The 121,896-nt window shown below is 45.7% G+C and overlaps 2 protein-coding genes and 1 non-coding gene across 14 annotated transcripts in view; 1 reads left to right on the forward strand and 2 right to left on the reverse strand.

Annotated features, from left to right (window-relative positions):
* The window catches only part of CBLL1 (Cbl proto-oncogene like 1), an 18,748-nt gene extending 2,579 nt beyond the window's left edge, over positions 1 to 16,169 (reverse strand). Inside the window, exons 1-5 of one of the 11 annotated variants that reach the window (XM_070071147.1) lie at positions 15,672 to 16,169; positions 11,697 to 11,855; positions 7,660 to 7,757; positions 7,147 to 7,230; positions 5,482 to 5,555 (exon numbers count right to left, since the gene is read on the reverse strand). In XM_070071147.1, the coding sequence (XP_069927248.1) occupies positions 5,482 to 5,555; positions 7,147 to 7,230; positions 7,660 to 7,757; positions 11,697 to 11,855; positions 15,672 to 15,684 (428 nt within the window). In that variant the 5' untranslated portion in view covers positions 15,685 to 16,169. Of the gene's footprint in view, positions 1 to 5,481; positions 5,556 to 7,146; positions 7,231 to 7,659; positions 7,761 to 11,687; positions 11,856 to 14,445; positions 14,986 to 15,018; positions 15,160 to 15,671 lie in introns of those variants that run through there. The other 10 variants (XM_051848818.2, XM_051848817.2, XM_017342758.3 and 7 more) reach the window with 10 other exon arrangements.
* Positions 16,170 to 51,484: 35,315 nt separating this feature from the next.
* Positions 51,485 to 111,444, reverse strand: SLC26A4 (solute carrier family 26 member 4). 2 transcript variants are annotated; one of them, XM_002712039.5, is made up of 21 exons: positions 111,290 to 111,444; positions 110,408 to 110,577; positions 107,901 to 108,040; positions 97,316 to 97,426; positions 95,000 to 95,181; positions 93,474 to 93,638; positions 83,512 to 83,664; positions 83,314 to 83,396; positions 78,498 to 78,645; positions 77,171 to 77,284; positions 72,410 to 72,487; positions 72,170 to 72,265; positions 69,276 to 69,382; positions 66,309 to 66,378; positions 64,885 to 64,977; positions 63,969 to 64,064; positions 62,793 to 63,023; positions 59,831 to 59,885; positions 58,398 to 58,543; positions 55,573 to 55,656; positions 51,485 to 53,001 (listed from the first exon to the last, which is right to left on the reverse strand). In XM_002712039.5, exons 2-21 carry the CDS (start codon positions 110,572 to 110,574, stop codon positions 52,978 to 52,980), a joined length of 2,343 nt encoding a protein of 780 aa, XP_002712085.1. In that variant the 5' UTR covers positions 110,575 to 110,577; positions 111,290 to 111,444; the 3' UTR covers positions 51,485 to 52,977. The 2 variants fall into 2 exon arrangements, with proteins under 2 accessions (XP_002712085.1, XP_051704781.1); XM_051848821.2 differs by lacking the exon at positions 111,290 to 111,444 and adding an exon at positions 110,791 to 111,115.
* LOC127491914 (small nucleolar RNA SNORA2/SNORA34 family) lies at positions 84,502 to 84,637 on the forward strand. The gene has a single exon (XR_007920841.2). It is a non-coding gene; the product is annotated as a small nucleolar RNA SNORA2/SNORA34 family (small nucleolar RNA).
* Positions 111,445 to 121,896: the final 10,452 nt, after the last annotated feature.

Genomic DNA, 121,896 nt, shown 5'->3' on the forward strand with positions numbered 1-121,896 from the left:
CAAGGTTCATAAACAAATCTTGACTACCAAGAATCTTTTCAGTTTTTCTGCACTGTCCAACAAATTTACTACTAAAAATTAGTAGTTTCCTGCCATTGTAGATTGGGAGCACTAAATTCAACTTAACATTTTCTTAAGACTCATGGTCAGGGCCAGTGCTGTGGCAGAGTATGTTAGGCCTCCGCCTGCGATGCCAGCATCCCATAGTGGTGCTGGTTTAAGTCCCAGCTGCTCCACTTCCAATCCAGCTCTCTGCTGTGGCCTGGGAAAGCGGTGGAAGATGGCCCAAGTGCTTGGACCCCTGGAAGAAAACTGGAAGAAGCTCCTGATTGACCCAACTCTGGCCACTGCAGCCATTTTGGGAATGAACTAGCAGATGGAAGACTCTATCTCTCCCTCTGTCTGTACCTCTGCCTCTCAAATCAATAAATCTTTTTTTTTTATAAGATTTTTTTAAAGTTACACAGAGAAAGGGAGAGACAGAGAGATCTTCCATCCTTTGGTTCACTCACTTAATCAACCCCAAAGGCAGGAGCTGGGCTGGTTCTGAAGCCAGGAGCTTCTTCCAGATCTCCCACATTGGTTAAGGGGCCTAAGCACTTGGGCCACTCTCTGCAGCTTTTCCCAGGCACACTAGCAGGGAGCTGGATCAGAAGTGGAGCAGCCAAAGAATCACATTGGCACCTGAATGGGATGCTGGCGCTGCAGGTAGTAGCTTTACCTGCTACCACAGCACTGGCCCCCATTTATTTTATTTTTGCCTTTCAAGTTTTCTTGACATAGTGGAAAGAGGACTCAACTAGAAATTCGAAGATCTGGGATGTAGAATGGGTTCTATAACTTATCTACTCTAGGTAACTCACAAGGTTTTTGTATGATTTCACCTTAAAAAGTAGTCTTAAGATCAAATTAAACAGCGAAAGTTTTTAATCAAATTAAGCACTATGTATGTATAGATAAAAGTTTTTATCATGAAATATGTTGTCATTTGATACCACATTAAATAGATCTGTACTCTTGATTTTGAGTTATATCTATGAATCTGACATGCCTTCTGACTAGTATGCTTCCCTTTGGTGTCCATTTGACATGCCTTTTTCTGTTTGTTTTTGATTCACTGTACATACCTAAGTATCTACACATGAACAGGATGAGAGGTACATTCTTTTTGGGTGCTGCTTAACAGAAGTAGTGGTACTGGCATCGTGGCATAGTGTGTATAGCGTCATCTGGGACACTGGCATCCCATATGGGTGCCAGCTTGTGTCCCAGCTGCTCCACTTTAGATTCAGCTCCCTATGAATGGCCTGGGAAAAGCAGCAGAAGATGGCCCAAGTGTTTGGGCCCTTGCACCCACATAGGAAACCCAGATGAAGCTCCTGGCTTCAGCCTGGCCCAGCCCTGTCCATTGCAGCTATCTGGGGAATCAATCAGTGGATGGAAGATCTCACTGTCTCTTCCTCTCTCTTTTGTAACTCTTGCAACTAAACATATAAATATTTAAATAAGTAAATGCAGTAGGATGTAATATTCACGTTAATTCTGGTTGCCATTTCATTTGCCGATCTAAATCTGTTTATCCAAAAAAGCATCTGTCCTAAAATGGCTAAGAATCACACAAAGCAAGGTGCTTCCTGGAATGACATTTAGTACCCTGAAAACTAAATTTCCTTTTAAACATTAACACATTTATATCATGGTCTTCAAAAAAGTCCATAGAAAACAAATATTATGAAAAAGCTATACGTGGATTTCAAATATTTTTTGCACCAAAATAAATTTATCTTTTAATACCATTTTCCATGAAGTTTTTCAGTTACTCTCATATAAAAAGAAGACATTTTAATGTCTACTACACAGTGTTTAATTCTGATATCTTTTAACCCAATGAAGCAATCACTACTAGATTTTTTTAAATATATTTAGCTGAAAGGCAGAGAAATAGAAAAACAGGAAAAACACCTACCAACTGGTTCCCTCACTAAATATCTGCAAACACCGGAGTTGAAACTGAGAGCCAAGAACTCACCAGGTCTCCCAAACGGATGGCAGGAACCCAATTACCTGGGTCATCACCATTGCCATCATGGTCTACATTAGAAGGAAGCTGGAATCAGAAGCACAGCTGGGAATGAAACCCAGGAGCTCAAATATGAGATGTGGACATCTTACAGCCTAGCCAAACCTGCCCCTACAATGTAACTTAAAGTGAATGTACACTATGTTGGAAAATTAGCCTTCTGAGAAAATACCCAAAACCAAGTAGTAAATACTTTTTCTGAGTTACAATTCTACAGAATATTCTTTGAATCTCACATTACAGATTTTATAATCAGTTACTTTAAAAAGCTGGGAAAAGGGGTCAACATGCAACGCAGTGGGTTAAAGCCCAGGCCTGAAGCCCCGGCCTCCTATGTGGGTGCCGGTTCGAGTTCCAACTGCTTCTCTTCTGATCCAGCTCTCTGCTATGGCCTGGGAAAGCAGTAGAAGACGGCTCAAGTCCTTAGGGCCCTGCACCCACCAAGGGAAACCTGGAAGAAGCTCCTGGCTCCTAGCTTTGGATTGGCCCAGCTCTGGCAGTAGCGGCCATCTGGAGTGAGCCAGCAGATGAAAGACCTCTCTCTTTCTCTCTCTGTCTCTTTGTAACTTTGCCTTTCAAATAAATAAATAAATATTAAAAAAAAAAAAAAAAAAAAAAAAAAGCTGGGAAGAATAAGCCAAAGAGAATTAGTTGTCACTGAGTGGGTCAATGATTCATCCCTTTCTCTCCTAATGATGCTAATTTCCTACACACAAAAGGGAATCATCTGGAGCCAGCTCCATGGAGTAGCAAGTAAAGCCACAGCCTGCGGGGCCAGCATCCCATATGGGCACCATTTCAAGTCCCAGCTGGTCCATTTCAAATCCAGCTCTCTGCTATGGCCTGGGAAAGCAGTAGAAGATGGCCCAAGTGCTTGGGCCTAAGTCTTTGGGCCCCTGCACCCACGTGGGGGACCCAGAAAAAGCTCCTGGCTCTTGGCTTTGGATCAGCCCAGCTCTGACTGATACGGCCATCTGGGGAATGAAACAGCAACGGAAGATCTCTCTCTCTCTCTTTGCCTCTGCCTCTGTGTAACTTTATTTTTCAAATAAATCAATAAATCTCTCTCACACATACACATACACACAAAAGGAATCATCCCTCACAACTATTCATAGCTTTGTTATCAACCAAGACTACAAATCTTGGGGTAACTTTAAGCACAGGTTATAAGGAATCTAAGAGGACTATGGCTATTCCAAGCAAGCTTCATTGTATTTCTGAAGTCATTAACAGGGAGCTCTAAATTGAAATAAAAACTCCTACTTTATTTTGGTTCCTTCAAGACATCCCCAGATAGCTATAACTCATTACTTTCTTGAGTCTATGTCATGAGGGTATTGTAACATATACTCAAGACAGAATCAGATTTGAATATACTAAGAGCTTATACTTAAATTTGCTTACTACATGCCTAGATAGATACTCCTAAAAATACACCAGAGGGGTAGATACTATTATCAGCCCTATTTTACAAAGAAGAAACAGCCTATGTCATATAGCTAATAGACAGCAGAAGACAGATTATAAAACCAAGCGTATTTGTTATAAATCAATACCATACTATCTCTAATGTCCCATCAAAAAAATTTAGAATAACAGCATGTGATTTATAATACTACTTGTAATTCTACAATGGCAAGTAGGCTTCATCATTTTAACCAATATGAATTGACAACAGTTACACCCAGGTCTATCTTAAGGAGGCTAATAACAACTCTGGGCTCATAGAGGAAGATTGGCCATGACTACACATTTGATTGCCTGCCTGTTTTAAAACATACTCTGATTTTCGACCCAGCTCATAATGATTATATTACAAACTAAACTGTTTTTAAAAAGATGGGGGCAGCCACTAAGTTGGCAGGTACTAATGCCATCTTACATATTAAAATGATATTCTGTAACTAATCATATAGATAGGATTGTCAAAGGGGTCACATAAATAAGACCAAATGTCTGCTAATAATAATAGATAGAATTAAAAAGAAGAGAATGATCCAATATTGGAATCAGGTCACACAGTGGACTCATAGAATGACAAATGCCCTAAATAACTCTCTCCTCAGAATCAGCCCTTAAGGCATTCAGATCTGGCTGAAAAGCTCCATGAGAACATTTCAGGCATAGAAAGCCAAGACACCGTGGCAAAAAATGATCTACACGAAGGATCTCTGTGAGATCCCAGTGGAAAGAAGGGGCCATCAAAGAAGGAGTACTTTTCTCTGAAAGGAGGAGAGAACTTCCATTTTGCTTATGGCCCTGTCTAAATACTGACAGAGTTTGTGGACTCAAAAGGCTTCCATAGCCTTGGCAGTTCATGACAAGAGCCTCAGGTGATTGCTGACATCATAAATAAGAGTGTCAATTGTTAAATCAACAACAGGAGTCACTGTGCACTTGCTCCCCATGTAGGAACTCTGTCCTTAATGAGCTGTACTATGAGAATGAATGGTAAAACTTGTCTTCAAACAGTACTTTATACTTTTGTGTGTCTGTGTGGGTGCAAACTGTTGAAATTTTTACTTAGAGTTGGTCTTCTGGATATAAAGATAATTAAAAATAAATCTTAATGGGGGCCAGCATTGTGGCACAGTACGTTAGTCCTCCACCTGCGGCGCCAGCATCCCTTATGGGCACCAGTTCTAGTCCTGGCTGCTCCTCTTCCAATCGAGCTCTCTGCTATAGCCTGGGAAAGCAGTGGAAGATGACCCAAATGCTTGGGACCCTGCACCCGCGTAGGAGACCCGAAAGAAGCTCCTGGCTTCGGATCGGCACAGCTCCGGCCGTTGTGGCCATTTGGGGAGTGAACCAACGGAAGGAAGACCTTTCTCTGTCTCTCCCTCTCACTGTCTGTAACTCTACCTCTCAAATGAATAAATAAAATCTTTAAAGTAAATAAATAAATCTTAATGAAGAATGGGATGGGAGAGGGAGTAGGAGGTGGAACGGTTTAGGGGTGGGAAGGCAGCTACAGGGGGAGGAACCACTATATTCCAAAATCTATACCTATTTAATTTATATTTATTAAATAAAAGCTCTCTTTAAAAAAAAAAAAAAAAAAAGATGGGAGTAGGTGTTTGGTCTAGCAAGTAAGATGCCAGTTAAGACAACTGCTTGCAATGCCTACATTCTGTACTGGAGTGCCTGGGTTTGAGTCCTGACTCTGCCCCCAGATACAGCTTCCTGCTAGTGTACACCCTGGAAGGCAGCAGGTGAAGTAGCTGCCCCTGTCATCTACACAGGAGACCTGGACTGAATTCCAAGCTATCAGCTTTGGCCTCAGCCTCAGTCACTGGAGGCATTCTGAAAGGGAACTAGTAGATGGGAGCTCTGTCTCAGAAAGACAGAAAGGAGAAAGAAACGTTTTTATAAAGAAATAATAAAAATTATCTTCTTACCCTGGACACATCTTATCTCCCTTTTTTTCATGTAAAATAGCACAGTCATAACAAAAAACATGCTTGCATGGAATCTGCAAACAAAGACATTATAATTAAGCATACTAGAACAACTTAGATTTTATTTCCACACAAAAGATCAATAAGCATAATCACCTACAGCTAGAAGGCACTGAGCTTTTAAAAAGAACATTTATTAAGTGCTACTTATTCAAAAGTAAAAATTAATCTTTGGCCTCCTTCCTAATAAATGAATACAATGTACACTTGTCTTTGGGAGCAACTTACCCTGTAAGTTTCACCATTGATCCCTATCCTATACGTTAAAAGCTCCTGACAACAACATTATAATCATGTTTAACCTTACCCTATTTCTCCTGAAACTATTCTAAAGAGGTAAAAATAACTAGTATCTCCTATATTTAACTAGCATTTCTTCCTGGCTTAGATTAGTGAACTCAAAAAAATCTAACAATCAGATCACAGTAAAATGATGCAAGAACCACACTGTAAAGCCAACAGCCCATTATTGTTACTTTGCTATGATACAGAGCAAAGCAATAGTGCATAATCCGTGCCCTCTATCATCACAGATATGAGTACAACAGAATCCAATCTTTTTTTCAAACACAAATGCAAAGCTATCTTTTTAGAGCGAGGACATGATAAAGTTACTATAAAATTACAGTTAGGGGTGTAAAAATATTTTTTAATAATCAGAATTCAATTTTTAGAAATTAAAAATATTATTTATGTATTTTATATAAAAAATAGTGAACTTCAGAAATGAATAACTAATGTTATTCTAGTCTGTTAAAAAAAATCAGAGGCCAGGGGCCAGTGCCGTAGCACGGTAGGTTAATCCTCCACGTGCAGCGCCAACATCCCACACGGGCGCCAGTTGGAGTTCTGGCTGCTCCTCTTCCAGTCCAGCTCTCTGCTGTGGCCTGGAAAGGCAGTGGAGGATGGCCCAAGTGCTTGGACCCCTGCACCCGCATGGGGAACCCAGAAGAAGCACCTGGCTCCTGGCTTCAGATTGGCACAGCTCCAGCCATTGCGGGAACCAACGGAAGGAAGACCTTTCTGTCTCCCTCTCACTGTCTGTAACCCTACCTCTCAAATAAATAAATAAAATTAAAAAAAAAAAATTGGAGGCCAGAGCTGTGACACAACAGGCTAAGCCTCCACCTGCAGTGCCAGCATCCCATACGGGCACCAGTTTGTGTCCTGGCTGCTCCTCTTCCAATCCAGCTCTCTGCTATGGCCTGGGAAAGCAGCAGCAGAAGGCCGAAGTGCTTGGGCCCCTGCACCCACGTGGGAGAACCAGAAGATGCTCCTGGCTCCTGGCTTCAGATTGTTCCAGCTCCAGCTGTTTTGGTCACTGGGGGAGTGAACCAGCAGATGAGGATTTTTCTGTCTCTCCCTCTCTTTCAAATTAATAAATAAAATCTTAAAAAAAATCTTTCCTTAAAAAAGTATAATAAATATAAACTGGTGTCACGCATACCAAGTACTTCTCTTAGCTAGTTCATATTTATTTAAATTAAAATGTCACAAACTCAGTCATTAGATAATGATTAACTGTATCTACTTAATACATTTCAGAATTCTACCTGGACACAAATGCACGCATTTACAAACAGTATTTAATTTAATTATGCTTACCATTCGTCCATAGATTTTAATAGGTAATCCACACTTGTCACAGAAGTGAACTGGTGTATCATCCTTTTCACCTAAGATGTTTATCTGTTGAAATGACATAATTAAATTCCCTTAATCCTAAAAACTGCATCTATAACACAATGCTAAACACTCTATCAATAGTAAATGGTTGGTACTTTATAAAAGTTGTTAAAAACAACTAGAAATAAAGGTTTCTTGGTATAATCCCCACATATTCACCAGCATTAGCTGTGCCACCGTTAGTTTACATTTTTAAATAGTTAAGAGTTATCAATCACATTTGACCTCACTGAAAATGATTTCAAATTATTTTTGGGAATAGTCAAAGTAGGGCACTCATTATAAACAAATGATGTTTGTGTTAAAAGTCATAACATTAACAAAAGCTTGTAAAAGATACCCCTTATATATTCTACACTGTTCTAATACCACATTTTAAGTACTTAATACCAATTTTATTGGTCTAATGAAAGTTTTCGTTTTTAATCGTACCTGAAAGTCCCAAAAAAGGTGTCCAGGAAACCTTCGCTGATTTCCAAACAGTTCACCCCCTTTACAGTCATACCGTTCCTCTTCATTATAATCAAATCCTTCTGAGAAAACAAAATGTTACTCATTAACTTCAAACCTCAAATTTCATTTGAGAAGTATACACACAGGACAAAGTAGGCCTATTCACTGGAAAGCCCACCTGATGACTTTCAAAGCTCCTCTAAGAACAAAATAATGAAGACTAGTTTAAAATATCAACTAGAAGTAAAACTGGTGATTACCTGACCAACTCTAATACTTCATAATTGAGACTATTACAGTATGGAGATCCACAATAATGTAACATATTAAGGTCAGCAGCAGGACCAGGAACAGATCTCAGATCTCTTGACACCTATTCAAGTGCTTCTATCAATTCAACAGACTATCTTTAGTCTAAAACCTCAAGATTACCATTATCATCATTTGTTGCACAAAATTTTAATGACATTGACCATCACTTATTCTAATCTATCTACAAATATGGTATGCTGCAAGAGACTGATTTTATTGTAAAAATAATGAAAACAAAGAATTCTGCGGATTTTCTTATTACTTAGTAAATTATACTTTCCCTTCACCTCTAATCTGAGCATGATTTTGGAACATCAACAAATTCATTCTTCACCCTTTCATTTTAAAACTTCTTCCTGGTTAATCCCCAATCAGCAGGAGCCATATGATATTTACAAGTATCCTGTCCTACACTGCATATATCAACATTAATAAACTTAAGACCAGTTGAAGATCAAGTTGGCTCAATTTCTCTGGTCTCATTAAAAAGTTGGTGGCAATTTTCTCATTTTACACAAAAGAACAGAAAACCGGTGAACAGTCTGATGAGAATTCTAGGTAGAATCCAATTACCTAAAGTAAAGCTGAGAAGACAAATATATCTCTCCAAGGTGCCAGGCTTGTCACGACTCTTTTGGCCCTAGAACTGGTAAACAGAGTAGCCAAAGCACACAGCTTCAACTTTACCCACATGGCTAACTTACAGTACCTGTGCAGGTAGATAGACACACACACACAGACAATAGTGATGCAAGAATTTTTTGAAGTTGATAAGAGATATTCCAATATACTGCTATTTAACTACTTCCAATATAGATGTACAGTTCAAAGTAAAGTTGATCTTATAAATTACACCTGAGTGTACCTACAGTCTTATATGGCCCATTCCTTATCAAAGGTGGTGTCATCCACAATTCAAAGTAAGAAAAATTGTCAATTCTTCAAATGCAGAAAATTATGGAGATCAACAGCCAAATAAATGAAGAGCACATTATAATTTTTCAGAGTAGTTCAACCTGTATTCTTCTCATTAAACTAAATATCCATAGAGATGTACTAACACCCAAAACTCCATATTTTGATCAATCCCTAGGGAAAAAAATAATTTTCTTTTACTCCAAACAGGTTAAGTCTAAAGTATTCAATGATTGTCTTCAGCCTCAAGTTGCTCTATTAAGAGAGAAAGGAGTAAGAGTAGTTCCCTCTAAAAAAAAGCCATGACCCTGAGAAGAGGAGGAAAACAACTTAGAGAAAAGAGGTAGCAGGGAGAATTTTTAGCTTTTCCTGCATTACAAGAATGTACTTGTACATCACTATAAGTTCATGAAAATACTTTGAAAGACCAGAAAACAGACTTTAATACTTTTAGAACTTTAATATACAATAATGGTGGGTTTTCTATGCAGCAAGGAAAAGATTATTCAATGATTGGGACAATGACAAGCTGTTTTGGAGGAAAAAACAGAAAGCCAGATCCCACTTTTGGCTTTTTTAAATAACCACATACGTATTCTTAAAAGATCCAAAGCAGAGGTCAGCAAATTCTTCTGTAAAAAGCCAGGCAATAAATCCTCTCAGCTCTGTGAGCCACATGGTCCATAACCACAAACACTCAGCTCTACCACTACTGTATGAGAGCAGCCACAGACAATACTGAAATGAATGGGCATGGCTGTTTTGCAATAAAACTTTATAAAAACAGGACCAGATTTGCCCCACAGGTCATAGTTTGTACTGACAGATGAGAGGAAAACCAGTTTATATGCACAGAATAGGGGAAGGCCTTTCTAAAACTGTCATAAATCCAGGAAGTCATAACAACAAACACTGGATATCTGACTGCATAGAATGTTTAACCTCTCTACAATAAAAAATTTATAGACAAAATTCAAAAGGCAAATGGGGAATATACACAATATATTAAAAAGGGTCAATTTCATTAATTTAAAAAGAACTCAAAAATCAAGAGAAACAGCCAAACAGAAAAATGGGGAAAGGATATGAACAGAAAGATCCTAAGCAAAAGACCAATATTATGAAAAGATACTCAACCTCAACCATGATTAGAGAATTGTAAATCAAAATCAAAATGTTTAAAGGTTAATAGTACCCAAAACTGGTGTGGAGAAGTATAAACAAATATACCTTTTTTGAAGAATAATTACAAAGTTTTTAAAAGTCTATGGTGTGGCCACTGTGATGCAGGAGGGGGTTAAACTGCTGCTTGTGTCACCCACACAGGTTTGTGTCTCTGGCTCCTCTGCTTCTGATATATCTTCCTGTTAATGCATCTGGGAAAATGGCAGATGATGCCCCAAGTACTTGGGTCTCTGCTACCACTTGGGAGACCCCAGATGGAGGTCCCAGCTTCTGGCCTGACCCAGCCCTAGCTACTGCACACTTCTGGGGAGTGAATAAGCAGATAGAATACATTTACCTCTCACTCCCACACTCTGCCTTTCAAATAAATAAATAAATGTCCAAATTTGTACAAAGTGCAAATTCTACACAAAGATATTTGCTCCAACGTTCTTAGAACTCCAGAAAAATTTTTAAATAAATTGTAGTTTAGCCATAATGAAGTACCTAAACCTATTCCTGCAAATGAAGTTATCTCTGTATATGCTAACACAAAATCTCAAATGCATACGGTTTTAAGAAGCAGTTATATACAAAACATTTTAAAGACAGTTATACAAAATAAATGTTTTTTTTAAAAAGGCATTTTTACACAAAAATTAATATTTCTGTATAAATAGTCTTTTTTAAATTATTTATCTATTTGAAAGGCAAAGTTATAGAGATTCCACCCATTGATTCACTTCCCAAATGGCCACATTAGGGAGCCTAGAACTCCACCCTGGTCTCCCACATGGGTACCAGGAGCCCAAGTACCTGGGCCATCTTCCGCTGTTTTCTCAGATGCCTCATCAGGGAGATGGATTGGAAGTGGAGCAGTGGGGACTTGCAATGCTAGAAGCTAAAAAAGTCTTAATAGGGATTATCTTTGAAGAAATGGATTGTGAGAAGAGAAAGACATTTACTTTTAGTGTCATGTTTTCTGCAATACTGTTTAGATTGGGGGGGGGGGGGACAATGTTACTGCCAACAACAAAAGAAAACAAATCAAAAGTATTTATACAGGGAGAAAAAAGCAAAACATGCCAAAACAGAAGTCAACAAAAAGGCTGAAGAAAGAGTACAGAAGGTAAAGTTTAAAAAAAGAAGTGGCGGCCGGCGCTGCGGCTCACTAGGCTAATCCTCCGCCTTGCGGCGCCGGCACACCGGGTTCTAGTCCCGGTAGGGGCGCCGGATTCTGTCCCGGTCGCCCCTCTTCCAGGCCAGCCCTCTGCTGTGGCCAGGGAGTGCAGTGGAGGATGGCCCAGGTGCTTGGGCCCTGCACCCCATGGGAGACCAGGAAAAGCACCTGGCTCCTGGCTCCTGCCATTGGATCAGCACGGTGCGCCGGCCGCCGGCCGCGGCGGCCATTGGAGGGTGAACCAACGGCAAAGGAAGACCTTTCTCTCTGTCTCTCTCTCTCTCACTGTCCATTCTGCCTGTCAAAAAAATTAAAAAAAAAATTAAAAAAAAAAAAAAAGAAGTGGCTATACTAAGTCAACAAAATCACAGGGACTCCTTTAGTGCAATCAGATAAACCAGAAGGGCTGTTAGACCTAGCAGTTTAAACAAATTACCTTCCTCACCAGGTGCAGCCTTTGCAGGCATCCTGTTTATAGTCCTTTGAGTTCGAGGTGCAGGTTTAGCTTTGTTGGCTTGTTTGGAAATGAGCTTTATAGGAATTCGTCTTCGAACATCAAGACCACCCAGCGATCCAGAACTATTAGTGCCTTGTAACTCATTGTCTGTTAAGGGAAAAAAAAGTCATAATTTCCTTTAGCTTTTTAGACTCTTCTGCCACAATACAACGTACCAAACACTATCAAGGCTTAGAGACCTGGGTTCTGATTTTACACATTGTATTAACCACTAATTTTCTCTATTTTGGATAAAGCTATGCTTTTTTTTTAACCCTTTTTGATATAGGGAGCCCCTGAAAATAAAAGTTACATAACCTGAACAATAAAATTTTCATTCTAGAGGAGTTCACAGAAACACAAACCCTCCATAAACCCAAGGAAAGAACCTCTGTCTTGAAGTAAAAAGATTTGAGAGGAGAAAAGTATCAAAACCACCTTGCTTCTCTGACTGATCTCAAGCATGCAAAGCAAGCACTCAAGAACTTTAGAAAACTAAAAGGGAAACACAAAACTAACAGCGACAAAAGCAAAAGTAAGTAATGAATCTAAAAATGGAAGCTAGTTTCAAGGAAGGTGATTATTTCCTGAAGTGTAGAAAGCATTCAAGAACACAGCAAAAATTCTTATAGCACTGAGTAACACAAACATGTTAAAATGTATTTGTGCTGTAACATTTCTAGGGATATATATGGGACTGAGTTACTCTTAGTATTGAATGGGAAATTATAATTTTAGGAGGGAGCAAGCTTTCTGGACTTCAACTAGGTCTAAACAAGTGACAGTTTTTTATTAAATGACTTGTCACTTCCTGAAGTCTCTGCTTGCGTTTTACCCATGAAATAAATTCCCATGTTCCTTGACCAATAGGAGCATCAGTCACGGAACCAACTCCATGGTAAGCATTAAGTGTTGCCTTTTTTCAGGTACATAAAAAGATACAATACAGGAAAGAAAAAAAAAAGTTGCTGTAGACAGATAACAGTTTAACACTGCCCATCAGATACTAAAAAGTTTCTTAATGGTTTTGCCTTTGTGAGTGATGAAAATACCAACACCTATTACTTTTACTTTTTCCCACCACCCTGAACACCAACGTTGCCTCCCACTTTCAAAAGCCTGCTGTCGCTTTTAACACTTTGCTGTTTGCCTCACACAGTACACGTTCATAAAGCATTTTGTAGTGAACAACAACACTCTTGGTTTAAGAATCAGAACATTCACACAACTTCCCTTTTGGAATACAGTAACAGAATATAGGAAGCCCATGACAACAGAAAGTCTGGGTAGTTCTCAGAAAGTGAAAACTAAGGATAATCGACCATTCAAGGTGAATCCATCTTAAACAGGAACACTACTTTTACATCATAAAAAGATTTAGGACTTTATCTTGAAGGAGCCATGAATATTTCAGAGTTTGTTACTTTTACAAAGTGCTAATTCAAGGAATGTAGTTCAAGGAATGAATCAATTGTTAACTAGGAATCTCTGGGAGTAATTTTTCCTGAAAAATTCCATTAGAACACTTTAACTTGACATTTGAGCTTTTCAGCATGATCATTAAATGGGCCATTTTCGTATAATATTCAAGGTGACATCTATTGTCCAGTGGACTTCTTAATCCTTTGATATTAAAACAATCCTTTTGAGATGCCTATGTCTTCAATTAACTGGCACTTCTTTTGCCAATAGCTTTCTTTTCTGATTCAAACGGTGATCAAATTCTTGTTTAGGGGCTTTATGAAGTTTCATCTTTTGCAAGGCTGGTAATTTTGTCTCAATCAACTTGATACTATCTTCTGACATGAAACATCAATGACATTTATTCATGAAGAAATATAAATAGTGTTAAGTAGAAGAGAGATCTGAATAGGAATTACTTTTTTAGTGGTCAGCTCTTCAGCTATTATTTTAAAATGACTACTTCTTCAGGCAGCTCAAACACTAGAACAAATACCCTCTTATTTAATACACCCACCCATACTACAATTTCCTAAAGTAATACACTGCACCGTGGCAGGGACTTGACTCTCAGATGAGAAATACTTTACAAAATTTCCATGCTGGATACTCAACTATCAAAATCTTTTTTGAGTTTCAACTCTACAAAACTTCCAGGCACTGGAGTTCCTGAGAGCCTGCTTCTAGGCTGGTCTTCTGTATAGTCACTCTCAAGGGACTTCACCCATCCATCCACCTCAGGAGTTAAAGGTACTAATCCTCAAATAGCTGTTTTCGGTGGAAATCTTCCCTCTGACCTACTGACATTCCTCTTCCTGTGTCTCATACACATCTCATACTTAGCAAACCAAAATCAAACTTTTGTTCGCAAATTCCCGTGTCCCTCCTTTTAAAAAAACAAAGTTGTTTTCCCCAACTCTGTTAACAGGCACTACCAAGCGACTCAGCCAGAAGCTGAGGCACTTCTCCTTTCTCTCAGATACCTCCAAAATCAATCCACCCGTTCAAGTTCAAGTTCCACCACAAAAATGTCCATTCCATCTGCCTGTTCCTCTTAGTTTCGCTAACCCAATCCTGCAGGCGTGCTGCAGTCCCCTTCTAACCGTGCTATCTTCTATTATTCTCCCTCCTTCTCTCACACTACTCTATATCTATCCGCTTACACGAAAAATCAGATCTTTCCCACGGATTTCAAAGTCCGGAACAACGCAGCCTCTGCCTTCCCTTCCAATCTCACCTCGGGGGCTCTTTTTCCCCTCTTGTTAACCAGGCAACCCCGGAGGCCCTTCCGCTTTTCCTCCCGCTGGAAATGCTCTCCTTCCTCCACGGCTGGATCCTTCTCACACACCAGATCCCAGCGTAAACGCTCCCTCGCCAGAGAGACCCTCTCCGGGCTCCACGGCACCCGCTTATTTACTTCCAAAGCACTCAAGAGGGTGTAAATATTGTTTAAAACAACAACTATTTTGTCTACCTTCCCCACTAGGATAGATCTTCATGAGAAGAGGGTCTCCGTCTCCAGACCAGCAGGTGTCTCTAAGCATCTGACAATACATAAACAACCGCGCGCGCGCACACAGAGACACAATTATACACTTAAGTAGACGGCTGATGACTGCGGGCATCCAATCGGTGCGTTAAGGCAAGAAAATGCCTTTTCCCCGCTACTTGTGATCACGTCGGTATCCGCAACGGAGCACTTACTAACGCCAAGTGCACTCATTCAACATCCCAAACCCAAGAGAAAGCCAAAGGCAAAAAAAAAAAAAAAAAAAAAAAAAACTTAAACAAAGGGTGGAGCCACTCTTACTTGGAGAAAGGGATGAGAACGCCTTGGCTTTAAGAGCTCCTTTGCAAATGCCCCTAAATGATGCTGAGCAAGGGCCACAGCCCAGGCGCGGGCCATGTTACGGGCTCCGACTGTGATCCCGAAAACTACATCCGACTCCCTTCGGTAACGCCTAGTCCACGAAGGAGCAGAGCGACAATACCGGCAGGAGGTGGCCGCGGCAGCACCCGCCCAAAGCTGCCAGAGACAGCAGGAAGTCTCCAAGCCACCCTCGCCCATCCAGTCCCAACGTAATGAGGCGAATCCAACTCCGGGACTGGCGCTAGCCGCCCGAGCCCCATAACGCAGGGCCGAGCAGCAAGCCTGAGAAAGAAGGGGGAAAAAGCCAGCACGCTTCCCTCCCCACCAAGCCGGAGCCGCCCGCAGTGCCGACGCGGAGCTCAGCAGAACAAGAGGCTGCTGCCGGTACCGAGGATGTAGGTACCACACGGGAAGGGTAGGCCGGGGAGCAGCAGGGCCCCGCCGGGCCCGGGAAGGGGTCTGTGGGGTTTGTTTCCCACCGCCACCCTCCACTGCTAGGGGGCGAGAGGAATCCCTTTCGCCCGCCGGACGACCAGTCCCAGGCCGGCCAAGGGGGCATGAAACAGGGACCCCCACTGCCTCCGCCTCCTTACCAGTGTGATCCATGATTCGGCTCGCGGGGCACAGTGGGAGCGGAAGTCGGCCGCGCCGGAGTCGCAGCGAGCGCGTGCGCGCTGCCTTCCGGGCCCGCGGGGCGGAAGTGCGAGCAGGTAGCCCAGGCTCTGGCCTGCAGGGACTTCCTTCTCTCGCCTCCCTCTACCGCGCTCCGGTGAGGAGGCCGGGCATAGTACGGGGAGAGCTCCGCTGCCGAGGGTGCCAAGGCTTCCCCTCGCGTGTGCCTCTACAGGAAGTGGCCTTTAAGTGTGGAAACAGGACAGCGACGGGGCCGAGGCTCGGGGGCGGGGAGTGGGAACGGTAATAGGTGAAGGCGGAAGCTCGCGGCAGGTGAGGCGGCGGCCCGCCCCCCCGTGCAGCGAGGCCTTCTGGGGCTTGTAGTGCGCGGGGGACGTGGAGTCGGCCGGGCCCACCGCGCAGTCTCGGCCGTTGGGCCGGCCCCACCCCGGCGGGCGGAGTAACGGTTTGGAATCCCCCACCCCACCCCTCCCACTCCATGCCCCGGTTCCGCAGCGGCGGTCGGTGTCCCGCACCGGGTGTGGACCCAGTGTAAACAGTGGCGCTCCGCTGGGAGGTGTTCCTGGGCTTGGCTGAGCCGCGTGAAGCTCCCAGCCGGAGAGAAAGGCCGTGCTGATTGTCTGCACTGTGTGCTTCGTCGTGCGGAGCTACCCGAGAACCTATGCCGCACGCCCTGGGTATACTGCCCGCCCCGTCCCCGCCTCTTTAAGTTTGAAGCACACTCGGGATGCTGGACTACGGCTCGTTTTCCGGGGCAAACGCTTGTGGCACTAGGGAGCCCTGGAGCAGCTCCCCCGAGGGCCGGACGAAGGCGCCACCGCCTGGGCTAGGGACACCGGCCGCGCCGGGCACAGTGGCGCTCCAGGGGAGAGACAAACGCAGGGAGATGCAGAGCGCGCCAGGGCCTGGCCGGCAGGGAGAGATCAAAAGAGGAAAGGCTTCCAACGAGGAAGGGAGAGTTACCCCAACAGGCGGTACCTAGTTCCAGTTCCCGGTCCCAGGGGTTTGGGCTTGCTGCCTTCATCTTCCTCAGCCACAACCAGGCAGTGGCAAGGGGGCGATTCGCGGACCAGGCTCACCGGTGGCCGCCCCTGTCTCCAGCCCTTTGCTCTTGATGCACTCGGATGAGTAGAAAGGAGCACAATTAGTGGAAAACAGCAGCTTGGGAGTCGAGGGATTTGGGTTCTATTCTTGTGGTCCCCTGGTGACGACATCTTCACCTCGGGGTTGTTCACACTTTCCGTGCCAGCGTTAGGGGATCAATGAGCGTTAGGGGATCAATGGGCGACAATGGTGCTGACCGTCTGCAGAAGTGTTTACACGCTGTGCTGGCGCGAAAGCGGGTAGCAATAGGTTGCAGCTGCGTGGTTGTACAGTTACATCTGCTAGCAGCACAGCGTGGTGTTTGGTGACTGGGACCTCTTGAAAAAGCCTTTCTGTCATCTGCAGCTTCGTAAGCAAATGTTCAGGTGTATCCACAAGTAAGGACGTTGAGGAATCAAGGGGTCCCTGCTTTTGTTAAAATGTCCTCTATTTCTGAGTTTTAAACATGCTTTCTCAGTCGCTGGGATTATTGGTTTGGAGATTGGGGAGGACCCAAGTCTTGCACCCACCTGTGCGTGCTGCTATAGGTGAGCATTTTTCACCAGAGAGGTGCTTTTATTTTTATTATTATTATTATTTTATCCCAATTCACCCAGCAATTAAAAGTCAGACTGACGCAAGAGCTGTGTAAATAATGAAGGGTCCCTGCCTCCAGACTGGCACTTAGAGAAATCCTTTAAAAGGCCCATATAATTATGGCGAGAGTGTGCAGGGGGAATGCAGTGCTGCGTACCGTCAGACAGTAATGAGCAGTGGGACTGAGAGGAGCCAGGTAGGCTTTATGGAGGGATTTAAGCTGAGCCTTGATAAACAGGAAATTTAGGCAAGAGGCGAGCAATGACAGGCATAGCAGAGGGAAGATGTGAGCATTGAGGCTTACATGAAGGGCAGTGATCAGCTTGTCTTGTACTGTCCACGCGTGTCTGGAAGGGCTAGAAAATGTGATTGCAGAGAATCTGTAAAGATTTCAGAGTAACAGTGAAGAAGTAGAATATTTAACAAAACCTGGCCTAGGATGTTCGTATAGACAACATACTCCAGTGAGATTTGTTCAGAAGAGCAAATCTTAAATTTGGAAGGGAAAAAGTAGTAAGTCCTGTTACACCTAAAAGCAGAAGCCAGGATAAGGAGCAAGAAGCCAGAGATATCCATCATGGCCAGAAGGCCAGCAAGTATGAAGGAACTGTTAATAATAATAAAAAAAAAAATGATAGTGTCCACTACGTTAACTCAGTTTGTTGAGCAGAAATAGATGGGAATGGCAGTGCAGTGTATTGGTTAGGTATATGTCTTAGCATATGTCGTGGCAGCCAGCTTTGGAAACGCCATCAAAACCTGATTAAGAGATTCTGGGAATAAGAAGAAAGTCAGAGTTACATTTTGTTTTTCTTTTTTTTTTGTTCTTTTGCATTCATTTCTTTTAGATTGTATCCTTTGGGGCCTGGCACTATACGTACCCGTTCAGAAACGAGTCTTTGATCTAGAGATCCTGCACCTTCGCAGATTTTTTTATTTTTTTTTTATTTATTTATTTTTTTTTGCAGTGAGTATCATTTGAACCAGATAGGCCTGCTCCTCCCTACAGCTTTTTCTGCAGAGGAGAAAGCCACTTGTCTCCATCGTTTCTTCAGCTCACTCTTGCAAGAACACTTAGGGTATTGCCGTGGTTTGGATGTGGTTTGTCCCCCCTGGTTCCTGTGCTGGAGGCTTAGCAGCCATGTGCCGAGCTGGGAGGTGGTGTCTTTCAGAGGTGATTGGGATGCTGAGAGAGAAAGGCTTTTCTTGTGGGAATGTTTCTCGCTCTCCTAGGACTGAGTGGGGAACTGTGAGAGTAGGTTGTTGTCAAGTGCATTCAGCTTCTCTTGCTCACTCTCTCGCTGCTCCTCTTGCCCTTTGACACCTCTCTTATGTGCTCCCCACCCTGTGGTGCTGTCCACCCTGGGGCTCTCAGCCAGAAGCCAGGGTCAGTGCTATGCACTTGGACCTCCATGACTATGAGCTAAATAAACCTCTTTTCTTCATAAAGTACCTAGTGTTGGGTATTTTTTTAAGATCTATTTATTTAAGGGGTTGGCGCTGTGGCACAGCAGATAAAGCCACCACCTGCACTGCCAGCATCCCATAAAGGCACCAGTTAGAGATCTAGCTGCTCCTTTTCCAATTCAGCTCTCTGCTATGGCCTAGGAAAGCAGTAGAAGATAGCCCAAGTACTTGGGCCCCTACACCCACATGGGATACCTGGAAGAAACTCCTGGATCCTGGCTTCAGACCGGCCCAGCTCCAGCCATTGCAACCATTTGGGGGGTGACCCAGCAGATGGAGGATCTCTCTCTCTGCCCCTGCATCTGCCTCTCTGTAACTGCCTTCCAAATAAATAAATCTTTTTTGTTTATTTATTTGAAAGGCAGAGTTACAAAGAGAGGGAGATAGAGATCTTCCATCTGCTGGTTCACTCCCCAAATGGCCACAATAGCTGGGGCTGGGCCAGGTCAAAGTGAGAAGCCATGGGCTTCTTCCAGATCTCCCAGGTAGGTACAGGGGCCTAAGCACTTAGACTATCTTCCACTCCTTTCCCAAGCACATTAGCAGGGAGCTGGATTGGAAGTGCTGCAGCTGGAACTCGAACCAGTGCCCGTGTGGGATGCCGGCATTGCAGCTTAACCCACTGATCCTCAGTGCCAGCCCCACTGGATAGGTTTTAATGGCAGTACCAGGTGGACTAAGAGAGGTGTTAAACTGCCCTGTAGCTATACCGCTACACTATAAGCAAGTGGTCTGTGATACTGTAACGAGCAGTCGGTGATACTGTTTCCTAGAGCTGAGAGACCTTTTCTTCGAGAGCTCCCTGGCGGTAACCTCAGCTGCTGTCCTGTTCCAGTTGGAAGAGGCTCTCGGGCTTCCCTGGTGCCATGGTTTGACTGTGTGTATCCTCCAAATCTCACATGTAGTATCTATAGTAACCCCTGGGTAGTGATACTGCAGCAGTTGCTCATCCCTTCTGCCCTGTGGGGATGCAGCAAGAGGGTGCTATGATGCCTTGATCTTGGATTTCTCAAGCTCCAAAACTGTTAGAAATAAATTTGTGCTGTTTATAAATTACCCAGTCTTAGCTATCTTCTTATGGCAGCACAAACAGACTCAAATACTTGGTATAACTGGTTTGTGAAAAGATGCTGTTACTGTTTAAATATATATTTCTCACTATCAGAAGTAGTCCAGTACATAAGCAGAAATTCATCCACCAAAACATACATGTGTCTTGAAACTATAATTACCCATACTATGTACAGTGCTCTCTGTTATAACTATTCGACCCTTAAAAAAAAAAAAAAAACAAAAAACAAAAAAACACTGTTGGTTGGGGCTGGCACTGTGCCATGGTGACTTAAGCCGTCCCTTGCAATGCTGGCAGACCATTATCAGCACCAGTTCAAGTCCCAGCTGCTCCATTTTGGATTCCGCTCCCTGCAGAAAAGCAGCAAAAGATGGCCTTTTGCTTGGGCCCATAACACCCATGTGGAGTTTCTGGCTCCTGTCTTTGGCCTGGCCTGGGAAATGAACCAGCTTATGAAAGATCTCTCTTTTTGTCTTTCTATCACTGCCTTTCAAATAGTCAATTTTTAAAAGATTTATTTATTTTAAAGACAGAGAGGTAGAGACAGAGAGAAAGGTCTTCCATCCTCTGGTTTACTCCCCAGATGGCCACAACAGCTGGAGGATCCGAAGCCAGGAGCCAGGAGCTTCTTCCAGGTCTCCCATGTGGGCACAGGGTCCCAAGGACTTGGGCCATCTTACACTGCTTTCCCAGGCCATAGCAGAGAGCTGGATTGGAAGAGGAGCATCCGAGACTAGAACCAGTGCCCATATGGGACGCTGGTGCTTCAGGCCAGGGCATTAACCCTGCACCACAGCACTGGCCCCATAAAGTCTATTTTTAAAAGACTAATGGTTATTACACATTAAGCTGATGTCAAAATGCACTAATACCGGCCGGCGCCGCGGCTCACTAGGCTAATCCTCCGCCTAGCGGCGCCGGCACACCGGGTTCTAGTCCCGAATGGGGCGCCGGATTCTGTCCCGGTTGCCCCTCTTCCAGGCCAGCTCTCTGCTGTGGCCAGGGAGTGCAGTGGAGGATGGCCCAGGTGCTTGGGCCCTGCACCCCATGGGAGACCAGAAGAAGCACCTGGCTCCTGGCTCCTGCCATCGGATCAGCGCGGTGCACCAGCCGCAGCGCACCAGCCGCGGCGGCCATTGGAGGGTGAACCAACGGCAAAGGAAGACCTTTCTCTCTGTCTCTCTCTCTCACTGTCCACTCTGCCTGTCAAAAAAAAAAAAAATGCACTAATACCTCTGATGCAGTTTTGAAGAGCTTATTACTATAATAGAAATATCTGAGAGGAAGGATATACCTTAGCACTGGGAAGGACTTATTCCTTGCACATCTGTGCCATTGGATGATGAGGAAAAAGGTAAGATATCCAAGGCCAAAGAATACCAGAAAACTCAAGGACAAGACTGCCTGGAATTTCTTTCCTGTAGTTGATAATAGTTACCTCCAGAACTGAGTTGAGTCTCCAAATTAGAAAAAAAAAAGAAAAAAGCGATTCCTTGATGGTAGATTAAAGATACACCTATCCCTCCAGTGAGGTTTGCGATTGTTGCTGTCACCTCATAACCACCTGCTCCATCAAGCTTTCTCATGCTCACTTTTGCAAAAGATAATTAAATGTAGTAGAGAGGGGCTGGCGCTGTGGCACAGTAGGTTAATCCTCCACCTGCGGCACTGGCATCCCATATGGGCACCAGTTCTAGCCCCAGCTGCTCCTCTTCCAATCCAGCTCCCTGCTATGGCCTGGGAAAGCTGCAGAAGATGGCCCAAGTGCTTGGGACCCTGCACCCACGTGGGAGGCCTGGAAGAAGCTCCTGGTTCCTGGCTTCGATTGGCTCAGCTCCGGCCATTGCAACCATATGGGGAGTGAACCAGTGGATGGAAGATCTTTCTCTATGTCTCTCCCTCTCACTGTAACTACCTCTCAAGTAAGTAAATAAAAAATGTAGAGAAAGAGCATGAGCTTTGGAATCAGGAAGAATGGGATTCAAATGTCAATTACCCCTGTGTGGTAACAACAATTAAGTTCAATTTTTGTGTCAGTGAAGCGGGGACAATGAGTAGCTGTCTTCAGAGTTGTCCTAAAGATGAGGGGAGGTGATGTCTGTAAGGGCTCTGCATTGCTTGCCAGCTAGCAGTCTTCCAATGACTGTTCCTTTCCTCTACTCCTTTTGGTAATTATACCCCTGCATAGCATCCAAGCACTGTACTTGGGAAAAAAAAAAAGATTTTTATTAATTGAGAGAGTTACAGACAGTGAGAGGTAGGAGACAGAAAGGTCTTCCATCTGCTGGTTCACTCCCCAAATGGCCACAATGGCCGGAGCTGAGCTGATCCAAAACCTGGAGCCAGGAGCATCTTCCAGGTCTCCCGTGTGGGTACAGGGGCCCAAGGACTTGGGCCATCTTCCACTGCTTTTGCAGGCCACAGCAGAGAGCTGGATCAGAAGAGGAGCAGCCAGGACTTGAATTGGTGCCCATATGGGATGCCGGGACCACAGGCAGAGGCTTAACCTACTGCGCCACAGCACTGACCCTGTACTTCTAAGACATTCTGCTTTGAAGACTTTCTACTTTGTATTGTAGCAACACTTGGACTGTGTTCACAGGCCTGGCTTTGGTCTTACCCAGCCCCAGCTGTTCATAGGCATTTGGGACTGAATCACTGACTGGGGGAGCTCTCTCAAATTTTTAAAAATTTTAAAAATATTATGACCAATGAAGATGTGGTTCAAGCGTACACACAAAAGGCAGTCAATTTCAAACTTGAAGGAACTCAAGCAACGGCAGAACATTCCTGAACATTTCTTGTGGGAAGAGGAAAAACAACTGTATACGTATGTTTCTTTACATATGTGCAACCATACAATCCAATCAGGAGAGAACATTTAAAACCAAAGAACTGAAAACCCAGGAAAATAATTTCTTCCACAGACGTGCTGTTTAGTACCTAATCTGTGCCACACGCTGCTCTAGGCACTTTGGATACACCTGTGAACAAAGTAAACAAGCCATTCTGCCTGCTTGGACCTTACCTTGTAGGGGAGCATGCTGGTGTTAACTATGTAACTTTCCCAACATAAAGCAACTCTGGAAATTACAGTGATAGAACTGAAGGTGAAGGTTACAAATCTGGACAAAAAATGAGTGTAATGTAACTGAAAAATTGCAGAGAGAAGGGATAGAGATTATGTTAAGTACTCATTTTCACAATGTATCTACCTTTACTATTTAAAATTGAAAGTAGGGGCTGGCATTCTGGCACATCGGATTAAGCTGTCAGCATTCCTTGTAAGCACGGGTGAGTCCCAGCTGCTCTCTTTCCAACCCAACTCCCTGGTAATACACCAGGGAAAGCAGCAGAGATACTTGGACCCCTGCCACCCATGTAGGAGACCCGGATGGAGTTCCTGGCTTCTGGCTTCAGCCTGGCCCCATCCTGGCCATTGTAACTGGGGAATAAGATCTATTTTACTGTATCTCCCTGTCACTCTGCCTTTCAAACAAAATCTTTTTAAAACAAAATTGAATAGTTGTTTAAAATGTTAAGAATAATGAATCCAACTTATCAGAGGTTTTCATTGTTTCTTTTCTTATCCTGAAAAGAGCTGTTTGCAAAGAATGCTTCTCACATGAAAAAGGTTCTCTACTTCATACCCTTTTGTTGTATCAATTGAAGTAGAATTAGAATTTGCACACTTTAATTAAAGAGCATCTATTATAGAGCAGTCAGAGTTGAACTAGAAACTGTTTTGAGGATTTTAGTGAGGGAGTTTAATAGAGGGAATTAGCTGCACTGGCAGTGGAAGAGCTAGACGTTAAACACGATAGTGAGATAACCCAGTGACTAGTAAGAGCTGGAAGCCTCCAACAGCCCTTAGGTTGAAGGAACAAAGGGAGAAAGCAGTGTGGCCAGAACCACAGGAAGCCGAAAGGGAGCAGAGTTTCCAGTGAAGGATATAGGCCTGGCTTCTCTCCCCCTTACAGACTCCAGAATCCCAATGAGCCCCCATGAACTGACCCCAGTCAGAGGTCAGCTGCCCTCGGACCCAGAAGAAGTCAGCGTGCGAGGATCACATCTCTTGCAGGTACTGATAGAAGAGAGGCAGGGCAAGGAATGCGCACGTGTGGAGTAGCATCCTCCTGGGGAAGTTCTGCTACCTTCTCTTCCCCACGGAGGTGTGTGGGCAGAGGGCTGCGCATCCTCTTCGTGTGATGTCATCAGACTTAGGCCATTTGAGCTGCTCTAATAAAATACCGCAGTCTGGGTGGCTTGTACATAGCACATTTACTTCTCAGAATTCTGAGCACTGGGAAGTCCAAACTCAAGGCAGCAGCAGAGTGTGGCCTGTTTCGTGGTTTATAGATGGGACCTTCTGGTTGTATTCTTACATGCTGGGGCTGGGGAGAGCTTTCTGAGGCCTCTTTGGAGGGCCTCTCCCAACAGCCCTACCTCCTGATACCACACAGTGGGGATTAGATCGCAACAAAGGAGTTTGGAGGGGACCCAACCAGACCACAGTAAAAGTTATTTTCTGGGTAGAATGACTTGAGGTGGCTCTTTTTTTTCCCCCTTAAGGTGAATTTATTTACTTATTTTAAAGGCAAAGTGATAGAGAAGGGGAGAGACCATAGATCTTCCATCTGCTGGGTCACTTCCCCAAATGGTTGCAACAGCCACGGCTGGGCCAGGCTAAAACCAGGAACCTGGACCTCCATCCAGATCTCCCATGTGGGTGGCAGGGGCCCAAGCACTTGGGCCATCATCTGCTGCCCTCACAGGAGCACTGGCATGGATCTGAATAGGAGGCAGAGCATCTGGGACCAAACAGTTGTTCCAACATGGGATGCCAGTGTCACAAGCAGCTGCCCAGCTCACTGTGTCATAGCGTCAGCCCCTGATGGGGAGGAGAGAGTGGTTTTACAGTTTTGTTATCATTTTGCTCTGCATTATTGAGGTTTTTCTTAGATTTTTAGAAATTTTTACCCATCTATCTTAATGAGCTAAACCTTAAGTTTAAGGTGGTACAAAATGTAGGGAGAGTTCTAGGATTATGAACAAAGACTCTTTCAGTTACCATCATGTAAGTTAAGCCCAATATATTAACTTGTAGGACTGGTAAGCTTTCTAATTCCACTCAAGTTAAAAATGCAAGTTTTGGGGGGGCCACCGCCTGCAGTGCCGGTATCCCATATGGGCGCTGGTTCAAGTCCGGGCTGCTCCACTTCCCATCCAGCTCTCTGCTGTGGCCTGGGAAAGCAGTGAAGGATGGCCCAAGGCCTTGGGTCCCTGCATCTGCACGGGAGACCCAGAAGAAGCTCCTGGCTTCAGATAGGCAGCGCAGCTCCGGCGGTTGTGGCCAATTGGGGGGTGAACCAGTGGATGGAAGATCTCTCTCTCTCGCTCGCTCTCTCTCTCTCTCTACCTCTCCTTCTCTCTCTTGTAACTCTGCCTTTCAAGTAAATAAATAAATCTTTAAAAAATGCAAGTTAGATTTGAGGTCAAGTAATTATTCACTATACTTTTATAATAGCTTCCCTCCCCATTTCAATGTAAACCTCCTAAGAAAGAATATAGTAGTAATGTCATTATTACAGTTTAATGTTCAACAATTCAATGTTGTGGGGAGAAGAGGCTAGGCAAAATTTGAGATTAATATGACTGAAGAGATTTGAAAAGTAAATGCAATTTGAGCCAGTTAAGCCACCACCCGCAGCACCAGCATCTGATACAGCTGCTCCACTTGCAATCCAGCTCCCTGCTAATGGCCTGGGAAAGCAGTAGAAGATGGCCCAAGTTCTTTGACCCCTGCACACGCGTGGGAGACCTGGAAGAAGCTCCTGGCTCCTAGCTTCAGCCTGGCCCAGCCCTTGCTGTTTTGACCATTTGGGGAGTGAACCAGCAGATGGAAGATCTCTGTCTTCCCTTCTGTCTGTCTGTCTGTCTCCGTAATTCCACCTTTCAAATAAATAAAGTACATTTTTTAAAACTTTCACTAGATTTGTAATAAAAATAAATGCAAACAAAACAAAGAATATCTGGTATTATAGATTGGATGCTTTTGTTCCCCAAAAACTCATGTTGAACCCCTAACCTCCAATGTTTGTGGTGTCTGGCGATGGGGCATTTGAGAGGTAATTAGGATTAGATGAGGGCATGAGGGTACAGTTAGTGCTTTATTTTTTTTCTAAAAAAAAAAAAAACAAAAACAGAGCACACTCTGGAGTGCTCTTTCTCTCACTCCTTCCCCTCCTCCCCTCCTCCCCTTCTCACCCTCCCACCCCCAAACACACACACACACACACACACACGCAGAGGAAAGCCACGTGAGCTGACAACCAGAGAGCACCCATCGCAAGCTGAGAAGGGAAGCCTCGCCAGAATCCAGCTGAGCTGGTCCAGGTGTCCAGGCTTCAGGACTGCGAGAGAAGGGATTGCCATTGCTCCCAGCACCCGGGCTGCAGCGTTTTGTTGCGGTAGCCCGAACTCAGTAACGCAGACGCTGGACCTGAGAACTGAGGCACCCGTTGGAATAAACACCTAACTGTGTGGAAGCAGCTGTGTGAGTGGGTGAGGAGGAGAAGCGGGGAGAGTTTCGAAGTGCACGATGGGAGTAGGAAGGTGACGGGGAATTCTAGCGAGGCCTCACAGGGAGGTGAGGCACACATTCACAGAGGGATGGCAGCCCTTGCGACGCCGTGGCAAAGAGCCTGAGTGCAGAATTTCCCCGTGTTTGTAGGAGGTAGAACTCTCGAAGCTGAGAGGGACCGTCAGCTGAGATTTCAAAGCAAAAATATTGAAGGGGTGGCTTGGTTCTTCCTGACTGCTCAGAGTAAGATACGGACCCGGAGGGAGTCATGGGAAACAGAATTGTTCAACAACAACAGCAATCACCACCTGGAACTTGAAGGTGTGGAAAGTTCTCAGCCTATCAGTGTTGCACAAAATGACAAAGCTTGTCCTGAAGAGTATAGCAAGGGCGTGGCTGAACAGCCACTTATACAAAGGTCATGAGTGAGATTCATGGACTTGAACATTTCAACAGCAATCAGGAATGGCGATGGGATTAGACCATCAGAGACACTGCCAGTCTGAGCTAAAGGGAAGAAAGGTGGGGATCCAGGAGCCAGCGCTGTGGTGCAGTGTGTTAAGCCTCCGCCTGCAGTGCCAGCATCCCAGATGGGTGCTAGTTTCAGGTCCCGGCTGATCCACTTCCGATCCCGCTCCCTGCTAATGTGCCTGGGAAAGCAGCAGAAGATGGCCCAAATCACCCACAGGGGAGACCAGGATAGAGTTTCAGCCATCTGGCTTTGTGGCCATTTGGGGACTGAACCAGTAGATGGAAGATTCCTCTCTCTCTAACATTGCCTCCCCCCCCCCCTTTAAAAAATGTTTATTTTCATCTCCTTGAAAGGCACAGTGATAGAGAAATATTTTTAAAGACTTATTTATTAATTTTCGAAGGCAGAGTTACAGAGAGAGACAAACCTTCTGTCCACTGGTTCACTCCCCACTCAGAATTTCAATTCAGTACATCTTTCAATAAAAAGAAAGAAAGGTGGGGCAGAGTGAAAGAACAGTCAACCTCCTCGTGTTTTATAGGACAGACCCATAGGGCTGTTCGGCTGTGGAATTTGCTCTGTCCTTTGAGAGAAGGGAAGAAGGACCCCAGAGGCAGCTCAGAGACCAGCAGGCCTGCCACTCCCACCACAGGCCCAGGGTCTGAGAGCAGGACCTCCTGAGAGCCAAATGGCCCAGGCCACACCAGCAGCAGTGGGAATGACAGTGCCACCTCAGTGAGTTTGGGGGACAGAGTAACCAGCCAGAGAGGATGATTCTCGAGCCGGAAGATCAAATGGAGGCTTCACCTTTTCGCCCCTTCCTACTTCGCTCTTTCTCCCTTTTGGAACGGGAATGTCTGTTGTCTCACTGCTTCCCCCCCTTGATTTGGGAAGCACATCTCAGGCCCACAACTGTTGAGAGGACTGTTGCCTCTGGATAAATCATTCACTTTGTCCCATCCATAATGAATAGTTTGGATTTTGGAACTCAGAGTTGAAAATAGAATAGGTTTTATGACCTTTTGAGATTGTTGGGATGTAATGCATGTATTTTGCCTGTAATAGGGACATGAATTGGGAGTGTGGGGGCCAGAGGAAGAATATTCTGGACTTGAAAGTTTGGGTCCTTTACCCCCAAAACTCATGTGAGGAGCCCTAATCCCCACTGTTTATGCTGTTTGGAAGAGTCTTGGGGAAGTAATGAAGGTCAGATGAGGTCAAGAGGGTGGGAACAGGGCCAGTGCTGTGGCATAGTGGGTTAAGCTACCACCTGCAGTGCCGGCATCCCAGATCACAGCTCTCTGCTGTGGCCTGGGAAAGCAGTAGAAGATGGCCCAAGTCCTTGGACCCCACCCACGTGGGAGACCTGGAAGAAGCTCCTGGATCCTGGCTTTGGATCAGTGCAGCTCTGGCTGTTACAACCATTTGGGGAGTGAAACAGCGGATAGAAGACCTCTCTCTCTCTCTGCCTCTGCCTCTGCCTCTCTGTTACTCTGCCTTTCAAATAAAATAAATCTTAAAAAAAAAAAAAAAAAAAGGCCAGGACCCTCAGGACCAAGTGGCAGGATTAGCACCTTGATAAGAAGCTTGTGTGCGCATGTGCTGGGAGTGCACTGTGAGAGAGCAGCTGTCTTCAGACCGATAAGAGGACCCTTGCCAGCCCTCACCCATGCCAGCAGCCTACCCTCAGAACTATGAGCCAATACATTTGTGTTGTTGGAGCTACCCAGTCTATAGCACCTCAAGACAGCAGCCTAAGCTGACCGATCCATCTGGGAATGGGTTAATTGTACTGGGTTACACAAAAAATCCTTGACAACCATAAGGTTATCCTTGATAAGCATAAGATGTTCTTCTTTTTTTTTTCTTTTGACAGGCAGAGTTAGACAGTGAGAGAGAGATGCAGAGAGAAAGGTCTTCCCTCCATTGGTTCACCCCCTAAATGGCTGCTTCAGCCGGCGCGCTGCATGGATCCGAAGCCAGGAGCCAGGTGCTTCCTCCCAGTCTCCCATGCGGGTGCAGGGCCCAAGCACTTGGGCCATCCTACACTGCCTACCCGGGCCACAGCAGAGAGCTGGACTGGAAGAGGAGCAACCGTAACTAGAACCCAGCACCCATATGGGATCCCAGCACCACAGGTGGATGACTAGCCAAGTGAGCCACAGCGCCGGCCCCCATAAGATATTCTTGACAGAGAAAAGATAGGTACTTAGGAGCAATGGGCTTCTCAGGTAGAGGCTGGAGAACCTCGCACTCATCTTCAGCCAGGAACAAACTCTTCAGCTTGCCAGAAGAGAGGCTGAGCTGTCTCCTTGGCTGTGGGTGGCGGACAGCCTCAGTCTTCACCCTGCTTGAACTGCTCCATTGATTGTTACTCTTTGCTTGTCTCCTGCACTAAGAGATGACAACACGGATAACCTAGACCACCTTCCCCTTTGCCTTAGCTATTCAATGTCCAGTGGAGCTGTATCTTAGCCCCTTTGTAATGCTCCTAGGAACAACCAAGCTGCCTCCTTAAAACCTGTTAGTGCATCTGTCTTCTTCAGCCATCTCCAGGGTGCTAAGTCACACCATTAACATCCACTCACCTCTCAATGAATAAACACTTTGAACTGGTTTCTTTAGTTACAGAAGTGGCTCCGTGTTTTTTAGCACAGTAGCCAGGGTTTTGAGCTTTGGAAGTTTACCCATCATTTACCTCCTGAGTGGCCTCTGACAACTCACTTAACATTCTGTCTCAGTTTCTAATATCTATAAAATGTGGATCGATGTCCCCCATTGTAGTGCTGTTTTGAAGATTCAATTAACTGATGGATTTAAATAAATTATTATCATACCTAACATAATGCCTAACAAATAGTAAGCCTTAATGAATATTAGCCATCTTCATTGCCTTTGCCAGATTTAAAAAAAAAAAAAAAAAGTCCTGGCCCCAAGCCTGTTTAGGAGCTGATGTCCACTAGGTGGCAGCAGCCACAGGTAAATAAAATCTCCCACATATATCAAATTTCACCAGAAGCTTGGAAGTCACCAAGCAATGGACATAATACTGTTAAGAGTGATACTACAGTGAATGTGTGAACAGAATTATCATGGCCCCAAAATAAAGTATTTGGTTCATTAAGATTACCTTAAGCATACATTCTGAGTTGGAGGTGGGATGCAGAGAAGCCTCCCTGCTCTGTGTCCAGATGGTACAGTGTGATATTGAACTTGAGGTCGCAGGTGCATAGCTAGGTGGTGGGGTTGGGCTAGCGAGTGAGGCTTTGGCTTTGCAGAGCTCTGCTTCTCCCACTTGGGTGTAGCACCGTGTGGTTGAGAGAAGGGGTCTTGCTGACAGCCAGAGATTTTGTGCCTCACACGCTTGGGAGAATATTTGGGGCAGCAGGGAAAGGAACAGACAGCTGACACTGGAACATCAACTTGGTTCGAAGAATAGGATAATTCAAATAAGGCTTTGGAAGGCTTTTCCATGTGATAAATATCAGCAATGCTTTTGCAGTTATGTATGTGTTCTTTCTTTTCTTTCTTTCTTTCTTTCTTTCTTTCTTTCTTTCTTTCTTTCTTTCTTTCTTTCTTTCTTTCTTTCTTTCTTTCTTTCTTTCTTTTTGAAAGATTCATTTTGGGTCCCTTCACCCATGTGGGAGACCAGGAGGAAGCTTCTGGCTCCTGGCTTCAGATCAGCTCAGCTCCAGCCATTGCAGCCTTTGCAGAGTGAACAAGCAAAAGAAAGATTCATTCTCTCTCTCTCTCTCATCTCTCTGCCTTTCAAATAAATTATTTTGAAACAATTTTTGAAATATGAAAGCACTGCATTGGAATACTCATTAATGGAGAAAATTGGGTAAAAGCCTGGAGTTCCTACAACTTCATAGGATGCAATGTTTTGTCATGTGGGTCTCACAGGGCAATCCAAGGGCTGGAGCTGTGGTACAGAGGGTTGAGCCCCCTCTTGTGATGTCAGCATCCCCTGTGACCACAGGTTCGAGTCCTGTCCGCTCTACTTCCAACCTACTAATACACCTAGGAAAGTCACTGGGCCCCTGCCACCCATGGAGGAGACCCCAATGGAATTCTCCTGGCTTCGGCCTGGCCCAACTCTGACCATTGCAGCCATTTGGGGAGTGAACCAGCGGATGGAAGATTTCACTTTCTCTCTGCGTCTCCCCTCTCCCTGAAACTCTGCCTTCAAATAGATAAACTTTTTTTTTAGGGCAATCCCAGGAAACCGGCCCTGGTAATGTGCTAAACCAGCTGATGGTCTAAGGGCTGCCAATGGGAACAAAACTGGGAGAAGTTGGCAGGAAATCGATAAAAAGTGAAGAGAAGAAACTAATGTGGAAGAGAATTCAGTCCACTAAGTTGAAAAGAGCCGTTTGGGAAAGCAATCTGGGCAGAGCTTCTACGTCAAAAGAACATGGCAATGATGTAGAAAGAACACGGTGGGGCCACTGCCAGCAGTGCCGGCATTCCATGTGGATGTCAGTTCGAGTCCTGGCTGCTCCACTTCAGATCTAGCTCTCTGCTACAGCCTGGGAAGGTGGTAGAAGATGGCCCAAGTCCTTGGGCCCCTGAACCCATGTGGGAGACCAGAAGAGGCTCCAGGCTCCTGGCTTCAGATCGGCTCTGCTTCCCAACTGCCACCACAATCCATCCTCAGCTCCTTTGCGTCACAGAAAAAGGAGAGCTCCTGTCCATTGCCTGCTAACTCCCCTCCTCTTTTTTGTCCACACATCCACACATCAGTTAGCTATTCCTTTTCTTGTATCCTCAATTCTTATTTCACCATCGGCTCTCTCCTCTAGGCGTAGAGAATGACGTTTTAACCTTGTGAAACAAAGCTCTCCTTCAGTTTGCATCTTGTGGTTCCTGGCTGTGCTGTTCGTTGTTGTTGTTGTTGTTGTTGTTGTTGTTTTTTTGTTTTTTTTTTTTGTTTTTTTGTTTTTTTTTTTGACAGGGAGAGTGGACAATGAGAGAGAGAGAGAGAGAAAGGTCTTCCTTTTGCCATTGGTTCACCCTCCAATGGCCGCCGCGGCCGGCGCACTGCGGCCGGCGCACCGTGCTGATCCGATGGCAGGAGCCAGGTACTTCTCCTGGTCTCCCATGGGGTGCATCCTCCACTGCACTCCCGGGCCACAGCAGAGGGCTGGCCTGGAAGAGGGGCAACCGGGACAGAATCCAGCGCCCCAACTGGGACTAGAACCTGGTGTGCCGGCGCCACAAGGCGGAGGATTAGCCTAGTGAGCCGCGGCGCCGGCCTGCTGTTCGTTCTTGACAGCCAAGCTTCTCAAAGAGCAGTCTCCCAGACTCTAACTTCCTCTCTTCTCTTTCTAGTTCTTCCTCAACTCCGTGCATGCAGTGTGGCCACCTTGCTAGTACCCAGCTCAAACGCCCCCACCAAGGTTGCCAATGAACTCCTTCATGTCAAGATATCGTGGGGCAGGGGAACACACTTGGCGCCATGGTGAAGACACCACTTGATATGCCTGCATCCTGGAAGGAGGTTCTGGGTTCAAGCCCCAGCTCTGCCCCAGAACCCAGCTTCCTGCTTCCCCTGGGAGACAGCGGGTAATGATTCAAGGTTTCAGGTCCCTGCCACCCATGTGGGAGACCCAGATTGATTTCCCGGCTCCTGGCTTTGGCCTGGCCCAGCCTGGCTGTTGCAGGCATTTGGAGAGTGAACAGACAGATGGAAGAGCTTTTTCTTGACCTCCCCACCCCTGCACCCCTTTCAAATGAATGAAAAAAATTTTAAAGCATTTTTTTTATCACTGAATCGTTTGCAGGCCAAGTCTACTGAAGCTGCCTGCAACATTTACAACCAGTCACTTCCTAGGTAAGCCTTTATCCCTTTATTCCACTATTAATTTACTCGGTAATTATGGAGCACCCGTGTGCTATGTGTTTGTCATTGTTCCAAGCCTTCGCGTGTATAGACAGATGAGGTGCTGCCCCCAAGGACGTAGCCAGGGTGATGGATGGTGTTTGGCTCCACCCTTCGACTACTCTCTTGGTGCCACAACTTGAATTTCAGACTGCTGATTCACATACTCTGCTTATCATAGTGTTGACAATTCTATCAACCTGTGATCCTAAAATACTGCTGAGAGGAAATGACCACTCTCGATTCCCCCCCAACTAAGCTTTCCTTACTTAAATCCTCTTAGAGTTGGCTTTCCAGTGGGCTGAAGCAAACAGGATACATGGAAACAGTTAAACTACTCCAGAGAATCGCAAATGCTATGAGGGAAACAGAGCAGGACAGCGTGCTAGGAAGCACCTATGTTGGGCTGGCTCAGCGGTTAAGATGGTCTTGTCCCATCGGGGAGTTTCTGAGCTCAACTCCTGGCTCCAGAACCTGACTCCAGCTTCCTTTATGTGCACCTGGGAGGCAGCAGGTGCTAGCTCAGGGAGTTGGGTCCCTGTCACCCGCATGGTGCACCCGGATTGAGTTCCTGGCTTCTGGCTCCACCATCCCTTTGCTGTCATACACGTGATTGTGGGCATTTGAAGAGTGAGCCAGCAAGTGGAAGCTCTTTTTGTCTCTCTCTGCCTCTCAAGTTAATGAATTAATGTTAAAAAGGTAATTAAAAAGAAAAAAAAACACACATGGTGAGGATGGAGAACTGGTTTATATAGTATGCTCAAAGTATACCTCGTTGGTAAGATGATACCTTTTTTAAAAAAATATTTATTATTTATTTGAAAGGCAGAGATACAGAGAAGAGAGAGAGATCTTCCATCCACTGGTTCACTCTCCAAATGGCTGCAACAGCTAGGGCTGAAGCCAGAAGTCAGGAGCTTCTTCCACGTCTCCCATGTAGGGACAGCAGCCCAAACACTTGGGCTTTCCTAGGTGCATCAGCAGGGAGCTGGATTGGAAGTGGAGCAGCCGGGACTTGAACCGGCACCCATATAGAATACCAGCACTGCAGGCAGAGGCTTAACTTTCTTCGCCACAGCACCAGCCCCTGGGAAGATGATACTTAACCTGAGACCTGAAAGATGAGAAGATCTATAGTAAAACCTGGGACCAGGGGAGTCAGGCAGAGGCCAGAGTCACTACAAAGACACAGAAGAACACAGGCTGTTGGAGGAACTGCAAAGATGGTCGGATGCCCAAAGCTCTGTGATACACTGGTGTTTGGCAGGAAGAGGGAAGAAGAAGGCCTTGGGTTCCAAGATTGGTGTCGCCAGGGCATGTTGAAGTGGAGGAGATAGGGTTCAGTAGAGAAAGAGGCACTGAGAGGCAGGGTGGAGTGCAGTGCACACATGGAGGGGTTTGCACTGGTCAGAGCAGAAACACACGGACATTTTCAATCTCCTTTCCTTCAGTTTTAATCATGCCATTCTTGGCACAGTGCGTTAAAGCCCCAACCTGCAGTGCTCACATTCCACAGGGGCACCTGTTTGAGTTCTGGCTGCTCCGCTTCCAATCCAGCTCCCTGCTAATGCTCCTGGGAAAGCAGTAGAAGATGGCCCAAGTCCTTGGGCCCCTGTACCCACATGGGAGACCCCAAAGAAGCTCCTGGCTCCTGGCTTCGGATGGGCCCAGCTCTGGCTGCTGCAGCCATTTGGATGAACGAGTAGTTGGAAGATATCTTTATCTCTCCTTTTCTGGTACTCTTTCATATAAATACATCTTTCTAAAAATAAAAATAAATTAAAATTTAAAAAATAGCATTGCTCTTCATCCTGACGGCCCTCCTCAGTCTCCTCTCCAGGCCTCCCTTCTGCTTTGCCTCTACAGCTCTTTTCTAGTTATGCCCAGAACATTCTCCTTTGGCAGTCCTGTCCCTAACCACACCGGCTAAGCCACTCTTGGGCTTCATACTCTGCTATCCAGCTGTATCCATGGCTGCTGCTGCTTCTTTTTTAAAGACACACAGAGAGAGAGAGAGAGAGAGAGAGAGAGAGAGAGAGAGAGAGAGAGAATCTTGCAGCCACTGATTCACTCCCCCAAACAGCCACAACAGCCAGAGATGGGCCAGGCCAAAGTCAGGAGCCTGGAACCCAATCCAGGTCTTCCACGTGGGTGCAGCAGCCCACACACTTGGGCCATCTTCTTTTGCCTTCCCAGGTGCATTAGCAGGGAGCTAGATCAGAAGTGGAGCAGCCAGGACTCAAACCAAATGCTGGCACTGCAGGTGGCAGCTTAACCCGCTGTGCCACCATGCTGGCCTCAGGTACTGTTTGTAACCTGCCAGAATTATGTTTCCAGCCCAGATCTGTCCTCTGACCTTCTGATTTATTGCTTCTTGGACACCTTCATTTGTGAAGCCAACTTGAATTCAACATGTACAAAACTGAGATTCTTGCCCACGCTCCCCAAAGCACAACTCTGCCCAGCAGGGGTGCTCACTGAGGGCCCAACTCCCACCTCTCTGATAACCTCCACCCTGTTCTCGGACAGACACTTGGAGTTTTTCACTCTTAGGTAAGGTGCTCACCAGTGAGTCTCCTTCTCCTTTACCCCCGGACGTTTGCAAGGACTGTATTTGTCCATCTGCTTTACTTTGGCCACTGGATCATGAGTAGAAGTTGCCTGTTGCCTCTGGGTAGAAACAGTTCAAGCAGGTGCGCTATTTCTCTTTGCCATGTGACCCTCTTGTCTTCTCTAGGGAGGTTATCTTTTGTTGAGATGTGGCCAAGATCAAAGGAACCAGGAATGCTGAGCCTTCAAGTGGAGGTAAAATTGCCCCTGCAGCCAACTGGGGGGGTGGGGGAGGAAGAGACATCTCCATCTTATCAGGTGCTGTTTTTTCTATTTTCTCTGATTCTGAGGTGTGTGCTTTGTTTGTATTTTACCTTACTGCACTAGGATGATGCCCGGACTGATACAAACACTAGGACACTATGCCAGTGCATATTTAAGACAAAGGTCTGGGGCCGGCGCTGTGGCGCAGCGGGTTAAAGCCCTGGCCTGCAGTGCCAGCATCCGATATGGGCGCCAGTTTGAGACCTGGCTGCTTCACTTCTAATCCAGCTCTCTGCTGTGGCCTGGGATAGCAGCAGAAGATGGCCCAAGTCCTTGGGCCCCTGCTCCTGTGTGGGAAACCCGAAAGAAGCTCCTGGCTTCTGGCTTCAGATCATTGCATCTCCGGCTGTTGCAGCCAACTGGGGAGTGAACCAGTGGATGGAAGACCTCTCTCTCTGCCTCTCCGTCTCTCTCTGTGTAACTCTGACTTTCAAGTAAATAAATAAATCTTAAAAAAAAAAAAAAGACATAGGTCTTTCAGCTTCTACTTTGAACTAGGTGGCCAGCCACAAGCCTCCCTAGGCTGCAATTCAAGCTGAGACAGAAGGCCTGAGGCAGGAAAGGGTGCAGTGGGGAGGGGTGCGGTCTAGGAACCGAGGGATGGGCAGGGCTGGGGTGGGGAGTTGAGGGGGTAGGAGGGGGATGGGGGAGCGTGTCTCTCAAAGGAAACACAAAAAGAATGATCTTTCCTTTATTAACTTCTCCTGCACCACGGGAAGGCATTATCTCTATGCTAAGACTTGGTGCTTGAGACCATGTTACCCACGTCTGGACGTAATTATACTCCACGTTAGCATGAACTCCCCAGAGAGGGTACCCAGTCCTCTTGCCCTGTTGCTTTCTTTTTCTTTCTTTCTTTCTTTCTTTCTTTTTTTTTTTTTTTATTAGAAAGGCAGAATTACAGAGAGGCAGAGGCAGAGAGAGAGAGAGAGAGAGAGGTCTTCCATCCACTGGTTCACTCCCCAAATGACCACTATGGCCAGAGCTGAGCCAATCCGAAGCCAGGAGCTTCTTTTGGGTCTCCCATGCAGGTGCAGGGGCCCAAGGATTTGGGCCATCTTCCACTGCTTTCCCAGGCCACAGCAGAGAGCTGGCTCACGCCAGCCCTGCCCTGTCACTCTTTATCCTGCCCTCCAGTGCCACCTGCAAATCCTCTGCCACAAGTCCTCATTCTTTCCACTGGTTTACTTCCCAAATGGCCACAATGGCCAGGGCTGAGCCAGGCTGGAGTCAGGAGGCAGGAGCTCCTTCCAGATCTCTCACACGGGTGCAGGGCCCCAAGCACTTGGGCCATCTTCCACTGCTTGCTTGCTTGCTTTTTTTTAAAGATTTGTTTATTTATTTGAAAGGCAGTTGCAGAGAGTGGAGGAAAGACAGAGAGAAAGAGATCTTCCATCCACAGTTTCACTCCCCAGATGGCTGCAACAGCCAGGGCTCAGCCAGGCCAAAGCCAGGAGCCAGGAGCATCTTTCGGATGTCCTATATGGGTACAGGGACAGAAGCACATGGGCCAGGCCAAAGCCAGGAGCAGCTGGGTCTTGAACCGGTGCCCATATGGGATGCTAGTGTCTCAGGCAGAGACTTAACCTGCTACGCCAGAATGCCAACCTCCCTTCCACTGCTTTTCCTAGGTACTAGCAGGGAACTGGATCAAACGTGGAGCATCCAGGACATGAACTGGGGACCTCATGGGATGCCAGCGTTTTGAGAGGCAGCTTTACCAGCTACACTACAGCACCAGCCCCATCTCATTATGTATTTACTGGGCCTATTTTCTTCTGTCTCGATTCCCCTCCCCAATGAAACTCTTGAGTTCCATGAGAGAGCGCTGGTGTGTGCTTTGTCTACCCCACACCGGGAACCCAGCTCCTAGCTCTGTGCTGTTAGCCGTCACAAAACACACCGAACGCCGGAGTAAGGGAAAAGGTTTATTGGGGAACACCCAACAGACCGGAGGGGTGGGGTGGTGAAGGAAAAAGAGAGAGAGAGAGAGAGAGATAAGAGAGAGAGAGAGACAGAGGAGAGGAGCTAGTGAGGAGAAAAAATAGAGCAGAGAAGAGAGACAAGAGCAGAAAGGAGAGCCAAGAGAGAAGAACCAAGAGAGAGGAACCAAGAGAGCAGGTGTTCAGGAACAGGCCCTTTTAAAAGTTTGCCCGAGGGCGGGCAGGGAAGTAGGAGCAGGGAATCCCACCAGGTTGGGGGTGGAGCTTGGCACAGGTAGTTTTGGCCATGTGGCCACCTGGCTTTCAGCAATGGCGGGGGGGGGGGGATAGGGGGGTCGGGAGGTAGTGCTAGAGCTTGGGATGTAAATCAGGTTGTAGATCGCACCATAGATGAAACTGGGCCAGTTTCCTAACATGTGCCTCTTACAAAATGGGTGCAGAATAAACATTTGAGGAATGAGAGGAACTGATGTTAAGGCTAGTGCCCTGGGGTAGGGGTGGGTGGGAGGAAGCCATGGAAACTAAAGCAACAAAGCAGCTTCCACTTTCCCAAGCAGAAAAATTGGACCTCGGGGATGCGTCTGCTCTCAGGTGTGGCTTCCTGACTTACACTGTAGGGCTGGCTGTGTCTCTGGTTAGGTCAACCACCGAACATGGGGACAAGGGGCCCAGGAAAAAGAGGAGGAGAGTGTCCCTCCCAAAGGCCTGAGCCCTTGCATTCTGTGGGAGGAGGTGGCAGCAAGCACAGAGCTCCTGAGCTTGTATTTTGTCCCAGATCCTTAAAACCTGGTTTAATTAAAAACAAAAAGAAATGCTAAGCAAAGGGCCAGCACTGTGGCACAGCAGGTTAGGCCTGCAGTGCTGGCATCCAGTTCAAGTCCCGGCTGCTGCACGCACGATCCAGCTCCCTGCTAAAGTGCCTGGGAAAGCAGCACAGGATGACCAAAGTCCTGGGGCCCCTGCACTCACGTGGGAGACCAGGAAGAAGCTCCTGGCTCCTGGCTTTGGTCTGGCCCAGCCTTGGCCATTGCCGCCATTTGGGGAGTGAACCAGCAGATGGAAGATCTCTCTCTCTCTCTCTCCCCCTCTTTCTCTGTAATGGTGTCTTTCAAATAAATAAAATAAATCCTTTTTAAAAATGTTAAGTAATCACTTCTTTGTCTTAGGAAACAAATGAGTAAGTAATATGGGAAAAAGACTGGGATTGCCACATTGGAATAGTCACATGTATAGAAGGAGACACCAACTTGACAATCTCAATTCAGTCTCTACTTCTGCCCTATATGCCTTAAAAGGGTGCATATGTATAATTTGTAATTATATAATTTACATAATTATATACTTTATTTATTATTTTAGTTTATTATTGATTTATTTATTATTTATCATAATTTATATAATTATAAATAATATAATTTATATGATTATATAATTTATATAATTATAAATAATAGAATACTAAAATTATGTTAAAAGGGTATGGAAATCAAAATTGCATCCATGAAACAAGTCTTTTGGTTTGAAATCACATAAGTTAATACGTCTGCTTTCATCTCTTTTCTCCCTGAAAACTGAAAAACAAAAGCCTCATTTACTTCTACTTTAATTTCACCTTCTGAGTATATCTCTAGGCACCCAGATCAGCTGGTTGGATTAGCCAGGTAACGTAACCCAGCCATTCCGCCTTTATCTCTCCCCAGATCAGAGGATAAAATCCAAGCTCCTTAAAGCAGTAGACAAGGCCCCCTTTATCTGGCCCCAGTCCACCTTCCAGCCCCGTTTCTCACCGCTTCCTTCCCTGACCCACTTGACTGGGAGCTTACTACGGAAAGTTCACGGGTTCACAAGTGGGCTCTAAGGGGCCAGGCTTCTCCTGCTCACCCGGGTTCTTCTGGGCCAGGGTGTAGAAGGATGTCCAGGCCTCCCTCTTCACTACCAGCGAGGCAGAAATGAGCCAAAGGATCCTGCCATGCTTTCACTACAAATGGATGAGCTAGAACCGGAAAGGGTGGGCTTGACCACTTGGACAACATGCAGAGATAAGGGGTGGAGGGACGTTTATGGGCTAAGTCATTGCCTGGGATGCCTACATCCCATATTGGAGAGCCTGGTTCAAATCCCAGCTACTCTGCTTCCAATCCAGCTTCCTGCTCAGGTAGCCTCTTGGGAATCAGCAGATGATGGCTCAAGCACTTGGGTCCCTCCTTTGCTACATGGGAGACCCAGACTGAGTTCCTGGCTAGTGGCTTCAGCCTGACCCAGCCCTGGCTGTTAGAGGCCTTTGGGGAGTGAACCAGTAGGTGGGAGATGGCTCTCTCTTGCTTGCTCTCTCTTTCCCTTTCAAATCAAATGAAAATAAATAAAAGGGGTTTTGTGGTTTTTGTTTTGTTTTTGTTTTTCAGAAACCCAAACCCACAGCAACTAGAGCCTTCCTCAAGTGTTGGGCAGTGTCATCTAGTCCACATGTGCCTTGATGAGAGCCAGCCTCAACCTCCTTGCTGGAGAAAGATACTCCAACTTGCGGTACTGTGGGTGATCTTGTACCTGCCCGGGGGGTCTGCCTGCCCTGCCCATGCAGGAGGTTAGCCTGACTACTGGCAGGAGGCAGGAGCCACAGGCACATTTCCCCCACACCTGCCTTCTGTTGAAGAGCCAATCAGGTAGACTGCTCCCCGGTATGGCCCAGGCCCATTAGGCCCATCAGGAAGGCTACTGTAGCCTGTGTGACCTTCAAGCTGATTGGAGAAGCATAGCGGTGCCAGTATCGGCTCTATTGAATGGAATTTGTGTTGCCCTGAGCTAGCTACGCCCCCTCTGCCTGCCCTTTAAAAGGTGTGTTTGCTCCTTATTAAAGTGGACATGTTCACTGGAACTTGTCTCCGGTGCTTCTTGTCGCCCCATCCATGCCGACAGTGCACGGGCCTTGCAGGTGGAGGCCGCACGGTACCATTATTTGTTCAAAGACTTGTAACATCCTTTCACATCGAAAGGGTGGCTTTTGGGGCTGGTGTCATGGCCTAGCAGGTTAAGCTACCGCTTGCAATGCCATCATCTCATATGGGCACCAGTTCAAAACCCAGCTGCTCCACTTCCCATCCAGCTCCCTGCTGATGCACCTGGGAAAGCAGTGGAGAATGACTCAAGTACTCGGGTCCCTGTATCCACATCAGAGACCCAGAAAAAGCTCCAGGCTCCTGGTTTCAGCCTGGCACAGCCCTAGCCATTGCAGTCATCTGAGGAGTGAACCAGGGGATGAAAGATCTCTCTGTCTTTCCCTCTCTCTGTATAACTCTGCCTTTCAAATAAATAAAAATAAATCTTAAAAAAGAGTGACTTTCAGATGCTTCTATGTAGCCTAGAATTGTTTCTTAACTGGGACAATGGTGGGTAAACATGAATTTGACAAGGAGTGAGTGTATTTTCATTGGAGGCTCACTGGAAGTCACTGCAAGAAAATTTTACTGAAGAGAACTTACACTGGCCATAGGAAGTGTGGCATCACAGGACATGCAGAATATCCTTGTCCTGTCCTAAGTCTGGGGATGGCATGATGTACAGAAATGGATCTGTTTGGTTTTTTTTTTTTTAAAGATTTATTTATTTGAATGCAGAGTTACAGAGCGAGAGCAAGAGAGAGAGAAATACTTTCCATCTGCTCCCCAAAATGGCTGCAACAGCCAGGGCTAGACCAGGCCAAAACCAGGAGCCTGGAACTCCATCCAAGCTCCCATGTGGGTGGCAGAGGCCCAGGTACTTGGTTCATCTTCCCCTGCTCTCCCAGGCACACTAGCAGGCAGCTGGATGGGAAGTGGAGCAGCTGGGACTTGAACCAGTGCTCCTAAGGGATGCCTGGGTTGCAGCAGGCAGGTGAACTCATGGTGCCACAAAGCCAGCCCTTTGGAGTGCTTTTTCAAAAGGGTCCTCAGGAAGAACCTTGTGTTGATCATATAGTTAAGCTTCCTGATTATGGTGGTGTTAACATAAAAGTATATGTGAGGGGGCCAGTGCTGTGGTGTAGCAGGTAAAGGTGCCACCTGCAGTTCCGGCATCCCATATGGGTGCCAGTTTGAGTCCCAGCTGCTCCACTTCCAATCCAGCTCTCTGCCATGGCCTGGGAAAACAATATAAGATGGCCAAAGTGCTTGGGCCCCTGCACCCATGTGGGAGACCCAGAAGAAATTCCTGGCTCCTGGCTTCGGATCAGCACAGTTCCGTCCATTGCGGCCAATTGGGGAGTGAACCAGTGGATGGAAGATCTCTCTCTCTCTCTCTGTCTCTCCTTCTCTCTGTGTGTAACTCTGACTTTCAAATAAATAAGTATGTGTGAGATAAAATTGCACAGAGCTGCACAGAGACATGAGTGTGTGTATGTAACTGGTGAAGTGTGAATGAGCTCTCTGGTTTGTAACCACGCTTTCTAGTTTTAATATTGCACCATATTTATGCAAGATGTTAACACAGGGGAAGGCTGAGTGACAGGTGCATAGGGATCTTGCCATACATTCCTCAAAAAATTCCTGCACATCTATAATTACTTCAGAATAAAAGGTTTTAAATGAGACAGGAGGCGGCTCAGAGTATTGGAGCGCTTGTTCTAAAACAATGCACTGGGGGTGGACTTGAAGCTAGAAGATCTTATCCAAAAACCAGTACCTCTTTGTGTAGGCCCAAAGATGTTCCTGCAAAGGATGGAGTGGGCCACCCTGGCGTGCATATTCAGAGTGGGTGTAGAGCCTTAGAGGGCCTTCAGTGCCTCAAGTTCTCTGAGAGCTTCCAGGGGAACCCCAGCTCCCTTTCTGGAGAGCTGTGGGGCAAGGCAGGTGGACACACAGGTGAGCTGTGGCAGTGTGCCTTGGGAATAGGCCCGAATACTCAGGAAACTCCTTATCGTCTTTGATGTTCTGATGCCTGCCATCCTCAAGCCATGCGGACCTTACTCAGCATCACTGCGCTCAGCTTATTTCAGTCACCACACAGCACGGACTGTGCACTTCCTGTGTGTCTGGCTCTCATCACTCTTCTCCATGCTTGGGGTGTGTCCAGGAACAAAACAAAGAACCTTGTCCGGAGGAGGCTTATATTACAGCACAGGAGAGGAGGCAGGAAGAGAAAATTAATAGCATACATGAATTGTAGAGCATGCTAGTCAGTGTTAACTACTATGGGCAGAAAACAGAACCAGTTAAGGGGAACCAAGAATTCAGGAGATAGTGTGGCTCCCTACTCCGAACCCTTAAGAGCTAAGATGGCATTGAAAACAGTCCTCTGCTTGAGTTTCCTTTCCTGCTACCTGCTGCACCCTGCCATTCCTACCTCTTCCCCATGTCTCTTCCTCCACCTTTTATTTCAGTCTTTTTCTTTTCCCCCTTTCTCACTTCCCCTTTTTATTTCTCTCCCCTCTCTAAGGTCATTTTCTTCACAGCTGGTTCTCTCACTTGTTCCTCTCATTTCCTGCTCTGACCTTCTTTTCCTTCTCCCCTTTGTCACTGTTAATTCTTCTCTCTTTCCAGTTCTTTCTGGCTGTTTGTCATTACAGAGTTTTCTTAGGATTTTACTCAAGTCCATGTGGCCTGTGCTACACTATTGGGTTGTCTGCATGGCAATGCTTCCTATTCTAACTGAATCCAAATTGTCATCAGGTAGCTAGCCTGGTGCAAACAGAAAGTAACCTGAGTTTCATTGACTCTCGTAAGACTAAGCCCCAGTATTTCTAGAACACAAAAGGAGCCCCTCACAGGAACACTCACAGCAGCACAATGACTCACAAAGGTCAAAGGCTGCAAAGGACACAAATAGCCACAAAAATTAGGATGGGTAATTCAGAAGACAGAATACTATACTGCAGGGAAGATTCAAGCATGCTTGCCATGTGCAGTAACATGGGTAAATCTCTTGACGATAACGTTGAATGAAAGCAGGAGGAGGCACTTGGATCCTGGATTTGAATCAGTACAGCACTGGCCGTGGCGGCCATCTGGGGAGTGAGCCAGCAGAAGGAAGACCTTTGACTCTCTCACTGTCTATATCTCTACTTGTCAAATAATAATAATAAAAAAAAGCAGACAGACACAAAAGAGATGGAGAAAAGCGAGCAATCTTTGATTCCATTTAAAAGCAGTCCCAAAAAGTGGGTTTTAGAAGTCAGGATGGTGATCACTCTGAAGGGCAGTTACCAGAAGGGAGCCTGAGTAGGCTTTTGGGGCGCTGGTTAGCAACTCTTGTTGATCCTGCCCTAGGATACACTGGTATACTTGTTTTGTGAAAAATCTTCAGGCAGTACATTATGACTTATATCTTTTATAGGGATGTTGTACCAAATCAAAAGTTTGCTTAAAAGAATGAAAACTCTTGCACAAAAATGGAAATATTATATTACAACATTGTAATATTTAATTGAGAGATTTGTGAGTGACATTGTTTAATGCATTGATAAATCTACAAAAATAAATTACAAAAGGATGTAGAACTATAAAGAATACATTGGATAGTGGGGAGATTGGATTAAGATGGAGTAGGGAGGGAGCTTACTGCACTAGTCTAGCAGAAGATAGTTTGAAAAAAAAAAAGGAGAGTAGCATCTCATGGAAGAGTTAGGGAGAAAACAGCAGAGGAAACTATGCAAATTAGAGGGACACAGCTGACTTATGTGGATGCCCACAACTCAGGACTCCAATAGCCGAGAGCCTCCACAAGGTCATTGGAGGGTGAGATGAGACCAGACTGCAGCAGCCCAAGCCACTGGGAGGGAATCCAGCTTGGAGCCCTGTGGGGGATACCATAGGATACCAAACTAGAGGTGGAAAAAAGGGAGAGGCACATTTCTCTCTCCCCATTCACCCTGCAATGGCATCCTGTAACAAGCTGATACAGAGCGGGTGCCATTTTGGACATACATAATAGCTGTATCAGCTCATGTCCACACTCAGCAACAAGCCGAGTGGGGACTCCTGAGTCTGGTGAGGACTTCAACTCTCCAGTTAAAAGACACAGACTGGCTGAATGGATTAAAAAACAAAACCCACCTCTTTGTTGCCTACAAGAAACACATCTCACCAACAAAGATGCACGCAGACTGAAAGTGAAAGGATGGAAAAAGCTATTCCATGCCAACAGAAACCAAAAAAGAGCTGATGCAACCATCCTAATATCAGACAAAATAAACTTTAACACAAAAACTGTTAAAAGAGACAAAGAAGGGCACTAAGCAATGATTAAGGGATCACTTCAACAGGAAAATATAACTATTATAAACGTATATGCACCTAACTGTAGGGCATCTGGCTATTTAAAAGAAACGTTAAGAGATCTAAAGGGAGACATATATGACAATACAACAGTAATGGGGGACTTCAATACCCCACTTTCAGCAATGGACAGATCAACCAGACAAAAAAAATCAGCAAGGAAACAACAGATTTAATCAACACTATAGACCAAGTGGATCAAATGGACATCTGTGGAATTTTTCATCCTAGAGCTGAAGAATACACATTCTTCTCACCAGTGTATAGAACTTTCTCTAGGATTGACCACATATTAGGCCACAAAAACAAGTCTGAGCAAATTCAGAAAAATCAAAATTATACCATACATCTTCTTGGACCACAATGGAATGAAGCTGAAATCAGCAACTCAGGAATCTCTAGAATATATGCAAACACACAGAGACTGAACAACATGCTCCTGAATAAACAGTGGGTCATAGAAGAAATCAAAAGGTAAATAAAAAATTTCTGGAAACAAATGAAGACAATAATACAACATATCAAAACCAATGGGATATAGCAAAAACAGTGTTATGAGGAAAGGTTATAGCAATTGGTGCCTACATCAAGATATTGGAAAGGCACCAAATAAATGAGCTGTCAATGCAACTCAAGAGCAGCAAACTAAACCCAAAACTAGCAGGAGAAAAGAAATAATTAAAATTAGGGAAAAAGGGCTGGTGCTGCAGTGTAGCAGGTAAAGCTGCCGCCTGCAGTGCCAGCATCCCATATGAGCACCAGTTTGAGTCCCAGATGCTCCACTTCTGATCCAGCTCTCTGCTATGGCCTGGGAAAGCAGTAGAAGATGGCCCAAGTCCTTGGGCCCCTGCAACCGTGTGCAAGATCCAAAAGAAGCTCCTGGCTTCAGATCTGTGTAGCTCTAGCTGTTGCAGCCAATTGGGGAGTGAACCAGTGGATGGAAGATCTCTCTCTCTCTCTCTCTCTCTCCCTGTCTCTCCTTCTCTCTGTGTGTAACTCTGACTTTCAAATAAATAAATCTTTTAAAAATTAGATAAAAAAATTAATAAAACTGAAACAAAAAAATACAAAAGATCACCAAAATGAAGAGCTGGCTTTTTGAAAAAAAAAGTTGACACAATATTGGCCCAACTAATCAAGAAAAGGCAAGAGAAGTCCAAAATCAATAAAATTAGAGATGAAAAAGGAGATGTAACAACAGACACCACAGAAATAAAAAGAATCATCAGAAATTACTATCAAGAGCTGTATGCCAAAAAACTGGGAACCTAGAAGAAATGGATATTCTGGACATATACACCCTACCTAAATTGAGCCATGAAGACATAGAAAACCTAAACAGACCCATAACCAAGACAGAAGTTGAATCAGTAATAAAGACCATCCCAACAAACAAAAGCCCAGGACTGATGGCTTCACTGTTGAATTCTACCAGACATTGAAAAAACAACTAACTCCAATTCTTCTCAAGATATTCAAAAAATTGAAAGGGAGGGAATCCTCCCAATTTTTTCTATGAAGCCAGCATCATCTTAATTCCTAAACCTGAAAATGATGCAACAGAGAAAGAGAATTACAGACTAGTTTCCCTGATGAACATAGATGCAAAAAATCCTCAACAAAAACTTAGCCAATTGAATCCAACTATGCATCAGAAAGATCATCCACCCAGACCAAGCGGAACTTATCCATGGTATGCAGGGATGGTTCAACATTTGAAAATCAATCAATGTGATACATCACATCAACAAACTGCAGAACAAAAACAATATGGTTATCTCAAGATGCAGAGGAAACATTTGATAAAATACATCACCCTTTCATGATGAAAACTCTCAGCAAATTGTATATAGAAGGGACATTCCTCAACACAATCAAGGCAATTTTTGACAAACATGGCCAGTAGTCCTACTGAATGGGGAAAAGTTGGAAGCATTCCCACTGAGATCTGGAATCAGACAAGGATACCCACTTTTACCATTGCTATTACTATTCCTGGAAGTTTTAGCCAGAGCCAGTAGGCAAGAAAAATAAATCAAAGGGATACAAATTGGGAGGGATGAAGTCATACTATTCCTATTTGCAGATGATATGATTCTTTATTTAGGGGATCCAAAAGACTCCACCAAGAGACCATTGGAACTCATAGAAGAGTTTGATAAGGTAGCAGAATATAAAGTCAGTACACAAAAATGAACAGCCTTTGTACACACAGACAATACCAAAGCTGAGATTAACCTTCAAAGATCAATCCCATTCAAAATAGCTACAAAAAATATCAAATACCTTGGAATAAATTTAACCAAGGATGTCAAAGATCTCTACAATGAAAATTGCAAAACTTTAAAGAAAGAAATAGAAGAAGATACAAAAAAATGGAAAAATCTTCCATGTTCATGGATTGGAAGAATCAATATCACCAAAATGCCCATTCTTCCAAAAGCAATTTACAGATCCAATGTGATACAAATCAAAATATCAAAGACATTCTTCTCAGATATAGAAAAAAATGACATTGAAATTCATATGGAAACACAGGAGACCTCGAATAGCTAAAGCAATTTTTTTTGACAGGCAGAGTGGACAGTGAGAAAGAGAGACAGAGAGAAAGGTCTTCCTTTGCCGTTGGTTCACCCCACAGTGGCCGCTGCGGCCAGCGCACTGCGGCCGGCGCACTGCACTGATCCGAAGCCAGGAGCCAGGTGCTTTTCCTGGTCTCCCATGTGGGTGCAGGACCCAAGGACCTGGGCCATCCTCCACTGCCTTCCCAGGCCACAGCAGAGAGCTGGACTGGAAGAGGAGCAACCGGGACAGAATCCGGTGCCCCGACCGGGACTAGAACCCGGTGTGCTGGCACCACAGGCGGAGGATTAGCCTAGTGAGCAATTTTATACAACAAAAACAAAGCTGGAGACATCACAATACCAGCTTTCAGGACAGACTACAAGGCAGTTATAATCAAAACAGCCTGGTACTGGTACAAAAACAGATGGATAGAAGAATGGAACAGAATAGAAATGCCAGAAATCAATCAAAGCATCTACAACCAACTTATATTTGACCAAGGAGCTAAAACCAATCCCTGGAGCAAGGGCAGTCTCTTCAATAAATGGTGCTGGGAAAACTGATCTCCACATGCAGAAGCATGAAGCAAGACCCCTACCTTACACCTTACACAAAAATCCACTCAACATGGATTAAAGATCTAAATCTATGATGTGACACCATCAAATTGTTAGAGAACATTGGGGAAACCCTGCAAGACATTGACACAGGCAAAGAGTTCCTGGTAAAGAGCCTGGAGGCGCAGGCAGTCAAAGCCAAATTAACAAGTGGGATTACATCATATTGAGAAGTTTCTGTACTGCAAATAAACATTCAGGAAAGTGAAGAGGCCACCAACACAATGGGAGAAATTATTTGCAAACTATGCAACTGATAAAGTATTAATAGCCATAACATATAAAGAGATCAATAAACTACAAAAACAAACAAACAACCCAGTTAAGAGATGGGCAAAGGACTTAAACAGATATTTTTCAAAAGAGGAAATCCAAATTGCCAACAGACACATGAAAAAATGCTGAGAATCACTAGGCATCAGGGAAATGCAAGTCAAAACCACAATGAGGTTTCGCCTCACCCCAGTTAGAATGGCTTTCATACAGAAATCAACATATAATAAATGCTGGTGAGGATGTGGGGTAAAAGTTACCCTAGTCCACTATTTTTTTTTTAAATTTTTTGACAGGCAGAGTGGACAGTGAGAGAGAGAGACAGAGAGAAAGGTCTTCCTTTTGCCAGTGGTTCACCCTCCAATGGCCGCCACGGCTGGCGCGCTGTAGCCGGCGCACCGCGCTGATCCGAAGACAGGAGCCAGGTGCTTCTTCTGGTCTCCCATGGGGTGCAGGGCCCAAGCACTTGGGCCATCCTCCACTGCACTCCCTGGCCACAGCAGAGAGCTGGCCTGGAAGAGGGGCAATCGGGACAGAATCCAGCGCCCCGACCGGGACTAGAACCCGGTGTGCTGGCGCCGTAAGGCGGAGAATTAGCCTAGTGAGCCTCAGCGCCAGCCCCTAGTCCACTATTGATAGGAATGTAAACTGGTAAAATCATATGGAAGACAGTATGGAGATACCTCAGAAATCTAAATATAGACCTACCATAATATCCAGCCATCCCACTCCTGGGAATTTATCCAAGGAAAATTCAATGAGTAAATAAAAGAGTTATATGCACCCCCATGTTTATTGCAGCTCAGTTTATAATAGCTAAGCCATGGTATCAACCTAAAAGCTCATCAACTGAAGAATGGATAAAGAAACTATGGGATACATACACTATGGAATACTACACAGTGGTTAAAAAAAAAAGAGAGAAAGAGAGAGAGAAAGAGAGAAAGAGAGAAAGAGAGAGAGAGAGAGAGAGAGAGAGAGAAAGAGAGAAAGAGAGAGAGAAAGAGAAAGAAAGAAAGGAAGAAAGGAAGAAAGAAAGAAAGAAAGAAAGAAAGAAAGAAAGAAATCTGGTCATTTGCAACAAAATGGATTAATCTGGAAAATATCATAAGCCAGTCCCAAAGGGACAAATACCAAATGTTCTCCCTGATCTGTGAAAACTAATAGATTACCTAAAAGAAATTCTGTAGAAGTGAAATTGACACTTTGAGAAGCAATGACTTTAACAGCCCATGTTGCAACTATTGAGGAAAAGTTTTTTCTTCTTCATTTGCTGAACTCTTTACTTAATACATAGTCATATTTGTATAAAGTGAATTGAAATTGATCTCATTAAAAACTAAGAGTGGGAGTAAGAGAGGAAGGAGGAAGTTTGTAACTGTAAAGCTGTATAGTTCTGCATACATTCCTACAGACTTACTTCTAGGAGTACAGTTTAAAAACTTGTCATGGAGGGGCCAATGCTGTGGTGCAGCAGGTTAATGCACTGGCCTGAAAAGCTGGCATCCCATATGGGTGCGGGTTTGAGACCCAGCTGCTCTACTTCCCATCCAGCTCTCCACTATGGCCTGGGAAAGCAGTGGAAGATGGCCCAGGTCCTTGGGCCCCTGTAGCCGTGTGGGAGACCCAGAAGAAGCTCCTGGCTCCTGGCTTTGAATCAGGGCAGCTCTGGCCATTGCGGCCAATTGGGGAGTGAACCATCGGATGAAAGACCTCTTTCTCTGCTTCTCCTCTCTCTGTGTAACTCTGACTTTCAAATAAATAAATCTTTACAAATTTAAGTAAAAACAACATGTTATGAAGAATATAAAACCTTTTAAAAAATTAATAAAAACTTGCCATGGGACCCCAAATCCCATTAAGCTGAGTGGCAAAAATGTTAAAGTGATCATATTAAGTGTTAAAGTGACCATATAGATAGTATTAAGTGTTAAAGGGATCATATAAATAAGACCAAGTGTCTGGCAATAATAATAGAACTAAAATGTAGAGAATGTTCCAACATGGGAAGCAGTCCACACAGCAGACTCACAGAATGACAATCACTTTAAATAGCACTCTGACCTCAGAATCAGCTCTTAAGGCATTCTGGTCTGGCTGAAAAGCCCATGAGAGCATTTCAGGCATGGAAAGCCAAGACACTGTGCCAAAAAATGTCCTACATGAAAGATCTCTGTGAGTGTAACCCCAGTGGAAATAAGTGGCCATCAAAGAAAGATATACTGGGTCTGGTGCTGTGGTACAGTGGGTTAAAGCCCTGGCCTGAGGCACCAGCATCCCATATGGGCGCTGGTTCTAGTCCCAGCAGCTCCTCTTCCAATCCAGCTCTCTGCTATGACCTGGGATAGCAGTGGAAGATGGCCCGAGTCCCTGGACCCCTGAACCCATGTGAGAGACCCAGCAGAAACTTCTGGCTCCTGCCTTTGGATCGGCACAGCTCTGGTTGTTGTGGCCAACTGGGGAGTGAACCAGTGGATGGAAGATCTCTCTCTCTCTCTGCCTCTCTCTGTAACTCTTTCAAATAAATAAAATAAATCTTAAAAAAAGCAGGATATACTTTTCTCTGAAGGGAGGAGAGAATTTCCACTTTGCTTATTGCCTTGTCTAAAACTGATAGAGATTATGAATTCAAAAGGTTTCCATACTCTGTAAGCTAATGTCAGGAGCCTCAGGTGATCCCTGACGTCATACATAAGAGTGTTAATTGTTAAATTGACAACAGGAGTCACTGTGCACTAACTCCCCATGCAGGACCTCTGTCCTCAATGAGTTGTATTACGAGAATTAACTGTAAAACTTGTTCTCAGTTTTGTGTGTGTGTGTGTGTGTGCAAATTGTTGAAATATTTACTTAGTCTGGAGTTGGTCTTCTGTATATAAAGTTAATTAAAAGTGAATCTTAACGGAGAATGTGACTGGGAATGGGAGAGAGAGGAGGAGGAAGGGTTGGAGTGGGGGTGGGAGAGTGGGTATGATGGGAAGAATCTCTATATTCCTAAAGTTATACTTATAAAATTTGTACTCCTTAAATAAATGGTTTCTTTGGGGAAAAAAGAATACATTAAAATGATTGAGAAGAGTTAACAGCAAACTTAGAATGTAGCATTTTTTGGTTCTATTTAATAGTTTTGTTCAGAAAGAACACATCTGATTAGCTTAAAAAGCAATGTTACATTTACTTAAAAATATGTGTACATATTTCCTAATTTACATGATTTGATCTTTTCCACTTGTTATTAAATTCATATACAATACTAGAATCTCATTATATAGGTTAAAAACATAAAAGATAGCTTTAATTTCAAGTAAAATTTCCATTGATAATACAGAATTAGAAGCCTGCGTACTTTTCACAAAATGCTTAGAAGACACCGTATTCTCAGACTGTGGTCTTAGATGGTCAGAAACAGACTCAAGATTTTTAGAAAACTCTAGCTTTAGTGTAAAATATAACTTTGGTGTTTCCTTAAAAAAAAAGTGAGCAGTGCAAATTTCCTCTATTGAACAGAGGTATTCATATATTTTCTGCAAGGCTATGACATTCACCCTAGAGACAGGACTTGGTGCCAAGATAAGCAGTTCTAACTGTGAAAATGAGATAGTGTTATAATAATCCTGGTTATGCTGTGGCCAGATATAGAATCTGAATTCAGGATCAACCAGTTTGAGATGACTGTATTCCTTCAGAAGTGGACACACAGCTTCTAACTGTTTTAAGAAGAAAAACAGAGATAAGACAAGCTACCTCTGAACAGCTGAACACATTGGGACTTTCAGATATGTGTCCAAAGGGGTCTTCAAATACATACAAGAGGTCTTCAAAAAGTGCATGGAAAAGTGCACGTTGCCTTTTCATTACGTGTGAAGAACATTGGCATTATTCTCAGTAATTTCAGTTGAGGGCTTAAGTTGTGTTTTGTTTTGTTTTGTTTTGTTTTGTTTTTGTCTCTAGAAATGAAGTACAACTTCATTCACTCCAATATGAAACATATAGGAGTGGTCCACATGACCAAAGCCTGTATATAACTCTAAAATTATTGGCACTAAGAAAAGTTTAAGTAAAAATAAAATTAAAAAAAGATGTAAAATAAAATCTTCTGGGGTAGAATATGAATTTTTTTAAAATTTCCAATGTATGTATTTCAAACCATTCTGCTTTATCTTTGAAACCCGATTTTTAAATATAGATAACTTTAGGTACTTCACTTTTTAGATTAATTTTGAAAAGTAGTCAGAATTCAGTTAGAGATTACTTATTTTACATGCTGTTAAAATTTTGGACAAAAATATCAAGTCATTTTAATCACCATGATAACAGATTTTTTTTTTTTTTTTTGCTAAAAGCAACGCAATTTTCATGTTAGATTTTTAGACCATACCTTTATATACCTCCATACAAGGATCGTTTCTATGGAAGACAATCTTTCAATGACTAACTTTAAAAAAAAAATCAACATTTTAAAAAATGTAATAGAAAAAGGATGAGTGTTTCAAGGCCAAATAAATAATCAAGGCAGAAATGCTGGCGTGGAATGACATTGGTAGGTGCGTTCTGTCTTGGAGTCCTTCTGATCAGATCTCCTGGACCTGTTTTCAGGAGGCAAGTCTACGCATAGCCTGTGGAAGCAAAGGGGAACCCAGAGGTGATGCAACTGAATTCTCCTAAGTCTACATTCTCTTTTTTGCAAATAAATCAGTCTAGTATTGATCACTTGTTTTTACTCACCTCGGGTGGACATATCACAAATGAAGGAAGGTAAAAACCTAATTTAAACCTCTTCATATTTCAATTGGATTTACTGAAAAGCAATTAGCTACTATTTATTGAGTACTTATTATGTAAAGACATTGTCTTCTTACTTTATGTGCATCCTTTAATTTTCACAACTCTGTGGTATAATTATTCCTAAGTCACATGAAGTTACTAAAATGAAAATTCTAACTAATTTTCATGGCTACATAGCAAGTTAAGTAGCAGCAGCAGGATCAGCACCTAGGTGTACGTGACCCCAAGACCCATGCCCTTGACACAGGGGGCTATGCTGCTCCATCACCTGTACAACACCTTCCTGGGTTGATCCTTCCATGTGTCCATCATGCTCCTAAAATATGGCTCCTGCTTAAGTGCTGACTTGATATATCAGTTTTTACTTAACTAAGGCTGCCCTGTACTCACAGAACCACAGACTACTACAGCTGCAAGGACTGCTCAGCTCAACACTGAATTTCATGGGTTCACTGCACTGGTAGGCTAAGTTGCAGGGCTGAGATTTTCAACTCTAGTAGTGCGCTTCCTTCACAAAGACCTCTGCCTGTCATGCCCACTACCTGATTTCACCACAGGACACTGAATGTTGTTGTGTTCAACATTCTTATCAAGACCAGGAAAAAGGCAGAGATTTGCTCATGATACCACTGTGGGTGCACGAATATGCTGAAGGATAGATTCAAAATACAAAACGATGCCAATAGACGGGAACTAAAAAGACACCACCCAGCAGAAATATGGATAGTCTTGCATTTGGGTCAAAAACCAATTCCACAGGGGCTGGCGTTGTGGCATAGCAGGTGAAGTCTGCAATGCCAGCATCCCACACGGGTGCCGGTCCTAGTCCTGGCTGCCTGAGCATCCCAGTCAGCCAAACCTTGCCAAACTATGTGCCCGTGAGGAACAGTAGAAGGAATCGGAGGGGTCTCTCCTGGAGGACTGTCTGGTGCTGATGTGGCAGCCACCTTCAAGTAACTGAAGGTGGGAAGGTTTGTGTCACTGAGGAAGGTACATCTCACTCCACTAAGCAGTTATTACAGAAAGGTCAAATTCAGTTTTGTAAGCACAACTAGCATTTAAAGGCTTTCAGCCACGCAACAAACACCCTTGGGAAGTTAGCACTTAGCATAGTGGGTTAAGCTGCCACCTTCAACACCAGTATCCTTTATCAGCATCTGTTTGAGTACTGGCTGCTCCACTTCCAGAACCAGCTCCCTGCTAATATGCTGGGGAAAGCAGTGCAAGACAGACCAAAGACTTGGGCCCCTGTACCCACATGGGAGACCTGGATGGAGTTCCAGACTCCTGGCTTTGGCCTGGCCCAGCCCTATCTGTTGCAGCCATATGGGGAGTGAACCAGCAGAGCGAAAGTCAGTCTGTTTGTCTGTCTGTGTTTCTCTCTCTCTCTCTCTCTCCCCCTCTATAACTGCTCCCTTCAAATAAATAAAATACTTTAAAAAAAAAAAAAAAGAGACGTCACCAGTTAGCCCAAGTCTAGAAATGTTCACACAAAAGCAAACAGAATAGCACAGGCAGGATTTCTGCACAGACTAGAGTGATAGACTGCTTGACTTCAAAGAAATCTTTCAACTTTAAAATTCTGTGATCTTCCCTTGGTCTCACTTTACTCAGGAGTGGAGCCACAAAATTCATTCAGGTATTATGAATTCACTCAAGTTTTTTAGGACTCATCTGCAGCCATAAGAGCATCTGCCGTACACAGAATTGTTCTCAGTGGAGGGAGCATATTTTTAAACCCGTTATCAATCAGATGAAGATCACAGGCCCCTGCTCCTCACATACTGTGCCTGGGGCAGAATTCTCTCTATTGGCCCTTGCTCTGTCCCATGGCCATAGGTCTCTGGAAGAGAAGCATGAGGAAGTCCAGGCACAAAATCAGGACCAGGGTGTTAACAGCTGCTGTCCTTGATCATCGCTATTATCTGAGACAACAGGTTCCCCAAGAATGTAAAGTCACTGAGGGAGAAGTCTTACTCCCCGTTTTCTCTCCTAAGGACCTAAGACCTATTCTATTAGTATGTTGGGGGAATTATTTATCCTGAACTTTTTTTCTTTTTTAAGATTTATTTTTATTTATTTGACAAGTAGAATTACAGAGAGGACGAGAGAGAGAGAGAGAATCTTCCATCCCCAAATTCCCACAATGGCTAACACATTTAGGTCATCTTCCCCTGCTCTCTCAGGCACATTAGCAGGGAGCTGGATCAGAAGTGGAACAGCCTGGTCTTGAACTGGTACCCACAAGGGATGCCGGCATCGCAGGCAGAGCCTTAATCCACTACGCCACAGTGCCAGCCCCCTTGAACGGTTCTCAGTCAGCCTCATCCACTCTTGGTATTACTCAGTTTGTCCAAGGTTCAATGCGGATTATTTTCTGGAGAAGAAAGTAACAATCCTACCTCATCCTGGACATCGAGTTCTTCTTCAGCCAGTTCTGCGTCCATTAACTCAAGAGGGTCTTTACAGTCTTGGATGAGATTGATCTAGATAAAGGGAACACAAAGGGTTTACGGGAAACGTGATACGCTCAGCCTCTGGGAGACTCCCCGGAACAGGATCTGAAGATGTGCTGTTGTTTCTCAGCCACACTCTCCATGCTTCAGAATCCTCTGCAGCTCTGCCCTCTTCTGTCTCCCACCTCTGAACTGTCCCCATGCCATTCCCCACGCTGCGGTGTGGTGTTCTCTGTTGCGCAAACCCCTTTCCAGCTCTCTTCCCCTGCCTCTTAAGAGGTCAGCCCTCTGCCTAAGTGGCTCAGCACTTGAGAGGGCTTCTCTTTCAGCAGCGAAGCTGAGAGCACTTAGCAATGAGCACTCGGTGAATGCGCCACGAGGGGTTTGTGACTGATAACAATAACCTGTCGCACACTGAATTGGATGGAAATAAATTTTATTGGACATGGAAACCAACATCGATGAATCAAATTGTCAATTCAGGAAACTTGCACTTTTCGGAGCTAGTATGTAATTTAATCTTCCACACACGGGAAACTGCTAACAACATGGGCTTTGGCATATGCATGGAGAAGCACATTTCCAAAGCAATTTGTATATTAAGGCTAAAAGGATGCTTTGAAGTGCTACTTTGCTAATTTTCCTTACAAATAACCCAGTTCTCACTGCGGCGGTACCAATGGTCATGACATAATGGGAAAAGTACCGAGCAGGTGTAACTACACCTTGGGACTGTCGTGGGGTAGTCCTGTGATGGCAGATGATAGGGCAGGAACAGGGCCAAATCACTGCCTCACAATACCCATAAAACACCAGAGCCTCTTCCTGAAGAAAGGGAAAGTGCTTCTGTCTTAACGTGGGGTCTTTTTAAAGATACGGTATATCCTTTTGCTTATTGTTTTTACCTGTGCTTCACAGAGCTTTAAGCTGGATAGAACACGTTCTTGAGTTTTCAGAGATGAAATGAGTTTTCAGAGATTGCATGAGCCATTTTATTTTAAAGATCTGTGATTTTACTACTTCGTTCTTTTGTATGACCTACACCTTGTATCTAGGATGAGTGTTTCCCCCAGGAACATTAGGCAGAACAACCTTTCCACCAACAGTCACTGAAAAGAATAATGTAGTTTGGTTTTCTAACTTAGTTTTATTTCACGTATCAACTTCCAATCTATTATAAGGATCTACTCATCCTATTTTTTGTATAAAGGAAAGAAATGTAAAATATAACAAAATAATACAAAATATAATATACTGATTCACTAAAACAATAACTGTTATTACATTTTATAGATGCTTCCTTCAGTTCCCTAAATTCACTGTGAGAAGGTCCACCAGAAATGAGGTTCTTATCCTGGGTCCATCAGTATTTCTACCCTAAATGTCTCCTGAGTGTTTGATAGGAGAACTGATAAAATAAGATCTAGAAGATATCAGGGTCTAGTCTATTTTGTAGGGTAGAAAATAGCCCTGGGATTATTCAAAGATTTAATTTTCTTTTCCAGTGAATCACCCATAGCCTGATGAATCCTATTCAAAGACACCTATAGGGGCCAGTGTTGTTGCACACTGAGTTAAGCTGCTTGAAATGCCCGCAGCCCATACTGCAACATATTTCAAGTGCCAGCTGTTCTACTTCCAGTTCAGCTCCTGGCAAAACAGTAGAAAGTTGCCCAAGTGCTAGGGACCCTGCCACTCACATGGGACACACCCTGCTGGAGTTCCAGGCTCCTGGCTTTGGCTTGGCCCAGCCCTGGCCATTGCAGCCATTTAGGGAGTGAACCAGTGGATAGATCTCCCTCTCTCTGCCTTTCTTTCTTTTCTTTTCTTTTTTTTTTTTTTTTTTTTTTTTTTTTTGACAGGCAGAGTGGACAGTGAGAGAGAAAGACAGACAGAAAGGTCTTCCTTTTGCCGTTGGTTCACCCTCCAATGGCCGCTGCGGCCGGTGCACTGTGGCTGATCCAAAGGCAGGAGCCAGGTGCTTCTCCTGGTCTCCCATGGGGTGCAGGGCCCAAGCACTTGGGCCATCCTCCACTGCACTCCCGGGCCACAGCAGAGAGCTGGCCTGGAAGGGGGGCAACCGGGACAGAATCTGGCGCCCCGACCGGGACTAGAACCCGGTGTGCCGGTGCCGCTAGGTGCCGGCCATCTGCCTTTCAAATAAATAAACAAATAAATATTTTTAAAGGGTTGATCTAGTTGTTATGAAAACTGATTATATGGAAAAAGTAAAACAAAAATACACTCATTATTCAAGGGTTTCCAGAGTCCTGAAAACTTAAGTCACATTTATGTACACAAAATACAGAAGATCCACGATTCAGGGCTATATTCCACAGATACCATAGCTCATGCCCATTTGCGTAGTAGACTTTAACATTGTAGAGTTATTATGTAGCAGCTACTATCAAAAGCTTGTTATCGCCTGCGCTGCGGCTCACTAGGCTGGCCGCGGCGGCCATTAGAGGGTGAACCAACAGCAAAAGAAGACCTTTCTCTCTGTCTCTCTCACTGTCCACTCTGCCTGTCAAAAAATTAAAAAAAAAGGCAAGCTTGTTATCAACTATCTTGTTTAGTCCTCACATCACCCAGCAAGAGTAATGGTGCTACTCTCCTTTTACTGACAAAGTAAGTGGGGCTCCCGGAAGTTGTGCAGATGGCCTGAGAGCCAATAGCTCACTGGGATCCAAACCAAGGCTTGTGTCATTTTTGCCATTTACAGAAATCACAGTAGTTTCGGAAAGTTACCTAGAGGAAGGTTAAGTATTTACCGTTTCTAGAATGGAGTCTTCACCCTTTGTGGATTTCACCTGATTCTGCAGATAGAGGATAGCGTCGTGGACAGTCAAAAAGAAGGTGTCCTTCCTGTGATGGTCATCAAAGAAGCCACAGTGCTCCAGCTTTTCCATCACGTGATCTTCAAAAGAAAGGGATAATGCTGGGTCGGTCTCTAGAAAATGTGCTTTTGTCACTGTTTTCGTAGCTGCTCCTTTTGACTTTTTTTTTTTTCCCCTTCTCATTTCCAAACTGTGACCCTGCTCCAAACTGAGTAACTGAGGTTCTTTTCTAGTAGCACACAGCATGGACACCCCTTGACTGGTTACAGTAGATGGCCTTGGTGCCCAGCATGTCCTTGGTCAATGGGAGCTGTCACATCTGAAGGGGACTGGGAGGCTACATCCCCCACAAGGGTGGCCTGAGTCACTGAGTGACTGATGTGGGGGTAGGAAGGCGGACTCCCTGGAAAGCAGAATGTGAGGTGAGACTTCTGACACCCCATCTTTGCCCAGCCTTGTCCCCTCTCTCCTTCATGAATTTGTCTGGCTGTACTCATGCAGTAAGTCACTATGCAAGAGTCTCAGGTGCTGCCTCTGCACAACAGTCTAAGCACCAGCACGTCCCTGCACGCACCAGCCACGCACAGACCCAGAGACGCACGTCCTTGAGAATCCCCTTGATCTCAGGCATCTCCAGCTCTGCCTCCCCACAGTTCTTCCCCGCACTGATCCTGCACCACTGCCAGGACTTAAGTCTCTGTACACCACCAACTCAGCAGCACACACTGGACGTAATAACTTGCTGGATCCAGAAATGTCCTCAGAGTTATTGCAGAGTTGGTACACAGTTTGTGTGTGGTAATGAAACATTTTGGAAATGGGTAATGGCCGATGATCGCACAGCATTGTGAATCTAAGTAATGCCACTAAATCAATCAATCAGCACTTAAAAGTGAATAAAATGGCAACTTTATGCTATATGTATTTTTACCATAATTTTTTAAATAACTTAAAAAAAAGGCCTCAGGGCTGGCGCTGTGACACAGTAGGCTAAGCCTCCAGCATTTAGCACCAGAATCACAGATGGGCGCCAGTTTATGTCTTGGCTGCTCCACTCTGATCCAGCTCCCTGCTAATGCACCTGTGAAAGCAGTAAAACACAGCCCAAGTGCTTGGGCCCCTGCACCCACATGGGAGACCTGGAAGAAGTCCCTGGCTCCTGGCTTCCCAGCTCCAGCCATTGCTGCCTTTTGGGGAGTACACCAGCAGATGGAAAACCTTTCTCTCTCTCTCTAACTATAACTCTCAAATAAATAAATAAAAAATTTTTAAAAAGGCCTTTAGTCAATATATGCCTATAAGGTAGGATAAAAAGCTTAGAGGAAAATCTTACACATAGAAATGTATGTATCCATATATGCATTTACCTTGAAGTGATGCAAAGTATACATTCACATTAATTCTTTGGAATTCTTTGACAATCTAAAAATGAAAAAAGGGAAATGTGTTAAAATGAACAACCTATCTGTACATGATTCAGTAGCATTTGATTATTTACCTAGGAGTTATGTCAACACTTTGATGGTCAATCAGAACTTTGAGGAAAGTTAACTGTTGGAAAACCGTAGAGGTGATGATTAGGGGTGAAAAGACCATCTTGCCAGAGAGGGCAGCTTCCTGCTCAGTTACACAGCACCCTACCACAGAAGTGCCCAAGAAACATTGTGGGCTGGCGTGGTGGCATGGTGGGTTAACGTAGCCAATGACTCCAGCAACCCATTTAGGAGCACAGATTCCCAGCTGCTAAGCTTCTGATACAGTTCCCTGCTAATGCACCTGGGAAAGCAGTGGAAGATGGCCCAAGTATTCGGGACTTGCCACCCACGTCAGGAGACCCATATGGAGCTCTGGGCTCCTGGCTTTGGCCTGAACTAGCCCTGGCCATTGCAGCCATTCGGAGAGTGAACCAGAGGATAGAAGGTATCACTTTCTCTCTCTCTCTCTCTCATCCTCTTTCTATCACTCTGCCTTTCAAAAATAAATAAATGATTTTTTTTTAAATGAAATACTTGTGGAAGGAAGGGAAGAAGGGAGTACAGGGTTATCTAGTTAGTCCCTGTTGATTGGAGAAGAGAACATAATTTTATGTCTTTGAGTGGGAGAACTACAGGTGTGGAGATTACCGTAAGAATCAAAATGTAGACCTCAAAGTCAAGGCCTCGATTTTGAATGCATCAGTGTCAGAGCCCTGTTGGTGGTTTTGTACTGCAGTTTTATAAGATGTAACAGTTGGGAGAAAGTCAGTTGAGAAATATGTGGGCTCTTGATGATTCCTTACACCTGCATGTCAATCTACAATTATCTCAAAGGAGTTTAATTTTAAAACATCAAGGCATAAGACCTATGGACAATAAAACAGAACTTGAAATTTGTGGAGGAAAACAAATCAAGACCTTCACTTAAGTATAAGATTTGGAGATGTCTTTAGTTTTTCCGACTGCTGATATCATATCTGAAAGCCAAGACTTTAACTATGGAAAACAGCCTGGAATTCAATGTTACGATTGTTGGGGCTGGCACTGTGGCGTAGCAGGTAAGGCTGCTGCCTGCAGTGCCGGCATCACATATGGGCACTAGTTCAAGTCTCAGCTGCTCCATTTCCGATCCAGCTCTCTGCTGTGGCCTGGGAAAGCAGTGGAGGATGGCCCAAGTCCTTGGGTCCCTGCACCCATGTGGCAGACCAGGAAGAAGCTCCCAGCTCCTGGCTCCAGATCCGCACAATTCTGGCCATTGAGGCCATCTGGGGATTGAACGAGCAGATGGAAGATCTGATTTCTCCTCTCCTCTCCTCTCCTCTCCTCTCCTCTCCTCTCCTCTCCTCTCCTCTCCTCTCCTCTCCTCTCCTCTCCTCTCTCTTCTCCTAACTTCCTCCCACTCCCCCCTCCCCTCCCTTCCCCTCCTCTTCTCTCTCTCTCTCTCTCTCTCTCTCTCTGCCTTTCTGTAACTCTGCCTTCCTGGAATCATTTCTTGTTCTTACAGAGGTAGCCAAGAAGCCTCCAGTTAGGCTAAGCCTCAGTGAGGAGTCAGTGTCTCATTATGATCATTACATTTCGTTGTTGGTACCTTAAGCCTGCTTGCTTTTCTGTTTGACTCTCTTGATACCCAGTAGAAGCTTCACCTTGAACTTGACACTTTAGATGACATCTCTTTAAAGTCTGCTTTTGGAGACTGGCATTGTGGCTTAGTAAGTTAAGCATCTGCCTGCAGCACTGCCATCCCATATGGGTGCCGGTTCATGTCCCAGCCAGTTCATGTTGCATGGAAGACATCTGGTTCACTCCCCAAGTGGCCACAATGGCCAGAGCTGGGCCAATCCAAAGCCAGGAGCTTCCTCTGGATCTCCCATGCAGGTGCAGGGGCCCAGCACTTGGGCCATCTTCCACTGCTTTCCCAGGTGCATCAGTAGGGAGCTGGATCACAAGTGGAACAGCCAGGACTCGAACCATTGTCCATAAGGGATGCCAGCTCTACAAGCAGGGGCTTTAACCCACTATACCACAGTGCTACCCCAATAAAATCTTTAAAAACAAAAAAGTTTGCTTTGGAGCATTGAATATAGTTGTTATTTATAATACTAACATCTGCCTTCTTCAGACTGCTTTTAGCCCCATGAAGGTGGAAACTGTGTGACACTTCAACAGCCTCTTGTGGCCTACCAGAGTGCTTAGCATGAATTAGACATTTCATATCTATTTGTTGAGAGAATTAATAAACTTGAGCTTATATAGCTGGCTTCTGGCATCAGGAATGTTTGTGTCTACATGCTCCTCACTTCTTGCCTGGACTTCACGATGTCTCCTGCTCTACCTTAATAATACCTGGCTTTTCCAGTCCTACCATGTACATGGTATTCTTTATCCTGCTGCCATTCATGTAACAAACAAATAAAGGACTTTTGCACACTTTTTCCTTCTTTTTCTATTCCATTTACTATATATACTTCTCAGAAAAAAAGAAAAACAATACTAATACTTTGGAGGGGTATCTATGAGCCAGACACTCTTCTAAATCCCTTGTATCTATTAGCTATCTAGTATCTTTATCGTCATAACAACTCTATGGAGTAGCTATCATTATCACCCCATGTTGTGGATGAAGAATTTGAGGCATAGATTAAACAGCTTGTCCATGGTCACCCTGCAAGTGCATGGTAAAGCCAGGATGCACCCCAGGTAGCCTGGCTCCACCCAGCGCCTCTGCTTTAAAACATTACCCTCTATTACAAAGCATCCATACCACAAAGCCCATGCATTTGTTCTCTTGCCAGACTGGACAGCCTGTTCACTTCACTTAACACCAAAGCTCCACAGCAAAAAACCAGAACCTTACCACTCGCAATGACCTCACTCCCACAACGTCCAGGAAAGAGATAGCTCCACAGTCAAGCACGAGGCTGTGGATTGGCACTTTGGGAACATTCACTTTGACTGGAAGCTCAGAGTTCCAATCCACTTGAATCTCAATCTCCTTGGTTGGGACATCAAGTTCTTCCAAATCTTCAATATCTTCATCTGTCTCGAAAGCAGCATTGGGTGAACCAGCATCACTTATGATACCATTCTAAAGAAAGAGAACATGGCCAACTTAACTGCCAATGACTTGGAATGTCTTTCAACCATTCATCTCAAATTATTTAAAAGTCCTACACATACTATTTTTATTTTTAAAAAAAGATTTGTTTTATTCAAAAGGCGGAGTTATAGAGAGAAGGAGAGACAGAGAGAGAGAAAGATCTTCCATCTGCTGGTTCACTCCCCAAATGGCTGCCAACAGCTAGAGCTGGGCCAATCCAAAGCCAGGAGCCAGGAGGTTCTTCCAGGTCTCCCACATGGGTGCAGGGGCCCAAGCACTTGGGCCATCTTCCACTGCTTTCCCAGGCACATTAGCAAGAAGCTAGATTGGAACTGGAGCATCCGGGACATGAGGCAGCACCCATATGCAATGCAGGTGCCACAGGTGGCGGCATAACCTGCTATGCCACAGCACCAGCCCCCACATATTATTTCTTGATGAGCAAAACATCAAGGGCACGAACTCTTCAGCCCAAACACTGATGTTCTCTATTGGGGAAAATCCAGGAACAGAGGAGACAGGAAACTTGATTTCTGGAAAACTGTGGGGTTTTGCCAATAAATACATTGATAAGAAAGCCAGAGTAAAAGTTAATAGCTCTAAAAGTTTATGAACTTACTGCCTTCCATTGGGAGTGATTTGCTGGCACTAAATTAAGACCTACTTTGTCTCTTTCAGTAAACACAAAAGATAATCCAGATGTCATTCAGGATAGAAAAAGCATCCCACCCTGTGTTTCTGGGGAGCTCTGTTGATTTTATTTTATTCCCTCCCATTCCTCTTGCCGACAAGAATAGCTCAGCTCTGACACACATATGTCATCTGCTTGTACACATCTGGATACCAAAGGGAATAGATTTCATTTTAGACCAGCCAACTGCTCTCATCAGAGAAAAGAAAGAATTGGGGGGGGGGGGGATGCTATTTCCTCACCTTTGTTGCCCTTAATTGTCCTTTTTTGATGAGTTTCTGTATTCTCCTCAGCGCTTTCAGTCTCTTATTATATACTCGAATGGCGTCAAATCCAACCTTTGGAAATAAATGTCAGGTTACCTAACACGTCTGGTTCCTAATGCTCATTAATGGCGATTGTTATCTGGAAAGGTTATTTCTCAAAGGATATTATCCCTTGAGACATCCTGCCAAACAACAGACCGCGAGGCCCGATGCAGCAGATCCATCTCCTCTATTGGACTATCTACCCCCACCAGACTCAGGGAAAGGCTCCCAGAGAGTCAAGGACAAAAAACAGCAAAGGATAACCTCTTTCAGTCCATGTTTTCCGGCTGTCCTGGATGTCACAGAGCCCTTCTGTTATGGAAAAATCCATGAACACTCCTCTGAACCAGTTTGCCTGAGAGCTGGGACTGATCTAGGGGCAAACACCTAGTCTGGAGCATGGTAGGGCACTCCAGCTGCGAAAAGCCTCCTTACACATCCTACTAGTTCTTACTCCTCTATCCCAATTGAGCAACACCCCACCACCACCCCACACACCAACACATTTTCCCACCTTCTCCTCCCAGCTCACAATCTCCTTCCTCCTGCCAACTGCCACACACAGTCTTGTTTAGTAGAACTAACAGAGATCTTTCCCTTCTAAAAAGTCCTAACACTGTCTCTACTACTCACCTGGTCCTCACCTACTTATTTATTCAAACTCTGGCAAAGCTACTGCTACCTGGATTTGATAAAAAAAAAAATGTGTCTTTTCTGTACTCAAAGAGAGTGTCAGTTTTTTGAAGGAAAAGATGCTATGATCTAATTCTTAATTCCTACAGAAAGGGAACAAGGCAAAGAGCCTGATTCAAGGTTGGAGCTCAATAAATTCCAGGGGTGAAATACTTACTGTGGACTTGATGCATTTTTTAAAACCATCGACATTGGCATAAAAAATAGGACTAGAATATCTAAGAATCTTCACTCCTTCAGGTTCTTCAATCTAAGAAAAAAGTTGAAGTTAAATGATTTCAGGCATGGAATGCATGAAATCTGTTCTTTTTATAGTAATAAAAATAATAATACTAAGAAAGAAAAAAAATAAGTTTAGGCTTCTAATATTCAGTTTGATTTCTGGCTATTTGGCAAGGAGCCAGTTCACAGGTAGCTAGAGGAGCTGGGGAGCACACAGGAACTCCACACTGGTTGGGAGGACAACAGGTTACCATAACTCTTGGACCCCCATGGTCCCATAGGGGATGAAAGTTAGAAAGGCTTAGAAAGCAACTGCTCAACCCTCTAACTTCCAGATACAGAAACTGAAGCTTTGAACGCTAACATGATTGGCCTCAAGTTCGTACCATCGATCCTCTTGACTTTGCTAAAAGTAGAAAAATCAAGGGGGATTTGGGAGAACTGAGGTCTGTGGTGTCAGTTCTTGGTTCCCACCTGATCAAAAATGGCTATCCCACAAGTAGAACCCTTGGAATGACAGCAGGGACTTCCGACTCTCTGGGGTTTGTGGCCATTTTAGTCTAGCTCTGCAAATGAGGAAACTGACACTCTGAGAGACCAGGGACTTGAGCAAGGTGCACATAACAGAAAAACTGTGGCAATCAATTTAGTAGCTGTGACTGGAATTCTAGGTTCAGTGATCATCTTTTTTTGGTTTGGTTTGGTTTTGTTCTTCATGTTAAGATAAAATTAGACTACAACTTCCTGGAGTTCACATTCGATTCTTTTTGTTTGTGTTTTCTAAATTTCTGTTTTCTTAATTTACTTTCTTTGCCTTTTCATCTTTGTTTCCCCTCAGCGGTCACTCAGCATTTTTATTTGCAGACAACACACTCCCATCAGTGGGATGTTTAAGTTCTTTGATTTTCATTTCCTGTATTAAGTGTCATTTCTTCCCAATCCACAAATAAAGCAAAATGTCAAAGAAGATCTTGGTGACTGAGAACTTGAAAACCTCTTCTTAGAGCTGACTGAAGAAAATCTTTCAGGGATTTCAAGCAAATTCATGAGGGATAAGGATTATATAGGCGAAAAATAAAATTTTGATTGAAAATCTAGAAGCAATCTAATTGCCTATTATTTAAAAAATCTCCCTTACAATGGTTTTACAGTAAGATCATATTTCAGTAGCATGGACAAAATTCCCATCCACCATGGACATTAGTTTTTGTGATTCTCCTGCTGGCCTCATGGATGTCCACCACATAAATCTCTCCCTTTGGCTGCTTCCTACCTAACACAGGAAAGGGGAAATGGGCAACTCCCCCAATGCCAGGCTAGCGAATCCAAGCCCAGCACACATCTCAGACAGGCACTTACGTTTTTGTAATCCTTGGTACTTTTGTAGATGTCTGTGCTAGGGATGCTTCCAAGACTATTCCATGAAGGGCTAAAAGAAGAAAAATCAAGGTCGCGATTTGCTAAACAGTCATCTCTGGAATCAACAAGTTAAAAAGTGCTAACAGCTACTCCTGAGCCCCTCATTCTGGTGTGTTGGGCTCTTGTCTTTAGTGCAGGTGACATTTTCCCGTCGCCAACTCTGAAATGAATAGCTCGCATTTGCATGGCACTGAGGGAGAAGAGTGGACAGCCGCTGTCTCCTGGGGGCTGAGATATAATGAGCGTCACACTTTGCAGGATAAGCAAAGAGCTTGCCCACGTGCTACAGCTTACTGAAGCCACTCCAGACCGCCTGAGAAGCCAGCCTTGTTAACCTCACTTGTTCTGGGGAGTAAACCGAGTTTCAGAGATGTTAGGCATGACCAAGAGGTAAAGATCAGCACCCTAAACTCAGGGGTCCTCAGCACCTCGCTCTCACTTGTCAATTAAAGCAACTCGATGCTGAGGTGTAGGAAGTTGATAGGGGACCAAATGAGTCTCTTTATATAGAAATACAAGCTTGGGAGGGCCAGAAATAAGTCCCTTCCTGCCAACCAGATTGTAGACTTCCTGTCCCCGATGCAATCAGACAAATTCCATGTTTCTCCAAGTGTGACTGGGGACATATGCCCCATACAATTCCTGAAGAAAGACGATCTGTTTGGGGTCCTTTCAGCATTGTGCTCTACGGTCCAACACTATAATTACTGGAAATTAAATACTGTGTGGAGGACACTGCTTTCTGTTGGCTAAAAGCCCAGTTACCAAACCAGCAGCTAAATCGTGCCACCAGTTTCACCTTAGCTTGCTACTTGGTGCTGATTTTGAACTTCATGCTCTTAAGCGAGTCTCCCCTTACAGAATGCTCCCATCCCAAGTGCACTCCCAAGACAAAGCAGACATGGAGGCCAATACAGCACAAGAGGCAGCAGCTTCTAAGGACAGTTTCTGAGTCATTGCCTGGCAGCAAACTGGGCACACTGGGAGTCTGTAAAGTCTTTCAGGCCCCTGGACAACTGTTTAGGATGTTGAGGGAGAAACAAGCCTTTGTGTGAGCACCAGGTTGCCCAGGGAGGGGAGGAGGGCAGGGAGGAGGACTACTGGGGAAGCGGAGGTGAACCTTCACTGAGCTGGGGCCCTCTGTGCAGGTGCTCCTGCAAGTTTCTTTCTTCATGGCCTAAATGCTCAAGAGGATGGGGCCAGCGTTGTAGTGCAGCAGGTTAAGCCACCCCTACAATGCCCGCATCCCATACTGCAGCAATGGTCAAGTCCTTGTTGCTCTGCATCAGATCCAGCTCCCTGCTAATGTGCCTGGGAAGACAGTGGAAGATGGCCCAAGTGCTTGTGCCCCTGCCACCCACATGGGAGACCTGGAAGAAGCTCCTGGCTCCTGGCTTCAGTGTGGCCCAGACATGGCTATTGGTTATTTGGGGAGTGAACCAATGGATGGAAGACCTCTGTCTCTCTTTCTCTCTCATCACTCTACCTTTCAAATAAAATTTTAAAGATCAATGTTTAAAACTTCAAAGGGGCTGGCGCCGCGGCTCACTAGGCTAATCTTCCGCCTTGCGGCGCCGGCACACCGGGTTCTAGTCCTGGCCGGGGTGCCGGATTCTGTCCCAGTTGCCCCTCTTCCAGGCCAACTCTCTGCTGTGGCCCGGGAGTGCAGTGGAGGATGGCCCAAGTGCTTGGGCCCTGCACCCCATGGGAGACCAGGAGAAGCACCTGGCTCCTGCCATCGGATCAGCGTGGTGCGCCGGCCGCAGTGCACCGGCCACGGCGGCCATTGGAGGGTGAATCAATGGCAAAAGGAAGACCTTTCTCACTGTCTCTCTCTTTCACTGTCCACTCTGCCTGTCAAAAAAAAAAAAAAAAAAAAAAAAAAAAAAAAAAAAAACTTCAAAGGGACTAGAAGTCTGGAAAGACCACAAAAAGGTAGGGGATGAAGAGAGAGAGACAAGTTTTGTTCTCCTCTAGGCCAAGGAGGACACATCACAACATCAAGACAAAATCAACGGACAAGCACACCTTTGAGGTCCCTCCCCTTCCTCCTTTCCATTGCTTGAACTGTTTCTTTACTGCTCTCTCTCTCTGCCCATGAGCAAATGGTGTTTCTGTCACCTAACCATGTAGTATATGGGGTATACATCTTATTTGACAGGGCTGGGTGAATACTGACTGTAAGCAAGTTCTCCCATTCCAAGTGGTATAACTTTTGGGTGATGAGCTTCAAAAAAAGAAAATTAACTACAGATGGAATATCTCTAATCCGGAAGGGCTGGGACCAGAAGTGTTTCAGATTTCACAATATTTGCACAGATTCTACCAGTTGAACATCCCTATTTGAAAATCCAGAATGTAAAAGTCTCAAAAATCAGAGAACTGTGGAGCCTGCTGTCAGCACGCAAAAAGTTTCCAAGTTCGGATTTTTGGATTAGGGATGCTCAGCCTGTACAATGTGTTCAGCAGCTGTCTTGTCTAGCTCAAATCTTGGGCTCAGGCCTCATACACTTCATTTCATTTAAAAAAGAAACTGTAAAGAGAAGATCAGTCTTTGAACCATGTATCTTTTAGTTTTAGAGTATGGAGTGCACTGGTTAGGGGGTAAAATACCTCCGGGTGCCAATCTTAGCTTTGCCACTTCCTAGCACTGTGACTAAGGAGAAGATTCTTAACTTTTCTGAGCTTCAGTTTCCTCACCTGTAGAATGGGAACCATCAAGTGCATTCATGGGATCTTTTGGAAGAGTGGTCTTTGTAAGGTCTGTAACACACCATGTGTTTAATTCACAGACTCTCTCCATATACAGTAACTATTATGCACGGAAGTAGTTTCGCTGTATCAAGCATAAGAAAGCTCAGGGTGTGTCATCGTGTTCAAAGGAAATCTGGGTTTTCTGTTACTCACAACTGAACTCTCAGGACCACGGTGAACAGTGCAAATACCAGGCCAGCCAGTAAACCAAGGTCCAGCCCCAGAATAATGGATACTACACACGTAAATACCCAGATAACCTAGAAATGAAAAGGACACAAAAGGTACCATTAGGTAAGCAGACTACCTACCGATATAAGATCAATTAATAGAATATAATTACAATAGCAACAGCTAAATTAACAACAAATAAATCACGGCTTTTTCCAAATTTTCTAATTTCATTCATTTCATATTTAAGCACAGGGGGAGACTAGCCTTCTCAATGAAGACTCACTGTATTCCCAAGTAAGACTAAGTGTTCTGGGGCTGCCACTGGGCAGAGCAGGAAAAGCACCACCTGCAGTGCCAGCATCCCATATGGGCGCCGGTTCGAGTCTAGGCTGCTCCACTTCTGATCCAGCCCTCTGCTGTGGCCTGGGAAAGCAGTAGAGGATGCCCAAGTGCTTGGGCCCCTGCACCGACATGGGAGACCCAGAAGAAGCTCCTGGCTCCAGGCTCCTGATTGCAGCTCTGGCCACTGCAGCCAATTGGGGAGTGAACCAGCAGATGGAAGACCTCTCTCTCTCTCTCTCTCTTTCTCTCCTCTCTCTCTCTGCCTCTCCTTCTCTCTCTGTGTAACTCTTTCAAATCAATAAATAAATATTTAAAAAAAAATAAAAAAGACTAAGTGTTCCACTTTGTTTTTTAAATTTTTAAATAATATACTAACAAGGTTCAAAGAGAATATTTCAAAGATGTACAGTAAAAAAAACTCACTCACATCCTCTCCTTTCTCCAGTCTCTCTCTGCTTTCCTAATTGTATCCTCTTTCCTCCATTTCTTTGTTTTCTTCCTCTTTTTTTCTTTTCTTTGTTAAACACTATTTATTCACTTAAAGGTTTTTATTACTTGAGAGGTAGAGTTACAGACAGAGAAAGGGAGAGAGAACAAGAGAAAGATCTTCTATCCTCTGGTTCACTCCCCAAATGGCTGCAATGGCCACAGCTGGGCAGATCTGAAACCAGGAGCCAGGAGTTTCCTCTGGGTCTCCTATGTGGGTGCAGGGGCCCAAGCACTTGGGCCATCCTCTGCTCCTTCCCCAAGCCATAGCAGAGAGATGGATCAGGAAGAGCAGCATCCAGAACTTAAACAGGTGCCCATAAGGGACGCTAGTTCCACAGGCGGAAGCTTAACCTACTGCGTCACAGCTCCAGCCCCTCTTTTTTTATTTTTTGCAAGAGCACAAAGAGAGAGAAACTTCCATCTGCTGATTCGCTTCTCATATACCCCAAACAACAAGGGCTGGGCTGCAATCAAAGCCCAGAACTGGGAACTGAATCCAAGTCTCTTGGCCGGGGCTGTAGCGTAGCAGGTAAAGCTGCCATCTGTAGTGCCGGCATCCCATGTGGGTGCCGGTTCATGTCCCAGCTGCTCCACTTCTGATCCAGCTCTCAGCTATGGCCTGGGAAAGCAGTAGAAGATGGCTCAAGTCCTTGGGCCCCTGCACCTCTGTGGGAGACCCAGAGGAAGCTCCTGGCTCCTGGCTTCAGATCAGCGCAGCTCTGGCCATTGCGGTCATTTGGGGAGTGAACCATCAGATGGAAGACCTTTCTCTCTCTCTGCCTCTCATTCTCTCTGTGTGTAACTCTGACTTTCAAATAAATAAATAAATCTTTAAAAAAAAAAAAGTCCAAGTCTCCCACATGGGTTGCAGGGACCCAAGTACTTTAGCTGTACCTGCTGACTCCCAGAATGCGCATTAGCAGGATCAAGAATCAGAGCCTGGAATCCATCCCAGCTACTCCGAAGTGGGACACAGGTCCCTTAACTGCTAGACCAAATTTCAGACCCCCTCACCCCACCCTGCCTTATTTCTCTTTCCCTGTCTCTCCTATTCTCTCATTGTGTGTACTCTTTCCCAATAGTCTGGTCTCTTTTTCATTAAACACTTTGTTTTGGAGATCTTTCCGTATCAGTATCTTTGCCTACCTTTTTATCTTTTTTCCCCATTCTTTTTATCTGTCCCAGCTTAAGTTAGAATAGAACTCTATAGGAGTTATCTTATAACTTTTATAATTCCTCACATTAGTTGTGAAGGTTACCATAGTAACAACATTGGCATAGGTTTCTGTGACTTCACTCTGTGTGTGTGTGTGGTTTTGTGTATTGTTTATCGTTTTAAACTAGGGTTTTAAAGAAAATGGGTTTGGTTTTTTTGACTTTATAAAGCCAAATGTGTATGAATGAGCCTTTTGTGGGATTCTTGGCAGAAGTGATCTTGCAAAAAGATATTCCAAAAAGATCGAGGATCTTGGGACCGGTGTTGTGGCTTAGGAGGTCAACTGCCACCTGCAATACCAGCATCCCATATGAGAATCTGTTCAACTCTCAGGCACTCCATTTAGGATCCAGCTCCCTGCTAACGTACCTGGGAAAGCAAACAGATGATGGCTCAAGCACTCACACCCCTGCCACCCATGTGGAATGAAGGTCCAATCTCCTGGCTTTGGCATGGCCCAGCCTTGACCACTGTGGACATTTGGGGAGCAAACCAACAGATCACAGATCTCTCTCTCTCTCTCTCTCTCTCTCCCTCTCCCTCTCCCTCTCCCTCTCCCTCTCCCTCTCCCTCTCCCTCTCTCCCTCTCTGTAACTCTACCTTTCAAATAAATAAAATTAAAAAAAAAAAAAAAAACTCCAGGATCTTCCCAAATCCAGTTCACATGGAGGGATCATAACTTTGGTTGATCCACACGATTCTAACTTCTGCTCTGATGTTACCCAAGCGCAAGTATGCCTTAGGAGGTAGAAGGACATAAGGATATGACAGGAAGCATATGAGAACCAACTGCTATTTCAGAGAAAGCGGATGGCGGGCGACTTACAGCATCGACCTTATTCTGCCTCCACAGACGAGGAACGTCACACACCTGCATAAACATCCCTTTCAGGTTGGCAATGACAACAGCTGCCAAGACCGACTGTCGGGAGAGACAGGGAGGGCTGTGTTATTCAGGAGAATGGTTTCTCCAGAGGATGATTTTTAAATCTCCTGTAATTTCTCTGGCGGCAGAGGAGTGGCTGGAGATTATGCAACCAGGGCATAAAGAGAAGCAGGGCTGTACCTTCTGCAAGGGTTCCAGAAGCTTCCCCAGGGCAACAATGGCAATCATCACAATCCCAGCCGATATGATGCCAGCGACCTGAAAGACACACACCTGTCAGGGCGGCGGGCCATCTTCCCGGTCTGCGTCTCCCAGCTGGCCACCTGTGAGCTGAGAGTGAGAACATTCACAGGTACACGAATGCTTCCCCACCTCCCACACTTCTGCTCAACACCATTGAGAGAAATGGGCATGATCTGCAAAAATTCCACCAAACTGAACAAAAATGCAATATGTAATAGAAGACAAATTAAACAAAAAAAATGGAAAATAAGATCACCCAAGTAAAGCCAGGTGGATGTGGATTTCATGAGGCTATGTTACACACCTACAGCTTTGCTGCCAATTCAGGTGGCCAGTCTTCTAAGTCATTGCCCTTCCCCCAAACAGCGATGGCTGCCGCATTCTTGGGAAATAAGTTCTGGGGTCTTCTGCATGCTGGGAGCAGCTGCCACAGGAGCAACTCCGACACATGCTCGTATGCACAGCACAAGGTGCCCAGGGACGCCTCAGGGAAGACCAGTGCTCCCAACCCACTGCCAATTCAAAATGCAACACTGGTGCATGGAGCAATGGGGCGGGGCCTCCTACTTCTCTGACAGTCCCAGGGACCCAGGCTCAGAGCTTGGCCCCAAGTTGCTATAGAGTGGTGACAGTACAAGGGCTAAAAAGAAGGTTCCGCATTTTTACCTTTGCAGGCAAGAAAAGAAAAAAAATAAAACGCTCCTAATATCCAGAAGTAGTGAGTAGAGGGGCTGAGGGGTAGGGACTATTCTGTGGTTTCATGAGATGGCCTGTGAATTTTCTGTCGAGAACGCCAGGGCCTGGCCGAGGTGACGACTAGAAGCTCTGAAACAGAGGAGAAAAGGAGAAAGAGAGGCAGAAGCAATGTGATCAGACAGGGAGCAACAGGCAAGGAGTCAGATACAGCAAACAGAAACAGGAAACGAGAACCACGGAGGAAATAAAGTACTCACCCAGCTGGAGAACTGGTCACTAATGTCCAGATTACAGCTGGGTCGGCTTGAGGCCACATTACATTTGGAATGTACTAAAAAGCTTGCTTTGAATGTCTAACTCCTTTTCAACACCCTTCCTAGCAGCACTGGCCCACTGTTCCAGGTTCCCTACCCTGGTGAATTTCCCCTCTTCTATACAAGTTGAAAAATATCTGTGTTTGTCTCCATAGATCCAGGCAATTATCTAATCAGTGTTTATTGATCCATTGGCATCTCACTGTGAACTGAAGTCAGATATGGAGATTTGGAGACAAGGATCACAATCGATTCCCCAGCAGAGGCCAGAGAGGGGCCACCTACTCATCAAGCCGATGGTAAGTGTGGGGAGCAACTGGGAGCAACTTGGACTAGACTAAGTTACTGGAATTAAGACTTATTCTATGCATCTGCTCTCCCACAATATGGCGCTGGGAGAGGAGAAAGCAGCTTCTACGCAGCTGCCTCCAGTTCAACCAATAAACAGCAGGACCTGCTCCTGATTGGAGGAGAGCAGCGTACTCGGCGTGTGGGTAGCAGAGTTGGGATTGGTGGAAGAGGACTGTAAAGGAGGAGAGAGACAACATGCACCAGGAACATCTAAGGGGAACATCTGAAGGAACACCTGAGCAGCCCCTGAGAGCCGGCCAGCGGTGTGCCGCTCCCCCGTGGAAGTGGGGAAAGTGGCAGGGGGAACCGCCCTTCCACAGAGGTGGAAGGGTCGGTAGCTAACCCGGGAAGAACCAGCAGCAAACCCGGGGAGGGCCGAGCAGACGAAAGAACAGTGCAGGGTCCTGCGTCGTTCCTCCACGAAGACGGGGAGCGACAGTAAGTATAATTCGGGAAGGACCAAGGAGACACCCGTCACGATGGTCGAATCTGCGAGGCATCCCTTGCTGGGACTTACTTCAGAAGGCTGGTTTGTGGGAAACCCAGAGCCTGTATATCCCTGGGTAGCCTCAATTACTAGAAAATGAACTATTCTGCTTAGTGGGAGGGTACTCAGAGTTGGAAAGTAGTTTGTAATCAGAATCACTTTCTCACGAGTCGGCAGCAGTCAGATGCAGGTGAGAGAAAGAAGAGACTGAAAGACTGAGCTCCTGTCCAATCTGTAGATGGTGCTGGGAGCAGTGAATGCCCATGACACACATCGGCCCATTCATCCCCTCAGCAAATACACGCTGGGCATTTGCTAGGCACCAGGCACAGTGCATGCATCACAGAGACACAGGTGCTGTGCCTACTGCAGGAGCGCAACAAGCATGGACACTTTCTTACTTGATCCTTATGACACACTCATGAGATGGATACAATTCTTATTCCCATTTCCTAGATGCTGACACTGAGGCCCCAAACTACAGGAAAGCATGCAAAGTCACACAACGGGAAGGAGACCTGCCCCTTTGTTGGGTCACGAGTCCCTGGATTCCTCTGAGCCACTTAGACTTTTAACCTCAGAACTGAGTATACATTTCAGTAATTAAATAGCAAGCCATTTCTGCACTTGCTTCATTCTCCAATGCTGAAATCCTGATTCCTAAACATAATGCAGGCCAGTGTGCGGCAGAGGATATTAGCTTTCCAGAAGGCCATTATCCCCTACACCCTCTGCCAGGGCGGTGACTTTACACGGGCATTCTTCCCGGGGGCAGCCAGCCCAAGTCTCATCTGAGCCTGCGGGCACCAGCAAGCGAATGCGTATCAGCAGCTGGGGATGCGCCTGAACCCAGTTATGCCCTCGCGCTCCGGGGAGCTTGTCAGCGCTCTGTCTCAGGTGGACGCAGCACCAACTCCAGCTGCTGACAGCAGTGGCTGATGTGGGCGTGGCTTTGGAAACTGTCTCTGCCCTGCTCTCTTTGACAACAGGACTCTGGTTATGCATCCCGGGCTGGGCTGTATGACTGTAGCCGCTCCCGCAGAACTAGCAAGGTTTGCAGAGGTTTAAGGAATATTTTGAAAATGAATTATCAGCTCAAAAGGAGTGAAGGCATCGGAGGAGGCCAGTGCTTTCACATCAGAAATAGGGAGGGAGCCACACGTGCATCGTGGGGACAGTTAAAGCTCTTGCCACCGGTCGGCATGCGGCTGCCACTTGGGATATCTGGTTCCTGTGTCGGAGTGCCTGGGTTCAAGTCCTGACCCTCTGCCCCTGATTCCAGTTCCCTGCTGGTACGTGCTCTGGGCGGCAGCAGAAGATGCCTCAAGCACTTGGGCCCCTGGCTCCTACCTGGGAGACCCAGACTGAGTTCTGGGCTCTTGGCTTAGTCCTGGCCCAATCCTGGCTATTGCAGTCATTTGGGGAGTGAACCAATGGAAGGGAGATCTTTCTCTCTCTCTCTCTCCCTCTGCCTTTCAAATAAGTAAAACACGGCAAAATAAAAAGACAATTTTCCCTAGAGAAGCCACCACTGGATCATTCTTCTTCTTGGTTATTCTCTGTTACATTTCTTTGTGTCTTGGCCTCCATAACACCCTGAAGACTCTGTATTTTCACGCCATTTAAGTGGTTCTGTTTGACTGTCTCAACGCACCTGTCACTCCTAAATAATAGGAGTGACGATAGGTCTTCTTGTGCTGGGAGGATGAAGCCCTCGAGGCCCAACAGAAACACAGTGGCTGAGACCCGGCCACCAGGCCTGGCCTCTCTGATTCTGTGTCTGGCAGGAAAGGGAAGTGTTTGGAGCAGCTCCTGAGCTTTCTGACATATGGAAGGAGGGGATTATCCCGGGATTAACCAAGAGGCTATTGCTTTCGGTGACGGTGCAACAGCAACAACCAACAACCGATTTTAAAAGGCAAGGTTGGGCCGGCGCCATGGCTCACTTGGTTAATCCTCCACCTGGGGTGCCAGTATCCCATAAGGGCACCGGGTTCTAGTCCTGGTTGCTCCTCTTCCAGTCCAGCTTTCTGCTGTGGCCCGGGAGGGCAGTGGAGGATGGCCCAAGTGCTTAGGTGCCTGTACCCGTGTCTGGGAGACCAGGAGGAAGCATCTGGCTCCTGGCTTCAGATCAGCTCAGTGCTCCGGCCGTGGCAGTCATTTGGGGGATGAACCAACGGAAGGAAGACCTTTCTCTCTGTCTCTCTCTCTCTCTCACTGTCTATAACTCTACCTGTCAAATAAATAAATAAATAAATAAATAAAGGCAAGGTTAACGCCACCTTCAGAACTTGGGGAACACAATTCTCACTCTGGAAGAAATGGCAGAATGTCACAACACAGACGATTTTGGCTCGCAGCCTGTGGTCATGGGAAACCAGCCCATGGAGGGAGGGAGTTCCTGACCCACACAAAAGGAAGGTAGCAGAGCCCTTTTCACTTCGCTAAAAGCAGAACTCAGAGAGCCACTGAGAGCGCTCCCGAGGCCCTCTCTATCCGCAGCTAACAAATGGATAAGAAGCAGCGTTTGTCTTGGCTGGTTTCTGCCACTGTCCTTTTTCCAAGAACTGCAGTAAGTAGTGCACTTACCTGCCAGGTGAGCCCGGCACAAAGAGATTTGATCCCTGCCGGCCAAAAAACCTTACATGTTGCTGGAAAGGATTTTTGTTTGTTTGTTTTCAATAAGGAAGTGGATTAGGGAGGTGAATGGGCCGGAGGAATCCCCTACCCCTCTCTCCCCGCAGCCCAGGCTGACAATCTCTCTCTCAGAGCCTGCACAAGTGTCCCTGAGCCGCTGCTGCCTGACCTGTTCTGTGCCGGAGACCTCACCGAGCTGCGGTGCCACCATACCTGTGTCTTTCCCCCGGTGCTCTCCTGGACAGCTGTACGTGACAGGGCAGTGGTGGCCACAAAGCAGGAGAAGCAGCCGGAGAAGATGTTGCTGATCCCAAAAGCAATGAACTCCTAAGGGAGAGAACGGATGACGGTGATGCTACCCTCGGCATCTTTGCAAGACCCTCACCAAGGGTCCAGGGAAGTCCACTGAGAAAGCGAGCTCCCAACCCCAGCCTGCCTGCTGGCCCCGCCTCACCCTTGTCACTCAGGGGACTTGGGGGCCTCACGAGACATCAGCTGTTGGGACTCCACAGGACCCGAGAGAGGCCTTACTGCTGGTGATTGTTTATAACGTGGAGAATTCGTAATGGATCCTGTGCTAAAGTGCTTTCTCATTACCCGCTGAGTGACGTCTGCCTTTTGGTAGCCGAGTATTTGCTGTGATTCTGTTTGGTGACTAACCCTTTAACCGCTGTCATTGCTGTGCCTTGGTTTTGGAAACTTTTAGATCCACAATTTGTCAATTTGTAAGCAGGGTAAAAACTCGGCTTGCCAGCTCTCCTGGCAGAGTATCATAGAACTATAAAGATTGTCCCCTACTGCAGTCAATTGGCTCAATTTAAAGGAGCCACAACTTTGAGTTCCTGACTTCCAGCTTTGGCCTGACACACTCACAGCTCTTGTAAGCATCTGGAGAATGAACCAAAGAAGGGAGGAAATCTGTCTCTCAAATAAATAAACAATAAATACCAGTGCTAGCATGGGAGCACAGCAGGTTAAGTCATCACTTGCAGAGCCAGCATCCCATATCAAAACACCACTTCAAGTCCTGGCCCTGCTTCTGGTCCAGATCCCTGTTAATGCACTTGGGAAGGCAACAGATCTTGGCCCAAGTACTTGGGACTCTGCTACCCATGTGGGAGTCATGGATAGAGTTCCTGGCTCCTGCCTTCAAGTTGGCCCAGCCCCAGCCATTGCAGCCATTTGGGAAATGAACCAGCAGATGCAACACTGTTCTCTCTCTTTCTCTCTCCCTGCCACTCTACCTTTCAAATAAATAAATACATCTTAAACAAAACAAAAACAGTGGCGGATACTGGGTTACATGAAGAATTCTTATTCTGCCTTAATCCATAAATTTTGCAAGTTGTTTGTGGGCTGATTGAATCATTGTTACTTTAACTTACATCTGAAGATATGCAGCATGTGTATTTCAAAATAATTTCTAAGCATTAAGCGTGAGAGGAAGAAGGACCTAATAAGGACCACAGTAGGAAACCTCCTTTATGCTTTCTTCTTGCTTTCAGCCCCATAAAACCAGTTCCACGCAGGGTGATAATACCTGGTTCCCGTCGATGGTGTAGTCGTACTTGGTGGCATACACCTTCCCTACAGACACTGCGATCGCATAAGCCACCACAGCGATGGAAAATGACTCCGCCAGCATCTTTGAAAACAGGCTTACGGGTGGAAGGGAAGGAGGCAAGAACCTGGGGAGGTTTTCGATGAGAATCGTCATCAGACAGATTTAATCACAAGTCTCTTTTCAACACTACATCGACTCAGCTGTGGGTTAGACGGGAAAGTACTTGATCCAAGAGAAGAAAAAGCAGAGCAGATGCACAGACAGCGGCATCCACTTTTACAACGTTTCTCAGGAGCTCACGGATTGCCACCGACGGATTATAGCCTGCAAATGCAACCCTTTCTGTGCCACTGACACCAGCTTATCCCACCCACGCCATTCCGCACATTAGGATCTCTTCTTATACAATTTCATATTAAAGGCCTCCCAATGTAAAAGATATTTTAGCCACCATATCAGATTTACTCTGTATGAAGAGGTTTTACCTTAAGAGAAGTACCATTTAAAATTTACTTGAGGCTAAGAAATTGTAAATTCATGTAATTATCACAATGCTCCGTGGTGATAAAAATACTCCAAAGATTTTGGAGTCAAATGACTACTTTTGGACAGGACCAGAGTTACTTTACAAACTCAATCCAGGGGGAAACAGCATCTGTGATTTTATTGGCTTCCCTTCTGCTGTTCATCCCTGTGCCAAACTTTATTCTTGTAAAAAGATTTATCTATTTATTTGAAGGAGTAACAGAGAGAGAGGGAGAGAAGCCGAGAAAAAGAGATCTTCTATCTGCTGGTGTCCTCCCCTTTTATGGCTGCAGCAGCTAAGGTTGGGCCAGGCCGAAATCAGGAGTCAAGAACTCCATCTGGATCTCCCACCAGGGCAGCAGGGGCCCAAGTCCCTGAGCCATCATTCCCTGTCTCCCAGGAGCATTAGCAGGAAGCTGGATGGGAAGCTGAGCAGCCAGGACTCCAAATGGCACTACCAGCATCGCAAGCAGCAGCTTAATGCCCCACCCCTCAACCCACTCCACATCACACTTTAAATTACAACTGCAATGCATATCACTTTAAAAACAAGGTATTACATGTGATGACAAGAGGAATCTTGTCACCAGTGATGCGAGCACTAGTCACTGGTGTACTCAGAGATGAGACAGGACAGAGTGAGAGTGGGGATTAACAATTTAGAGGACAAGACAGTTCTTACTGTGGATTAAGATACACACACACACACACACACACGATGCCGTAAGAAGAGAGCCTAGGAAATGAAGACATCAGGGGCCAGCATTGTGGCGCAGCAGGTTAAGCCTCCACCTGGGATGCGTGCATCCCATATTGAAGTGCTCATTGAAGACCTGGCTGCTCTGCTTCTGATTCAGCTCCCTGCTAATGTGCCTATGAAAACTTGGATCCCTGCTACCCATGCGGGAGACTGGGATGGAGTTCCTGGCTTCTGGCTTCAGCCTGGTCCAGCCACGAACCCATGGATGGAAATATCTCTGTCTCTTCCTCCCTCTCTCTGTCAATTGCCTTTCATAAATAATATAAATCTGAAAGTGAAAGACAGACAGATGGAAAGAAGGAAGGAAAGGAAAGGAAGGGCAGGCAGGCCTAGGGACTCAAGCCAGGAGCTGGGGACTCAATCCAGGTCTCCCACAAATGGCAGTTACCCAATTACTCGAGCCATCACCACTGCCTTCCAGGGTCTACATTGGCAGGAAGCAGGAGTTAGGGGAAAGAACTGGGAATAGACCCAAACAATCAGATCTGGATGTGGGTGTCTTTTTTTTTTTTTTTTTAAGATTTACTTATTTATTTGAAAGTCAGGGTTACAGAGGGGGTGGGTCTTCCATTGGATGGTCCACTCCCCAATTGGCCGCAACAGCCAGAGCTGCGCTGACCCAAAGCCAGGAGCCAGGAGCTTCCTCTGGGTCTCCCACACGGGTGAACGGGCCCAAGCACTCAGGCCATCTTCTACTGCTTTCCCAGTCCATAGCAGAGAGCTGGATCGGAAGTGGAACAGCCAGGACTTGAACTGGTGCCCATATGGGATGCTGGCACTGAAGGCGGCAGCTTCAGCCACTATGCCACAGTGCCAGCCCCCGGATGTGGATGTCTTAACCAGCACCTTCACTAAACACTAAACACCATCCCCAAGAAGTTACATGTTTTCACCAGGACAGAAAGTGAATGGCATGGAGTCTGTGTTGGGCTGTCTTACAGGACATCATTTCTGGGGACAGAGCAATCCCAGTGTAGGTTCCTGACTCTCCGTCCGACAGAAGGAAGCTGCCAACAGCAGCAGGCAGACTGGCGGACTGAAGCAGGGAGGAGATGAAAGGGTTGATGTCAGTCTCTCTACCTACCCCTCTCCCTTTCCTTGTCCTCACTGCGGCCACAGTGACATTCTGCTTTCCTTTGCTCGTCTCCAGTCTCTCCACACCACCCGTTCTCTTGCATGCTTCTTAACACCCTTAGAATTGTTTTGTGCCACCAGGCGAGATCAGAGAACAAAGGCCTTTCTTGTGGTTTGCTTAGGATGATGACACAGGCTCAAGCTTTGGATCCCTTCCACTAATACGCTCTGAGAGCCTGCTGGTGAGGTGAGGCCTGCACCAGGGAGACAGACCTGAACAACACCGATGGCGACGCTGCCTTTACAGAGAAGCTGGCGGCCCTGGGGCCAAGCAGTTACGGAAGCTGATCAAGAGGTGATACCAGAAGATTCAACTTGACTTGGCCCAGGGCCACAGGCTAGTGGCCCCTGCTCAGGAGGGGAGCAGCCAGGACAGCCCTGAAGAGGGCCAGGGAGATGGCTTGGGGTAGCAAAGGATGGTCTCTAAATCAGTTAGTGGAACATGGATTTATGGGATGGGGGTGTGATGTGGACTACCTATAACTTATGACAGCAGGATCCATGAAACACTTGTTTCTGTAATTGTAACTACTCAGTCTAATGGTTAGAGTGAACCACACTGCATCTCTTATCATTCAGTTCCTCCCAGCATTTGAATTCACTATGGAAATACTGATCTTATGGACATACAGACCCTACTGATGATGAGAATCACTTGAGGGGTTGGCACTGTGGCACAGTAGGCTAAGCATCCGTTTGTGGCACTGGCGTCCCATATGGGTACCAGTTTGTGTCCCAGCTGCTCCTCTTCTGATCCAGCTCTCTGCTTGTGGCCTGAGAAGGCAGTGGAAGATGGCAAGTGCTTAGGCCCCTGCATCCATGTGGGAGACCCCAAGGAAGCTCCTGGTTTCAGATCAGCCCAGCTCCAGCCATTGCGGCTATTTGGGGAATGAACCAGTGGATGGAAGATCTCTCTCTCTCACTCTGTTTCTCCCTCTCTCTGTCTGTAACTCTACCTCAAATAAATAAACCTTAAAAAAAAAAAAAAAAAACCTGAGGCACTTTTGGACAATGCTAATTCCCAGGCCTCTCCTCTGGAAAGCCCACTTCAACAGGTTTGATGTATGGGCCAGAAATCTGTGTTTAAAAGGGTCTTGGGACTCTTACTAAAAGGTAAATTTCAGAAACAGTATCAAGGATGATATATATTATAAGAAACATGGGGCTGGCATTGTGACAAAGCAGATTATGCCATCGCCTGTGACGCTGGCATCCCATGTGAGCACTGGTTCAAGTCCCCACTGCTACACTTCCCAGCCAGCTCCTTGCTGATGTACCTGGGAAAGTAGAAGAAGATGGCTCAAGTGCTTGGGCCCCTACACCTATGCGGGAGACTTGGAAAAAGCCAGTGGCTTCTGGCTTTGATCTGGCCCATTCCTGGCCATTGAGGCTGGTTGAGGAGTGAACCAGCAGATGGACGATCTTTCTCTGTCTTCTCCCTTTCTCTCTCTGTAACTCTGCCTTTAAATAAATAAATAGTTTAAAAGAACAAGAAGAAATTGTTAGGATTAATCAAGTAGGAATAAGCCAAAGAAATAAGCTTGTCTGAGGAGTGTCTTTAAAAAGCATAGAAAAATGAAGACTGACACAAGAACCTTCCGCTAGCGTCAAGGGTGGGGAGACCCATCCCAAGTCCGGCCATAAAAAAGTCACACATAAAATAAACACCTTGCCTTCCTTTGGAAGCCGCAGGGTGAAGTCATGGCGTAGTCCAGTGTGTCACCCTGCGGATCCAAGGACAGAGTCCCCTTGGAGTTGCACAACAAGCTGCAGTGGAGGCTCTTGTCTCCCTTGTTTACAGGAGAACCTCCCACGCCATGAAACTAGCTGGTGGCTGAGAAGGACACAGGACCTTGGTCTTTTGCTCTTCTACTTCCCCTAACTACCAAACATATAAAACTCCCCTTGAAGATAATGGACTTTATTGATAGCTACCAGTGAGATAATCATTATCTAAGATGGGTTCAACGAACTGGTGAAGGATTTAGGGCGGATTTCGCCAGTCTCTTGGGCAGACTGATCACAGTGCACTCAGTGTTAGTAATCAGGATGCTATTTGTACTGTATGGTAATGACATAAATGAGTTTAAGTCAGGATCTAAGGTGAATTGGACACGTCCTGCTACATTGTTTAAAAAGGAAGAAGAAAAGAGAAAGCATATAGGGGCTGTTTTTTTTTTAATATTAAAAAAAGATGCCTTGGACTTCATCTGCACATACTGATGGTTTGCACAAATGGCTATTTCCTCAAGATCACCTGCCAAAGGCCTTTTGAGGAGCATCTGTGGAGTGAAGCTTGCAACAGAAGGTTTCATTTAACCAGAAAGCACTGACCCATACATTTGTATCAGCTAAGGGGAGACCCATACTCACCCCCTGGGGATCGATTTAACAATGCCAGCATTGTAATTTTTTTCTAAGTTGGCTCCATAGGAAATGGCAGTGGCAATTATTGTCTGCAATAAAACAAAAGAAGTTGCAAAAAGGAACAGAAAACTCCATTGGGTTAAAGTAATTCCTTGCTTCTCAATCTAATTGCTGTTGAATGTCCTCACTACATATTCTACTTACCACAATTACTTCTATAGGAATTGGGACTGGAATTTTGTGTTTAAATCGATCGTTTATCTCCTTCACTGCCATACAGATAACAATGGTGAGTAATCCAGCAATTAAATCTGCGATATTGGTATCACGAATATTTTGAAAAATTTCAATCAGAGTCTGTAAAAGGAAAAAAGGTTTGATATATTTCCTGCTACACAGACACACCCAAAAATCAATTCTCATGCAAACCTTCCCACATACAAACCATGATATCATCATTAAACAATACTTGGCAGTGTCATGTAAAATCACACACACACAAAAATGTTGGTTAATATAAAGACCATGAAGTACATGCCATCTCTTCAATTCTCTCTCTCTCTCCTCTCAATCCCTCTCTCTCTCTCTCTCTCTCTCACACACACACACATGCACACAAACACACACAAGGGGACATCAAAAAGGTCACAAAAAAATAGAATTAAGGGGCCAGTGCTGTGGCATAGTGAGTTCGAGTCCCAGCCTCTCTACTTTCTGATCCGCTCCCTGCTAATGGCCTGGGAAATGAAATGGAGGACGGCCCACGTGGGAGACCCAGATGAAGCTCCTGGCTCCTGGCTTCAGCTTGGCCCAGCCCTGACCATTGTGGCCAACTGGGGAGTGAACTAGCAGATGGAAGGTCTCTTCCTCTCTCTCTGTAATTCTTTCAAATAAATAAATGTTTAAATAAACAAAAAAGATATAGCTCAATTCTTTGAGATGAGTAATCTCCAAAAGAAGTTTACTTTTCTTTGAGTGACTCCTTTTATAGACATATTTTTATGTGACGATACACAAATGGAGAATCTTATAGTTTATAACATAGAACTTACTGATTTTTACAGATGAAGAACTCTGAAGGTAATGACAATGCCAACCTGGTAGCAACTACACGACACATTAAGTAATCTCACCTAGGAGTTGGTTTACCAGGAACCTCAACTCTATGGGACACATTCAAGGATAAAGGAAAGAGTGGCCTTGACTGCAGACCAGCAGTTACACTACAGCTGTCGGTTTCAAGTGGAGGCCTAAATGCTGTCTTTCTGTGGTCTGCTGGCTATTCTGGAACCTCAGCAGAGAATGGCTATTTGATTTGGAAGAAACAAACCATGTGGGGAAAAATAAGAGGAAGGGACACAGAGCTGCCAGCATCGTCACCCAGTGGGGTGAAGCCACCACTCACAACACTGGCATCCACCTCCCTGCTAATGCATGTGGGAAGGCAGTAGAGGATGGCCCAAATGGTTGGGTCTTTGTCCCCCACTCCCCCACCCCAGCACCACATGGCTAACTTGGATGGAGTTCCTGGCTTTGGCTAGGCCTAACCCTGGCTGTGGCTGTTGCAGCCATCTGGGGAGTGAACCAGTGGATGGAAGATATTATCTCTCTCTCTCTCTCTCTCTCTCTCTCTCTCTCTGTCACTCTGCCTTTTCAAACTAACAAATCTTTTAAAAAAATTTAGGAAATAGGAGACAGTGAAGTTACCATGCAAGCAAACTGCGTTGCACAAAGCGCTTAGACTGGCCAGCGCCACGGCTCACTAGGCTAATCCTCCACCCGCAGTGCAGGCACTCCGGGTTCTAGTCCCGGTTGGGGTGCTGCTTCTGTCCTGGTTGCTCCTCTTCCAGTCCAGCTCTCTGCTGTGGCCTGGGAGTGCAGTGGAGGATGGCCCAAGTCCTTGGGCCCTGTATCCACATGGGAGACCAGGAGGAAGCACCTGGTTCCTGGCATCGGATTGGCACAGTGTGCCGCACGTAGCAGCCATTTGTGGGGGTGAACCAATGGAAGGAAGACCTTTCTCTCTGTCTGTCTCTCTCTCACTGTCTAACTCTGCCTGTCAAAAAACAACAACAACAACAACAAAGAGCTTGGACTACTAGAGGTCAGGCATCTAACTTGTTGGCAGCCTCTTGGCCTTTCAGTGGGGGATATTTTTGCTCTTTTGCTTAACCCAACACTACAGATTTACTTTACTTGCTTTCCAGAGTTGCTGAAAGTAGCTAGAGGCTGGGGCCGGCGCTATGGCGCAGTGGGTTAACGCCCTGGCCTGAAGTGCCGGCATCCCATATGGGCGCCGGTTTGAGACCCGGCTGCTCCACTTCCTGTCCAGCTCTCTGCTATGGCCTGGGAAAGCAGTAGCAGATGGCCCAAGTCCTTGGGCCCTGCACCCACGTGGGAGACCCGGAAGACGCTCCTGGCTTCGGATCGACATAGCTCCTACCATTGCGGCCATCTGGGGAGTGAACCATCAGATGGAAGACCTCTCTCTCTCTCTGTGCCTCTCCTCTCTCTGTGTAACTCTGACTTTCAAATAAATAAATAAATCTTAAAAAAAAAAAAAAGAAAGAAAGTAGCTAGAGGCATAGACACTGACAGCTAATGGAGCAGGGCACAGCAGGGAGGAAGAGAAGGTAGGGAAACCACCACAAGCAGTAACAACAACTCAGGACATCTAAACACAGAAAGAATAGCCCCACCTGCCTTGGAGGCCTGAAGATAATGATGGCTGTTTGACCCTTTTACATTTAATTATTAATCAATCAGATACTTAGTTAATAATTCGTGAGCTAGGTATACTGTTTTTATAAATTTTCTATAGCAAAAGTTTACTTTTCAACTCAAAATAAAAAATTCAAACAAAATCATAAAACTTTTAGAAGGATTATATCAATCACAGAAACCTTTTTATATGCGATTTCTCTAGGATTCTCAATCTATGACAGTCAGATCTTTGAATAGAAAGCATCTTTTGTGTATTAAAAATGCTTCATGAGGCCGGCGCTGCGGCTCTCTAGGCTAATCCTCCACCTGCGGCACCGGCACACCGGGTTCTAGTCCCAGTCGGGGAGCCGGATTCTGTCCCGGTTGCCCCTCTTCCAGGCCAGCTCTCTGCTGTGGCCAGGGAGTGCAGTGGAGGATGGCCCAAGTGCTTGGGCCCTTCACCCCATGGGAGACCAGAAGAAGCACCTGGCTCCTGGCTTTGGATCAGCGCGGTGCGCTGCAGCGTGCTGGCCACAGCGGCCATTGGAGGGTGAACCAACGGCAAAGGAAGACCTTTCTCTCTGTCTCTTTCTCTCACTGTCCACTCTGCCTGTCCAAAAAAAAAAAAAAAAAAAAAAAAAGCTTCATGAGCTGCAAAAAAACAAAATCAGTTTATTTTAGATAATTTCAACAACCAAGGCAAATGCATAATTGCAGAAAGCAAGGCATTATATATTAAATATGTTATATATAATACATAAATATAAGGTATATATTAGCTGCCTACATATTATCATTCAGAATCTCATCAAGAGTTCTACAGTAGAAAGTTGAACCTATATCGAAATAAAAGTATTTCACACAATTACTCTCAGGTGTTTAATTAATGCTATAACTAGTACTCAAATAGTATTTTACACTTTGTGTTTCTGTGTGGGTGTAAACTGTGGAAATCTTTACTTAATATATGCTAAATTGATCTTCTGTATACAGAGATAATTGAAAATTAATCTTGATGTGAATGGAAGAGGAGAGGGAGTGGGAGAGGGGAGTGTTGTGGGTGGGAGGGAAGTTATGGGGGGGGGGGAAGCTATTGTAATCCATAAGCTGTACTTTGGAAATTTATGTTCATTAAATAAAATAAAATATAAAAAAAGAAACTTAAAAAAATAAAAGTATTTCATATAAACTGAAATAGATTAAACTCAAATATACAGAAATGAGACCCTAAGAAGTACACCAAAAATAATTCCAATTTAGTTTACTATTAAAATACTAAAATATGTGTGAAATATGGACACACACACAATTCTCTATTTTGGCTTAGCACACTGTTATTCAAGTCATGATCTTGAGATTTTCTATCATGGGTGTTATCATTTGTCACACTTCCTACTGTGTTGGGAGGACTTAGGACCATTTCATCTAAATGATTTCTTTGTTCTTGCAAATTATTCTTAACGATCGTTGCCTGGAAGGAAGTTTCTCAGTTAACTTTTGGAGCTGAATTTCAGTTCATCTTATCTGGACTGTCAGGCATCTCCCTCTATCAGATATGTGGTACATGTAGAGGTCAACCCTTAACGTGCGTGTTACCTTCTTTGTCAAATCCTATCAGGCTTAGTGGCAGCTTTCAAAACTGTTACCTTTGGGCAAACTTTTCAACTTGGTCTTCTCCCTCATTACGGGAAGAAATGAAGCAGCTGGCATCAATTTAGTAAGCGAGTGAAGAGAGCTTTCCTAGCCCAGCAAGGTGAACCATTTATTTGAAAGGCAGAGTTACAGAGAAAGAGGGTGAGAAAGGGAGAGTGGTATCCTCCCTCTGCTGGTTCACTCCCCAAATGGCTGCAAAGGCCCAGACAGGACCAGGCTGAAGTCAGGATCCTGGCTTAGCCAGGATCCAGGATCCAGGAGCTTCATTGGGCCATCTTCTGCTGCTTTCCCAGGTGCATTAACATGGAGTTGGATTGGAAGTGGAGCATCCAGGATGCAAACCAGCGCCCACAGAAGCTGCCAGTGTCACAGGTGGCAGCTTCGCCTGCTTGCCCCGACACAGTCACTCTTAAGTGTACTGTGGGATTTTCTTTAGATTGAGTATGATAGTATCAAGAGTATTACCAATTCTTTGTGAATTATTTATAAATTTTTAAAATTTATTTTATTATTTTTTAAAGATTTATTTTATTTATTTGAAAGACACAGTTACAGAGAGGTAGAGACAGAGAGAAAGGACTTCCATCTACTGGTTCACTTGCCAAATGGCCACAACGATCGAACTGAGCTGATCTGAAGCCAGGAGCCAGGACTTCTTCTGGGTCTCTCACATGGGTGCGAGGGCCTAAGGACTTGAGCCATCCTCTGCTGCTTTCCCAGATGCATTAGCAGGGAGCTGGATCAGAAATGGAGCAGCTGGGACTTGAACCGGCACCCATATGGGATGTCGGTGCTGCAGACCGAAGCTTTAACCCACTGCGCCACAGTGCCGGCCCCAAAATTTATTTTTTTGACAGACAGAGCTCCTATCACAGGTTCACTCTCCAAATGCCCACAACTGCAAGGGCTTGGCCAGACCTAAGCCAAGAGTCTGGAACTCAATCTCGGTATCCCAAGTGGACAGCAGGGACCTAAATGCCTGAGCCATCACCTGCTGTCTCCCAGGGACCCATTAGCAAGAAGCTGGAGTTGGAAGCACAGCCAGGACTCCATCCAGGCACTCTAACAGGGTTTGCAGGCAATCCAGCAGCAGGTCAACTGCTGGGCCAAATGCCTACCCAAGGACATTGCTAACTCTGAATTGGTGCCAGCACCCTGCCATTCCCCCTTCTGCATTCTATACGCAGCATCCCTGGCATCTGTGAATTAGAGCCTTTTCTTTCTAATGTCTCCTCCTTCAGTTCTTTGTATTGACTATTTTCAACTGCCAGTAGCTCCTTGGCTGAAGAGGATAAGACAAACCAAGGGACAACAACCTTACAATACGGACAATATGAACTATACTGAAGGCAAAGTCTCTTCCAACAATTGTACGGTCTTTCCTCAAGAAATCGACCACTTCTCTGCACCTGTTGAAGGATTCTTTCATGAAGGAGTGCAACAGTGAGGTCCTAAACAAAATCCTCTGTTCAGGGACCAAGTGACTCATGCAACTTTTCTGCAGTCATTTCCAGACCTACCTAATCTTTCCCGAAAGGAAAGCTGGTATTCGCCAGCTTATGCAGGGATGAGTAGAACACCTTCATGCAACTTGGCTGGCCTGGGAGGAATTCCCTGCAGAATTCTGAGACAGTCAGCTCATCAGCTGTTAACTAATGCTGCATGCTGGTGTGATGAGGGATGTTGGCTGTGGCACTGTGGGTCAGACAGGGGATAGATGGGAACACTCTGCATTTCCTGTTCAGTTTTGCTGTCAGCCTACAACTTCTCTAAGAAATAAAGCCTATTTAAAAAAAATCCTATGACACACGCTAAACTGGGACTTCAAGAGTAGTAGTCAACAGGAAAGAAGTCCCCTAGCAACTGCGTTTGATGAGGTAGGCATTTGGTGCAGCAGTAACGATGCTACTTGGGATACTTGTGTCCCACATGGGAGTGCCTACAGTCAGGTCTGGCCTCTGCTCACTTTGCTAATGTGCACCCTAGGAGGCAGCAGATAATGGCTCAAGTAGTTGGATCCCCACTTCCCAAGTGGAAGAACTGGATTGGGTTCCAGGCACCCAACTTTAACCTGGCCTAACTAACCCCGGCTGTTGCAGGCATTTGGAGAGTGAATCAGTGGATGGAGGATATTTCTCTGTCTCACTGCCTTTCAAATAAAATTCAATTTAAAATTAAAGTTAAAAGCCAATCGTTTTGATCTTGCTTTAGTGTTTTCTGGAAACTTTTGTCCCTGTCAAAATGCAATCACTTGTGACAAGTTTCTTCTTGGACATATCCTGGGAGACCAAACAAGATTCCACCTGTCTTCAGCATGCATCAGTGGCCAAGACCATTGGCATGGGCCTTCTGTGATTTATGTGAAACAGGCCTAGCAATGTTTGCACAAAGAAGTGAGTCTACTTGGTAAGAAGTATCTCAATGGGTTCAAGAAGTAGTGGGTTTGTTTAGAGAGTGAACAATGCTTGGCATTTAACAAATATTTACTGGATGGAGGGATGGATGGATGGATGGATGACAATGAAGGAATGAAGGAATCATTGGGTTAAGTATGAAACCAAGTAAAGCAAAATATGTCAGCGGCAATAAAAGTGGCATAGCTTCTCAGAATAAGGTACTCTGAAAGTCTCAGAGAGAACTGAGGACTTGGTAGGAGGGGGAAAATAAAGAATGGCTGAAACATGCCGGCGCCGCGGCTCACTAGGCTAATCCTCCACCTGCGGTGCCGTTACTCTGGGTTCTAGTCCCGGTTGGGGCACTGGTTTTGTCCCAGTTGCTCCTCTTCCAGGCCAGCTCTCTGCTATGGCCTGGGAGAGCAGTGAAGGATGGCCCAAATGCTTGGGCCCCTGCACCCTCATGGGAGACCAGGAGGAAGCACCTGACTCCTGGCTTTGGATCGGCGTAGCTCCGGCCGTAGCGGCCATTTGGGGGGTGAACCAACGGAAGGAAGACCTTTCTCTGTGTTTCTCTCTCTCTCACTAACTCTACCTGTCAGAAAGGAAGGAAGGCAGGCAGGCAGGCAGGCAGGCAGGCAGGCTGAAACAATGCAGAATTAACCAATAGCCTGTTCTAATGCCTTCTAATTGGCTGGGTCTCTGGGGAGTGCAAGCTCTGAGATCTGTGATACTGAAAATAATGGTAAACTAAGATCTTACTAAGTATCCAATACTGTGCTAAGTACCTTGTGCAAATTTTCTCTTTTAATCCTCACAATAACAGAAGTAGTTACTATTTTGCAATTGCAGACACAAAGGCTCAGCGGAATGAAGTGTACCATGCTCAAAGTCTCATGGGTAGCATGGGCAGAACCAAAACTCCAACTGAAGTCTGTTGAAGTTCCAAGTCCAAGATCATCATTGTCTGATTCTCCTCCCCTGTCTTTTTCCATTGCTGAGCATAGTACCTGAACTACAGTAAGCACTTGGTAGTAAGTGTTGAATGGATGCAGTTACGTGGGCTTGCGGCACTGTTAGGAAATTCCTGACAACCTCGCCAATTCTTGTGTGTGTGCCTGGCCTTACATTGTTTTAGAAGCCAACACGTGGGTCAACAAAGGACTCAAGTCCCAGTCTTATTGTGGGCAGACTATTTTTGTGTAGTATCATTCCCTCCAAGCTAGGGTGACATCATGTTGCTATTATCACCATTTTCCAAGAACATACATCTAAATCCAAGAACTTTTTCAGATCTAATTAGTACGTGCACCACCCTTCTTTTGCATCTCTTTTGCATGTTGAGTCATCCCTGAATCTAATGTTCCTTTTCTTCTATAATTGCTGAGACATTTACATCATGCATTTTGTGGACTCTTATGGTTAGGGCTTTAGAGATACACCACCGATCGTTTCATTTTGCTGATAACAAAGTCAAGAAGCCCTGAAATAACAATTTCAGGGACCCATGGTATGGTGCAATGGGCTAAACTGCCACTAAAAACACTGGCATCCCCTATCAGAGTGCTGCTTCCAGTCCTGGCTGCTCTGCTTTCAATCCAGCTCCTTGCTAATGTGCCTGGGTAGACGGAAGATGGCCCAAGTGCTTCTGTCCCTGCCACTCGTGGGGAAGTCCTGGATGGAGTTCCTGGCTCCTGACTTTGGCCTAGCCCAGCCCTGGTTGTCATGGCCATTTGGGGACTGAACCAGTAGATGGAAGATCTCTCTCTCTCTTTCTCTCTCTCTCTCTCTCCATTTCTCTCTCTGATGCTCTGCCTTTCAAATCAATAAGTAAATTAAAAAAAAAAAAAAAGAAATAATGGGAACAACATTGCAGCATAGCAGGTAAAGCTGCTGCCTGTGAAGCCAGCATCCCATGTAGGCTCCAGTTCGAGTCCAGCTGCTACCCTTCTGATCCAGCCCCCTACTAATAATGGGCCTGGGAAAGCTGAAGATGGCCTATGTGTTTGAGTCCCTGCACCTGCTTGGGAGAACTGGAAGAGGTTCCTGGCTCCAGGCTTTGGTCTAGCTCAGCCCTAGCTGTTGCAGCTACTTGGAGAGTGAACCAGGGGGTAGAAGATATCTGTGTGTGTGTGAGCTTGTGTATTTCCCTCTTTTTTTCTATAACTCTGCCTTTCAAATACACAGAATAAATCTTTTTAAAAAAATCACAATTTCAAAAGAACTTTTTTGAATACTTATTATGTGCCAGTATCTGGGCTGTGGGGTCCTTGTCTGGTTTTGGTTTTTTTTTGTTGTTTGTTTTTTTTTTTTTAGATTTTATTTTATTTATTTGAAAGACAGAGTTACAGAGAGAGATAGAGACAGAGAGAGGTCTTCCATCCACTGGTTCACTCCCCAGATGGCTGCAACGGCTGAAGCTGCACCAATCCGAAGACAGGAGCTTCTTCCGGGTCTCCCACATGGGTGCAGGGGTCCAAGGACTTGGGCCATCTTCTACTGCTTTCCCAGGCCATAACAGAGAGCTGGATCGAAAGAGGAGCAGCCAGGACTAGAACCGGCGCCCATATGAGATGCTGGTGCTTCAGGCCAGGCCAGGGCTTTACCTGGCTGTGCCATAGTGCCAGCCCCATTGTTTGTTTTTATTTAATACAACCAGGTAGATCCTATTGCACAGGGAAGGGAACTGAGGCACAGTGCTTTGCTTACATGCTAGTAGCAGGAGAGTCCAAATTTAGATACTGGTGCATCCTGCTCTAAGCCTGACCTTTTAGCCACCACCCACTACAGTTTCCAAGGTCACTCAGACTGTCAGACGCAAAGCTGAGACTAGAACTCAAGTCTATTGCACTGTCACACTGGTCTTTACTTCATTGTGCCACTTTGCTGACATTAACATTTTTAAGTGCAGTGATATTTGCAAAACCATTATGACCCATTAAGGGCAATGATTTGCAAAATCTGCTATCTTCAATGTTCCAAGGGGCCAGTGTTGTGGTGGGTTAAGCTGTTGCCTGTGTTGCCTGCATCCCACATAGGCGCCAGCTCTCCTGATCCAGCTCCCTGCTAATGCACTTGGGAAAACAGCGGCTCAAGCACATGGGTCCCTGACACCCACATAGGAAACCTGGAAAAAGCAACAGACTCCTGGTTTCAGCCTGACCCAGCCCCAGCTTTTGTGGCCATTTCAGGAGTGAACCAGAAGATAGAAGACCTCTCTTGTGCACTGTAACTCTGCCTTTCAAAAAATAAATAAATAAAATGTTCCGAACTCTATGGCTTCAGTGTTTTCAATGGCTTCCAAAGGACACATGGAAGAATATAGGTTCCCCAGAGTCATGGTCAAGAGAGAAAAAACAGATTTTTTTTTTCTGGGATGAACAGTGACCCATCCCTGGCGCAAGACGTGACACTTACATAGATGATAGAGAGCACTCCATTGTAGTTTTTGGTCGAAACATTGAGGACGATCTTCACCTGTGAGACCAGCACTTGGAAGGCAGCAGCTGTTGTGAATCCACCAACCAGAGGATCCGCCAAGTACCTCACAATGAATCCAATCTGCAGACCTCCCAATATCAACTAGGAAAAGAAGGAAGGAAGGCTTAACTGCTTGCCTGAGAAAAGAACCAACTCTCTGGAAATATAAACAGGCTCAGCTGAACACCAATTAAAACACTGGTATCCTGTCTATCGCACAATACTTGGCAAAGGGGCTGGCACTTTGGCATAGTAGGCTAAGCCTCTGCCTGCAGTGCCAGCATCCCATATGGGTGCCATTTCTAGTCCTGGCTGCTCCACTTCCGACCCAGCTCCCTGCTAATGGCCTGGGAATGCAGTGGAGGATGGTCCAAGTGCTTGGACCCCGGCACATATGTGGGAGACCCACAGAAGAAGCTCCTGGCTTTGGATTGGCCCAGCTTGGGCCATTGCAGCCATTTGGGGAGTGAACCAGTGGATGGTAGACCTTTCTCTCTGTCTCTCCCTCTCTCTGTAACTCTGACTCTCAAATAAATATATAAAATCTTTTTTTTTTAAAGCTGTCTTCCAATTAGCGGATGGAAGATCAATCTCTTCCTTCTCTCCATGTAGCTCTGCCTTTCAAATAAATAAATCTGAAAAAAAAAAATTCTTGGAGAAAACAAATTTGATTTTCTTAATGCCCTGCCTCTCCCCTCCCCTCCACCACTCTAACATTGGAAAACCATGAGTAATATAACCTTAAAGTGTTTCTATGTACATATTCCAAAAAGCAAAACCAGGTAGCTTATTTCTGTGTCTTTCAAATCCTATACGCCTGCTTAGCATAATACTTTTTCTCCTTTATGGGTTCCCACACATTCTCTTCTCTCACCCTCAAATGCATCACTCATGTCCCTCTGTGCCACTTTTCTGCCTCTGACTTTGATGACAAGTGAGCCTTAATAAGTTGAGTCTTGCCAACTATTTTAGCGCCTAACCTAAAACAATGTAACTTAGGGCTGGTGTTGTAGCCTAGCTGATGAAGCAGCCGTCTGCAATGCCAGCATCCGATATGAATGGTTCGGGTCCTGGCTGCTCCACTTCCAGTCCAGTTCTCTGCTGACACCCTGGGAAAGCAGTAGCAGATGGACCAAGTCCTTGGGTCCCTGCACCCACGAGGGAGACCCAGAAGAAGCTCCTGGTTCCTGGCTTCGAATCAACCCAGCTCCAGCCATTGTGGCCGTTTGTGGAGTGAACCAGTGGATGGAAGACCTCTCTCTCCCTCTGCATCTCTGTCTCTCCCTCTATCTGTAATTTGCCTTTCAAATAAATAAATCTTTTTTTTTTTTAAATGCAATTTAAAAAAATAACTGTGGGGTCCAGGAAATTGCTTAGTTTTGCTTTTAGAGGAATCCTTAAGTCTACATGCCTTTAAGTTAATTATTGCAAATAAAAAGCTCACCAAGGGATCTGCCCATTACCTGGATGATTCCAACCAAAAGAGAGAGGGCGCTGGCAACCAACACACGTTCGGCATCTCTAGCGACAGAGTCTACGACAGTGGTGTTTGATGTGGTCCCATTACCGGGTATGAGGAAGTGTTCATCAGGGGCCATGTTCAGAACAACAGATCCCACCATTAAACTGACCACGGGGAAAGGTCCTGGGGGGAAAGTCTCCATCAATGAATCAATTATTAACCACATGTGTTTAGGCACAGTGAGTCTACATAGGATCAGACAGCTGTGTGAAGTCGTTACCTGTGACCAGGCAAATATCACTTGTCCACAAAACAAACTAAAAACTGGATGTCTTAAGGCATTCCTGATCCACCCGTGGGCGTGAGAGATGTGTGGGCAGGTGATGGCCTCATCTGGGTGATCCTCACCTGCACGGAGGCTGGGGTAGAGATGGGGAGCTTTGAGGAAGGCTTTCCCGCAGAGGTAGCCTAGGCGTTGATTCTTTACTTGTTCCATCTAGTTTTCATGCCAAATACTCTCATTCCTTTCCTAGAGTTCCCAACATCTTGATCTGAGTGCCTTGATCAATACCACAGGGCCCACATGACCAAAGGTGTGTTATAGGTTCTTTTTCTCTTGGCGAGACAGAGTATTTTTTTTTAATGTCAAATAGAAAATTGTATGTTTTTAAAGTACTCTTTTCTTCCAACAAGTGCTTCAATCACTACTGATGTTTTCACCCATCATGATAATCCTATCCTTTGGTCAGGGATGGCTTTATCACGGGGAGGAATAAGTATCCAAACCCTGGGATCTAGAACATCTAAATGACACAGTATCAAAAAGAAAAATCGACTTCTATATTCTTCATGTAGTCAGGCATTTGACACTAATTATTGCACCAAGATAAGGAAGTTATTTAAAGCAATAACCTTGTCCTGACCTCCTCCTTCAGACAAGGCAATAAGCTAGCTACTGGGAAGCATACAGCTAAGCACAAGGATATGGGCTGGAATAGAGGCGATGGTTGTATTTGTTTCAAGACTCATTCAGGTAGACATGTCTAGCCAGCAGATGGATGGAGGAGCGAAATTATCTCTAGCATAAATGTCACAGTTACAAAATAGCATTAAAGCATTCATTAACAAGAACATTATAGCAAAAGAGAATTCACATTTTAGGAGTGGCAGGAAAATCTATTATGAGAAATACCAAGAAGGAAAGCCAAACTTAGTTTCTAAGCTGTTTTGGCAACATTTTGCCAGTCTTCCAATATTAGTGACTTGATATAAGTATGCTCTTTAATGAAATAATGAATATGTATTTGACAAGCATAACTTGGGAGGCTAAATCCATCTAGTAAAACACTAGTTTCAAAGACCTTGTGACTTTTTTCACCTGTCACTTTATATTCTGGAAGACAACACTTTCTAAATATGAAGTTAAATGTATCATATTTTAAAATTTTTTTAAAGATGTATTTTATTTATTTGAAAAAGTTACAGAGAGAGGTAGAGACAGAGAGAAGTCTTCCATGCCCTGGTTCACTCCCCAGATGGCCGCAACAGCCAGAGCTGAGCCGATCTGAAGCCAGGAGCCAAGAGCTTCTTCCAGATGGGTGCAGGGGCCCAAGCATTTGGACCATCTTCCGCTGCTTTCCCAGGCACATCAGCAGGCAGCTGGCTGGGAAGTGGAGCAGCAGAGACTCGAACCGCTGCCCACATGGGATGCCGGCCTGCAGGCCAGGGCTTTAACCCACTGCGTCACATCACTAACCCCATTTTTTAAAATGAAAACATGGGGCCAACACTGTGGCACAGCAGTCACTGCCTGTAGCACTGTCTGTAGCACCGGAATCCCAGAGGGGTGCCAGTTCAAGTCCCAGCTGCTCCACTTCCAATCCAGCTCCCTGCTAGTGCAACTGGGAAAGCAGCAGAAGATGGCCCAAGTCTTTTGGCCCCTGCACCTACGTGGGAGACCCAAAAGAAGCTCCTGGCTCCTAGCTTTGGCCTGGCCCAGCTCTGGCTGTTTCGACCATTTGGGGAATGAACCAGCAGATAGACGATCAAGCTCTCTTTCCCTCTGTGATTCTGACTTTCAAATAAACAGATAACTCTTAAAAATTAAAACATGCTAAAATTGATGTGTTTTAGTCCTTAAATTTTTTTCCTCTTCATCAAAAAGAGTCATATTATAAAACTAACATCATCGAATAAGAAAAACAGGCACACACTGAAGTCCTACTTCTCTGGGGGACATTAACAAGATCAGGATGTACAAAGCACAGAGTACAGGCCGATATGAACAAATATAATCATAAAACATGCTTATAATTACCAACTGAGATGTGTCTTGATGTTCCAAAAATAAAGTACGTCAGGATTGGGAAAAAAGCAGAGTAGAGACCATATCCAAGAGGAACTGCAGCGAGGAGGGCGTACGCCATTCCTGAAACAACAAAATGTTAGCTTCTCCGACTGGTGTGCATCCTAGATGTCCTCCACACAACAGCCTGTCCTGTGTGGCCTCCTCATTTTGCAGACTGTGGCTATGCTGCGATGCAGACCCTTGATCCAAGTCAGCCGGGGAGTGATAGGATTTGCACGCCTCACCTGCTCACATGGACCAAACCCATCAGCAATCCAGCCAGCCACTGATTTTTATCAGTGGGGAAAAAAAAAACACACACACACACAAACACAAGTCAGATGTTGATTAGAAATTTGGTTAAGTTAGGGCTGGTGTTGTGGCCCAAGTCCTTGGCTGTGGGAGACTCCCACAGAGCTCCCTGGCTCCTGGGTTCAGCCTGGCCCAGCCTTGGTGATTGTGACCACTTGGAGAGCGAACCAGGAACGATCTCTCTATTTCTGTCCCTCTGCTTTTCAAATAAATAAATCTTAAGGGGGAAAAAAATAAAGAAAGACACTTGGTCAGTTCAGTCCAAGGCCCAGGCCGGTTCCACACACCCAGTGTTGCTGTGTTCTCAGGGAGAGTCACTGTTGCACCTGATTAGGGAAGGGAAGTTAGGTCCAAAGAAAGAAGAACACGGCAACCACACCAAGGAACAGGCCAGACCACCCTACGCCCTGGTGAAGGAGGCCAACCCTCCACGGGGCTTTGCCAGCAGCCCCTGGGCCCTGCAGCAGAGGGCTAGGGAGAAGTCAGCACCTCAGGACACATCCGGGTTACAGCAGGATAACGATGCACTTTCCCCTGCTCCAACACTCTCACTTACCAAGTTAGCACCTCTCAATCCATATTATCTCCCCACATTTCCCCCACAGCCAGAGAAAACAAGCCCTTTACCGCCTCCGTCACTACGTCACACGTCACTGTGTTGCCATATGTTACTACGTCATATAGGTCACTACGACGCCATACGTCACTACGTCATGCGTCACTAAGTCTCACTACTCCAGGATTGCATTTACAATAGCTTTTCCCAAAGCGGTAACAGCCTAATGGCATGGCCTACAGGCATTCAGAATCATCTATTGAATGAATACCCTCAAACAAGGAAGTGATTAACTAACTTACCCTTCATATATTATAATTCTTTTTTTTTTAAAGATCTTATTTATTTATTTATTTATTTGAGAGGCTGAGCTGGACCGATCTGAAGCCAGGAGCTTCTTCCAGGTCTCCCACGTGGGTAGAGGGCTTTCCCAGGCCATAGCAGAGAGTTTGATAAGAAGAGGAGCAGCCGGGACATGAACGGCACTCATATGGGGTGCCGGCACTGCAGAGGGAGGCTTAGCCCACTACACCACAGCTTGGCCCCCATATATTGTAATTCTACAAAGTGAAACTGATTTGATGTATATCTACTACCATGGACAGGTATAGAGTAAAAGGGAAAAAAAGAAAAAAAATCAGAATTCAAAGCTGGAAGGGTTGCATACTCCCCCCTTTTGTCAAAGGAGTCATGTGTGTTGCCTGCATTAAAACATCTTGGAAGATGTTTAATGTAATATGAAGTGATTTAGATATAGAAAAAGGTAATGCATAATTTAATATACTCCCATGCATCCATCGTCCAAAGAAATAAATTAATCGCCAGTACAGCTGAAACTCTTGGCATAATCTTCCTCACTCACATCCACTTTCCTCCTTCCAGGCTCAGAAGCCCATCACTGTGCTGAATCTGGTGTTTGTTATCACCAGACATTGCATTATACATTCATACAGAAGGGCATTTGTGTGTCTATGAGAGTATTTGCCAAAATGTTCATTAGTTACCTATATGGTAGGATTAGAGACTTCTAGTTTGTGGAGGAGGTATTTTTCTCACACTTCTTGTAGCTGTTCTGTAATTTTCTACAAGGACCATTCATTCATTTGATAAGGACTTGCAGTAGTTAGTAGTCCTGAGAACACGGACTAGAATAGAAATACGGGGCCCAGCATTGAGGTCCAGTGAGCCAAGCTGCCACCTGCAACCTCGGCATTCCCTAGCAGAGTGCTGGTTTGAGTTCAGGCTGGTCTGCATCCCATCCAACTCCCTGCTAATGCACCTGGGAAGGCAGCGGAAGATGGCCCAAGTACCTGGGCACCTGCCCCGTGCATGGGAGACCTGGATGAAGTTCCAGGCTCCCGGCTTTGGCCTGGAGCAGCCTCTGCTTGAGGCCATTTGGGAAGTGAACCAACAGATGAAAGAAATCTCTGTCCTTTTCTTTCTCTGTCTCTCCTTCTCTCTGTGTCACTCTGTCATCCAAATAAATAAATTCTTTTTTAAAAAATAGAAATATTTTTTAAAGGAGTGAAAATACACCCTTTGTTTCTCTTATGGACATTTTTCAAGTCTTTCTCAACTTCTGTTTTTCTAAGCTGTGTTCTGCAGGTTTTTGTTTGTCTGGTTTTTAATATGACCAGAAAGGGGCTGGCACTGTGGCGCAACGGGTTAAAGCCCTGGCCTGAGGCACCGCCATTCCATATGGGCGCCGGTTCTAGTCCCAGCTGTTCCTCTTTCGATCCAGCTCTCTGCTATAGCCTGGGAAAGCAGTAGAAGATGACCCAAGTCCCTGGGCCCCTGCACCCACATGGGAGACCAGGAAGACATTCCTGGCTCCTGGTTTCAGATCAGCTCAGCTCTGCCCATTGCGGTCATTTGGGAATGTACCAGTGGAATGGAAGACACCTCTCTCTGGCTCTACTTCTCTCTGTAACTCTTTCAAATAAATAAAATAATTCTTTAAAAAAATATAATATGCCCCCAAAACAGGAACCTTTTCAGTCTTCATACAGAGTTTCTACTTAGGGACACTCTGCTACTCAAAAATTTGGTGATCCCCTTTATTAAAAAGGAACAATGGTACAACAATTCTGAAATTATACCATCTGAAAAGAAACCTGAAGCACTGATTGCCATTATGGAATCTCAGTGTTGGGCCCCATGATGTATGGGACGGTGGCATATACCGAGAAAGCAGGTGCTAACTGACATTTAAAGGCAAAGCTTCTTCTCTCTGTCTCTCTCTCTCTCTCTCTCACTGTCTAACTCTGCCTGTAAAAAAAAAAAAAAAAAAAAAAAGTCAAAGCTTCTACTGTGTGAGGCCAAGCAGGATGGACCCTTGCCAGGTGTGCATTCTGAAGCCACCTTCATGTTGGACTTGCTAACCTCTAAAGCCATGAGAAATACATATCTGTTGTTTATTTTTAAAAATGAAATAAATAAGGGTCAATGCTCTGGTGTAGCAGGTGAAGCTGCCTCCTGTGGTAGCAGCATCCCCATATGAGCACCAGTTGAGTCCTGGCTGCTCCACTTCCGATCCAGCTCCCTGCTAATGCACTTAGGAAAACAGAGGAAGATGGCCCAAGGGCTTGGTCCCCTGCATCCACGTCGAAGAAGCTCCTGGCTTCGGATAGGCCCAGCCCTGGCCATTGCAGCCATTTGGGGAGTAAACACAGATGGAAGATCTCTCTCTCTCTTTCTCTCTCTCTCTCTCTCTCTTTTGATCTGATTTTCAAATAAATATTTTAAAAAATTAAATAAGTAAATGTCAAAGGTAGAAAGCAGCTAGCAGGACCCCACAGCTATGAAGACAGCACTAGAAGAGCTGCATAGAACTTTCACTGCCTACCAGGAATTTTTTTTTTCTACAACAAATATCAAGAAGATTCCATAATCCTTAGCAACTCCCTAGCTCCTCGGGAACCCTCTGTCGTCTCTGATGAGTTTCCCACCACTCCTCACCAACCGCCAGCCAATGATGACATCCTGGACCTCGCCATCCCTGGGAATAGCACTACCACAGCCACGAACTCCATTATGAGCCTCTGTCTGCTCGGGCTCACCTGCTCCAGGATCCACACTGCAACACTGCTCTGGCCTCAGAAGGCTTCTAATCCATTACCGGATACACTTTCACCCCACCCTTGACCCTCCTGCTTTGACTTCCACAAGCTCTTTGGAATTTCGCCAAGAATCAGCTCTCTTACTTGGCCTTCTCTCTTTCTATTCATCAGCTGGCAAAACCCCAATCTGGCTAACTAACTCTACCATCCACTTTGACCCAAGGCACTGTGCATGGGCTGTTACCACGGCACAGCCGTGTGCCCGAGTCCCAGTAGGCCCTGCCTGGCGGTGCAGTTACACCTGCTCAGGAAGTGTGCCCTTCCTCCTTCCGAGACAACTACTCCCACTTCCCCTGCTTTCCTCCAACTGCCCATCCCCCTCCTCCAGCAGCCTCCAAGTTAAGAGACATGTCTTACACCTCACTAAAAATAGGAAGCGCAGGAGATGCTCCCCAGTTGCTTTTCATCCCGCCTGCGCCTTTGGCTGTCTCTCTTCCTCTAAAAGTGGAGGAAATCTCCCTCCTGCCTTCTGGGAGTTCTCCTCCCACCTCTGTCCGGGACTCCACACACACACACACACACACACACAGCCACCAAGTCCCTGTTCACTGATTTGCTTCTGGTGCTTTCTCCCTCCCTGGCTCTTGGAGTGTAGCGTTTTCTTTCCAGCAGGTCATTCTTAGCAGTTCGCCAACACGTTCTAGAGTCTCTGGTGTTGAGAGAAACACATCCTGCCTTCACTCCCTCTGACTCACAGCAGCACTCAGGAGCTCTGTACCCTTCCTCATCCTCTGCCCCAGGGGCCCTCCAGCCTTTATTTTAAAACTAAACAAAAGGCCTCTCTTGGTTTCTGATCCCACGTTGCTCTGATTGGGTTTTCCCCTGCCAACTTTCTCTTCCTCTGGAACTTCCTCTCTCTTCCGGTCGGCTCTGCCTGTCCTTCCTAAGTAACCCCGGCACCTCTGCTGCTTCACCCTATCGCCTGCCTGCCTGCCTGCCTGCCTGCGAAGTGGTATTTTCCCATCTAGCCCAGGCCTCCCCTCTGATCCTGACCTTTGCGGGATCTCCCATCCCCCTCCCTATTTGGCATCTGTACCTAAGGTCTCTTGGCATCGCCACAAGGAAACTCTCCCAAGGTGGCTGCTCACCCACACGTGCTGCATTTTGGTAAATGACACAAGCATCTATCTACTCAGGTGCTAGAGGCTACAACCTCACAGCCCTCTGTGATTTCCATCCATTCTTATGCGCATACTTCAGGCCTTGTAGCTCTCTTCCTATCCTGCCTGATCTGGTTCAAGCTGACACAACCTTCCTGGGGCTGAGTTTAGGGTGAGGCAAGTCAGGTGCCCAGGGCACAACATTTAAAGAGGCTCTTTAACAGTGAGCACCAAGCTGACTTGCCCCAAACGGTAGAGTTAGAAACATACCAGGGGATTCCAATTCAATCCCATCAAGGTGGCATGTACCAATGCCATCTCACTAGTCCAAGTGATCAATTTCTGTTCACAATTGATCATAATGATAGGACTAAGAGCCAAAGGGATCACATAAACAAGACTAGTGTCTGAAAATACTAACCAATAGAACATAAAAGGGAGAGAAGGATCCAACAGGGGAAGCTGGATACATAGCAGACTCATAGAATGGCAAATGTCCTAAACAGCACTCTGGCCTCAGAATCAGCCCTTAGGCCATTCGGATCCGGCTGAAGAGCCCATGAGAGTATTTTAGGCATGGAAAGCCAAGACACTCAGGCAAAAAAAAAAAAAAAAAAAAAAAAAAAACCACCTAAATGAAAGATCTCCACGAGTGAGATCCCAGTGGAAAGAACGGGTCATCAAAGAAGGAGGTACCTTTCTCTGAAGGGAGGAGAGAACTTCCACTTTGACTACGATCTTGTCTAAATATGATCAGAGTCGGTGAACTCAAAAGGCCTCCATAGCCTTGGCAACTCATGACTGGAGCCTAGGGAGATTACTGATGCCATAAACAAGAGTGTCAAATTGTTAAGTCAACGACAGGAGTCACTGTGCACTTACTCCTCATGTAGGATCTCGGCCCTTAATGTGCTGTACATTGTGACTTAATGCTATAACTAGTACTGAAACAGTATTTTTCACTTTGTGTTTCTATGTGGGTGCAAACTGTTGAAATCTTTACTTAATATATACTAAACTGATCTCCTGTATATAAGAGAAATGAAAATGAATCTCGATGTGAATGGAAGGGGAGAAGGAGCGAGAAAGGGGAGGGTTGCGGGTGGGACGGAAGTTATGGGGGGGGGGGAGCCATTGTAATCCATAAGCTGTACTTTGGAAATTTATATTTACTAAATAAAAGTTAAAACAAAAACAAAAACAGTGAGCACTCCCTTGCCCCATCCTAACCCCGACCAAATCTGACCTTGTCTCATTGTCCCACCTTGCCCACTGTACTCCACCCACACCAGTATTCTTCCTGTTGCTCCCTCGAAAATACTAAGGTCAATCTCTCCCCAAGGCTTTTGTACCTTTATCTGGGACACTTTTCTTTCTGCTCATCATGTGACTGTCTCCTCCTTATTCTCTGGTCTGTGACCAAGTTCCACCTCTTTAATAAAGCCTTTCTTGATTCTAATATCTAAACTAGACCTCCCTATCCCAATCAATCCCAACGGTCGCAGATTAAATTCACCATAGTAAATATCACCGGCTACTCATATAATGACATTTTTTTTAATTGAAAGGCAGAGTTAGAGAGAGAGAGAGAAGAAAGAGAGAAGTTTCTAATCACTGGCTTACTCCCCAAATGGCTGCAATGGCCCTGGGAAAGGCCAAGCCAAAGCCAGGAGCCAGGAGCTCCCTCTGGGTCTCCCACACAGGTGCAGGGGCCCAAGCACTTGGGTTGTTCTCCACCTCTTTCTCAGGTGAATTAGCAAGGAGCTAGATCAGAAGTGGAGCATCCAGAACTTGAAATGGTGCCCACTTGGGATGCCAGCATTGCAGGCAATGGCTCAACCCACTGTGCTAGTACAATGGCCCCCATCATGTAATCATTTTTTTCTACTTAACTGTTTAGCTAATCCCCATCACTACCACTCAAATTACCTCTTTAAGATCAGTATCTATGCCTGTTAGTACTGAATCTCCATGGCTTAATGCTTGGCACATAGAATTAGTCCACAAATATTTCTTAAGTGACCAAATGTTAAATAAATGTATGGGTGCAACAGATTAGTCTCCCCAAAATTCACCTTATAAAGATAATCTTGAGAAAACATTTCTGGAAAAATGTATTACCCATAAAGTAAGGCAATGACACAGTATATAAGTGAAGATTGTAAGACTTGGACTCCAGGTTCAAATTCAAACTTAACCACTTACTGACTCCATGACCTTGGGCAAGATTGAACAGATTTCTCATCTGTGGAAAAGAAGACAATAGTAACTGCTTCACAGGTTTGTTGGGAGGTTTAAAAGAGATAACTGGCCAAAGCCTTTGGCATAGTATCTGATCCTTATCAAATGACACTAATACTTGCCTGTGAAAACTGGGGAGACAGTGCTTGAAATACCATTTTTCATATAAAATGGGATGATTCATTATCAGGAATGCCAATCAGTCCTCTTCATTAACTGTTTATGGCGCAGGTGGCATTGTGACTCAGTGGGTTAAGCCGCCACCTGTGACACTGGCATCCTGTCAGAATACCGATTCAATTCCTGGCTGCTCTGCTTCTCCTCTGGCTTTCCCCTGATACATTTGGGAAGGCAGCGGAGGATGGCCCATGTGCTTGGGCCCCTGACACTCTTGTGACAGACCTGGATGGAGTTCCAGGCTCCTGGATTCAGACTGGCCCAGCGCTGGCTGATGAAACCTTTTGGGTTATGAACCAATAAATGGAAGATATTTCTCTCTGTCTCTCTCTCCCCCCCCCCCCATCTCCCTCCCTCCCTCCCTCTCTGTGTCTCTCCTCTTCCTCTCTGTCAATCTGCCTTTCAAATACATAAAAATTTTAAAAATTAAAAAAAAACTATTTATGGGGGGGCCAGCACTGTGGCATAGTGGGTTAAAGCCCTGGCCTACAGCGCCGGCATCCTATATGGGTGCTGGTTTGAGTCCTGGCTGCTCCACTTCTGATCCAGCTCCCTGCTAATGTACCTGAGAAGGCTGCATAGGATGGCCCAAGTCCTCGGGTCCCTGCAACCATGTGGGAGACCCAGAGGAAGTTCCTTGCTCCTGGCTTCAGATCAGCTCAGCTCCAGCATTGTGGCCATTTGGGGAGTGAACCAGAGGATGAAGACCTCTCTCTCTGCCTCTCTGTAACTCTTTCAAATAAATAAAAATACATCTTCTTTAAAAAAAACAAAAAAAAACATTCTCTTACATGCCAGTCTTTGTGCTTGGCACTTGCCAAACAAACATCAATCAGACTTGGCTCCCATCCCCCAGGACTCACAGGGTATTGCCACGGCCAGTAGAGCTCACCGTGTACAGCCCTTGGCATCATTTAACCTACAAACTGCACAGTCCTGTGCTACTCCCTCTCCCGCCTGCTGGCGGAACTGAAAACGTGCCCAAACAGGCTGAGGACCCACACTGGGCCACAGGACGCCCTTCTCTGGAGCAATCTACCTGGTCTTCTCTGAGGAATCTTGACATTCCACCACCAAATTTTGACTCACAGTATTGCTCAACGTTGACTGCCAGCTTCTGAAATCATCTATATTTAAGGCATCTTTCTACACATAGCCTCACCCCGCCCTACTCCTTTTCACCAGGCAAACTCAGACGGCTTCAGGAAACTGAGACTGGACAGCTCAACTTCCAGGAAGCCATCCTCCATCCCCGCATTGACACTCCTGTAGCAGGCAACATCACCCCGCCACAGCCCTTCTCTGTGGGGCCACAAGTTCCTTGACAGCAAATGGTGCCATCGATTCATAGGATACCTACCACCAGGCACATATTAGGTGCTCCATAAAATTGCAATAGGTCAATGAGATTTCTGTTGTTGTGTTTGAGTGGTTTTGGGGAATTGGACAGGGCAATGAGATGGGGGAAATATGGTCTAAGACCAATTTGGGGGAAAAAATATAACCACCTTTGTTTGGATGTTTTTCCAAAAGATTGAAATAAGAGGATGAATAAGGGGTTAGGACGTGGGGGTGAGGTTACTCATATGTAGGCCAGGCTAAAACACTTTATTCACGTTCCTATAAGCTAGTTTCACACTGTGGATCAAGGTCCAAGTGCGGGGCTGAGGGGAGGCCCAAAGTTGTGGCATCGTTACCACCTGCAGTGCCGGCATCCCATATGGGTGCTGGTTAGTGTCCTGGCTGCTCGATTTCCAAGTTAGTTCCTGCTAATGGCCTAGAAAAGGCAGCAGAAGATGGTCCAAGTGCTTGAGCCCCTGCTATCCACGTGGGAGAGCTGGAAGCAGCTCCTGGCTTCTGGCTTTGACCTGGCCCAGCCCTGGCTGTTGCAGCCATCTGGGGAGTGAACCAGAGGGAAGATATCTCTGTCTCTCCTTCTCTGTGTAACTCTTTCAGATAAATAAATAAATCTTTAAAAGTATCCATAGGCTACAATCATCATTTTTTTTTTTTTTCAAAAAAAAAAAATAAGCATCATATATCAGAGTAGCAGTTCAGCTCCAGCTTACTCCATTTCCAATCCATCTTCCTGCTGTTGTGCCTGGGAAAGCTGCAGAAGATGGTCCAAGAACTCAGGCCATTATCATCCATGTAGCAGACCAGAGCGGAATTCTGGGCTCCTGGCTTCAGCCTGAACCAGTCCCAGCCTTTGAGGCCATTTGAAGAGTAAAGAACAGATAGAAGATCTCTCCTCTCTCATACTCTCTCTCTCACTCTGCCTGTCAAATAAATAAGTCTTCTTAAGAAACAAGCAGAATAGAGTAGAATAGAAAACATCTGTGAGCACCACTTACAGTGAAGATAAATATTATTTCACAAAACATGCGTGATGCGTGTGTGTGTAAATCATGATGTAAAACTTATTTCTTTCCTTTTTCTATATTTATACATTTATTTGAAGGCATGGTCATGGAGAAGGAGAGACAGAGAGAGATCTTCCATCTGCTTGTTCACTCCCCATGGGCCCACAATGGCCAGGAAGGAGCCAAGCAGACGCCAGGAGCTTCATTTAGGTGAATCCCTTGTAGGGGAAGGGGCCCCAGGTACTTGGCCATCCTCTGCTACTTTCCTCAACACACTAGCAGGGAGCTTGCCCTGGAAGTGCAGCAGCGGAGACTCAAACCAGGGCTCATATGGAGATGCTGGCATTGCAGGCAGTGGCTTAACCCACTGAGCCACAATGCCGGCTCCAATACCTGTTTCTTACTGTGAGTTGTGGTCAACACCAGATGGGAAGCCACTGCTTAGCGTGGGCCTCTCAACTGGAGCAGTGCAGCTAGAGAGTCCACAGAGTGTCCCAGGAAGAAAACTCAGGGCGAGACGAGAAAGGAGTCCAGTCCCTCCACTACAGGGCTCCTGAGAAGGCATGAAGGCCTTGAGGGCTGAGCCAGCGTTCGGAACAGACCAGGGAGGGCGGGAGGGAGGAGCTGTTGCTGGAGACCACAGCCCCCGGGCTCTTGGCAGCCAGTCCACCAGCATCTTCTCCTTACCTTGCAGCGTGCCCACCAGCCCAGTACTGACACCGGAAATGATGTCACTAAGCAGCCATTCCTTTACTCGGTATTTGGGGAGCCACTCGAGGATGGGCAGGAGAGCCTTCAGCACACCAAAGGCTCTCTTTCTTGAACAGCTGTCAAAAAAGCAAGAAAACCAGGCTTCCAGTTCAATCTTGGTCATAGCCAACTGCAGGTCCCAAAAGTTACGAACTTCAGTTCTGAAGAACCTCAGAACTGCTGAGGTTCATTTAGAGAAAGAGTAAGAATCTCACGGAAAATAGAAACACTGATGTGCTTACTATGCTTCTGCCAAGAATTGCATCTATCCTATTAAATGCACTCACTGTACTAGAAAACACAGGATTAGCTGTCCCCTCCCTCCCCGCTGCTCTCACCTTTTTAATCCCCTGAGAAATTATCCTGACACAAGAGCCCCTTTTCTGTCCAGCCAGAGCTGATCAATGCAGAGGCTCTGCCTGGAGATTACTTTCAGACTTCTAACTCTAACCCAAGCGCCTTCTTCTTTTCTTAAAAAACCAAACCAAAACAACAACAAAAACACTCTGTATATGTTGGCAATACAAGCTTGGAGCCAATGTTTTACAAACATCTGAATACGATGAATATATACCATGCTACTAATGTTTAAATTCAACAACTGGGGCTGGCACTGTGGCATAGCGGGTAAAGCTGCCACCTGCAGTGCCAGCATCCCATATGGGTGCCAGTTTGAGACCTGGCTGCTCCACTTCCAATCCAGCTCTCTGCTATAGTCTGGGAAAGCAGTAGAAGATGGCACAACTCCTTGGGTCCCCGCACCTGCATGGGAGACCTGAAAGAGGCTCCTGGCTCCTAGCTTTAGATCAGTGCAGCTCTGGCCAGTGAGGCCAATTGGGGAGTGAACCAGCGGATGGAAGACCTCTCTGTCTCTACCTCTCTCTCTGTGTAACTCTGATTTTCAAATAAATAAAATAAATCTTTAAAAATAAATAAATTCAACAACCTATAGATATAAGAAAAAATCAACAATAGGCAGATATTATCCAGCTCCTGATCCCAACAAATTGTCCTTGAAAGCTCTGGTACTGATAAAATGATTACAAATGTTAATGATATTCCATTTTTGATATTAAAGAATTTTTAGGTGGATAACAGATTGTGGTCACCATTTTTCCAGAATTCCTTAGAGATAACAGTGGGATCTGCTTTTCCATGTGTTCCACGCCCATGAATTCAACCAACTGAAGGTTGAAAATAAAAACATCGCCCCTGTACTGAGCATGCGCAGATTTTTCCTTGTCAGGATCCCCTAAACAATACTGCTTAACAACTGTTTACAGATCATTTGCATTGTATTAGGAGTTGAAGGTCATCTATAAAGTATGTGGGAGGATATGTGTAGGTTACAAGCAAATATTGCTCCATTTTGGATTTTGGTGTCGCTTGGGGACCCGGCACCAATTCTGCTCGGAGAGTGGATGCGGCATCACTGCACAGACGTAACAGAAACACCACGTGGAATTCCCGCCTAAGTAATACTGGAGGGGCAAGTGGGTAGGAAGATGAACTAAGATCAGGCTGGTGGGATCATGTCACTCCATGTGTACTTTTGTTAACAAAGTTCCATAATAAAGGGATTTCAAAAACAAACTACAGGGGCCAGAGCTGTGGCATAGTGGGCTAAGCCTCTACCTCCCTGCCCCCATCAACCCCATATGGGTGCTGGTTCCTGTCCCAGCTGCTACTCTGCTATGGCCTGGGAAAGCAGTAGAAGATGACCCAAGTCCTTGGGCCCCCTGTGGGAGACACTGAAGAAGCTCCTGGCTCCTGGCTTCGGATCGGTGCAGTTCCGGCCAATAATGGGGCCATTTGGGGAAGTGAACCAGTGGATGGAAGACCTTTGTCTCTCCCTCTCTCTTTCAAATAAATAGATAAAATTGAAAAACAAACAAAACACTACATCTGGCAATTGGGTGACTGTTCCTCATGTCAGTGACCTCTAGTGCTGGGTGGCACATTTGGGTTTGGCACGTGCTGGCTCTCCTAGAGGTCCTACTGCCTCCTGGGTGAGGTGCGATACAGGCGCTCCTGTATCCTGGCTTCCATCCTGGTGTCTATCTGCGTGGCCTCCAGGCTACGTCAGCTTGAAGGGCTTAAAAGACTCCTGGCCAGGTGATGGATTTGCCCCTCATCTCTTTCAATGGGGCGCCTTTCTCCCCTCGGCCCTGGCCTCAGCCCAAGAAGCCGATAAGGACCCTCCACATCCCACGCTACCCTCCAGGTTCCTCAAAATGGAAAAGAGGGAAATATGGGGTTCTGGGAGCCCATCCTCCCCCTAAAGGTGTGTTTCCCAGGCCAGGTTGGAGCAACGGGCCCGGGAGCGAAGCAGCCACCTTGGGACCCGGAAAGGTGGCGTTGCGGACTGGAGACCCCGAGCCTCGCCTCGCAGAAAAGCTGCGGGCGCCCTGGCGCTCCCGGCCCCGCGCCCCGACGCCTGCTACCTGCAGCTCTTGGCCAGACTCTCTCGCAGAGTCTTGCGCTCCTGCAGGCGCCGCTCGTGCTTCTGCTGGAAGGCGAGTTCGCTGTAGACCGGGCGCGACACCACGTAGCTGCAGTTGTACTCGGGAAGTTGCTGCGGCGGCTCCGACCTGTTGCCCGGCGCGGCCATGACCTGCAAACCCCAGGAAGATTTTAAGGAGTTGCGGCGAACGAGGTCAATCCGAGGCGGAGAGCGAGGGGCAGAGAGCGAGCAGCGGCCGCAGCCGACCCGCGCGAGCCTGCGGCGCGCCCTGCGGGCTCGGGCGCTCGCGACGCGGCGTCCCAAGGCGCGCACAGCCAGCCGACTGCGGGGCACCTGGGGTTCTTCGGGTCCTGTGGGCTGCACCTGCAACTCGGGTCTCCACCGCTCGGATGGGAGTGCGCCTCCGCTCTGGGAGCTTCCGGAGCAAGACTCAGGACCCTCGGCCTGCAGCCAGGGCGCTGTCCGCGTCCTGAAATCTCCCCAAACGCGGGCTGGGGAGGTGGCCCTGGGCGTGTGCCGGGAGGGGAGAGGAACGAGGGGAGCGTCCCTGCCTCCAGGCGCCCGGCCTGAGCGCAGCTCCAGGCATGCACCGGGGAGAGGCACTGATGCTGAGGTCGGGCGTGGGACCCTCAGGGGGTGCTTCTTGGGTCCCGGGCTGCCTTCGCTGAGGGCAAATTCCGGGGGCGAGACACAACTCTCCTGGGCCAGGACCCTGGGCAGGTGGAGCAGCTCTCCTGCGTCCCCAAATTCCTCTTAGCGCTCACAGTCCCCTGCCCGCCCTCTCCATGCCCGAGATCACCGCCTGCCCTGGAGATCCGCCAGGACGGGGCGGACCAGGCTGCACCTCGGCAGCCGAACTCACCTGCGTGTGCTCGCGCCTCGCCCGGAATGACCCAGGACAGCCGTCTCGCCGTCTTTATAGCGCTCGCAAAAGGCAGTGAGACGTTTATTTATAGAGCAACAGACAGTTTGGTCCCCAGGAGGGTCACACAGACATTGGTCTTTCCCCTGCCGATCCTACCCGGAAAGATCCTGCCCCTCCACGCCCTGTCCCTCGCCCCAGCCGGGAAGGATAAGGATCTTGCTGGCCGTGTCGCAGGGGCCACTGGGCCACTCACTCACTTCCCCGACCGCTACAGCGGGCTGCAAGGTCAGAGCAGACAAGCCCTGTGTGGTTCCTTAGCAGCGAAGGGCTGACCTTGACTCCCAGGCAGTGTGAATCCAGGAGCTGCACAAGCTGACACACAGGTGCGCTCCTACCAAACTGGGAGGACAGGGCTGGGGCCAGTTTTGTAGAACAATAAAGTTTTGAATTTCTAGAAATCATCCCCACCACCGCCCAAATACCCACCGAATAGAACTTGTTCTTTTCTTTGCAAAGCGTTTTGATTTCTGACTGTTATACACCAATGTGTTTGTCGGTACGACGTGATAGTTCAATGCATGTCTCATTGTGCAATAATCAAATTAGAGTCATTAACATATCCATCACCTCAAACGTTTATCATTTCTTTGGGGTGAGAACATCAAAAATCCTCTCCTGGCTATTCTGAAATATACAATAGATCATTGTTAACTAGAGTCAGGCTACCGTGCAACAGAACACCAGGACCTGTTCCTTCTAATTGTAGCATTGTATCTACTGCCTAACTTCTTATTTCCCCTAGAGTCTTTGAGGGGTACCCAGTGAATGAGTGATGGTCATGGAGACTTGCTAATTCACTCACAGATGTTAGATATCCTGTGTGTGTGTGTGTGTGTGTGTGTGTCTGTGTGTCTGTGATATTTCACAATCAAAAACAAGTATTTGGCTGGCCTCCCCCCCCCTTTTTTTTACATGACTGATTCTTTCATTCTTTCTTTCTTCTCATTCATCTGGTCAATGATGGAGGGAATACAGCGGACCAGAAAGAAATCAAGACTAACAGACAGTTTTGTCTTCTGTTGCGATGAATCTTGCCAGTAAACTGGAACATTCCCACTTGGTTATCAGTTAATACAGAAGATGCTCCAGAATACAGACTTTCTGGACATCAACCTTCAGTTATCCACCCACTTGGAAAACACAGACTGTGCTCATGATGCAAGCTTGAGGAAACAGACATCCTCTAAGGGGAACCCTGGTTTCAGCATGGGGTGAGTTTGAATTCAGCATGCTGTAAGCTTGTTCATTTTTTGGAAGGAATGAATGAGTCAACAGCTTTCTCAATAGATCTTCAAAGGCTTATGACCAAAAGAACCACTGAAGAAGGAAGCTAAAAACAATTGCCTGGGCCGGCACTGTGGCAAAATAGGCTAAGCCTCTGCCTGCAGTGCCAGGATCCCACATGGGCACCGGTTCGATTCCCAGCTGCTCCACTTCTGATTCAGCTCTCTGCTATGGCCTAGGAAAGCAGTGGAAGATGGCCCAAGTGCTTGGGCCCCTGCACCTGTGTGGGAGTTGTGGAAAAAGTTCCTGGCTCCTGGCTTCTGATAGGCTGTTGTGGCCATTTGGGGAATGAACCAGTGGACGGAAGACCTCTCTCTCTGTCTGTAACTCTGCATCTCAAATAAATAAATAAATCTTAAAAAAAAAATTGTTATCTACTCTTAGAGCAGAGGGAAGGACTTTCTCCTAAGGGCTGTTTTGCCCCCACGCAGGGCCATGTCATGGGACATTTTAGGCCAGGGAGGCTGCCAAACATTCTACAATGGTGTATGTCCTTCTAAGGTTTTTTTCACTTTGTTTTAATTTTTATTTATTTATTTTAATGCTATTTGAAAGGCAGAGGGTCACACAGCAGGAAGCAGAGATAGAAAAAGGGAAATCTTCTTGGTTCACTTAGCAAATGTCCATGACAGCCAAATCTGGGCCCACTGACAGCTGGAGTCCCAGAACTCTATCTAGATCTTGCATGTGGGTGGCGGGGACCCAAGTACTTGAGCCATCATCTTCTACCTCCAGGTGTGCACATTAACCGGAAGCTGGATCAGAGGATCAGCAGGGACTTGAACTCAAACACTCAAATATGGGATGACAAGCACCTTAACCACTGTGCCAAATGCTTACCCCCCCTTCTAAGGTTTTGAGTGTAATTCAGTTGCACGCTTATTAATAAATTGCTACACATACTGGACATACACACACACACACACACACACACATATATATATATATGTATATTCCAGAGACTTCTAAAAGCCTGTGGAAAATGTAATTAAAAAGTGGGTTTATTGGGAGCAAAAATTTTTGAAGTTAAGCATATGAGAAATCTTCAATAAGTTGATGAAAATATGTACTATGAAAAAACTATGCAAGGAGTTCAAGTTGCTCTGCACCAAAATAAAGTAATCTTTTAATTTCATTTTCCACAAGTTTCTCATATACATAGAAGGGAGTCTTCAAAAAAATTATGGGAAATGAGTATCAAGAAAAAACTGTTTTCCATGAATTATCCTTTGTGTGTGTGTGTGTGTGTGTGCATGTTTCTTATTAACATCACTTTGTTGTTGAATGTATAACTCAACTCCACTGAAACACAGGAAAGCACTTGATTTAAACCAGATTCTCTATGTACCCACACCTTACACCCTCACACAAATCTTCAAGGTCCTGCTAAAAAGCCATCTCTTCCATGAACTCTCCTTGCTACTCTCAGTAGCAACTAATCCAGCCCCTTTTCTGAATTATCTTGGTACCTTATCTGATCTGAATTTAAGACACATCTCGCTATCTGCTTCAGTATCCTAATCTCGTTACAAACAAGTCTTACATCTCTCACTAAGCAAAAGTTCTTGAGAGTAAGCACTGTCTCCTCCCAACCATTACTTGGCGTTTTCTAAATAAACTTATCTATAGCCCAAACACACTGTTTTTTAACAACCAAGAATCACGTTGCAGATTCCTCTACAATTGTGGATATCTTTGCAGGTGAATACATGTGGATCTTTCTTAATATTGTCAAAAATTTCTGAAGATCAACTCATACATGTAATTCTACGTTTACTCACTTAGATGGCATTTAATTTGTTAACGAATTCACTTAGAGACATTCTGTGTGAATACAAATGTAACTCATATCCCTCTTTTATAGGAATTTCTGCTCCCTGTTGCTAGCTATTTTGAACACATTTTTTCAGACTTATCTTGCCACCCTCTGTGAACCACATTGCATTAGAATTTGATGGCTAAAATAATAACAATAATAATTATTATTTGATGGCTGGGTGAGTGTTTTGACACAATGGGTTAAGCTGCTCGTTGAGACATGCACATCCTACATCAGGGTTCTGGTTCGAATCCTGACCACTCCTCTTCTGATTCAGCTTCTTGTTTATGCTCGTCAAAAGGCAGTAGATGATGGCCCAAGTGCTTGGGTCCCTGCCACGCAGGTGAGAGACCCCGATGATGGAGATGTAGGTCTCTGCATCTGGTCTGGCCCAATCTTGGTTGTTCTGGACATTTGAGGAATGAACCACAGCAGAGGGAGAAGCTCTCTGTCCTTTGTCCTTTGAAATAAATAAACAAGTAAGTTGAAAATGACAAAAAGAACTTGATGGCTTGGTGGTGGCAGTGGTTCCAAGAGACTGATGGAGTGGGCGGAAGCAGCACCAAGACAGATGAGGAAAGAGACTATTGACTAGCACTAGGAGTCAAAGATGTAATATCCCTTAGAAAATAGACATGAGTCTTTGAAATGCATCTCTTGATGTAAGAATCCGGCTCAGTAATGACACCATAATAAGTACTGTGTGTATCTGGATGAAGACAAGGCTGGATTCTGTTAAATGTGCTTTGCACAGCAAGGATAAATGGTGGCTGGTCAGAACACCAGCTCCACGGCAGGATTCTGTACAAGCCTAGAGCCCTGCTTTCTGCAGAGGTAGAAGACCAAGTTTCTGAATTTGGCTATCTTTTAAAAACAGAGACAAGTAGGAGGTGACAACAGCTTGCTCTTCCCACCCAGTTTACTTGTTATATGGAACACCTCAGATTACTCACATGGGCTATACAAATCAAGCTTCACCTGCTTCACATAGAGGTGGGTGGTTCTTATTTATCAGAATTTAATCAGATTCAGGAATTCTTTCCAAAAACATAGATGTGTCACTTCAAAATAAATGTCAGACAATAATGCAGTTTCTTTACAGAACTTATTTAGTAGTCAATGCTGATCGTTTTTTAAAATTCTAGTTTGTGCTACCTCTTGATGTACCTCTTTTGTTTTTACACTCAATTCTCTTGGGTTTGTCAAATTTATCACTTTTATTTATTTATTTGGAAGGCAGAGTTACAGAGAGACAGAGGAGAAGCAGAGAGAGAGGTCTTCCATCTTCTGGTTCATTCCCCAAACAGCTGGAGCTGAGCTGATCCAAAGTCAGTAGCCGGGAGCTTCTCCCGGGTCTCCCACAAGTGTGCAGGGGCCCAAGTGCTTGGGTCATCTTCCACTGCTTTCCCAGGCCATAGCAGAGAGCTGGATTGGAAGTAGAGCAGCTGGGACTCAAACCAGTGCCCATATGGGATGCTGGCACTGAAGGTGGCTGCTTTACCCACCATGCCACAGTGCCGGCCCCAGTTAATGCTGATTTAAGAGGCATTTTCTTATTTATCATTAGGCATTGGGAATGTAAAAGAAACTTCCTTGTTAAAGTTATGCAGTCACCTGTTGGTTGGCTCATTCATTCATTAATTCATTCAAGGATTTATGATTAAGAATTTATTTGGGGGGGGGCGGCACCCATGTGGGAGATTCCTGCATCTGCTTGGGAGACCTAGAAGAAGCTCCTGGCTCCTGGCTTCAGATCAGCACAACTCCAGCCATTGCAGCCATTTGGGTGTGAACCAGTGGATAGAAGACCTTTCTCTTTCTCTCTGCCTCTACCTCTCTGTAACTCTGCGTTTCAAATAAATAAATAAATCTTTACAAGAAAAAAGAATTTATTTGATGGCTGGCATTGTAACATAGAGGGTTAAGCTACCACCTGTGAATCCAGCATTCCATGTGGGTGCTGGATTATATATAATCTTCTCTCTGTAGATCTGCTTTTTGAATAAATAAATAAATCATTTTAAAAAAAGAATTTATGTGTGCTGGTCATAGAAACAATAGTGAATAAAAGCATGGGGACAGTGTTTGTCCTAGTGGTTAAGCTGCTGGAGTGGAGTGCCTGGGTTCAAGTCCCAGCTCTGCTCCCAATTCCAGCTTCCTGCTAATGTGCACTTTGGAGGCAGCAAGTGATGGTTCAAGTAGTTAGGTGCTTGGCACCCACTTGGGAGACCTTCACTGAGAGAGAGAGGGAGAGAAAGAGAGAGTGAGTAAGAAAGAGATCTTCCATCTATTGGTTCACTTCTCAGATGACTGCAACTGCCAGGGCTGGATCAGGCAGGAGCCAGGAGCCAGGAACTTCGTCTGGTCTCCCACGTGGGTGGTAGGGGGCACAAGCAGTTGGATCATCTTCTATTGCTTTTCCCAGACCATTAGCAAGGAGCTGGATCACAAGTGGAGGCCGGAACTTGAACCAGCACCCATGTGGGATGTTTACCTGCAAGTGCATGCCACAACAATGGCCCCTCTTCTTTCCTTTTTTTTTTTTTTTTTTTTTTTTTGATAGGTAGAGTTAGTGAGAGAGAGAGAGAGAGAGAAAGGTCTTCCTTCCGTTGGTTCACCCCCCAAATGGCCACTATGGCCAGCGCACTGCGCTGATGCGAAGCCAGGAGTCAGGCAATTCCTCCTGGTCTCCCATACGGGTGCAGGGCCCAAGGGCCTGGGCCATCCTCCACTGCCTTCCTGGGCCACAGCAGAGAACTGGCCTGGAAGAGGGGCAACCGGGACAGAATCTGACGCCCCAACCAGGACTAGAACCCTGGGTGCCAGTGCTGCAGGTGGAGGACTAGCCTAGTGAGCCACTGCGCCATCCCCGTCTTTCCTTCTTGAGATACAATGTGAGCCTCTGTCCCAGTTCTGGCCCCCACGGTTCTCTTTCCTCTTAAAGATAGATGCAACAGCTGGGCCAGGCCAAAGGCTGGAGCCCAGATCTCCCTTTGGGTCCCCCACAGCTCCCAGTTCTTTCTCTTTGGCCTGCCTCTGTTTCTCGGCCCGCCTTCTTTACTGCTTATCACACCCACCTGTCCCTGATATGTCCTTCTGTAGGTGTTCACCCTGTTCATGTTTAAGATACATTTTAAATGAAGAATTAGACAGTAGATTCTAGGTTTGTGTTGTTACTACTTTATAGTTCACCAGAGCGGGGAGGAATTAATTGTAAAAAACATTCTTTATACACAAAAGAGCTGTCAGGCAGCCAAAATAACAAAAATAAACTGCCGAAACGCCATGCTGTTGCTTTCCACCAAAAGTCATTAGCACTGCTGTCTGGATCCATTTCTGCTCAGAGCCCACGCGTTACCGTGACGACTGAGAACACACTGAGTGTGGGGTGCCGCCGTTACCAGAAGTAGTGACCAGTCACACCTGCACTAAATGGAGACAACTGAACACATTTTAAACTCTGTTGTCCTTTACATGTGCCGTTTAAAGATGCGGGGGGAGGGGGGAGGCATTCCGCCTAGCAGTTACGATGCCCATGCCCCACAGTGCAGTGCCGGGGTTGGGTTCTGGGTCCAGAACTCATCCAGGGGAAATGAATCAGCAGATGGGAGATCTCTCTCTATCTGTCTGGGACTCCCTGTCTCAGGAAGAGACAAATAACAGAAAATTGTTTTTTAATTTAAGTTTCATATTTTAACTCCTGTCCTTTGATATAATAGTTAAAAGTATGGTTAAAAAAAAAAAGATGGGGGGGGCACAGCTGTTAAGACACTACTTGGGACATCAGCCTCCCATATTGGAGTGCCTGGGTTCAAGCTGCCATTTCAGCTTTTTGCTAATACAGTAGGTGATGCTCCAAGTGCTTGGGCCCCTGCCCATGTGGAACACCCAGATGGAGTTCTAGACTCCTGGTTTTATCCAGGCCCAGCCTCAGCTGTTGCAGATATTTGAGGAGTAAACCAGCAGATGGAAGATCTCTCTCTCTCTGGCATTCAACTATATATATATATATATATATATATATATTTATATATTTATATAATTATACATTTATAAATATATATTTTTAAAGAGTATAAATCCAAAGGTTTTTTAAAAAGACAATGGGAGGGGCTGGTGCAGTGGTATAGCAGGTAAAGCCACCGCCTACAGCACCAGCATCCCAAATGAGTGCTGGTTCATGACCTGGCTGCTCCACTTCTGATCCAGCTCTCTGCTATGACCTGGGAAAGCAGTAGAAGATGGCCCAAGTCCTTGGGCCCCTGCACCCACATGGGAGACCCAGAAGAAGCTCCTGGCTTCAGATTGGCACAGCTATGGCCATTGCTGCCATCTGGGGAGTGAACCTGCAGATGAAAGACCTCTCTCTCTCTCTCTCTCTCTCCCCCTGCCTCTCTGTAACTATGCCTTTCAAATGAATAAATAAATCTAAAAAAAAAAAAAAAGACAATGGGATACCATTGGATACTAGTAATGTGGATAAGTATTTATTTTTTTTTAATTTTTTTGTGAGAGCTGAGATTTTAATCATAAATGAGTATCAGGCCCCATCTCTCACTGCCAGGGCCCCTATCTTCATATTTCCTGCAAGGTTGCCTGCAGCCAAGGCTACCCTAACCCCCTGAGAAGGAACAGATCAGTATCTGTGGACAGAGAAAACAACCCAGACTCTACTGAACTGAAGAAGAGAGGCATGGCACAGGAAGTGTGCACAGCACACTGACACTTGTACAAATGAAGACAGCACATGTTCGCATATTCTATTAAACACGCCCCAAGCAAGACAGATGATGTACTCAGAAGGACTTCACGTAGGGACTGTTCACAAAAACACCAACAGGGTCAAGGGGAACCAGCAACACAGAAAAAGCTCTTCAGGGCTTGCTGGGGAACTACCAGCTGACAACTGCCGCAGCAGGGATCCTGGCCTGTGAGGGCAGAGTGGGAGCCGCTGACAGAGCCCCGGTGTGCTGGAGGTAGCTGCCCAACAGCTGTGGCCTTCAGTGGAGGAATGGACCCTCTGCCAACTCCATGTTCAACAAGGAAGCAGCTGGAGAACAAATACCCCGACTTCCCCCTCCCTCTGTCTGATGGCCTGCACGTGCTTCCCCAGCCCTCTCTCCTTCCTCTCCCAAATCCCATTGGAAGGTGAGAGAGAGGTCTTCTCCTGGGTACAGAGGAGAGAAGGGTGGAGAGAAGGCAGGGAGGGGTGAATGGACTTTCTCTGCAAATGAACACAGGCATTTTTTTCTTTTCTTTTTCTTTTTTTTTTAAAGATTTATTTCATTTATTTATTTGAAATACAGAGTTACAGAGAGAGGCAGAGACAGAGAGAGAGGTCTTCCATCTGCTGGTTCACTCTCCAGGTGGCTGCAATGGCCAGAGCTGCGCGATCCGAAGCCAGAAGCCAGGAGCCAGGATGCCGGCACTCAGGCCAGGGCCTTAACCCACTGCGCCACAGCGCTGCCCCCCTTTTTTTCAAAGTTTACAAGAAACAGGCTTCTGGTGTAAATGAGACTGTACAAAAATATACACACATATAGTGGGTAGGCATCAAGGTGCAGTGGTTAACCTGCTGTCTGCAGTATCATAGCGCTGGTTCACGTCCCGCCTACTCTGCTTCCAGTCCAGCTGCCTGCAAATGCACTTGGGAAGCAGCTAATGATGGCTCAAGTTGAGTCCTTGCCACTGACGTAGGACGACCAGATGGAGTTTTTGACTCTCGGCTTTGGCCTGGCCCAACCCCGGCTGCTGTCATGTGGGGACTAAAGCAGCATATGGAATTTCTTTCTGTCTTTCTCTCTCTTGCTAGCTGCCTTTCAAATATGTAAATAAATACAATTTTTTAAAAAAGATTTTGAGGCCCACGCTGTGGCTCAGCGGGTTGTAGCCCTGGCCTGAAGCGCTGGCATCCTAAATGGGCTCCGGTTCTAGTTCTGGCTGCTCCTCTTCCGATCCAGCTCTCTGCTATGGCCTTGGAAAGGAGAGGAAGATGGCCCAAGTGCTTGGGCCCCTGCACCCACATGGGAGACCTGAAAAAAACTCCTGGCTTCTGGCTTCGGATCGGCGCAGCTCCGGCCATTGCTGCCATCTGGGGAGTGAACCAGTAGATGGAAAACCTCTCTGTCTCTACCTCTCCCTGTAACTCTATCTTTCAAATAAATAAAATAAATATTTTTAAAAAATGAAAAAATATTTTATTTATTTACTTGAGAGGTAGAGTGACAAAGAGAGGGAAAGACAGACACAAAGGTCTTCCAACCACTGATTCACTCCCCAAATGGCTGCAATGGCCAGGGTTGGGCCAGGCCAAAGCCAGGATCCAGGAGCTTCTTCCAGGTCTCCCATGTGGGTGCAGGGACCCAAGGACTTGGGCCATCTTCTACTGCTTTCTCATGTGCATTCATAGGGAGCTGGGTTGGAAAGGGGCACCAATGCCCACATGGGATGCTGGTATCACAGGCAGCTGCTTAACCTGCTAAGCCCCAATGACAGCCCCTAAATCATTTAAAAAAGAAAAACTGTTTAAAAAGAAATGACACGGGGCCGGCGCCGCGGCTCACTAGACTAATCCTCCGCCTTGCGGCGCAGGCACCCCAGGTTCTAGTCCCAGTCGGGGCGCCGGATTCTGTCCCGGTTGCCCTTCTTCCAGGCCAGCTCTCTGCTGTGGCCAGGGAGTGCAGTGGAGGATGGCCCAAGTGCTTGGGCCCTGCACCCCATGGGAGACCAGGATAAGTACCTGGCTTCTGCCATCGGATCAGCTCGGTGCACTGGCCACCGCGGCGGCCATTGGAGGGTGAACCAATGGCAAAGGAAGACCTTTCTCTCTGTCTCTCTCTCTCACTGTCCACTCTGCCTGTCAAAAATAAAAAACAAAACAAAACAAAAAAAAAAAAGAAAGAAAGAAATGACACGATGTTTGAAATGTCCTAAGGATAAGGCAAATGGGTTGTGTTTGTGTATGTTGATAGTTGCAGATTACTAGAAGCAAAATTTTCCTATTGAAAAAGTATCTATATTTTGAGAATCATACTTTTAAACATGCTAGCAAAAATATATGATTAAAATATCTCACTGAGTCACTGTTTTATAAAGTAAGAAATTATCTAAATATGAAGGAGTGTGCTGCACGAGTCTTCAACAGGGTGAATATGGAGTTGATAATCTCCTTCCAACCCACCTTGATCCTGTCCTTCTTCCCGAATCCCCCATGGTGGTGAAGAGCACCCCACCCATGCAACTGCCCAAACCAGAAAGCTAACAGCCATTCTTGCTTCCTTCTTTCTTACCCTCAATACCAACTCCATTTTTTTTTTTCATGAACTCCCTGATTCCACTGCCTCTCTCTGTCTGCTACAGTCTGGGTACAAGCTAGGACCATCTTAGGGCAATAGCCTTCTAGTAGGTCTCCTTACTCCACTAAAAAGTCATCCTCCAAAAG

Source organism: Oryctolagus cuniculus, chromosome 3 (assembly GCF_964237555.1).
Source record: "Oryctolagus cuniculus chromosome 3, mOryCun1.1, whole genome shotgun sequence".
In the NCBI taxonomy this organism is placed as follows: Eukaryota; Metazoa; Chordata; class Mammalia; order Lagomorpha; family Leporidae; genus Oryctolagus; species Oryctolagus cuniculus.

Bases quoted from the DNA above. Each gene is read 5' to 3' on its own strand.
- SLC26A4 (XM_002712039.5), bottom strand. From the start codon at position 110,574: ATGGCCGCGCCGGGCAACAGGTCGGAGCCGCCGCAGCAACTTCCCGAG. The intron at 93,639-94,999 runs GTAATGGGCAGA...TTCTTTTCCTAG, and splicing joins TTTTGGTTGGAATCATCCAG to TTGATATTGGGAGGTCTGCA. The intron at 55,657-58,397 runs GTAAATACTTAA...CCCTTTATCTAG, and splicing joins AAGACTCCATTCTAGAAACG to ATCAATCTCATCCAAGACTG.